The sequence below is a fragment of the Glycine max genome, chromosome 6 (genome assembly GCF_000004515.6).
Source record: "Glycine max cultivar Williams 82 chromosome 6, Glycine_max_v4.0, whole genome shotgun sequence".
NCBI lineage: Eukaryota > Viridiplantae > Streptophyta > Magnoliopsida > Fabales > Fabaceae > Glycine > Glycine max.
In genome coordinates this window covers 3,010,700-3,141,141 of record NC_038242.2, presented here as the reverse complement: position 1 = coordinate 3,141,141, position 130,442 = coordinate 3,010,700, and the positions used below count along the sequence as shown (strand labels likewise).

The 130,442-nt window shown below is 31.8% G+C and overlaps 12 protein-coding genes and 2 pseudogenes across 19 annotated transcripts; 10 read left to right on the top strand and 4 right to left on the bottom strand.

Moving 5' to 3' along the window:
* Positions 1–2,415: 2,415 nt before the first annotated feature.
* On the top strand, positions 2,416–7,294 carry LOC100778879 (polyadenylate-binding protein 8). The gene is made up of 9 exons (XM_003525844.5): positions 2,416–2,957; positions 3,491–3,609; positions 3,714–4,370; positions 4,486–4,563; positions 4,651–4,740; positions 5,864–5,998; positions 6,286–6,456; positions 6,567–6,734; positions 6,841–7,294. Exons 1-9 carry the CDS (start codon positions 2,726–2,728, stop codon positions 7,081–7,083), a joined length of 1,893 nt encoding a protein of 630 aa, XP_003525892.1. The 5' UTR covers positions 2,416–2,725; the 3' UTR covers positions 7,084–7,294.
* Positions 7,295–10,587: 3,293 nt separating this feature from the next.
* On the bottom strand, positions 10,588–15,262 carry LOC100789748 (membrane protein-like protein). Its single transcript, XM_003527673.4, has 12 exons — positions 14,830–15,262; positions 14,553–14,712; positions 13,813–14,013; positions 13,370–13,434; positions 13,230–13,269; positions 12,302–12,363; positions 12,123–12,209; positions 11,922–11,972; positions 11,526–11,750; positions 11,329–11,422; positions 11,109–11,249; positions 10,588–10,988 (listed from the first exon to the last, which is right to left on the bottom strand). The coding sequence occupies exons 1-12, from the start codon at positions 15,052–15,054 to the stop codon at positions 10,864–10,866; spliced, it is 1,476 nt and encodes a 491-aa protein (XP_003527721.1). The 5' UTR covers positions 15,055–15,262; the 3' UTR covers positions 10,588–10,863.
* Positions 15,263–18,767: 3,505 nt separating this feature from the next.
* LOC100775661 (uncharacterized acetyltransferase At3g50280) lies at positions 18,768–22,434 on the top strand. The gene is made up of 2 exons (XM_003525841.5): positions 18,768–19,030; positions 20,888–22,434. The coding sequence occupies exon 2, from the start codon at positions 21,009–21,011 to the stop codon at positions 22,377–22,379; it is 1,371 nt and encodes a 456-aa protein (XP_003525889.1). The 5' UTR covers positions 18,768–19,030; positions 20,888–21,008; the 3' UTR covers positions 22,380–22,434.
* Positions 22,435–30,266: 7,832 nt separating this feature from the next.
* LOC100787276 (uncharacterized acetyltransferase At3g50280) lies at positions 30,267–32,048 on the top strand. Its single transcript, XM_003528250.5, has one exon. The coding sequence runs from the start codon at positions 30,439–30,441 to the stop codon at positions 31,810–31,812; it is 1,374 nt and encodes a 457-aa protein (XP_003528298.1). The 5' UTR covers positions 30,267–30,438; the 3' UTR covers positions 31,813–32,048.
* An 87-nt stretch (positions 32,049–32,135) lies between these two features.
* Positions 32,136–34,105, top strand: LOC100789219 (uncharacterized acetyltransferase At3g50280-like; annotated as a pseudogene).
* Positions 34,106–35,242: 1,137 nt separating this feature from the next.
* LOC102664428 (uncharacterized) lies at positions 35,243–37,443 on the top strand. The gene is made up of 2 exons (XM_006581183.3): positions 35,243–36,144; positions 36,706–37,443. Exons 1-2 carry the CDS (start codon positions 35,660–35,662, stop codon positions 36,710–36,712), a joined length of 492 nt encoding a protein of 163 aa, XP_006581246.1. The 5' UTR covers positions 35,243–35,659; the 3' UTR covers positions 36,713–37,443.
* A 5,787-nt stretch (positions 37,444–43,230) lies between these two features.
* On the top strand, positions 43,231–50,763 carry LOC100783014 (probable E3 ubiquitin-protein ligase RHG1A). 5 transcript variants are annotated; one of them, XM_006581181.3, is made up of 7 exons: positions 43,231–43,478; positions 43,882–43,982; positions 44,446–46,241; positions 47,159–47,209; positions 49,967–50,068; positions 50,202–50,342; positions 50,425–50,763. In XM_006581181.3, exons 3-7 carry the CDS (start codon positions 44,541–44,543, stop codon positions 50,554–50,556), a joined length of 2,127 nt encoding a protein of 708 aa, XP_006581244.1. In that variant the 5' UTR covers positions 43,231–43,478; positions 43,882–43,982; positions 44,446–44,540; the 3' UTR covers positions 50,557–50,763. The 5 variants fall into 5 exon arrangements, with proteins under 5 accessions (XP_006581244.1, XP_003528295.1, XP_014632733.1 ...); XM_003528247.4 differs by having other exon boundaries at positions 43,233–43,478; positions 43,835–43,982; XM_014777247.2 differs by having other exon boundaries at positions 43,233–43,478; positions 43,835–44,088.
* An 18,149-nt stretch (positions 50,764–68,912) lies between these two features.
* On the top strand, positions 68,913–70,538 carry LOC100781389 (heat stress transcription factor B-4). The gene is made up of 2 exons (XM_003528246.5): positions 68,913–69,263; positions 69,346–70,538. Exons 1-2 carry the CDS (start codon positions 69,015–69,017, stop codon positions 70,186–70,188), a joined length of 1,092 nt encoding a protein of 363 aa, XP_003528294.1. The 5' UTR covers positions 68,913–69,014; the 3' UTR covers positions 70,189–70,538.
* Positions 70,539–74,229: 3,691 nt separating this feature from the next.
* On the top strand, positions 74,230–74,742 carry LOC102667731 (uncharacterized mitochondrial protein AtMg00810-like). The gene has a single exon (XM_006582409.1). It carries the CDS (start codon positions 74,230–74,232, stop codon positions 74,740–74,742), a length of 513 nt encoding a protein of 170 aa, XP_006582472.1.
* Positions 74,743–87,816: 13,074 nt separating this feature from the next.
* Positions 87,817–89,068, top strand: LOC100788158 (bhelix-loop-helix transcription factor). Its single transcript, XM_003527671.5, has one exon. The coding sequence runs from the start codon at positions 88,149–88,151 to the stop codon at positions 88,923–88,925; it is 777 nt and encodes a 258-aa protein (XP_003527719.1). The 5' UTR covers positions 87,817–88,148; the 3' UTR covers positions 88,926–89,068.
* Positions 89,069–95,534: 6,466 nt separating this feature from the next.
* On the bottom strand, positions 95,535–100,117 carry LOC100787626 (uncharacterized; annotated as a pseudogene). Its single transcript, XR_415005.4, has 7 exons — positions 99,919–100,117; positions 99,322–99,495; positions 98,591–99,216; positions 97,689–98,049; positions 97,066–97,147; positions 96,205–96,439; positions 95,535–95,850 (listed from the first exon to the last, which is right to left on the bottom strand). The product of XR_415005.4 is annotated as an uncharacterized protein (transcript).
* On the top strand, positions 99,506–107,177 carry LOC100775509 (THO complex subunit 5A). 2 transcript variants are annotated; one of them, XM_003528241.5, is made up of 9 exons: positions 99,506–100,456; positions 102,088–102,373; positions 102,450–102,740; positions 103,928–104,264; positions 104,531–104,868; positions 104,953–105,203; positions 105,514–106,078; positions 106,162–106,293; positions 106,466–107,177. In XM_003528241.5, the coding sequence occupies exons 2-9, from the start codon at positions 102,143–102,145 to the stop codon at positions 106,727–106,729; spliced, it is 2,409 nt and encodes an 802-aa protein (XP_003528289.1). In that variant the 5' UTR covers positions 99,506–100,456; positions 102,088–102,142; the 3' UTR covers positions 106,730–107,177. The 2 variants fall into 2 exon arrangements, with proteins under 2 accessions (XP_003528289.1, XP_025984610.1); XM_026128825.2 differs by lacking the exon at positions 99,506–100,456 and having other exon boundaries at positions 101,856–102,373.
* A 1,090-nt stretch (positions 107,178–108,267) lies between these two features.
* Positions 108,268–113,440, bottom strand: BZIP71 (transcription factor bZIP71). 2 transcript variants are annotated; one of them, NM_001354194.1, is made up of 5 exons: positions 113,248–113,440; positions 111,493–112,793; positions 110,355–110,426; positions 110,205–110,234; positions 108,268–108,646 (listed from the first exon to the last, which is right to left on the bottom strand). In NM_001354194.1, the coding sequence occupies exons 2-5, from the start codon at positions 112,612–112,614 to the stop codon at positions 108,572–108,574; spliced, it is 1,299 nt and encodes a 432-aa protein (NP_001341123.1). In that variant the 5' UTR covers positions 112,615–112,793; positions 113,248–113,440; the 3' UTR covers positions 108,268–108,571. The 2 variants fall into 2 exon arrangements, with proteins under 2 accessions (NP_001341123.1, XP_040871889.1); XM_041015955.1 differs by having other exon boundaries at positions 108,312–108,646; positions 111,493–112,649; positions 113,248–113,436.
* Positions 113,441–125,219: 11,779 nt separating this feature from the next.
* Positions 125,220–129,547, bottom strand: LOC100527410 (uncharacterized). The gene is made up of 3 exons (NM_001248747.2): positions 129,104–129,547; positions 127,413–127,527; positions 125,220–125,723 (listed from the first exon to the last, which is right to left on the bottom strand). The coding sequence occupies exons 1-3, from the start codon at positions 129,430–129,432 to the stop codon at positions 125,547–125,549; spliced, it is 621 nt and encodes a 206-aa protein (NP_001235676.1). The 5' UTR covers positions 129,433–129,547; the 3' UTR covers positions 125,220–125,546.
* Between the last annotated feature and the right edge of the window lie 895 nt (positions 129,548–130,442).

The following is a 130,442-nucleotide window of genomic DNA, read 5'->3' as shown; positions in this document are numbered from 1 at the left end:
TATTTTGTTAAAATTATAATATTTTTTAAATTGGTTGCTATAAATTATACTTATAATAAATAATAATTGACAGTACTATTTTTATGGATTGAAAGTATTAATTTTATAAATATGTAGTTAAAATTAAAATAATCCATAAAATTGTATTTTAATTGGTAGCTAAAGATATATATGAAGAAATAAACTATTATGTATATAAAAAGTATAATGTTTTATTTAAATATTAAAATAAATTTTATGAACAATATGAATTAATTTATAGGTATTTAGTTAATTTTAAAATTAAATACTAGATTAATTTTCATATATATATATATATAATTTACTTTAAAATTATTTTTTATACTAAATTTTCAATATGAAAATAGTAACTATTACTCATTTTTATAATAATAAATCAATAAGAATAAAAATAAATAGAGTTCTTTTATATTCATATATGAATGACAATTTTATAATTATATTTTTTATGAATTCAGATCTTAATTCTAATAATAATAATAATAATAAAAATAATAATAATAATAATAATATTTTATTCTTATAAATTCAGACCATAATGTCTTAAACTTTAATTATTCATAATAAATATAATATAGCTATAAAAATGGAATAATAATATAGATATTATTATTAATAACATTGACATTTTTAATTTAATAGAAAATAGAAATTGTAAAATATATAAAATAACGCGTAATAATATTAAATAAGAATAACACATATATAAATAATATTTATAATTTTTTATTTTGCTAATTCAGACAATAATAATATTGATATTTTTTATTTTTACAAATTCAGACCATAATGTACTAAATATTTATTATGTATAATAAATATAAAATATCTATAAAGTATGCAATAATAATATATCATTAATGTTAATAATATTGTTTTCTTTAATTTAGTTAAAAAATAATTAAAATAGTAACATATGACAATTAACATGAAATAATATTTAAAAAGAGCAGCACACATCAATAATGTTTTATAGATAAATAATGTTTATATCAATTAAATTATAATATATAATTTTTTTATCACATAATAATCTTTTATAAATAAATTTTATTTATAAAAAAATAAAGATTAGCAAATTTAAAATATAAAAAATAATGAATTAAAAACCAAATATTAATAATATTTAAGAATAATAAATTTATAATAATAATAATCATAAACAAATCTCATTGATACATAATATTCAATTTAAGCCATAACAAGATTAATTAATTGAAAATTTCAATAATATCACATAATTAAAACTTATATTTTCAAAATGATTAAAATATTATTTAAAAATAAAATTTTAATTTTTGTAGTGGAAATATTTTAAAAAATATTAATTATTGTCGCACGAAATTCAAATACATATAAAGATAATATTCATAATAACAAAAATAAATAATTTAATTGAAATATTTTTGAATTTAAATTTATTATTAATTTTTAATTTATATATTTCATATAAGTATTGCATCGCTATTATTAATTAAAAAAGAAATAAAAAAATGAATTTTATTAGGCTTAATATTTTTAAGACAATAACTCCTCAATTAAAAATATAATTATCTTACTCAATATTAATATATTTATTTTTAAAAAGTTTTTAAATATTTTAAAAATAATTTTGATTAATGTTCACATATTTTTATATAAAGATTAAATTTAAATATAAAAATATGTAATTTAATTAAATTGATGTGATCTTGTGTACCAAACATATTTAAAATCTAATCATTAAAATTCACTATCTCTTCATGATAATAATGAAGAAAGCATATTTTAATTATGAAATATGCATTAAATTCATTCTTCGGGAAATGTTCTAATAAGTAATATAATTTATTACATATGTGAGAGATAAAATAGCTGAAAAAAATAAAAAAAGTTCACAATCTATATATAAAATTAAAAATTATTAAACTTGAGAGTCCGCTGTAATCTCGTGTGAGAGTTTCATAAATTTAACTTGAGAATTCAAATATAGACTTTTAAGAATTTGTTTTATATAAAAATAATAAAATATTTATAAATAAGATAATAAAATAAAATAGTAAATAATAATTTCATAATACTTTAATAATTAAGTATAGTAATACATCACTATTAAATAATAATTTAAATGTTATAATAATGATAAAACATTTTCATCAAGAATTTGATGTTGTTAAAGAATAAAAGTTTAAATTTTATTAGGGATGAAAAAATTTTAATTTAGAAACAACTTACCAAATAAAGATATGTTGAATCCTAAATAACCCAAATGTTTTATTTATTTTTTAAATATTAATAATAAATTCAAGACTCTATCATATTTAAAAGTTTATCGAATACTAGTCGGTCTAAGTGCATTGTTAAAAGTTAGCGAGTTATTGATAACCCCAAAACTAGATTTCGTATCTTTATTATTTTCTAAAATAAAAAAATCTGCGGAATTAAATTGAGGATTCACATACCCTTCAGTAGAACCCAGTGCGGTGCCACCATTCTTCTTTTCTCCGTTACTGCACCGACCGCTACTCTCTCCGGCGGACTTTATTCAAAAAGAAAAGAAAAAAACGATATAAATTAAAAAAGTTTCAAGTTTTTATAATATCCAAACAGAAATTCCTTATTAGTTAGGGTCTAACGTTTGGGATACTTAATCCTACGTTAGTTGTGCTTCAACCTATTACCGCATTCAATTTTCCAGAAAAATAAAAAAAAAAGAAAGATAGAAATGGCGCATATTCCTCAGACCCCCACCAATGACGCGGCGGCTTCTGGTGCAAATCCGTCGATGACGACCATCTCGTTGTACGTCGGGGATCTTGACCACGACGTCAACGATCCGCAGCTCTATGATCTCTTCAACCAGGTTGCCCAAGTCGTTTCCGTTCGAATTTGCAGGGACGTGGCCACCCAACAATCCCTTGGTTACGGCTACGTCAATTTCAGCAACGCTCGAGATGGTTTCTTTCTTTTTCTGAATCGCATTTGTTCTTGCATTGATAGGATTAATCGCGTTTTGTTTTTGCATTGATAGGATTAATCGCGTTTGCGCTTTCATTGATACGCTAATCACTTTTGTTCTTGCATTGATAGGGTTAATCGCTTTTGTTCTTGCATTGACTGGGTTAATCGCTTTTGTTCTTGCATTGATAGGATTAATCGCTTTTGTTCTTGCATTGATAGGATTAATTGCTTTTGTTCTTGCATTGATAGGATTAATCGCGTCTGTTCTTGCATAACATTGATATGATTGTTAATCTGTTCTTGCATTGATAGGATTGGTAGCTTTTGTTCTTGAATTGATAGGTTTAATCGCGTTTGTTCTTGAATTGATTGGTTTAATCGCGTTTGTTCTTTCATTGATATGATTAATCGCTTTTTTTCTTGCATTGATAGGATTAATCGCTTTTGTTCTTCAATTGATAGGATTAATCACTTTTGTTCTTGCTTATGACTATTTTAACCTTGATTACAAACTATAACAATCATGCAGCCGCAAAAGCAATTGATGTGCTGAATTTCACTCCGCTAAATGGCAAAACCATTAGAATAATGTACTCTATTCGGGACCCTAGTGCTCGGAAGAGTGGTGCAGCTAATGTTTTCATAAAGGTGCCTTTTGCTGATTCTCAAACCCTTTTTTTTTTATGATGGGTATTAATTTTTTATTTTCTGGTTGTTTATTAAATCTCGTTATTTCTTGATTGATGGTGCAGAATTTGGACAAGGCAATCGATCACAAGGCTTTGTTTGATACATTTTCGGCTTTTGGGAATATTCTATCTTGCAAGATTGCGACGGATGCTTCTGGCCAGTCTAAAGGCCATGGTTTTGTGCAGTTTGAGAGTGAAGAATCTGCACAAAATGCAATTGACAAGTTAAATGGCATGCTGATCAATGATAAGCAGGTCTATGTGGGTCCTTTCCAGCGGAAGCAGGATAGAGAGAGTGCTCTCAGTGGCACAAAGTTTAATAACGTTTATGTGAAAAACCTGTTTGAGGCAACGACGGAGGCTGACTTGAAGAGCATTTTTGGAGAATATGGAGCTATTACTAGTGCTGTAGTGATGAGAGATGTAGATGGTAAATCAAAAGGTTTTGGTTTTGTCAATTTTGCGAATGTAGAAGATGCTGCTAAAGCTGTGGAGGCTCTAAATGGAAAGAATTTTGATGGTAAGGAGTGGTATGTTGGAAAAGCCCAGAAAAAGTCTGAAAGGGAGCTTGAACTGAAAGAGCGAAATGAGCAGAGTACGAAGGAGACTGTTGATAAATATCATGGTACAAACTTGTATATCAAGAACTTGGATGATAGTGTTGGTGATGAAGAACTCAGGGAACTGTTCTCTGAGTTTGGTACGATAACCTCATGCAAGGTGTGTGAGTATGGTTCTTCGTTTTGTTCATATATGCAATTGTCAAATCTACATCTTCGTAAAATGTGTTTCTTTTTATCTTCGCAAAATGTGTTTCTTTTTTCCTAATATGCAGGTTATGCGAGATCCAAGTGGAATTAGTAGGGGATCTGGATTTGTTGCATTTTCAATTGCTGAGGGAGCAAGTTGGGCTGTAAGTATAAAAAAATGTTAGGGGCTATCCTTAAATAACTGACAAGGAACTTTATTGCTCATATACAAAATCTGTTGATACTTGTAGCTTGGTGAGATGAATGGTAAAATGGTTGCTGGCAAACCTCTCTATGTTGCCCTTGCACAGAGAAAAGAAGATAGAAGAGCAAGGTTACAGGTAATATACAGTGCAACAACAGATCACCAGTTAACTATATGCTTTATAATTACATTATGGTCATCTTTAGGAATAAAAATTCCTGCATTAAGTACATTGCTGATTGTAGTTATTTTTTGTATTTTCATGCCTGTCTCTGCTTTTAGTTAAAATTTTACATAAACTTCTTTTTGGTAGCAGATATCATCCTTTGTTTGTAGACTAGCAAAAGATGCTTATGTCACTTAAAATTTCATTTCTATGGATCACAAATATGATCACTATGTCAATAGTACAGACATGATATGTAGAATGCATATGACCATTTCTAAATGATAGAGGATATGGCTAGGATTTGCTTGCAGAAATGTGGAACAATTACTATTTATACATAGATGCATCAATATTTTCAACTACAAGAAGTATTTGGGCAAGGAGGTTGAGTTCACAAATCCCAACAATAGATAAATTGTTTTAAGTTATAAGACTTGTGGTGCATACTTCATACCTTGAATTGGAAGCTATTGATATTGTTTCATTGAGAAAAATCACACCAAATAGAAAGATTAGAGGTGAAGTGAAATGCAGAGGAGCTCAAGCTGTCTTGTCCCTATTAGATGATCTGTTGGAAGGAAAACAAGTTAAATACAAGCTTCTCTTAGAATCAGGAGAAAGACATAGGTTTTTTTTTTTTTTGCTTTTTTTTTTAATTTGAAGCAAAGAGAAGGATAGAGTTTTCTGGTCTAATTATTTCGGATTTTGTAGGTTGAGTCATTGAAATTATTGGGATTTATGTAGGGGAGGAAAAGAAATAGAAAAAAGACCGAGCGATATTCTCTTATATTGGTGTTGAAGTGAAGACAAAGAACTACCATTTGTACTAATAGACTGTTAATCCTAATTAAATAAGGAAACAAATGAATTATTTAAGGTATGGAAACCATTCCTGAGACATTACCTCAGATACATTGTAAACATTCTAAGATACAATCTTGATATTATGAGATATTTTCTATATGTACTGATATGAATGGTTAACATAATTGAGAAGGGTCTTAACTTATTCTTGTATTTATACATGCAGCTATTAATTTTCTGACCAAGCATAATTGCTTTATTCTTTGGGGCATATTATTTAATGCAGGCACAATTTTCACAAGCGAGGCCTGTTGCAATAACCCCTAATGTTTCACCTCGAATGCCACTATACCCTCTAGGGGCTCCTGGGATAGGACAACAATTGCTGTATGGGCAAGCAGCTCCAAGCATGATACCTCAAGTAATCGAAAAGAACTTGTTATCATTGTTTTTTCATTTTCAGTTTGATGATATCATGTTATTAGAAGACCTCTGTCTTGGAATAAAATGTGAATTTCACCTTCTATATTAGCTTGTGATTCTTCATGATTCAGTTGGTTTTAAGTTTTTACTCGTGCATAATGTGGCCTACAGCCTACCTACTTTTTAAGTTTTAATGTTTCAGTTGATTATGTTGTATTCTGTATTTCTGTTCCTCCTGCATTACTTGTGTTGCAATATTAGATGAAAATTTGATCTTCATCACAGGCTGCATTTGGTTACCAGCAGCATTTTGTTCCTGGAATGAGGCCAGGTGGTGCTCCAAACTTCTATGTTCCACTGGTTCAGCAGGGTCAACAGGGGCAGCGCTCAGGAGGACAACGAGGAGCAGGTCCTATGCAACAGCTCCAGCAGCCACTGCCATTGATGCACCAACAGGTCTTGTTCTGCACACCTTCGGTGATTTCTGGTCTGTTTTCCTTTTTTAACCCCTTGTATTTGTCATTCTCTATGCCTGATGTTGGGATACTTGTTGCTGTGATTTTCAGATGCTTCCAAGGGGACATGTCTACCGATATCCTCCTGGCTCCAATATGCAAAATATTCAACTGGCAGGAGTACCTGGAGGAATGGTCAGTTACGGCATTGGTCAACCAATGCCCACACAGGCCCTGGCCTCGGCCCTTGCCAATGCTACTCCTGAACAGCAGAGGACTGTAAGAACTGTTTCTGGCTTTAATTTCAACACATTTGGATTGAATACTCATTGTTTCATGCGCACTAGAAAATTGACATATGACTCTATTGTGAATGGTTTTGTAGATGCTTGGTGAAGCTTTATACCCGTTAGTAGATAAGCTGGAGCATGAAACAGCAGCAAAGGTTACTGGTATGCTTTTAGAGATGGATCAACCCGAGGTATTACATCTGATTGAGTCACCAGATGCTCTTAAGGCAAAAGTTGTTGAGGCCATGGATGTGTTGAGAAAAGTTACACAGCAGCAATCAAACAGCCCAGCCGATCAACTGGCTTCACTCTCTCTGAATGATAATGTCGAGTCTTAGATTCTGTACGTCAGTTTACAGGAATACACATGTTCTTTAAACAGTCACAGTTGTGTGTTTCTGGCTTTTTTGTAGGATTAGCAAACACTCCTTGGAGTAGCTTATTGATTTGCATTTTGCTTTGGTTTCTCTTCAGTACTACTTAGTTTGACTTGGCCGTCCTATTTTGGCCCAACTTTTCTTTTAAAAAAGAATAGCTTTCAGCTTTTAACTGTTTTTAATGCTATCTTTAATTTCCCATGCTTCGTTTGTTTGTGTGGTATGGTTAACAATTAACAAAAAAAGATGGAGGAACAAGGCAAGATTAAAGCCAAAATTTGTTCTGGTAAATGTGGATCCCTCTTTTTAATTTGAAATTCTTTCTTTAATTTAAGCAATTCACTCCTTTTGGGAGCTTTTCAGGAGTCCTAATGATATTCAAGTTGGCAACATAAAACAATAACAATTTCGATCAATTGCAAATCTTTTTATGAAAATATGTGAACAAATGAAGTTATTTTATGCTAGTGAATTCAATATATATTTACTAAGTTATACCACATGTATACGAATTGCTTCCTTGTAGAAATTCGATATATTTACGCTAATGTAATTCAATATATATTTACTAAGTTTATCCGACACAAATCACATTTGTTGTAGTGGATGTGTCCCACAATCTACATTCTACAACAAATAAAAGAGACTGTGGCACTCATCAAAGCTTTCCTGTTAGATGCTGAGGAAAAGACGTGTTGAGCGAATGACGATTGAGTAGACCACTTTAGAATATAAATTACTTGTTTCAAAATTGTTAAATTCTTCTAAGGTTCACATAAGTATAATTATTAAGTCATCATATAAATAGGTTGTAAAATTAAGTCCTTCACGTATTGTCAAACTAATTAGGTATAACAAAAAAATAGATGCATCTATCAGACTGTAACATGTAAATATATTCATTGAGAATCAATATTTAATTATTGAGAAAATAAGTTATACACCCGTAAAATAATTTTATATTACCATTTAATCATGATTTATTATGTATGATAAATTTTGTTAACATTTATTTATGATAATTATCTTAAAAATCATATTAATGGTAATTTCTAGAAACCCTTAAGCAACAAAATATGATATATATAAGTTTTACCAATCTTATTATAATTTTGCATAAAATTTGCCTTTACACTTGTCTATTTTTTTATTTATCTATTTCATGACAATTTTACAGTAATGCTGTTACAATTATTAGAAAAGTAAAACAAAAAACAAAATATTTATTCAAACTAAATAAATCTTAATTAATTAACTCTAATTAAGATTGGATATCAGAAAATTTCATGCATGATTGGTAAACTTTTGGTTGATTTATTATAATATTTGTTAGCTACATGTAATAATATATAATATAATGCCTAAATCCAGTTTTGACTCTTAGGTACTTAAATGGATGGAAGCTTGACTGATTTTTACTATAGAATGTTTAACATGTTAATAAGTCTTGTAAATTCTTATCAGCAGTTTTTAAAATATAATTTAATTTAAAAGATGAAAAAAAAGTAAAAAATATTTAATGAAATATTTATTGTAGTAAAAACTGTAAAAATTGATTAAAATGAAACTAAAAAAAATTGATTTAAATTTGATATTAAATTTAAACCTAACCAAATTGAATCACATATAATTTTTATATTTGACTTTTGGATGATTTTTTAATAAAAAAATTAAACCAAATTATACGGCGAACACTCTTACTAGCTGACATCTTTTCTTTCTGTTTTTTTTTTTTATCTCATCATGATTTTTTTCTCCATCGTTTTCCTATATCTTTTTTCTGCATTCAAATAGGGGTGGTTTGGTAAATTAATGTTGCTTTCATAGCTATTAATTAATAGTTAATACATAAATAAACAAGGTAATTTCATTTAAATGGCCCATTGTCGTGCAGCGGTTAGGGTATCTGGCTTTCACCAGAGATCCGGGTTCGATTTCCGGTAATGGAATACATTTGATTTTATATTTTTGTTAACGGCTATTTTTTTTATTTGTTATTGTCATTTAATGGCTTTATAATTTATTCGCGCAGCTATAATCCATAACGCCCGATAATAAATGGTAGTACACATCAAACTTTTAAATTAACATAGGTCCACCTATGGCTTTAAATGCCCATTACTATCATGTATGCTAATCGTCCATGAAAAATTCTGAACAATTCTATTTGCACTTCCTTCTTTTTTTCTTTAAGGAATGTAAAAAATAATTTCTTGAATAAATGAAGTATGGAGAGGAAATAAATAAATAAATAAATAAAAGATTTGTATGATCATATATATGAGGCCAGAGGATCGTGCTTGATTTCTATAGACAGAATTATAGCCAATTATTGAAATTAAATTTTTTAAATTAAGTTTTAATGTTCATTAAAAATGTTTATATTACTAACATTTCGGGGCATCTAGCATTTTGGAAGATCTTTAAATAACCAAAACATGTCATGGGCATTTATGGCAGCTGATTTCTACCGTATTTCCTCACGATTTCTAATGTTGGCTTCTACGGGGTCTTTCCCTTACATTAAAAAAAAATAAAAATCAAATCTAACAAATGATGGATGTCCATGAAATAATAGCATTCATAACACTCATTTAAATGTCAATGACTTATAGAATGTGTCTTGTACTAATAAAAATATGTTTCTTCGACAATTCTTGGAAAGTCACTATGAAACATACTTTGAGAGAAGGTAACGCTATTGCAGATCTTATGGCTAAAACAGGAGCTAAATCTCATATCCCTTTTACGCTGCTGCGCAATTGTCCCTCCAACTTGGAGCTCGTGTTGCCAGCAGATACAATTGACATCCATTATGTTAGATTGTAGTTTTCTGTTTTTGTAGTTTCTTTCATATGCATAAAAAAATTACTAACAAAAATCTTATGGGACAAAAACTCACTGAAATGAAAAGAATATATCATTTTTTAATTCATTATACTACGAGATCATAGATTATACATGAACAATGTAATGTAATTTTATATTATTATCCTGTTACAAACCAAATTCATTATGTGTGATGATTCAATTTGTTAATTTTTATACTAGTTATTTTAAAAGTCATATTAATTATAATTTTTGATTGATTGATGATATAAAATTATTTTATAGTGCATAACAACTATACTCTTATAAAATATTGTCTCCATAACATTGCCAACATCATGAATTACCAAAAATCTTGTTGATTTTTTAGAAAAAAAATTATACTGATCATATGACAAACACACATCATGAACCTGATCAAATAAAATTACCAACATCATAACATGCATGTTGCTTAGATTTCAGGGTACATCGTTCAGATTTGTCTCAAATATTTAAGTAATTGTTAACATTTAATCAACTGAATTGTATCGAACCCAAAGTGAAAGCTGAACACATAGTATCAATATTGAGATGCAGAGAATAGGGTGCGGCTATAAAGTGAAGTACTGATACTTCTACAACGAATACGACAGAGGGGAAAAAATATCATTTATTTACTTGAACAAAAAGGGGCAAGAGTGCTACACACTTTTTTTTAACACAATCTCTATTACTAGTTGAAGTTTGTTGGAAAACTGCAAAATCATGAGTGAACTTGTTAAATAAGAAGTGAAATCCACCTAATTTTGTGATTTTTTTAAAAATTTTAACTAATAATAAAAATCGTGTTCAACAAAGTATCAGTGTGCCACTGGAATTTCTCAAAAAGGAACAAATAGGTGACCACATCACTGGTCTGCAAAATGTTATCTATAGAAAACTTCCACTTCTGTATGTAGGAAAAACACCCCCAAGATTGACATGGCAGATATTTGCAAACCCCATATACTCATTATTTTCCATCTTCTCAACCATGTTCTCAATTCCCACTCCACCTGTGATACCCAAAAGGAGAAATTAAGTATGCTTGAATAACCAATCAACAAAATAAAAAATAAAAAAAATACAGCGATGGAACATAATGTCAAAAGTTTCAACTAAAATTCATGGAGTACCTAAACTGATTGCGCTCAAAAAAATGGTGAATGCTAGTACAAAGATTATGATGGATGCTCGACCGAAGATAGCAATTATCTTTCTCACCACATGCTGGCCAGTTAATGCAGCTATGGTTGCAACCAAAATAAAGTAAGAAGCTGCATATCCAGAGTACATTAGCTTTAATTAGTATGAGTTTCTGTTATCTTTCAAGAAACCTGCTACACACTCTCTTACCATAAGGTACTGGGAAGCGTTCTAGAAGGTAATATTGTACCACTGACATGGAGGAGGAGAAAACCATAGCAAATGTTGATGTAGCACTAGCAACCTGCCACAGAGAACACATGCATCAAGGCTATTTTATTTTTCACGTCTGATTGTTTTAGAAAACCTAAAGTCTAGTAAATGCTCAAGAATGGATGAGTCTGTACCTGAGGAGGAATTCCCAACTCCAGAAAGAGTGGTCCCAAAATGAAGCCACCACCTAGACCAAGCAGTCCACTAACTATACCAGCTATTATTCCGCAGGAACAGTAAAGGCAGATCTTGTGAAGCTTCATCCAATCTGTATTTTCCTTTCCCTTAGATGAAATCACTCTAGTTCCATTGCACAAGCATATGGCTTCATAAAGCGTAACCGAAATTGCAATAGGCACCTTAAAGTGACAATTATGCAAGCCAAATTTCATTTAGATCATTTGAGGAAATGATATTATGCAAGTTTCAGCAAAAGATGTGCACTTCAGTTCAAAACCAATAGATTGACTAGATAACACTTGTGTGTGTGTGTGTGTGTGTGTGTGTTGATATGTACTTAGAATCTTTACCTGCAAGGAATTAAGAACCCAGTACAGTATGGAGCAAGTTTTAGTGTATGTCTGCATTGAAACAATCAAGAGGTGGATATTTGTTAGATCTAGGGGCAGCGTATTTCCTTTGCTTCAGATTGTGTACACAAATTTCAAAAGCCAGAACTGCATGCCTGTGACTGAATCAGAAAAACAAACCAAATATAATAATTTAACTACCTTAATAATCTGAACAATGAGAAAAGCCACCCAGACATACACAAGGACTAATAATTCTTTCCAATAGATGTTCTTTAGTAAAGGGACCTGCACTTCAGAATTTACCACAACATGTAAGGCTAACAAAACCAAAAAAAAAGTTGCTATAAGGAATGCCTTGGATGGCCATTGGAAATCACCTCCTCATCTCGTGGATCAGCTGAACCAGCTGGTAGTGACTTATAGTCTTCTTCAGAAACATCTGCGTTAAGGGGTAAGTGCAATAGTGTTTTAACAGTAATATTAGAGATTTTCTACTAGAACTTTCAAATGTTAATTGAGAACTAAAGGTTTGATTTATCTAAAAGTAACTAGTTCTTATTTGTGCTAATGAATATCAAGTTGACATAAGTGTTCAACCATTTGTTCTACCAGATGATTGTTTGAATAAGTTTTTTTTTTTCCATTTAACTTTTAATTACTAGTGCACTTGAACAGCCTTTCAAAAAAAAAAAAAAAACTAGTGCACTTGAACATATACATCAACATGAAACTAAAATTCCTCAATTTGTTGGCATAGTATATATGAAGTTCTAAATATGATTTTTCTCTTCTCTTTTATAATTCTTTATAGCAGTCATAGCATTTCTTTTTCTATTATCCAGGGTCTACACAACTAAATGCTGGGTGAAGAAAATGCTTTTCATTTCCCGCCCTTATATTTCCTGAAGTTGTAAAGAATCACAAAACTAAGTTGTGAAGAAACTCAAATGTAGTTCTACACATGATGGCAAAAAAGTAGTGACAATGAATGGGGGAACTCAATGCTCTCTGTAATTATGCATTAACTCTATCCATTTAAATCCTGCCAACGTAAAACAAAACAAAACAAAAAGAAACCAAATTTCACCCCTATTACAAATTTGTAACACTGATTCGTGCCTAAAATAAGACCTATAAGGAGAAATGAATATGTTCATTAATTCTTATCTGATAAATCTTATAATTCCACTATATTTTCAGCAGTATACTTATTTTGTTTCTTATAGTTTTCAGATTTTACATTAATCTTTTATGTAGTTGCTGAAAGTTTCTCTATATTTTATAGGAAGGTTTGCAAGGACTTACAGCCAGGAGAGGAATCCGATTCCAACATCTTAGCTGCTTCCTGAAATTTCAGTAGCATAATCCTCTTGATAATTGATATCAAGTAGAAAACAATACAGATTCAACTTTAGAATTTTAAAAGTGCACATAGGTAAGTTTACCTTTTTCATAATTGTTTCCTTTTTCCATGTATCTATTCCTTTGAATAAAGCTTTTGTGGATGTAGCTACAACCGAGATTAGTTGCATTAAAAATCAAACAAAGTATAAGGTATTCGGAATAGAACGGCAAATAAATCATGTCATATGTACTATGTAGCATAAGTTGGTTGATAAATAAAAAAAAAAAAAACAAAGTGTAATATGTTGGCTACAAAAGATAGATAAATAACATTTTCTTCTCTAGAAAATTTCATTTAAGTAAGAGCAATGAAAATATCAAATCTTAAATGATGAAAACGTATCCTCTTTCAAAAACACAGACACAAAAGAGAGCACTTTCAGAAGAAAGAACGCACCCACATAGATTATGAGACTGCCCCAGGAAAATTTAATTAATTTAAAAGGTTGAGCACTTGAGCTTATGCTAAGTAAATAATGATTACCAATAAATAAGATGATAAGCAAAACCGTCACCATCCAATCAGCAAACATGACATTAAATGCAACACCAATGCTTATTCCTAGCATTAGCATAGGCTGGAAGAGCAAAGCCAGATCATAATCTATAACTGGCAAGTCTAGTGTTGGGTGTCTAAATCTCAGGTTGTAGTATACAGTTGATACTGCTGCTCCCATTATCATACCTACAATTATGAAATAACAGTTAAATGTGAAAAGAAAATATAAAAATCACTTGTCACTTTGTCTTTTTTTTCACCTTATTTTTTTTTCTTTCTTGTCACATCACTTATTGCATTGTCATTTTTATGTCTTTTCCTTTTATTTTATTAATCTCTCTCCCATTTTGGTGTTAATGTTTTTAACTACTCAAATGGAAAATTCAAAAATTCAAATGAATTTGCATTAAATTAACCTAATTTATCTCCGTACATATTAAAGAAAACTGAGTTCAGATGTAATAAGAAATTCTTTTTTTTTATATGGTCAGGTGTACTAGGCTAACAACATTTAAATTTTAACATGTGACACTATGAATGTTAATTCTGCATGCAAGCCAGTAATTAAACATTTTGGAACTCAAAAAAGATGAAGTGCAAATATACGTGCACCCTTGGTTTTGTAGATCAACAATAAATGGTTTAAGAATTAAGACCCCTTAGGCATGGCTATGTTTTTTCTTGTGTATCATGAAAGAATAAACAGAACAGAGCAAAATACTAACACTTAGAAAGGGCTGTGGAAGACTTAGCATCAAAACCAATGACCAAAGTGAGCATAGGGATAAAAATTCCTCCACCTCCAACCCCGCCTACACTACCCAATGCAGCTCCAAAAAATCCAACAATCGACCCTACTACAATTCTCCAACCAAACTTCATTTCCTGCATTTCAGAGCAGCTTGCCAATATCATGAAATAGATATTAAGTAGCTTAACTAAAAACATAGCCAAAGTACCAAAAAGTGACTCATGACATGCAAACGTGTTTGATAAACTCACAGGCCAAACACGGTCATTAGTAGGCTCTCCATCGTTCCGGAAGAAATCGATTATACTATTCATAACTCCTTGCCTTTCTTTGGCAACAAAACTCTCAGATTTTTGGTCTTTCAAAACTCTTTCTGCTAAACTGACATTGTAGGCCATAATAAGGCTCCACGAGACCAGCCATATTGCTGTTGTTGCTGCTGTTATTGAAGTCTTCTTTCTCACTTCTATAGCCATATGTGATGTAGAAGAAGTACAGGACCAATGCTATATATCCTAACTCTCTCCCTCTATCTCTCTTTTTTCTCTGCTTATTGTTTTTTTACGCTGGTTGGTTCTACAAGTATGGTTGAGGGAGGAAATTATGAAAGTTAAGGACTAAGGAGGCAATTTTCAGTACCATCATCCTCTCTTATATAACAAAGCCACACTTTCTCTCTCTCCCTCTTTCAGCCCACTGAATGGCAGTATTAATTTCGTATATGAAATCCTTGAAAATATATAATAAGTTTATTAATTTTTATAATAATTATTTTAAATTGAAAAGGCATATATAATATAAATTTTTATTGTCTAAGATATTTTTTATACTAATATTACATAAAAGTTAAATTCAAAGTTTTTATATTATTATTCATTGTTAAATTTTTTAATAATAGTTTTATGATTATATTTAAAAGTATTTCTGTTTAATTTTTGTGTAAAAATCTTTACACATGTATTAAAAATTAAACCCTTTATATGTTCAAAGTTCTACACTTTTGGTTCATTTGAACTTTGAAGACCCCAGTTCTTCGAATATGAAGAGGGAGAAGTGACATTGAAATTTGAACATATAACCTTATTTTATTTGTTTAAATTCTTACCATTACCCCAAATTGATGGTTTACACATATATTAGTCACACACTAATTATATATGTATTTTTGTTACAATTAGCTTTTCTTTATAGAATTGCGGTTTCTACGTGCCTATACCAAATTTTTCACGTAAAAAATTTGAAAAATATTGAAGTTAAGCTTCTGGATTGGGGGTAGATCGATCATGCTCTGTTATCACTGTTCTGCTCCAGCTCCATTACCAATATTACACTGTTTTCTTTTCATTCATGAAAAAAAGTAGATGAAAATGCTATTATAAGGCGTTTTAAAAAATGGTGAATATCCTCAATGGCAATGATTAGCAAAATCAGAGTCCCCTATCCAGAGTAAGGACAACTTACAAACACCCAATAGTAGTACAAGAGCGATCAAGGAACAAGCAAAGGCGGTCTAGGAAGCTTCATGAAAGAAGGTATTAAACAATTTTAAGCAAACTTAATGTTCAAGCATTCACTCAATCGTAGAGATAACTGTGCGTCCTTGCTAATCCAATATCACAGCAAAACTATGAAGCTTCATGGTAATTTCATTTGTTTAACTTGCGTTGCAAAGCACCAACATAAACAAATGTACAGTATGACCCATCGTTTTCTCTTTCTTCTGATTGGGTGGGTGGGTGAGAGGAGTATCATTAAATGTCCTTTTCTTTCTACAAGTTGCAAGAAGAAATAACCAAAGCCAAGCTCCCTCCATCAGCACTTTCTTTCAAAATTATTTTATTTATTAACTTGCAATTGGTTACAAGGGAAGTAAATACCTACCATTGAGCTTGTAAGAAACAAAAACAAAATACCTGGTACTGAGTGAAGTTAGTCTGAGGTGTTAATAATACCAATCGAAATTCTAAATATAAAATAATCAAATGCATGCACGCATACATAAAATTAAATGAGGTTTGACAAGTGTATTTACATTATTGGGAGCAAAGTGATTGTTGTTTTATTATTGATATATAAACAGGATTATATCAGTATATATAAGATAAAATTATTGATATATAAATAGGATTATTGGGAGCAAAGTGATTGTTGTTTGTAATATCATCCCATGTACCATATCACCCATATAATGAGTCTTGCACAATAATGATAAAACCTATTTAAATAAAAAAAAAAACAGGTTCATGCCTCTTCATCAAGGGGAAATTGCCATGCAAGTTGCGAATCACAATCGTCAAACTATAGGACTTAAAAATGATTAAAAAATGTACGTATAAAAACTAAAATGAATTAAAAGATACATATGTAACAAAGCTTAAATATGTTTTTTATTTCTATAATTTAGTATTTTTTATTAATTTTTATAAAATATATTTATTTTGTTTTTCATTCTTAAAACACTTTAGATAATGTTTTAAATAATAAAAAAGCTACTTTAAACAATAAAAAAATATTATCTAAAGCCACATAAGAATAAAAAATAAAATAAATATTTTTTACATAAACTAAAATATATTTTTTTATAGACACAAAAATGTATTTAAGCCTATAAAAATTTAAATAAATATTATGTGTGTGTAGAGATTAAATTGTAAAAATTGCGTAGGTATATAAAATGAGTAATTAACTAAAAGCAATACACAAACAAAATTCAAGTTCTCCACTTTCCCCTGTTCGTCCAATTTATATAATTTATTTTTCCCGTATCTTATCTATATATTCTGGCTTCTCAACTTTTTTGTACGATGCTTGTCAAATAAGGGTGGCTTTAATATGGACAAACTTTGTTTGTAAATATGCATGGTCTATATGTTTAACTTAATTGTTATCGTGGGTTATCTGATTATATTAATTTTGAATTTTGTTATACGTAAATATATTATTTTAACTTATTTGAATTCCTATTTTTGTAAATATCTTATTTTTATTCCGAATACTTGTTATGATTATTTTACATCTCAGTCCCTCACCTTTACTTTTTGCCTTTGAGTCCTTCATCATCAATATCATCCATGTACTCCGTCTCTCTTTAGTGCAGACCAAAAGTAAGTTGCTAATTACATGAAATCGATCCATCTCTTGTTAATTTCTTCCATTTACTTGCTGAGAATTTGGTTAACTTTCTTCCAAGTGATATTTTGATTATTATTACAAGGATTTAGCAGCGGTGACAATAGGCAGCAGGAACACAAACTGCATGGATGGGGGATCGAGTTGATAGATTGAAAGAAATGATACCTAATTATCCTTCAAAGGCATGATGAACGCTGCATCTAAAGATTAAGATGTAGTCAATTTATCTCATAAGCAAATGGAGTCAATTTATGTACTTCTTGTCATCCTTCACATAAAACATTTGTAACATTATTGTACATATAAATAAAATAGCTGGCTTTATTGTTTTCTTTTTAAAAAAATACCACTGATGTATTAATTTTATTCTTGTTAATAATCATTAGCTTATTGTGGATGATATATAATTCAAGTTTAAAAGCATTATGCATTATTAACAATAAAAATACAATTACTTTGAGTATTTAATAAAAACAAATAATAAAAATTAAATACTTTATAGAAATTATAAAATGTCTTATAAAAACAACAATTTATTCATTCTAAATGATGTCTTTTGTTAAGGATAAGATGGAAAGTTGCTTAATTTTAAAATGATTAAATTAATTTATTTTTGAAAATTTATATTTATATTTTTTAGTTTTGAAAGGTGACTTGCCTATATTTTTCTATTTTCTCATAATTTTAGATTGCTACAAAAATATTTTTAACAGTAAAAAACTATCAGTAGTTTCTTTCACATAATTAAAATCAACTTAACAAAACCTACCTAATGTCATAACAATAAGATTTTAAAAAATGTACTAATTTGACAATTCTAAAAGTAAATTACTCTCTTAAGATAGAAAGGCTTTTTGGTGACATGAACTGACCGCTGAAAATAGTGTGTGGATGATTTTTAAAAGAGAAAAAAAAACAGTTTACATTATTTTGTTTTATTTTTAACTTTTACATCATTTATTATTGTTTTTTTCTTTTTGTTTTATACCCCTCACACCCTTCCTCTCAAAATAGCCAATAATATATTCCACCTTAAGCGGTTATGTTTGTCATTATTCGGAGGAATATGAATACTTAGATACTTTTATTATTTTATTATATGGGGTTTATCAGCCGCAGCGGGGACAACGGGCAGCGGTTTCCACAAGATTTTGTTTTTGCTATATAATTATAATTTATCTATAATTCTATCTCTATGCTTATAAATTTTTGTTTGTTTACCCATCAATCAAATTAAAATACAGTTGGATTAGGAGAAGAAACTGCAGAGGTTGCAAACACCAATTGCATGGCTACCTCATAGAAAGAAACGATAGCCTGGTACGCTCCCTCTTTCTTCATATATATCCACTGCTCTTGTTTATTAATATTTTACTTGGACAATAATAGGATTGGTTTAAGATCAATTTTAATTGATTTTATTTTGTTGGTTGTGGAAAGAATCAATTAATTAAATCAACTCTAACCAATTTTAATTAATTTGATTTGAACTGTGGGTTCATGGGGCGAATTCCATCCGATGAACTAGTTTGTAGATTTTCAATTATGAATGTTTGTATCTGCTTTCTTTCTAAGTTGAAGTAATAGAAAATCAACATTTTGTACCATTGCTATACTTCAAACAAAAGGCATGGTACACCTAGCCACCCACTCAGTCCCACAAGATATAAGATCATCGATAGAAGTATAGAATAGAATGGCCACTACCCACTGGCCACTCCTGAAACAAAATCCTGCATGCCCAATTTAAACCCATAACTAAAGAGGAGATGAACCACAGCCGAAATGCTATACAACCAAGAAAGACACAATGAAAATACCACCCATTAACATATCTTAGCAACTATTCACACATACCTTAGCCATGCGCCGTTTAAGAAGTTGCTTTGCAGCCTTCTAAATAAGAACGAACTTGCCAATTCATGAGTATACCATGAAGTTACAAAGTGAAGAGGAACCATGATAACAAAGTGAAAAAAAAAGTGAAGTTTTTTAATGTTGTTGAATTGTTCAGAGATATTTCTGTTGGAGGAAGAGTTTATTCACTTTCAAATTGACTGAAGGGTATTTCTCTCTTTTGACTTGAGGAGGAAAATTGTAGAATTCCAAACTAAAAGATAAGGTATATACATATTGGGAATTGGATTTTTATCACTAAAGTTTAGATGGTTTAAATGTAAAGTGAAATATTGTATTTTACTAAATGAACCTTAGTTGAATGGATGCATTAAAAGTTATTTTTGTTTCAACTTTCAAGAGAGTTTATTTATTATAGTTGGTGACAATCTTCACTATAAATAAAAACACATGAAGAGAGAGAGTGTGAAAAGAGAGATTGTGAAACAAAGTTATTTTGTTGAGAGAAAAATGTCTTTGTGCGAGAATGTTATTATTTTTTGTAACCATTGAGTATGATACTCGGATTTGTAGAGTAATACACTATTTGAGGTGAGTTACAATTTTGTAATCATTTTTGTGACGTGAAATTCTTTTTGAGTCGGTTTCGTGGATCTAGGCAAAAGGTGTCGAATCACGTTAAATTCTTGGGTTTGTTATTATTTTTTTTCTTACGGTATAATTTTTATGTGCATTCTCACGATCCTTTGTGGAGGTGAATAATTTTGTTTATGGAAGCCTTAATTATCCAACACAAAGCTTTCCTTCCATTAATTTTTGTGGTTAATTTAAATTGTTGATCATGAAATGTAAATTTAGATTAGTTTCGTTGTTGTTAAACATGCTATTGGGTTTGTCAAGCTTTCCCGAGATTTGATTAGTTTGATTTGACTACTAGTTCTCCGGTGCCGACGTTTTTTTTTTTCCTTTTACGTGATAGTGTGATTTAATGTTTCAGGCTTATGACTTGCACTGTATAATTTGACTAACACTGTATAATTTTCATAAAGTAACACTGTTGAAACCAAATAACACTGTATAATTTGACTAACACTGTATAATTTTCATCGGGTCATTTTGTTTTCATTATTAGAAGTTTAGAACAGTTCAATTTCTTTAGCAATTGTTATCTCGTTGTTCAGTCGTTCTAATCAAAATCTTTAGATAATGTAACAGGATAACTTTTTGGGAGGAAATATGTAACAATATATTGTTCGCATATTGTATAGAAAATAAAATTCAATTAATATCTCATTCCTTTTTACTATTACTTTCTTGCAGCTGCACACGAACAAGTTGAAACCAGATCACCCCTGAACTTCATACACATAACAAGGAAATACGTACATCTCTAACTAAGCTCTCTGCAACAGAGATCTGAATTCTGTGCGTGACTAATCGAATGATGAGTACCCATGTCGTTCGTCATGTTTCAGAATGCTTCGTCAAGCCACATTGTCCCGGCCAAGAGTCAAACCAAATATGCAACTTAACACCTTGGGATATTGCTATGCTGTCCGTCCACTACATCCAGAAGGGTCTGCTTTTCAAGAAGCCTCCAACAACACTTGTTGATCAACATGATTTCATTGAGAACCTGTTGGAGAAGCTCAAGCACTCTCTTTCTCTCACCCTCTTCCATTTCTATCCTTTGGCTGGTCGCCTTGTAACTCAGAAAACCCAAGACCCTCCCTCATATGCTGTGCTTGTTGATTGCAACAACAATAGTGATGGAGCTAGATTCATCTATGCAACATTGGACATGACCATATCTGACATAATCTCTCCCATTGACGTCCCACCCATTGTTCACTCATTGTTTGACCACCACAAAGCAGTCAACCATGATGGCCACACCATGCCATTGTTGTCCATCCAAGTCACTCAACTAGTGGATGCTGTTTTTATAGGTTGTTCCATGAACCACGTTATTGGCGATGGCACTTCTTATTGGAATTTCTTTAACACGTGGTCTGAGATTTTTCAAGCTCAAGCTGAAGGGCATGAATATGATGTTCCCATTTCACACAATCCTATTCATAATCGCTGGTTTCCAGAGCTTTACGGTCCATTAATCAATCTTCCCTTCAAAAACCACGACGAGTTTATTAGCAGATTTGAATCGCCCAAGCTGAGAGAGAGAATCTTCCACTTTTCAGCAGAGTCTATTGCGAAGCTGAAAGCAAAGGCGAACAAGGAGTGCAATACCACCAAAATCTCTTCGTTCCAGTCATTATCAGCACTTGTTTGGAGATCCATAACTCGTGCGCGCTCAGTACCACAGGAGCAGAGAACAAGTTGCAAGCTGGCCACAGACAATCGATCAAGAATGGAACCACCTCTGCCTAAGGAATACTTTGGAAACTCGCTTCATGCGGTGAGTGGTGAGGCCACGACAAGGGAGTTGCTTGAGAATGGTTTGGGATGGGCAGCATGGAAGTTGCACCTTGCTGTTGCAAACCATAATGCCAGTGCTGTTTTGGATTTTCTCAAAGAGTGGTTAGAATCTCCTTTCATATATCAAATTGGTGGTTTTTTTGACCCCTACTGTGTGATGATGGGTAGCTCGCCAAGGTTCAACATGTATGGGAATGAGTTTGGAATGGGGAAAGCAGTGGCAGTTAGAAGTGGTTATGCCAACAAATTTGATGGCAAAGTGACATCATACCCTGGCCATGAAGGAGGGGGAAGCATTGATTTGGAAGTCTGTCTTTCACCGGATACAATGAGCGCGTTGGAATCAGACGACGAGTTCATGAGTGCAGTTTGCTAATTTGCCCTGTACATGACACCATGGCACTGTTATAAATGTTGAAACTTCAACTGAATTATGATAGCTTCCAACTTAAATTTTAAGTATTTTGTTATTATATATTATTGATTGTCTCGTAAATAAATTAAAAGGGTTTAAGAGAAGAATCGATACTGACTCAAAACCGAAGATGGCTATAACGTGAAATGCTTCCATCGTGATCACTTTCTTCCACTTTTAATCTTCTGATGAATGTTCAAGAGATAATTACAATTTGCAAACAACTCTGTCTAGTAATACACGATCACTAATTTGTATGAATTGGACGGCATTAGCAAGAGTTTCAACCTATATGAAATTTTTTGTCATTCAAAGATCAATTAATTTGTACTTATTACGTATGATAAATGTACCGGGTAAAATATAGTGAATAATAACCATCACTCCACTTAGGTACAATTACTAATACATGGCTACAGGCAATTCATCTTTATACTACACATTAATTACGATCATTCATTTACTGACTTAAGCATAAGAGTTTCTTGAAGAGATCATGATTTGATAAGAATAATTAATAACTTCAAGGGTTTAAATCCTTGTTTTGTTTTCATAAAATAATGTCATGATAGACTTTCTCTCCATTTTAGGCGCTTCCTTGTTTGGTTTTGATAAATCTAAAAAAACACAGGTTAAATAGAGTTTCAACTCTTTAATGCATACTATTATTTTGTTAAGATTTTCTATATTTATTCATTTATTTATTATTGGTACTTTACCCTGTACATTATAAATTTGATGCCACTAAAATTTCAATTGGTGAGAAACTCTCTTTAAGATCTCTTACACCCAATGATAAATTGAGTAATCGCAACCGGATAAAACTATTTACTGTTTAGAACTGTACATTAATCATATGAGTGAATTATTTTTGCCAATTCTAGTATATCATCGCTTACCCTTAATTTACTAATATTTAGAGTGACCTCCATTCTATCACACTTTTCTTTGAAAAAGAAAAGAAAAAGCAACTCAAAATTTTAAACTGTTGCAAATTAATGTTTTTTTTTTATCAAATGTAGAAAAGTTAATTAAGTGCAGTCACATAAAAAATAACTTGATGAGCCTTTCCATCAAAAGTCTCTATAGTTATAGGTCTATTGAGCCGGCCACAAGACTGGTTTTTCCATATAGGTGCGTGATGGACCATGTGGATTATTATAAGCATTTTCTTGTAATATCATAAGCAATGTTTTGTTAAAATTAATAGCAATCAAATGGTTAAATTAAATACAAAAATGATTTATAAAGTTGATTTAACAGTAAAAGAAATAGAGAAAGATGAAAGATCACGGATTCAATTTTTCATAAAAAAAAATTAATAATTAATATTTATTGATAAAAATTAAATAGAAGGAGTAAATTTACTCCACCGATCTTTCCGGGTATGATGCTGAAATGCCATTATAATAATTATAGTGTTGGATGCATTTTATCACCTTGTATGTTGGACAGAAAAGCCATTGATGCTAGCTGTCAGCCATTTTTTTACCTGCCTAATAAGATATTCTGAACTTTTGAACCAAGTATAGACACAAAGTCAACATAAAAGATACATTGTATCTTCAACTTTATTTTTTATAAAACCAAGTAAACCTCATTATTTAGTAAGGATTTAACAGCTTTGTGTTGTTGGAGTAAAAGAATTTAAAATGATAAATTTCAACAAACTAATTATATATGATAATTTTTATTAATTAGAAAATATAGTTTGTTATTAGATGATAACTTACACGCTTATCATATAACTTATTTTGTCATCTATTAATATCAATTCACCTTATATAGATTTTGATATATAAATTATTTTAATTTAATTAATTATCTCGAATTTGAGTCTTAATATTTTGAGAAAAATTTTTATAGTCGGCAATTAGTCTTGTCTTGAGTGTGATTGCTTTTAATGAAAAATACTTATAATTTAAAAAAAAATAAGTTAAAAAAAACTTCTTGGATGCATTTTCAAGATAGTTTAGACAAAGTTACTTCCTCCCGTCTTATATATTGATCATTCTCAATCGAATCATCAAGACCAAAAAGAGAAGTTAAGTCATTAAACATGTATGAAAATAAAACAAGTTTTTAATTATGTCCCAATATAATTACACATCCAATTAATTTTACTAATAACTAATTAAATACTTATCATAAATTATCATTTCTCACATTCTCTCTCTTCCACGTCATTATTAATATTCACTCATTACTCTACTATCCACATAAATGGATATGAACCAATAACAATCTTCAATCTCAATATTTTTCTTCCCTAATAAAGTGTTGAGAATAGTATAAATGATAGAATTAAAAAATCTTTATTAATAGATTAGCTGGTGACTTATAAATAGGACCAAATATTCCTTCTAGGATGTTACCAATATATAGGACGGGAGGGAGTATTATTTTGGGACCTAAAGGAGAAATGGGAACGAACGGAGTGGTATTGACCCATGCAGTTCATGGGAACGATATCGCCAAGTTTGTAAGCGACGACGATCAAAAGAAATGACGATAACAAAAGCATAAACGATACTGGCAGAAGTGGTTTCGCGGTAGCTACTGCAACCATGGCTACCAATAATCAATTGTAACTCCAACTCAGCTTCAATGTTTCAGGATTCGGACTCTGACTCACGGTATCATTATGGAGCTTAAAGCACTTTGCCAAAGGAAACCCAACTTAAAACAATGGTGTGGATCAATAAGGTGTACACAAACTTGAAATCAAAAAGCAGAGAAAGGGGGGGGGGGTGGTAACTGTGTGTTGCGTTGAGAGGGAGGGAGAAAGAGCGTTCGATCAATAAGGTGCGAACCTGAAATCAAAGAGTAAAGAGAGAGGGAGGTGGTTGCTGTGTGTTGAGAGGGAGGGAGAGAGAGAGCTGGTGTGTTGTAAGTGGCCGAAGAAATTTAATTTTTTTATTTTTGGTGATAATTTGAAATTTTGTAAAATTACTGTATAAAAATGCTTTATAAAAATGATAGTATTTTAATTATTTTTAAAATTTTCCCATCCAAACAGATTATATTATGAGGAGACATTTTAATATATTTGTTAAAATACTTTACCTAGTTTAATTTTCCCATCCAAACACATTTTAATTTAATTATGATAGCTTCCAACTTAAATTTTAAGTATTTTGTTATTATATATTATTGATTGTCTCGTAAATAAATTAAAAGGGTTTAAGAGAAGAATCGATACTGACTCTAAACCGAAGATGGTTATAACGTGAAATGCTTCCATCGTGATCACTTTCTTCAACTTTTAATCTTCTGATGAATGTTCAAGAGATAATTACAATTTGCAAACAACTCTGTCTAGTAATACACGATCACTAATTTGTATGAATAGGACGGCATTAGCAAGAGTTTCAACCTATATGAATTTTTTTGTCATTCAAAGATCAATTAATTTGTACATAATTACGTATGATAAATGTACCGGGTAAAATATAGTGAATAATAACCATCACTCCACTTAGGTACAATTACTAATACATGGCTACAGGCAATTCATCTTTATATTACACATTAATTATGATCATTCATTTACTGACTTAAGCATAAGAGTTTCTTGAAGAGATCATGATTTGATAAGAATAATTAATAACTTCAAGGGTTTAAATCCTTGTTTTGTTTTCATAAAATAATGTCATGATAGACTTTCTCTCCATTTTAGGCACTTCCTTGTTTGGTTTTGATAAATCTAAAAAAACACAGGTTAAATAGAGTTTCAACTCTTTAATGCATACTATTATTTTGAAGATTTTCTATATTTATTCATTTATTTATTATTGGTACTTTACCCTGTACATTATAAATTTGATGCCACTAAAATTTCAATTGGTGAGAAACTCTCTTTAAGATCTCTTACACCCAATGATAAATTGAGTAATCGCAACCGGATAAAACTATTTACTGTTTAGAACTGTACATTAATCATATGAGTGAATTATTTTTGACAATTCTAGTATATCATCGCTTACCCTTAATTTACTAATATTTAGAGTGACCTCCATTCTATCACACTTTTCTTTGAAAAAAAAAAAGAAAAAGCAACTCAAAATTTTAAACTGTTGCAAATTAATGTTTTTTATCAAATGTAGAAAAGTTAATTAAGTGCGGTCACATAAAAAATAACTTGATGAGCCTTTCCATCAAAAGTCTCTATAGTTATAGGTCTATTGAGCCGGCCACAAGACTGGTTTTCCCATATAGGTGCGTGATGGACCATGTGGATTATTATAAGCATTTTCTTATAATATCATAAGCAATGTTTTGTTAAAATTAATAGCAATCAAAATGGTTAAATTAAATACAAAAATGAGTTATAAAGTTGATTTAACAGTAAGAGAAATAGAGAAAGATGAAAGATCACGGATTCAATTTTTCATTAAAAAAATTAATAATTAATATTTATTGATAAAAAATTAAATAGAATAAGTAAATATACTCCACCGATCTTTCCGGGTATGATGCTGAAATGCCATTATAATAATTATAGTGTTGGATGCATTTTATCACCTTGTATGTTGGACAGAAAAGCCATTGATGCTAGCTGTCAGCCATTTTTTTTACCTGCCTAATAAGATATTCTGAACTTTTGAGCCAAGTATAGACACAAAGTCAACATAAAAGATACATTGTATCTTCAACTTTATTTTTTATAAAACCAAGTAAACCTCATTATTTAGTAAGGATTTAACAGCTTTGTGTTGTTGGAGTAAAAGAATTTAAAATGGTAAATTTCAACAAACTAATTATATATAATAATTTTTTATTAATTAGAAAATATAGTTTGTTATTAGATGATAACTTACATCTCAAATTTGAGTCTTAATATATTGAGAAAAAATTTTATAGTCCGTAGTTAATCTTGTCTAACTTGAGTGTGATTGCTTTAATGAAAAATACTTATAATCTAAAAAATAAGTTAAAAAAAAATTCTTGGATGCATTTTCAAGATAGTTTAGACAAAGTTACTTCCTCTCGTCTTATATATTAATCACTCTCAATCGAATCATCAAGACCAAGAAGGGAAGTTAAGTCATTAAACATGTATGAAAATAAAATGAAGTTTCCAATTATGTCCTAATATAATTACACATCCAATTAATTTCACTAATAACTAATTAAATACTTATCATAAATTACTCTACTATCCGCATAAATGAATATGGACCAATAACAACCTTCAATCTCAATATTTTTCTTCCCTAATCAAGTGTTGAGAATAATATAAATGGCAGAATTTAAAAAAAATTATTAATAGGTTAGTTGGTGATTTATAAATAGAACCAAATATTCCTTCTAGGATGTTATCAATATATAGGATTGAAGGGAGTATTATTTTGGGACCTAAAGATTATAAGGCTTTCAAAATAGTTAAAATAAAATAATATTTTTAAAATATTTCAATTAATTTTTTTTTGCTTAAGTTCTTTGTTTCATACTTTATGAGAAATGTTATTCAATCACAATTTATAATATATAATAAATTTATTAATTTTTAAAATAATTATTTAAAATAATTCAAATAATAATTTTATGAGTAAATAACAGTATAAAACTATTTCATAATATCATTTCATATATATTAAACTTATAATTTATATGGAAATTTTTTTAATGAATACCTCAAATCCCTATGCAACACCTAAAAAGAAAATAAAAATATAGATATGATAAATTTTTTATGTGATAAAAAAAGATAAAAATAAAAATATTAATAAAATGTTTAAAATAAAGAATTGTTTGTATATATTATTCCATTATATGTGACCTAATTTTTCGCACAACCAAAAGTATCTGGGGGCGCTATACTCAGGTGACAAATCCGACAATGTCAACATACTTTTATTATTGAAATTGCTTTTAATGTATCATTTAATATTCGTTACTTTTATTGACATCTTACCAAGAAGAGTATACCAATCAGTTATGAGTTTGAATGGATAAAAAATAAATATTCCTTGCCAGTTTATCATTTTTTATATACGGCAAAGAAATTTCATAAAAACTTTCAAGAAGTTAATAATATTGAATGTATTCAAAATTATTGAACAAATAATTAATCTACCGTTATATAACAAATTTAACCATTTTTTTTAAAAAGAAGATAAATTTGAAAACTATTTTTTCTCACTTAAGCATATGCATTTTCATTTTACATATGATATCGTTTTTTTTTTAAGTTCTTTTTTCTGCTGATTTCTTTTAAGTGCTTACAACAAAAGATATCATTACTCAATTTTTAATAAATAACTAAAATAAATAGAGAATATTATATTCTCTTTAATTTATCTTCATTAAAATGAAGACCCGTTTTAATTATTTAATTAGCGACACCCAAACTAAAGAAGGAAGATGCTTCCTCTAAAAAAAAAGAAGGGAAGTTGCTAAAAAACGAGTGTGCGTTTTGAACAGTCGACGAATTTGCTATTTCAATTAAGTTTTTTTTTTCTCATTTTATTTTTTTAATAATTTAATTAAAATTAATTTATTATATAATTATTCAATCATAGATTAATATAGATGACAGAATTATTAATTTATAACACATAATATTGTGTGTGTATATTATAGTTTTGTTAACTAAATCTAAAAAAATTATAATACATATAATATTATATATGTTTCATTCGTGTATTTTAATAAAACATTTCAAGATTAAAAAGATACTACCTTTATGCTGTTCCACCTTAATGTTAATGTCACATTTTCCAAGAGTTTACTAGTAAATCTCAAACTCAAACTAAACTCAATAAGAAACATGAGTAGTATTTTATAATCGATCTGGATAACTTTATGATTCCTATAATTGTAACTTTTAATAATATTTAACATAAAAGCACCCTCATTAAAAAAAAAAAACTCCTTAAAAAGCACGAGTTCAAATGTGAAAGCAAAATATTCTGAATTACGAGTACTATGCTCTAATGGGCATTTGTGTTAAAAAGCACGACTTTAAATGTGAAAGCAAAATATGCTGTTTGCATAACGGATTCTAAGGTGAAGTTTCAACTTTAGTGTCTCATGGGTGAGATTCATTTTTTCCCGGCTTTAACCAGTTTTTAATTTATTAAATTTATGAAAATGCCCCAATTTTTTAAGACTTCTTTACTATCCTTTATTGGATATTATAAAAGAAAACCCATCGGCACAAAATTGTTTAATTCCCCAAGTAAGCTTATCTTTATATTACTATATTTTTTTTTAATGGTCGATGCTTGTTTATAACCCCATTCTCCCGAAATAGTGATGGTTGACGGTAGTTTCTTTGAAATTCATGAGCTAAGGTGTGTGTGCGTGTGGATATTGAAATGTTTGGTCTTCTTGACTTAGCAGGGTGCGTCACTATGACCTATTCGAAACCAAGGTGAAGGTGTGAAGCTCATTCACATTCCTCATAAGATTTTACTAATTCAAGGTTAGCTCATTGCATCACCGTATCCTACATCTTTGGAATTTTTCATCTCCTTCTTCTTTAAAACGAAAAATAAACTAAAATTAATTAAACATGCAACGAATAAATACGTAAGTAAAATATGGAGATTCAAAAAACAATTCAACTTGCTATTTTTTGGTTTGACATCGACAACAAAAGATCGAATCTCCCATATTAGCCAGCCATTCTTCGTTTTCCCCTTTCTAAATTCACTTTACATTTTTGCATATTTGCCCAAAATCTTCTTTAATATTGTGGTCAAAGGGTAAATTTTAAATCACAGTTTCAAACGGTACCCGGTGAAAAATCTCAGCCGCTGAATATTAAATTAATATATCCAACGGTCACCGGTGACGCAAGAAAGTTAAAAGTTCACCTTAGAATCCGTTCTGTTTGCATATCCAGAGTTTTGTAGCAAAACTCAAAAACGCATTTGCTTTTTCCTCCCCCGGTCATTCTCTAATACCTTTGCATGTACATCCATACTATTTATACATATAGAGTAACGATTTCTTGGATCAGAGTTCTCAAAGGAAATTAATAATACTAAATCTCTAAGCCTATCTCTGCATCATGATTACCCCTGTCGTTCGACGCATTTCAGAATGCTTCGTCAAACCACATGGTTTAACCGAAATGTCAAACCAAACATGTCATTTAACCCATTGGGATATTGCTATGTTGTCTATGCACTATATCCAGAAGGGTCTACTCTTTAAGAAACCCACCCCACTTGTTGATCGACATGATTTCATTGGGAATCTGTTGGGAAAGCTCAAACACTCTCTTTCTCTCACCCTCTCCCATTTCTATCCATTAGCCGGTCGCCTTGTCACCCACCAAACCCAAAACCCTCCCTCTTACACTGTTTCCGTTGATTGCAAAAATAGTGATGGAGCCAGATTCATCTATGCAACTCTGGATATGACCATATCTGATATCCTCTCCCCAGTTGACATCCCACTCGTTGTTCAGTCATTGTTTGACCACCACAAAGCACTCAACCATGATGGCCACACCATGCCCCTGTTGTCCATCCAAGTCACTGAGCTAGTTGATGGTGTTTTCATAGGTTGTTCCATGAACCACTCTGTCGGTGATGGCACTTCTTATTGGAACTTTTTCAATACATGGTCTCACATCTTTCAAGCTCAAGCTCAAGGCCATGAAACTGATCTTCCCATTTCACACCGACCCATTCACAGTCGCTGGTTTCCTAATGATTGTGCTCCACCAATCAATCTTCCTTTCAAACACCATGACGAGTTTATCAGCAGATTTGAAGCACCCTTGATGAGGGAGAGAGTTTTCCAGTTTTCAGCAGAGTCTATTGCAAAACTGAAAGCAAAGGCCAACATGGAGTCCAATACCACCAAAATCTCTTCGTTTCAATCCCTATCAGCCCATGTTTGGAGATCCATAACTCGTGCATGCTCCCTACCATATGAGCAAAGAACAAGTTGCAGGTTAACCGCAAACAGTCGAACAAGAATGGAACCACCTCTGCCTCAGGAATACTTTGGAAACTCAGTTAATAGAGTGAGTGCAGAAACAACAGTAGGGGAATTACTTGAGAATGATTTAGGATGGGCTGCATGGAAGTTGCACATGGCTGTTGCAAACCATAACAACAAAGTGGTGTTGCAATCACTCAAAGAGTGGTTACAGTCTCCTTTGATCTATCAAATTGGTCAAGCCATGGACCCGTACGTTGTGTTGATAAGTAGCTCACCCAGGTTCAACATGTATGGGAATGAGTTTGGAATGGGAAAAGCAGTGGCGGCAAGAAGTGGATATGCGAACAAATTTGATGGAAAAGTGACATCATACCCAGGTCGTGAAGGAGGGGGAAGCATCGATTTGGAAGTGGGCCTTTTACCACATATAATGAGCGCTCTTGAATCAGACAGGGAGTTTATGAATGCTGTTTCGGTTTCCAATCTCTGATGCTCGTTTGCTAAAATGTTCGCAGTATTTGGCAGTTCAACAGCTCAAATATGATTATTTCTGTCATTTTAAACGCTGTTAAATCTTTATTAGTGAAGTGATGCATTTATCTTCTAAGCAATAGATTTTTCGCTCCTCCCACGGAGAAATATCTAGGCTCCCTTGCGCAATGATTGTTGAGTTTTTGTCACATGAAAGAAATATATGTTTTAGAGAATAGTTTTTTAAGGATTGAAGGAAATTGCGTTATTTGATTGGAAACAACACAAATACAAATTCAACAACTATATACAAGGAAATGAGGGAACTCCCATAATCATAAGATATCATATGAATAACATAAAACACGAAAATTCCAAAAATCCTATGACAGGAAAAACATAATAACATGGAACTAAGAAACTCTCGTTGACTGATAAGATCAGAATCAAAGATGTTCAGAGTGAACCAAGAGTGTTGATTGATGCTATTGTCGCGTCTAGAGTGGATGCATATAAGATTCTGGCGGAAATCGCCTCTAGTGGTGTTGGTGATGGAAACATTTTCATTTTCAAAATTTTGGCGGTTAAAAATATTGTCATTTTTAATATTGTTGCAGTGTTAGAGAATTTAGAATTAATGGAGTTTGATGGTTTAACAATTTTCTTTTATATGGCACAAATATCCTAGCATTTGATACAAGAAGATTAAAACAATTAAAATGATTGAATAAGTGTTTGATGTATCATATATCTTCAAACATCTGATTTTTCAGCATCGTATATCTCTAAGTTTTTATGCATCAAGATTATAATGACGCAATAAGTCCCACCACTACAAAGAATACCCACATAAAATGTAAAGTGCAACGCGTACTATCATATCAATGTCATTATAGTCAATGCAAACGACGCTAACCTTTTTTTTAATGAAGCCGCAGCACCCCAACGAAGTTCCAAACCAGATCTGGAATTTAACAGATTGGGATATTGCTATGTTGTCTACCAACTATATTCAGAAGGGCCTTCTCTTCAAGAAGCCAGCAACTCTTGTTGATCAACAAGATTTCATGGAAAATCTGTTGGAGAAGCTCAAACGCTCTCTTTCTCTCACCCTCTCCCATTTCTATCCTTTGGCTCTGGTCGCCGAGTCACCCACCAAACCCAAGACCCTCCCTCTTATTCTGTTTTCGCTGATTGCGACGTCAACAGTGATGGAGCCAGATTCATCCATGCAGCTCTGGATATGACCATATCTGATATCCTCTCCCCAGTTGACGTCCCACTCGTTTGTTCAGCCATTGTTTGACCAACACAAAGCACTCAACCATGATGACTACACCATGCCCCTGTTGTCCATCCAAGTCACTGAACTAGTTGATGCTGTTTTCATAGGTTGTTCCATGAACCACGTTATTGGCCATGCAACTGATGTGCCCATCGACAATCGTTGGTTTCCAAAAGATTGCGCTCCACCAATAAATCTCCCTTTCAAGCATCATGACGAGATTATTAGCAGATATGAAACACCCTTGCTGAGATAGAGAAGCTTTCACTTTTCAGCAGAATCTATTGCAAAACTGAAAGCAAAGGCCAACTCGGAGTCCAATACCCCCAAAATCTCTTCGTTCCAATCATTATCAGCGCTTGTTTGGAGATCCAACTTGCAGGTTGGCCGCAAATAATCGATCAAGAATACTTTGGAAATTCAATTCATGTAGTGAGTGCAGAAACCACGACAAGGGATTGCTTGAGAAAGGTCTAGGATGGGCAGCATGGAAGTTGCACCAGGCTGTTGCTAGAGTGGTGCTGCAATCTCTCAAAGTGTGGTTAGAGTCTCCTTTCGTAATTCAAATAGGTCGTTTCTTTGACCCCCTACTGTGTGATGATGGGTGGCTCGCCCAGGTTAAGTGTGTATGGAAATGAATTTGGAATGGGAAAAGCGGTGGCGGCAAGAAGTGGTAATGCCAACAAATTTGATGGGAAAGTGACATCATAGCCAGGCCGTGAAGGAGGTGGAAGCATTGCTGGAATCAGATGAGGAGTTCATGAATGCAGTTTCGGTGTCTAATCCCTTGTACTAGTTCACTAATCTGCCTTGTGCTTCACAGTACTCATCCTTAAAATAAGATCATTTGTATTTTACTAAGGTGTTTTTATTTATCTTTTAAGGAGAAATATCACTTAGTAATTTGTATTCATTAATAAAGTATTTTTAATTTTTTCCTCTTTCATTTGCCTTAAGTTTTTTTTTTTTTTTATCACATTCTGAATTGTATTTCTTTATTTCTTTCTCTTATTGTTTAATGTTTTCCCTTATAACTTTATCAATAAAGAAAAATAATAGATGTTTAATTATTATTTTTTGGTAATATTAAGGTGTTAATATATCGTTATTTAATCAAGAAGTGGTCATTTTCAAATAATTTACCAATATGTGATGATTTAACTAGTGGTTAACAAAATTATCACTTAACATGAATAAAAATATATTTTATTTTTATATGATCAAATAAATATAAAAATTTATGAGAATAAAATTATTATCTTTAAATTTTATGGGAATTCTAAATCCTAAACTAATAAATTAATACTTGTTGATAAAAAATTAGTGTTGGAATAAAATCACATTTGATAAATTTATATGCATGATTTTAATGAAAAAAGAGGAGAAAAAATAAATAGAAGAAGAAGAAAAACTCAAAAACTTATAAGGATAGTTTAATCCCAGTTAGATGTAAATAAATATACTTTTCATGAATTCTTTTATTATTTTATTTTGATCGTTATTTTAGTATGATTTTAAAATAACTTATAGTGGTATGTATTATATAATCTAATCATGATATTGATTATTTAAATTATTAATTTTTTTTTGCAAATTAAACCTGAGAACTTTATAGCAAATTTTTAATTTTAGTTTTAATTTAATATTTCATTAAAAGACCATTTTATTCATAATTTTTTAATTCAATCCCTAATTTTCTAAAATATGAATGCTAGACTGTGACTCCGTCTTCTTCCTCCTAATGAAATCCCCATTTAAAGTTTCGACCCATAGGAGACGATTGTTTTGGGTTATCACCATTTAATCCCCATTTAATTTGGATAGAAAATTGCAAATAATGCAAACGAATCAGACAAAGAAAAGTAAGAAATTAGACTTGAACGTGCAGTTATTTTCTTAACTCTGATCTGCATTCGAGATGGATTTTGAATCCTCAACTGCCAACGGGTGTTTTACAACATTATTACACACACAAACGAAATTAAATCAGAGAAAGAAAAACGAAAAGAGGAGGAAGAAGACGGAATCACTAAGGCTAGGAATTAGGAAAGTAGGGATTGAATTAGAAAAATTAGAGATAAAGTCATATTTTAATAAAACATTAAATTAAAAATTAAAATATAAAATTTGTTATAAGATCTTCAGATTTAAATTACAAAAAGAAAAATTTAAATTTAATTTGTTAATGTGATTAAATAATTTACATGATGACGTTTTATGATTGAAATTAATGTAATATCCATGGGAACCTAAGTAACAGCCTTTTATTTTATAGAAAAATAAAGCCAAACACTTGCAAAACGGATGCAACGTCTCCTAGATGCTGGAGTGGAGTCCCACCCACGCCACTAAGAAAATAAGCAAGTTTTTCCATGATGGCTCCACAATCGAGTCAAATTATATGTTTCTCACACATCAGTTTATTGTGATCTTCTAGCTATGAGGAATTATACCGTGTCAGATTCATTAGATTTTAAATGAACGATTGAAAATTTGTATCTTTTTGTTTTTCCCAATTTAATCCTATCCCTATCCCCTTCTCTCTCACTTGGAGATTACGAACCTTCGAAAGCACTCAACAATGGCCGTCAAATTTCAACACACAAAAAAAAAACACCAAACACCAGTCAACAACATCACCATCACCACCACTTTCTCTTCCACAACCCTCCTCCAATCGTCGGCACCACTGTCAAAGTCGTCGCTCCTTTGCATCGCTGCTTCAGAGTTCAGACCTCCATATGTTTTCAGCACTAAGAGCCAACGCGGCGACGACACCACTGTGGCCACAACAACGTCATCGAAGAAGGAACCACCGCAGCATACCAGGAAACCCACCACTAACCATCACAAGCCATTATCGCGCCGCAACGACAAGTCTCGCTCTTTTTCTCGGATCTGGAAGCTAGAAATTACCCCTCTTTCTCGAATTAAAAAAAAAAAAAACAGATACACCCAAATAATCAGCGACCGACTTCTCCCTCGACCTCGACCCCGACCAAGATCTTCTTCAGCCTCTGTCTCTCTGACGTCAACCACCACGTCACCAATGTCGTTATCATTGAGGTTAAAATGAACTTCTAATTCTAGGAGCAACTAAAATTATTTAGCTTATCCAAAAAATTAATTTTAACATATGCATAAATTAATTTTAGCATATGAAAAAACTTTTTTTTCTGTAAGTGTTTGTATATTTCTTTCTTATTTACTATTTTTCCATTTTAACCTACTTATGTATTATAAGTTAGGAATATATAATTTGGAGAGTGAAGAGACTCCTAATCTTATTCTCTCAATTAAATATTCTCAACATTCTTTTTATTTTCTCTTATGAATATGTATTTCACACATTTCTTTCACAGTTAGCTAGAAAATTATCTCTTTCAATTGTCTGAGTATATACAAACTTATATTATAAAGATTAAAAATGAACAAAAAGAATTTACAAAAATCAAAATTTGAAAAATATCATCTTATAGAAACTAAAGTTAAAAAAAATGAATTTATAGGGATAAAAAATTAAAAAACGCTAATTTACAGGGGCCAATAATATATTAAGCCTTATTTGTATACTTGAAATTTTTAATTGCCCATTTCTTTCAACTTATCCTATTTTGTTTGACACAGGACTTGACAGACGAAGCGTGTGTTTAGTTTTAAAAGAGATCAACAAGGACATGGATTATGCAGCTGCAGCCAGCCTCTCTACAATTTCTCTCCGTGTCAGCGTGTCTATTTTCTCTGACCTTTCTTCGTTTCACTATCATATATCTTACTTTATTTTTTTTTCATTTTTTTGTCCTTTTTTTTATTGTAGAAGCATGTACACAAAATATGCTATTACCTAGCTCATTGGAATTCTTTTTACGTAATATGCATGACGTAATGATAATTTCCTTGAACAAAAATGCTACTCAATAAACGCAAGACGTACACCAAATATTAATGAATTGAATTGATGTATAACAATTTATCGAATTTTGTCACAGTAATTATATCCAAATTGAACAAGATATATTCGTGCGTACCTTAAAAATTATCAATCTTATCACAAATGGAACAATTAATTATATCGGTGGGCAACGTCCAACACCACTAGAAGTTGTCTGCTGATAGTTATATGGTGCTTTCCGTGTTCAAGCAACGTTGCAGCCGTTACAAATAGGATTACCAGCCATGCATATATGGCTAGAAACTCATTTGGGTTTCCTACGGCTATTTGAGAATGAGAAAAACATTGAGCAGATAAGAGATGAAGGAGTGGGGGAGAATACGGGTGGTGAAGAAAGGGAGGAGGGTAGTGTGTGATACGTAAGTAGGAATGAGGTTGTCAGTAGTGTGTTGAGGACACGGCAGTGGTGAGTGCCATATATTGAATGATAAGAACGGAAAACATCATTTTTTAACAAAATTAGAAGAAAAATAAAGTTTAAATACATATTAATATTTGCAACAATTAACATAAAAATTATATATTACAGTAAACAAAAAATATATTTAAACTAAATTTACAATACATGTAGTAATGGTTAAGATATTCTATGTAATACATCATCATTTAACAAAGTATCATTGAATTAAAAAAAAATTTACTCACATTTTAAGAAAAAGTTAGACTATAATTAAATAAAAATATTTTCATGTATTAATAAAAACCTAATATATTTATTAGAATTATTAAAAGCAGTATAAAAAAATTTAAAAATGTGAAAAAAAAATTTTATATATAAGAATTCAATTTGTAAAATATTTCTATACAGACATTCAATAAAAAAAATGAACTTATTTTCACATCATATTATTAAATCGGATAATGAAATGAAATAGTCAAATCTTATTGGATATATGTATAACAAATGTATATAGATTTTTTATCAAAAAATATTAATAGTTAATTTTTTTCTCGAATTAAATACTAATTTCACTCAAGGTAATTGTTGTTAATCAAAAAAAAAATTGACATACAAAAAGAATTGAATATAAATTCTCTAGGTAAGTTTTGTTAAAGTAATATAGTCTTACACCATTATATTAAGGTGTGTAACCGTTGTCAATCCTTTAATTTTAATGAATTATTAATTATTAATTTATTAATTTATACGGATTAAATTCTATCTTCAATACATTATCATATTTGTAAAGATTAAATTTTTAATTATAATACTCTGGATTGTCAATATTAGTTACAGTACAGTCGTTGGGGAAAAAAATTAAAGTTATATTTGAGGATATTATCAATTATACTACTTAATTTCACACCATTATCCGACTTAAGTTTACTAATTTAGTGTGTTCAGTGATCAATTAATTGCTAAAAATTATTACTTGATAAGTGGTAATATCTACGGAAAATGGCTAAGGATAATAGATGTCCACATAATCACGTTTGTAGAAATCAGAATATTAAATGCCTGTCTATCTTAAATTTGGGAAGCATGTAAGCACGACTACTCCTTGCATAATTTCAGTGTAATTTCTCTTTCCGGGCCTTTTAGCTCCGTTGAATGTAAAAAAAAAATTAAAATTAACATCAGTTAAGAAAAAATACTTAATATTAGTTTTAAATTGTTGTTTAATCAAGTGATGTTAAAAGTGAAACACTTTAACATCAATTTTAAAACTGAAATTAAGAATGAAATTCGATATCAAGATGTGTAGAAGAAATTAATGTTGAAAGTACATTAATAGTTATACTTTTATTATTATATTTTAAGAAATAAACACCCATAATTATCATTTTATCTCTATTAAGGCTTAAACTTTTTTTATTATAATAATTCCTTTTGTTATCTTGTTGTTGATAATTAAAAAAAAAATGCATAATCTATGACCATGAGATTGGAAATACTCATAGTTAACAATGTAGTTATATTTGACAAAATTAACTTAAAAAGATAGTTAGAAGTTGAAAGGTTACTTATTAAATTAAATTATAAGTGTTCGATAAAATTAATTGTTGAAGTAATTAAAAAATAATAAAATTATAATTTATTTTAAAAAAATAAATAAAAAATTTGATAAATATATTAAAGATAAAAATAAAAGAAAATATGAAAAACTAGAAACTGATATTTTAAAAATTTTTACTAGTAATATTTTAAAAAATACTAGAAACTATTGAGAAACTAATAAAAAAGTTTATTTATCAAATAATTAAATAAATTTTTCAACTAATAAAAAAAACTATTGCTCAACATAATGTTAATATCCTTGATATTTACAGGTGTGGACTGAACATATACGTGCAAATTAAGAATACATGCTCGCGGGCTTGTATAATGACCATAATTAACTCGGGTTATTGTTATTTTCGTTTCTATTTTTTCTAACTATACTTCCCTTTTTTAAAAAGAGAAAATAAAATTATTTAAATAATCTTTTTTTAGACTTTCTTTTCTCTCTAGCATACTCTATTTCATAACAACATATTTTTCTCTCTTTCACTCCCTTCATCTCCCTTCAATATCTCTTGTCTCCATCTTCCTTTATTTCCCTCTTACTCAGTCTCTTGCCCTATATATTGTTAGATTTTCTCATCCTCCAAACTCTAATGTAGTATATTTATGTTCTCAACTAATTAAATTTCTCCATTGCTTTATTTTTGTCCACTCACACAATACCATTAATGCTTCTCATTTCATATATGCATATATGTAGTAGCATAGAATTAGATCTTAAATTTATTCAAGTAGTTTTTTAGAGTCATTCAGATTAAAGGATCAATATCAATTACATGTTTTATCAACTTCAATTGTTTTACTTTTGTACAATTTTTTCTTTATAGAATTTTTAATGGTTCTAGTATTTTGTTTGAATTTTTCTTAATGTTTTGTTAAACATCATGAAAAGTATTTTCATAGTATTATTTTTTAACATTCTGAAAAAGTATTTTCCGGAACACAAAAAGAATAGTTTAAAAAATACTTTTTGAAATGTTAAAAATAAAATTATGTTTCGGAGAAAAAGAATAGTTTAGAAAATACCTTTTGAAATGTTAAAAATAAAAGTATTTTCGAGAACACAAAAAGAATAGTTTAGAAAATACTTTTTGAAATGTTAAAAATAAAAGTATTTTCTAGAACACAAAAAGAATAGTTTAAAAAATACTTTTTAAAATGTTAAAAATAAAATTATGTTTCGGAGAGTATATTTCAGAATGTCAAAAACAAAACATTGTTCTGAAGAATACATTCCATAATAATGGTTATGTATCAAGGGATATGTATGATAGTAAGAAAATCAAATGAGAGTATACTTAGCAGAAAAGAGCAGAGTGGATATAGCAATGGGATTGGTTAAATGCTGCATATATATGCGGAAAATTTTGGCAGATTTCCATGTGCTTATCTGAAGAGCAAGCTGGAATTTGTTTAAAGGCATCCCTACAATCCTTTAATTTACAAGCTCCATCAATGAATGTGTGATTCTGTGTATGAATCAAGGTATTGTATAGCAGTATTGGGATTCCATACTTACAGCACACACAGCTCAACATAAAGAATTGCTGAAGGCAGAAATATAATTTTGGCTTAAAGTTAACAAGCTAATTTTTTTTTTCTTTGTCAATTCAAGCGATAATGATAATATAATTTTTCCAAGTAAATAGAAAAATGCAATTCAGGAGACGATACAGTTGGACTTTGTAATATCAGAAAATTCAGCGGAGTATAAACTCATTAAACTGACTAGAATTAGTATCGTCTAATTGCAAAAATAAATTTTAGATTATTAATATAAATTATGAAAATAATTAAGTTTATGCTATTTTAATTTAGATATTAGCCACGTTGCTATATCCCTATGATATTAATTTATGCTTACTTGGTGTCCATATGAGAGATCCCTATGTTATGTGGTAAATTAAACCTTATCCACACAGAAAGGAACTGTTTTTCACTCCGCTGTTCATGATTCCATTTGATGTAACAAGCATGGCCGGATTCCATATGCTCTTACATGCTTTTGTCATTAAAATGCACCAGAAACCTCTTCTTCCAGTTCACAATATTGTAAAGTGTAAATATAATCAGCAATATATATATATATATATATATATATATATATATATATAGAAATTTATTATTTTTCATTTCTTAAAAAATATAAATAATATAATATTATTTGATTATATAAAATATAATTATAATTATATTATTACAATACAAAATATATAAATGTAATAATTTTTGCGATAGTATAAAATATATCAATATTTGAATATATTATTTTTTTATACAAAATTTTAAATGAGGGAAAGACGTGTCCCTTTGTAAGGTCAGAAAAGACTATCAATCTTAACAAACATTTACAATAAATTTTACATATCGTTGAATACTTGAACCTAAATCACAGCTAGTGTTTATAGTGCAATTATAGTTTATCAATTAGTTTATATAATAATAATAATAATAATAATAATATACAATGCGATAACTTTGGGAAAAAAATATTGTTTGGTCAACACACTCAGTATAAATAAAACAGATGTTAAGTTATTATTTTTTAAAAAGTAAGTAATTACTTTTTGGGTAAAATATGTTTAAGATCCCTCTAAAATTTTGAAAAATATTAATTTTATTTTAATAATTTTTTTTATTAATTTAATATATGTAAAAACAAAAAATATTTTTATTTGATGCTTTATATAAATTTCATTAAATAGTCCCCTGTTAATTATTTCTTTAAGTGCATTCAAAATACACCAAGGAAAGATGAGAAAAACTTATGAAGACTAAAATTAATACTTTCTCTTTCTTAGCTTATTTTTTACTCATCTTTCTCTTTCTTGTTTATTTTTTACACCAAATGTTTTATCACCGAAAATCAACAAAATTGTTTTATTTTTTACATAAACTAAATTAATAAAAAAACTTATGAGAATAAAATTAATAATTTTTAAATTTTAGATTACATCATTCATATTTTACCCTTAATTTTCTTAATCAGGTACAATCTAAAAAAAATCATTAATATTATAAAAACATATATAAATCAATAAAGTTAATGTCCCAAATCTTCCTCTCTCTCTTTCTTACTTGGTCAACGTCATTTTTATTTGTTTATTTCTATTTATAAATGTATATCAAATAAGTACTAAATGCAATCTTAATTTCTTTCCTTTAAAATAAACTCATTTAGTCTTCAAAATTGCAAAAGTCAATTAGTTAACTTATTGAATTTATAAAATATTCTTTATTTCAATAGTTTGTTTTTTATTGTAAAATAGCAGTAAAATAAAAATAACCCACCGTACTAACACAGCACAATAAACAAGAAAGAGAAAGATGAGTCCTTGGCATGGTGTAGATGTGAACACAAAAGGGAGATGGGGGCTGCATTCAGCAGAACCTCCAACACCGATAATTTATTAACATCATTATTATTTGCTTTGTTTGGGGACAGAGCCAGACCCATATGGATTGAGTAAGGTCAGAGCTAAAGATACAGACCTCACCTCCCCTCATTTGGTAAGCGCCCAAACAGGGCAGAGGGCACCCACTTTCTCATTACAGAAATTACCACCTATTAATTACTGTTACTAATAATATTATCTGTTCTTACATGCCTAATTACCAATCTAATAGTAATTTCATTTATTCTCCTTTCCATTAATTTAATTTAGGAGGTGTATTGAATGTGAATTTTAAAAAGTATGTAAAAATATTATGACTTATTAATTTTTTTTATAAAATTTTAATAGATTTATATCCTAAGAATTTAAAAGATTTGAAAAAGATTTTATAAATTTATAAGATTGGAAAGAATTATGTGATTTTTCAGAAATGTATTTAAAATTATAAGAAAATAATTTAACAAAGTATCAAGAGTTAGAATAAAATTGTTTGATAAATATTTTATTTTTAAAAATTTGATGAAATTTATTAAAATTTGTATATTTTAAAAAACTAAAAGACTTTTTATAAAATATAAACAATTCTAATAGAATACTACCAAATTTTATTATTTTTTATATAAAATCTTAATTAAATATAACAAGAATTATTTATAATATTTTCAAAATTCTAATTAAATATCACGACATTTTATATAAAAAAGTCTTTTAAAAACTTTTAAAATTCTAATATAATACAGCTTAATATCTCTTGGATTGTTTTGTAAATTAAAGATTATTACATTGCATTTTATTTTATTGTTGTTTTTTTCTTTTCAGTTTTCTATCTGATTTTGATATCCTCCGCCATCCAACGTCTTCTCTTCTCTCTCCCTTTTGTCACTGTGTTCTTGCCTTTCTTTGTTTTCTTCTCACCAGTAGGAAAGGGAACAATAAATCGAATAAAAGAAGCACCCCATATCCAACATGGGTGCTTTCTTTCTCTATTTATTCTGAGTCACGCATACCTTGATTCTCCAATTAGATCGGCCCTTTTCCATTTCATCCGGTGAGTTTCTTCCATTTAACCTGCGTTTCTTTTATGGTCTGATCAGTGGATGATTTGCTGCGGTTCAGAAATTTATCAAGTTTGAATTTTTCATGGTTTGTTTTGTTTTTATTTATTTATTTTGGACGGGATTTCTTAGGATGGTTGATTTTGGATTATGCTGGTTTTATTGGTCCATTTCTTTTTCAATCTCTTTAATTCAGTTTGGTCTTGTGCCAATTGAACCCAGTTGGGTGTTTTCAATATTGGAGCTGATCTTGTCAAAATTTTCATTTCTTTGTTTTTTCCCGATTTTATTCATTAACTTGTGTGAAAACGTGCTGACTCTGTTGTTGAGGTTTTGTCTATTTATCTAGGGGGTGAACAAATTTCTGGGACTAATCAATTGACAATGCTGCATTAGTGGGATTGGTACTGCCAGGTTCTTTAGCTGATGAAAGAGGATTGAGCTGTGCTGCTTGTGACTTGAGTGGTGCATACCTGTTCTATACGCTAATTCAGAAGGTTAGAGCATAACATTAAGAAGCACACATAACCTGATCTTTAGTTACAGATTGACTTCTTAGTTACACATTGACTTTATCAATTGTGATGACCTTCCTGTGTTGAGGTATGCTTATTTTGTAATTTTGTTTCTTAATTGTTGAGTTTGCCATATGCTCTGATACTTTTGTTGATATGAGGTTTTACTGAAGCACATGAGGATTACATGAGTGTTGTTAAATGGCGGCACCATGGCTGTTATGGCAGAATGGTATGGCAGATTTTTTGCCAACCGCCATAGGCAATTTGTGAAGGGAGGCCCGCTATGGCAGCGCCATAGGCCGCAATGGCGTGTCTATATGGCAGAATTTTGGCCTTCTGCCATTGATAACATATTTGCATCTTATGTGAACATTTTCTTGCATATTTTTGTTGCATAATTGTCAAGTTTGCCTAATGAACATTTTCTTGTTTTGTTGAACAGCTCTGCCAAATTTAGTGTCTGACTTACTGCTTTATTGAGGGATTCATTTCATATATTTAATTATATTGAGTTGGGAAAACCAATAGATTCCTTCAATGCAAGGGCAGAGAGGTACAGTTGGTTCAATGCCTGAAACCTTAGAATTTGATTGTGGATCTGCATCAGGCAATTCTACCGTGGATCAGCAAATTTGCTGGAATAATGTGAATCCTGCAGAGAATCAAATACCTGATTATATACTTTCTCCTGGTGATATGAACTCATCTTATGGGAATTCCATTATTAATCGTGAATGGCAAAATTTGAGTGGATGGAGCTTAGGGGAGCCAAGTTCCAGTAATACACCAAATGAGGTTAACAATAATGAGCAAAAAAGAGAACTTGGATGGTCATCAACCATTACTGCTGGTGCATTGGCTGGTCCAAGACTAGAAGAAAGGCGCCTTGAACCAGCCAATGCTCTTTCACTAGACAATGTCAATACAGGTCCTATGTACACGCGTAGCCCCAATTCTCGTTTGATGTCCCAGAATCTCAACTTAAATGCAGGTTTAGCGGACAATGGCAGTGATAATAGTCAACATCTGGAGCTCCCTAACTTAAACAAGTCTAGTGGGTCAGCAAACGAGTGTATACCACCTAATGTTGGATCTGGTTCTTTTCTGCTTCCTTCTGGAAATAATGGCTTCCTGGTAGAAGATACTGATGGTAGGCCAGGTTGTTCTCATGATACTCGACGTGTCTCTTGTAAAAGAAAGGCTGTTGAAGGAAATAATGGACAATCTTCAGATGCTGGGAGTTCTAGCTACAGTCAGCATACAGATGGTAGTGCTTGGCACACCATTCCTACTCAGGTTAATGCTGGAAGCAGTTCAAGAAGATCTATTTCCTCAGAACAGGTAAATGCAAGACTTGGCCTGGGAATGGGGGATGGAGCATCTGAAAACGTTCCTGATTCAAACATTGCAGGAAGCTCAGAAAGCTTTCACAGGAATTTCCGTTTGAGGTTAAATCCTTCAAACCCACCAAATTCTGTTCCTCCCACTGCATTCTCAACTGGGAGCATGATTAGGCATTCTGGTGTCCCTCCATCCTCCCAAGTATCCCAAAGGCTTCATTTTGTTGATAATTCTCTGAACTTGAGGTCAGCACCACCGATAGATAATGTGGTTCCTCAAAGCCAGCCACTTGTAATTCATGTTCCTGCTTTGCCTAGGAATAGACAATCATTTAGATGGAGTGGTGGTTCTAGCTCCAGAAACATCCATTCATCAAACTCAGTTATATGCGCAGACAGGGATCAGCAGGATGCAAGCTCAAGAAGAATGTCTAGAAATATGTTAGAACATCCAGTCTTTGTACCTGCAACTGATTTAAGAAATTTAGTTCAAAATCCAACAGTTAGAGCTTCAAGTTCAAGTAGTGAAAATTTAAGTATTCCCGGAAATGTTGCTTCTTCATCACGGACTGGATCAAATCCAGCTACCAATCCCTCATCTGCCACAACTTTTTCTCGTTCTAATCCTCCACAGCATCCACGGAGGTTATCTGAATATGTTCGTCGTTCGTTGTTTTCTCCCAGTTCTGATGCTATTGGAAGTCCAAGCCATAATTATTCTTCCTTGCGCTCTGGTCTTTCTACATCTGAACCAAGGGCGTTATCATCTGGGAGTGGGGCAAACCCGAGATCAGCTTCATGGTTGGAGAGGCAAGGTGATAGTGAATTTGGAATTCCTTATTCACTACGTACTTTGGCTGTTGCAAGTGAAGGAGGAAGTAGTAGACTTGTATCTGAGGTTTGTATTCAGTTGTCTTTTCTCTTGCATTTTAATAATCATAGTTTTTACTGCTGGGAATGATTGTTGCTTTAATGATTGTATTAATTGTTTGGAGGTGTCTATAAGTGATTGGCACCATTTTCTTTGAAATTTAAATTTTTGTTCTAGAAATTTTTTAAGTGGAAATTTGTTTATTTAAAAATTGTAGCTTCAATTCCAACATATTTGGTTTGCATCATATGTGATTCCAGTGAGTTAAGACTACTTTAGTTCGTCCTAGTTGTTATTTCTTATGAACCTTACCCAACTTTATTTTCTTTTTTGTCCCAACTCCCTATTCTGTGAACAATATTTGGCTTCAAATTTATTTAAATCAAACTCCTGGCTGAAGGAGGTATGATCTTGAATATAACTGTCAATAATGATTTCTGGCAAACAAAATAAGTCTGGGAGCAAATTTGATAAATATTTTACTCCTGTGTTTGGTTGCTCTTGCACAATCATCACACTAGGTTTGATTGCATCATTTTGGCTCTACAATAGTACGATCTAGAAATGTTCAAGGTTTTTGAACCTCAATAACTTGACTATAAGGTCCATATAGATCCAAAATAGTATAAATCCAGTCAAAAACCTTTCGCCAGAGATCACAGAATACCAAAAAAAGTACTCCTAATAGCATTGTTAAAGAGGAATAAATATTTCAGTAGCTAATAAAACCACTATATACAACCTATTTTATCATAATTGAACTTGTCCCTTGAAAAGAAATGATAAATTTAGTTTTGTTTTTAATCTTTATGCAAATGTTCTATTATGCCTTCTGCTGATGATATTTGGGCTCTGTGTTATTTAAATACTCTTGCAAGCCGCAGTATTTATTTTCTTTCTTGAATAAATTTTCTTTTGTAATAACATTTTTTTCCATGGTGCAGCTCCGCAATGTTTTGGGCCTTATGCGTAGAGGTGGGAATGTGCGATTTGAGGTTAGTTATTCTAAATTAATGGTGTATATTGACAGATAGATGTTATGCCTTGGTGACTTGTTGGTCATGGGTTCGAATCCGGAAACAGTCTCTTTGCATATGCAAGGGTAAGACTGCGTACAACATCCCTCCCCCATACCTTCGCATAGCGAAGAGCCTCTGGGCAATGGGGTACGAAGTTTTTTATTGACAGATAGATGTTAAGTTTCCTTTGCCTTTATCTGATTTTCTAATAGTGCCATAATGGCTTCGAAGCTGGTTCAATCCCTATACAGATCTAATTCAAAAAATATAATTACTTGTCCTGCTCCAATGCAGGTACAATACCAAGAACTTAAAACTATACAAAAATAGTGAATTCCTGGATGTTCAACAGATCCAGGGATCTCCCCCTCCGTTTCCTGAATTACAACTTCTGTCACTTCCCTCTCTTAAATTCCTTCCTTATTTCACAGAGTAGCTGTCGACTCCTTTCATTGTGAAGTCTGTCAATTTGCTAAACACCATCGTTCAACTTTTTCTCCTAATAATAGTAAAAGTGCTAAACCTTTTGATCTTGTTCATACTGATGTGTGGGGTCTTGTGTCTATTTTCAATATCTCTGGTGCAAAATAGTTGTTTCTTTTATTGATGACCACACTAAGTAACATGGATTTTTCTCATGAAAGATAAGTCTGATGTTTTTCAATTGCTTTTAAATTTTGTCTGCATTATTTAATCACAATTTGGCAGCCAAATTAAATGATTATGTTTCAATAATGGGTGTGTTATGCTAGTTATGTTAGTAATTAGTTAGGTTAGTTAGTCAAAGAAATACAAGTTTTTTTTTTTCGGTTACATACAAGGAGTTATGTTAGAAAGAAGAGAAATGGGCTTGCAACTGATTAGACCCATTAAGGGTGTGTTTTTGTTAGCAGACCAAAGCTTCCTATTAATAGGAAAATGAATTGAGAAGAAGAGTTAGCCATTGGGGGGAATAGAATTGGGAGTGAAGGCTTTGTATAGCCTCAAGCAGTCCTTCCTGTGCCTGGTTTGGTGGAAGGTTCGCTCAGGTTATGGTATCCTTGGGATACATGCACAGTCAAGGTTTTCATACCCTTTTTATGTAACATTCTCAAGAAAGCTAACTTATAGCACCTTTGGTCTATGTACATGATATAATATAATTATTGTAGGTGATAATGACCTTGAAAAACAAATTCTAAGGGAGAAGTTAGCTACGTAGTTTGAGAAAAAGGATCTTTGGAAGCTGAAGTTGCCTACTCTAACTAAGGCATCTTTAATTCTCAAAGGAAATATGTGCTTGATCTCCTTAAATACACTGGTAAGTTGGGTTGTAAGATGTGCTTGACCATGTGTGTAAAATGCCCTTAACCAGCTAAAATACTCCTAAAGAAAGACACACCAGATAAATCTCCTTGGATTCTACCATATCTTGGAGGAGGAAACTCCAATACGTGAAATCTAATGTTAAAACCATGAGAAAGATTTTCAAGCCAATCAACTATCTGGTTCCATTTCCTATAACCATGGTCACATGCACACTTCAACATTTAACCAAGAAACATCAAATTTTCTTCACCAACACATTACGAGGATGTGAAAAACTACATCCCTTAACTGTTCTTTTTCAAGTACTTACTTTTTGAGTAATACCTTTTACCATCAATAACATTCAAGGCATTCCTTTCATCCACCTCACTTGAATCCTATAGTTTACATCTTGATAGATCAGTTTTGATGAGCCTGTGGAGGAGGTTGAAGGCTCAAGGTCTTGGAAGGTGTTTGGAAGAAAAAGAAATAGGCCAAGACTGGCAAGTCCTGAATGTCTTGTTTAGGAGTGTCTAGGACAGTTATGAAGGTTTATTTTACCGTTATGGTGTGTTTTGTTAGGAATGGCATGAGGAAGTTATTTACATTGTCTAGTTTGTTGTTTGTGGTGTGTTTGAAAGAGGTAATTTTTTGTTTGGGGGAAACCTTGTTTTGATGTGCTTGTACTCTAAACCCGGTCTTAACCAGATTGTTTATCAGTAATATAATCTTATTTTTATGTTAAAATTCGTGTCTAACACATCTCCGCTTGAAAAATCTTATTCATCTCCTCGCACACACTCCCTTTTCAAAAAAAACCAATACACCTAACACTACACTAAGATTTATTGGATTTGTTGCTAAAATATTGGTATTAAACCCGAAACTTTCGGCGGATGGCCAGTAGCCCAAACAAAGGAAAGAATCAATCATTCTTGGAGCTGTTGGTACATCATATGTAGGTCCTGTCATATCTATGTTCACTATAGTTGCTTGTGGTAGAATCTTGCATGTAATCCAAGAGTTTTTTGTTTTAGAGTATTAGCTCATGGCTGATGTTAAGGCCTCTTCTAAACCATTAGTCTGGATGCCACAGTGAGGATTCGGTCTCTAGAAAAATAATAAAGGACTCACTGCAACTAATTTATTTTTTGTTAATGTGTTCTGTGTTCAGACAAAGACACAAGTATGAGTGGGCATAACTCCATTTTCTTCAGCACCTATATGAAAGTCTATTAAACTTTCTGTGCTAACCAACCTTTGACCTCCTTCCTCAAGTGTTGTTTTTAATATATAAGTAGCTCATAATTTTATGTTAGCCAAATATATGAATTTATCTGTTCATAAACTCAGTATGGTCGGTTGCTGTTTACTATTGAGCTTAATGGGTATTTATATTAAGCTTGTAAATGCTGGTGTAAGAACCGTGTTTTCATTTTGTGACAGGATGTTGTGATCCTTGATCATCAATCATTTCTTTCTGGAATAGCTGATGTTCGTGATCGGCACAGGGATATGCGACTTGATGTTGATAACATGTCTTATGAGGTAAAATCTCATTTCTACATCTGGATGGAAATATTAATATATCTATACAACCATAGTGTCAGTTTATCCCTTATATTTCAAGTCAGTGCTTCGTTTTAGAGAGTTTCTCATGTGACATTTGTGACTATAACAGGAGTTGTTGGCTCTGGAAGAGCGCATTGGAAATGTGAGTACTGGATTGAGTGAGGAAACTGTATTGAAACACTTGAAACAGAGAAAGCACTCGGCTGAAAAAGGGCCTCAGATTGATGCAGAACCCTGTTGTGTTTGTCAGGTAAACCTGACTAAGCCGACTTATTTAAATCCCCTGCATGCTTGTGCACATTGTCTCATCACTTGATTTATGTTGTCCGCAGGAGGATTATGGTGATGAGGATGATATTGGAACGCTTGATTGTGGCCATGATTTCCATAGCAGCTGTATCAAACAGTGGTTAATGCATAAGAATCTTTGTCCCATTTGTAAGACAACGGGTTTGGCAACATGATGTATGTGACGAATCTGTCCTCAGGCAAATACCATGACCATGAAGGAAAAAAAATTGGCGCAATTTACCCAGGAAATTCTGGTGTTTGTTGCCTTGTTATACCTTGTTTTCTATCTGTAGCCTAGTAAATTGTCGTACCTGACTGACAAAGGTTTCCCCTACCCTTCTCTCCCGAATTATTAACTCAAGTTTACAAGGTTTGGTTTACGTTTATGAAATTTTTTTATATTGCTCGGATTGGATTTATGCTGAACGGAAAACTAGGTACAAAAAATATTATTCAAATATAATCGTAGGTTCTGGATTTGCGCGTTTGGGATGGTTTTATTTGTTTATTATTAAACTAAGCTCTCGTAATTGCTATTCCTTGCTTTAGTTAACGTGTGTATGATGAATATTAGAGGGTGGGGCTATCTTAGCATTGCTTAGGTTTCTCTTCACAATTAGAAAGAAATGACGGGAGATTATTGAAGTCCTCGATGAAAATTTGCTACAGCTTCAACAAAGTGAGGAGCCCACCCTAAAACCAAAACAAGAATGGGCCAAAACACTAAACAATAGGAAACACCCACCACCCAGCCTTTCCAGTAGTTTTCTCAGCACATGCTTGTCTATCGCTTTAACGTCCTCCCCTTGTTGATTCTCAATAATATCCTCTCATTCTTTCTCCATTAACTCGTTAACAGCTTGACAGCTGTCCTTGATTAATAGAATTCTCTCTCCCCCTCTCTCTCTATATATATTGGTGTCTGGATACTCTGAAATAGTAAAAATGTGACTATTTAAGAGGATTTAAAAACAATATACCGATTTTAAAATTTACAGAATAGTACTCAGGCTTGATGAAGGTTGGGATTTGACAAGTTGGCAAAAACACACATACATTACACACACCTAATGACAGAGTTAACTAGTTGGAAAAAAAAAAGGGGCGGTAATTGATGACAAGTGCCCACTCATCAACATTGTGGAAAAAAAGATGAGACGAGTTAATATGCTCAAACAATCACCTAATTTAGCCACTTTTTTTTTATTGAAGATCATTGTTTAAATGTTGTAATAGAAAGAAGCAATAAAATAAGTAACAGAAAATAAAATAACTAATCCTAAAAAACTTGGTCAAACAATTAATCGAAGATAACAAACTAATAGGCAACTGCTCATATTGCTTTAGTTGTTATTTGTGCAGCCTCCTTGAAATTTTTTGCAATAGTAACAACTTTTTTTTTCACTTCTAGTTCTGGGACTCTTTTATCTATGAAAATAATCCTCTGCTTGAAGGATGTTATACCTTGTTGGAGGCTTGATTGCATTTCTTTAAATCCAGAGACAACTTTATTTATCTTCTTTACATCCAGAGACAACTTTATTTATCTTATTTTTTACAGCTTCTAATTAGAGTCATTGTCTGTTATCTTTGTTTCTTTTTGTTTAACTAAAGCAAGAAGTTGTTTCAATTCACCCATTAACACATCCTTTCTTTTACAAAGGATCTCTTTTTCTTTTTTGTCATTCTAGATTGAATGCCCAATGGTATTATTCAATTCTAAACGAGCTTCATTCATAAATTGTGATTCAATCTCCAACTCCATCTTTTTAACCTTCAAGACGTTAAAGGATGAAAGTCATTGATCCATTTCTTTTGAATACATTGATGATGCTCTCTTCATGACAAAATCTGCATTATTTAAAGCATTTGTTGTATAATGGTCAAGTGAGATTGCACATTGTTCCTCAACAGCTGCATGATGAAAATAGCCTAATCTTTTGTGCCAGACTTCTGTATTGTTTATAGTAACTGGATGAGCTATTTGCTCTTCCTTCAATGGATCAAATGAGAAACTTTTACCTCTCATTTTGATATTGAAAATTTCCTTGTCATTGACATCTTTAATCAAATAATGCTTATTTTCAAAAATGACTTTAAACTCCTTCTTAATCAATTGTCCCACACTTAACAACTTTTGATGAATCTCAGGTACATACCAAACATCATAAATTAATTTTGTATCTGCACAACTTTCAATGGCTACAGTTCCTTTTTCTTCTTGTATTTCACCCACTTGTTTTTCTCTCCTTGGTTTGTTTGCAATTTAGCTTGCAATGCTCCTTCCATAGAACCCTCAGTCCTCATTTTTCTTCTTTGCTTCTAGGCTTGCAAACCATTTACAAGTTCTATCAAGGTATATCTTTAGCATTCTCCAAGGATGTATCAAATCTTTCAGGGATAGTCATCAGTATTTTCTCAACTATTCTTGAGTCGGAAAAATTAGAACCAAGCAGTCATACTTTGTTAGCAATGCTAAGAAGCTTGTTAGCATACTCTTTAATTGTTTTGAACTCCTTCATTTTCTGCATCTTAAATTCTCTAACCTGATTTAGGGCTTGCGTTCCTTTAATCCTTTCATCTCCTTCATATTTATTATGGAGGAAACTCCATATTTCATATGTTGATTTGATGGTCATGATTCTAGTGAAAATTTCTTTTGAGACAACAACAAACAAAGTAGCTTTTGTCTTTGACTTTCTTGCTTTCATTTCTTTTTTATTTTTTATCTGAGCCATTGTTGGATTAGTTGGTAAGGGAAGAACTTCGTAGTCTTCCTCAACAGCTTCCCAGAGATCATTTGCCTTAAGATGTGCCTCCATTCTCGCTGCCCAGATTTGATAATTATCGTCATCAAACACACGTGGTGCTAGTGTTGTGTGTGGTGTTTCGGAATCCATTTATCAGATGAACTGAAGCAAGGTGTTTAGGCTTTTTTTGTGATGGGTTTCACTCAGTTCAATCACAGGTCCTTCCTAAGAAGGTTCTGATACCAATCTATTGTAAAATAAGTGTAACTCACAAAATTAAAGGAGATGAATGCACATTTTTTTTATTGAATGATCATCTGTTTAAATATAGATTTATTGTAACAGACATAAACAATAATAACTTACTTCCTAAATAATAACAAACCACTAATATAACAACTACTAAGTAATAAAAAATAAAACAACTAATCCTAAAAAACTTGGTCAATAATAAATAATAATAAACTAACAGACAAGTACTAATACACGTTCAATAAATTTCACTCTGTAGAGACATTAAATTCCCCTTCCAGTTTTCTCCTTAAGGCATAGATTCCTAATGCAAAGCTTTCGGAACCTATGCACATTTTATCAAAGCTACATTATAAGTAAATGTAAATCAAAGGTGTTGATTTTTTCTTTGGTCATGAAAGGTATTATATTGTGCCCAAAGAAGCTTTGAGAAGGCTAATATGAAATGCGAGCTTCAACAGTTCCTACGATGAAGTGCATACACTGATGATAGGCCCCAATTCTGAGATGGGCTCGGGCTTCATTTTGGGTCTAACTACGTGCTACCAACCCTCGGCTATTGTTATACGACCCAATTGCAACTCTTTATTTTTTTATGGGCAATTACTTCCTGCATCTTCTTCATTGTGAAGGCTAATATTTTTCGTTTTGCAAATAATATACTACTAAGTACGCACTTTTTAGTGATTATATATGTGCATAACTTTAAATAAAAATCATAACTTTTTTAATCATTGAAGCATAAAAACAACCTTCTAATTTACGTAGACTACGTACTATAATCCTAAGACTAGTTATTTTTCCCTCATGAATTACTAGCAATAACAATGGCCAATTAACTCCTGAGAGAGATCCATGATTAAAAAACAATTATTTTCAAGAACTCATTTGCCAACGTGTTCGCGGATTTCCATCTTTTAATTATTATAGCATGAAAGCAAGAGACAATTCACCTTTTTATGGTGGTTGGTTAATACTTTAATAGTGAGGATTATCTCAAACTTTTGTGGCTATTCAAATACTTGGAAAGCAAGTTTTTTTTATTTATATTGATTTCCCTCTAAGCACTTGAGAAGAGTTGGTTAACATAAAGGGGAGGGAGGAAGAGGAAGAAAGGACGAAGGAGGAGGCTGCTTTTTTCTTTGAAGGAGGTGGAGAAGATTGGTGAACTTTTTTCTAATCATGCCTTAGAAAGTGATGACAAAGAGGAAAGTGAATATGCTTCGCCCATGATTATAACTATCTATCTTGCAATCTATTATTGTTATTATAATTATTCCCACCACCTCCTCATCCACTTCCACCACCTTCCACCGCAAATTCCAGCTGATCTTAGTCCTGTCGTACTCATGCCCTTTGCCTTTCTCTCTCTCTCTCTCTCTCTCTCTCTCTTCTTTGCCTTTTTCTTTCTTTCTTATATCTCTTAAAAGTAAAGTAGCCAATATATCCTCTTCTAAATCCTAGAGTACTAGAACTACTAAAATTAAGTGTATATATGTATATTATGTACATATATACCAAAAGATTGTCGTAAATTTCATAGGAGAAGAGTGAGAGTGTTCACTTCAGTTCAATCATGCAACCTCATCCTTATTCCCCATAAAGCTGTTTTTATACTTTCTTTTTTCTTTTTTCTTCTTTCTCTTTGTGGGGTCTTTGGCCAGCCTTCTCTAGGCCTGCTTCCTTCCACTTTGTATCACAATATGCTTTTTTTTTTCACTGAAATGATATACCATAATGAATTTATTTTAGGACTCCACCAATATCTCTGTTCTTTTGTGCAGTCAAAGTTATTCCTTCTTTAAGCTGAACCATGTAGCTAGTTATGCCCACAGCTTCTGCTTTTGATGTATATTGCGCTCTGATGCAAAGCTTCCCCCACGTAAATGGAACATTTGTTCTTTTGCCAAGATATGTAAAACCCATTATTCTTTATCCTTGTGTAGGACTTTGGGAGATGAATAACTTTATGGTACGTTGTGGAATTATGCATAAATAAGTGGTACCTGAAGTATATATACTATACATACATGCCTGTCTTTGTCCTTCGTTTTTTTTTTCTCTCCATCGTATCCTTAATTTGAGATTGATCAAGCACTAATCTAAATGTCACCTCTTCTAGTAACAATTTGTATTGGAAAGTTACGTGAGCATAATTAGGATATATAACAAGAAGGCAAACGTACGTAAGACATCAATTTCCTTGTAAGATGCAAATTTTCTCCTTAAACATCAACCGGTAATTAAAGCAGTCATCATTTTATATTTGGACTCTTTTTGAATAAACTACTCAATAAATACTCATAAAAAAGTAAAATATATATTAAACTTTTACTATGAATAAAAATTAGGTTATGTATAAGTTAAAATCATCTTTTAAAAAATTAAATGAACCTTTTTTTTATAAATTATCATATATATATGTGTGTGTGTGTTAATTTTAACTTATGATTAAAAAAATTCTTTTTTGTTTATTGAAAATTTTATTCAGAAAAAATTATTTTTTAAGTCTTGTGAACCTGTTTTCTTATATATGCACGTACAGCTTTGGTAATTCACGTTTTCTTTATTTTTGGTGGGGGAGTGGAGAATTATTCTCTTATTTGAATATTCAAACTTAAACACTAAAATCAATTATCACCATGCATTTCAAGCTAGTCTCCACCATCGAGAACTAGGATGTACGCTTTGTCTTACATGCTTGTACGCTTCTGTTCTTTCACTTATATCTACAAAAGTTTTGGTGCGTACACTTTGCTTTTTTGGGTGGGACGTGAAAACAGCTTCACTCTTGTTCTGTAAATAAAGCCAACACCAAAGAAGCCCCGGACCATAATAGGATGTTGGTTCCACTTTTGGCAACAGTGATGCGGTCCATGATAGATTATAGAAGCCACTAGCTAACATTAACCCGAAAACTTACCCTAAAACCATGTTTTTCTATGCCCACCTTTTAATTGGTTCTTTGTTCTGCATTATCTTATTGGACATTTAGTCATTTATTAAGTTGTACCTTATTAATAATTACAACCCTGCCGACTTATTAATAAAATGGGTGTAATCAAATGGATTTATATATTAATACAAATATGATTTTTAGTAACATTTTTTTTATCTAATACTTAATAAAAATATTACTAAAAACTTTGAATGACATTAAAAAATATTGTAAAATTATGAATGCATGTTACTAATATATTTTTGTAACATTTATTAAATGTTATGTATAATCTATATTGTTAAATTTTTTTAAAGATATTTTTAAGTTTTAGTAATATGGATTATATATAATTTTAATAAAATATAATAAAAATATATTAGAAATATTTATTTATAATTTGATAATATTTTTTAAATGTAACAAAAGACTTTTAACAATAATTTTATAAAGTGTTAGGTAGAAAAATATTGTTAAAAGTCAAATATATAGTAGTGTTAGTCGTCCACGTACTAAGTCATCTTCACTAGTGTGATCTCAAACAAGGGATAGATAGGATTCAACGGTTTTCGTTTCAAGGGCTAGACACTAGACATGGGGAGACCGATTATTTTTTTTGAAGTTGACGGACTCCAATATATGCTAAATGGTTAGCAGCATTGATAGCCTCTCTATCAATCAAGACGAAGGAGAGGAACCAATCCTCATTAGTGTATTTCAAAATCTGAAGCAACAAGGAGGTAATATTGATGCAAGCTAGGGAGGGCACGAGCCTGAGGAAACCACGCACAGTAACTACTTGGGAGTTATCCATTTCCCCAGCATACCTCCTCGAACCCATTATCCCATGCAATGGAGAATGGCTAATATTTCTGCCTTCAAAGCATCTACCTGTCCATCTTTAGAAGAGAAAGCGAGAATCCAGGCAGCATTACATGTGTTGGTAACGATAAACCAAAAATAAGGTAAAAATAATTAAATAGTCAATCCAATTCAAATCACAAAAGATTATATGTATTTAAATTAATTCAAATTGAACTACTGTTTATTTTTTATGATTAGATTAGATGATTTTTGCCTAAAGATAGATCTAAATTGACCACAAAGGAATGCATTATTTGTATACCTCAGCTGAATAGCTCCCGTAGGAAGATGCTAGCTACATTGGTCCACAAGGAGAAATTGAACATCTGCTTAACAAAAGTTTGCAAAAACTAGCTAGTACAATCAACTTAAAAAGCTATGCTTTCTTCTATATCATCAAAATTAAGATAGTATTAGTACCAACATGGGAATCAAATAATTACTTTTTCTTTAATTATTTATGTTCCCTTCTATGTTCCTTCAATAAAGGAAAAACAAACAATAAGAGAAACAATGTTGTTATGTTTAAAGATATGAAATTTTTAGTCAAATCATTATTTTAATTAAAGAAAGATTCCGGTAGAGGATAATAATACACTTTGGATAACTAGAGGTATATTGTTGTAGAGCAAGATTAGGTTATTTAGTTTTTTAATAAAGGATAATATATTATTTCTACATAACCAAGTTATTAAACTTGTTGCAATGCTATATCTCACAAAAAGAATTTGCATGAATATAGGAATTCAAAATCAACCAATAATAAAAATACACATGGCAATTTAAAGGAGAAAATAAAAATTATTCTCCAACAAAACAATATTAAAACGTAATATTTGTTAGCTTTCGTCGTACAGCGAGATTTTGAACCATTATTCAACTTCCTTTGCTAATTAACTATTAAACTTTGAAATGGAAGCTTTACTTAAAATTAAAAAAAGTGTCGATGAATTGTCAAAAAAAAGTCGCAGTGTCGCTAAATTAATTAACAGAACCAATTAAAAGTGATGCTGATATAATATAATTTATAAATATATAACAACGAAGTGTGATTAATTGACAGATAGTTAGGTCGATTAACTGTGTTGGGTTTTCATTCTTGTTGTTATATATATAAAAAAAAAGGACTTCATCACCAGAGATTAAGTTCGCTCCAGTAATTTTTACACCTCAAAAAGATTAATCTTTAACTATTGATTAGAGGGTATGCCTACACACACAAAAACAAATTCAAATTTAACAGTAATGTACGAATTAGAAACCACCTTTTGTTTCACCGTTTGTTTTGAGCTACTTAACGCACTACATATATACTTAACCTGATTATAAACGGCTAAATGGAATTTGAAAAGAGAAATAGCAGTAGAGGCAAAACGTCAATTTCGTTCCCTGGTTAATCGAGCGAGACCCGTATCACTATCAGATCACTTAGCGAAAAGAGCTTTATATCAGACATGATTGACTCAGCCAAAAGGGTTTTGGTTAGTGGAAAATTAGGTGGCAACTACATTTTTAGCATTATAGATGTATATACTTACATATGGGTATATAGGTACATATTATATTTTTATAAAGGAAAAACAAAAAAAAAAAAGATTCAAGATAGAAACTGGACAGTCCGAATCTATCAAACAAATCAAATGATTTTGATCCGGTCACAACATTAATAATTATAAAACCAGATGGGTTTGTTTGTGATTCAGTTAATTTAGGTTCTTTATTACTGAAAGTCGATGTGAACGATAATGAGAGATTGAGAGTGGTGAGAGTGAGGAAGTGTTGCACTTGCACAGAGTGGGGGGATTACCATTTTGATAAACATGCAGTCATGCATTATTGGCTGGCATCAGAAAAAAATGCCACTTTAAGCAAATGCTTTGCAAAGTTATGGACGTGAGAGAGGTGGGTCTTTCAACTATATGCATGAAATGATGACGTGGGGGACCCATAAACCAGAAGGAATTGAAGGAGCTTCATCATGTCATGGAATCCCTTGGATTGAGGAGGACGTAGCAGAAGCAGCCTTCAAACTGTGGAATATGGAATGTGGATGTGGAATTAACCATTCCCCTCCCTTTTTTTTGTTGCTTAGTAATCACCTTTATTTTTTGTTTTTTTTCTCTTTAAACATTAATCAGCCACAGTATGAAAAGAAGAGAAGGAGAAGAAGAAGGAGAAAAGAATGTGATATGCATGTGATCCAACAGACTTTATGTTCCCCGTTACCTCTAGCTAGATATCTATCTATCTAATATCTTCCTTCTTCTATACTTCACTCTATAATCCTAAACCAAATGAAACCACCAATGACCAACCGTTGCTTCCATATCTGTCTTTTTTGACATTCGGTGACTCGGGCTTTTTGCTTAATCATGTTTAGGTCAAGCAAAGACACTCAAATGCTAATTGTACTGAAAATACGATTTGGGTCCCACTACTAGACATGCGAGGTCGGCCATGCATGTATACATGCGAATATGTGCTTCATCATCCATCAAATTAAAAGTTTGTTTCAAAGAGTGACATTCTTAGGCCCAACATCCCGTCAAGTGGATCATTAGTTATCTATATAATACTTCTCTTTGCTTTTCTTTTAATTAAAATTACGAAAAGATAGAAGATGTTTGGTGTGTGTGATCAGTTAGGTTGTAGAATATGAATATACTACCCGTTCTATTCTTATTCTGTAGTACGAGGCAAAGTATCTCATCATCTCACATAAATAGAAGGATCTTTTTTTTTTCTTCACGTAGAAGTCGTATGGATGGCTTTAAGAAAAGAAAAAAATAAAGGGAAAGAAAAAGGAGGGAAAAAAAAAAGGTTGAAAGGAAGAGGAAGAAAGACCTCTCTTGTTGTTCTCTCCTTTTAATGTAACTCTAAAGTATGCTAAAATGAACTTTCTTTTGTTGATAAGAAGTATCAATATGCCATGCATGTATAATATTTTGATCATAGAGATATTAATATTCTTCCAGGAAGCTGCTTTACGACGTCTTTTCCAGGACAATTTAACTTTTGCATGCAAACCCATATCCCTCATGTACATACTCTTTTTTCTATATATATACCTCCTTTATATAACTTTTTCGTTTGATCAAATTATGCATATTAGTTTTCATATATGTATGTTATTATATATTATTTTCACATCTAAACATGTCGGTAATATTATATTTACCTGGATGTAAGATTGAATTTCTCTCGACTTGTTGAGTACGTCTTGTACTGATCAGCACGTGTTTTCTGAATAAAATTATTCGTTTGTATATATATATATATAGAGAGAGAGAGAGAGAAACCACGCATGATTAATTTAATTATATATAATACTGTTTTCTAGCTCGTTGTCTGATTCAGCATCAATTTATAATGAACTAGCTAGACGCAAAAAGACTAAAATAATAATAATAATTTACAAAAATATCTGCACCCATATGGATTATCTGATATAACTGGGTAGCTAATCCATATCATCGAGGTTTGCTCTTTCATTCGGTTCATGTAACTATGACTGTGTTCTGAACATTTTTAGGAGCACTACTGGTACCTGTAACTATTAATACAATTTATATGTTTTTGGCCGTGTTAATAAAAGAAAGAAAAACGAAAATTTTGGTTGTGCTAAGATCAGCATTTCTTGTCAAAGGAATTGCATTTGCTAAAGGGATGTTTGGTTTAGAAAAGAAATTGAAAGAAAAAAAAACATATATATGTTTAAATGACATAAATACCTAAATAAAAAAAGAAATGTGAAATCGGTAACGATATTTTTTATCCTTGTACAAAAAAACTGTATTTTTAGGAGCACCACCGCTACCCCTGACTATTAATACACTTTATGTTTTTGGCCAGTTAAAAAAAAGAAGGGAAAAGACAAATATTGGTTGTGCTAAGATCAACATTTCTTGCTATAGGAATTGTATTTCCTAATGGTATGTTTAGTTTAGAAAAGAAAGAAAAAAATGAGAAGATAAAATGATTTTTAGATTATTAGATAATAAGAACAAAAATATAAATATATAAAATAACAAATATTTTAAATAAAAATATCAAATAAATAGAAATATTTTTTATCATTCTAAAAAAAAAGACCCTTCTTCTCTTTTCTGTCCAAATTGGAAGGATGCCTACAATACATAGGTTACTCAAAAACTCATCCTTTCCTTTCCTCAGACTTCCAAACAAAGGAAGGAAAACAATGCTCAATCTTTTTCTTCCCTGTAATTAGTATGTGGTCTTTTGTCTCAACCAAACAAACGGTCAATGCCTGATGTATTTAGAAGTAATATATTTAAAAAATAACCTAATGTATTTTTTTATCCTAATCCCCCCAATTTGAGAGAACTTAACTGTAGAACAATTATTCTGTAAAAAAAAAAAACTGTAGAATAATTATATATATTAGACGAGTTTTGAAGGGACGAAAAATCCTCGTTTCGTTCACCTCTTTTTTAGTAGACTCCTACAAAAGGAAAAAAAAAAATCATAAATTAACTGTTTTTCTTAATCATGACCTCAAAACTTTATTAAAAGAAAATTAAGCTTTTTTTCCGCACAAACTAATAAACGATGTCGGTCTGAACACATATGAAAGAATGAGATAATATTCATTGTTTTTTATTATTATTTAACTAAACTAAAAAATAATTTAAACTATTATACAATAAATTTATTTTTAAATATCACGAATATATCCTTTTTATTTATTTTCGCTAAGAAATACGATGTATTTAGCTTTGTTGGCATTAAACTGATATTGATGAAGAAAATAAAATTGAAAGACCGGCCAATATGCAAAACAGAAAGCGCAAGCTCTCATTATTATCCAGGAAAGAACTAGAAGGGAGGGGAGATGTCAATGATCCATACACAAACAGGGCAAAAAGAACCTGGGGCTCAGCTTAGGTACACGAATGTTTCTATATAAATTTAAATGACACTATAAAAACAAACGGGCATCTTGTCCGGTACATTATTATCAGTATCATTTCCTCGTGGGATTCATATGTCATAGGCTCATAGCCCCTCGTGACCCTCCAATTAAGTAATACTATATGAAAAAAAAGTTTGAATTCAACTTATTTGACCCAACTTCCCTTTCATGTCTGTGTATAATTGTAGTATTCAAAACATGTACATCATTACCAAAATATATATGTGCTCAGCTATTAGTCCCTCTTTCCTTTTTATTTCAAGCAATAATTGAAGTTTTAACTTAATTAAAATCTCGTATAAAGTACAAACTACCCACATTTCCTTTGTTATTAAATTAATCTTAATAGCATATCTGTCCCTCTTATGCTTCATTTTTTTTTCCTTCTAAAATTGACAAGCATGTACGTATCTGCAGTATATTTTAATTTAAATAATATAAAATGTGTGTTCTATGGAAATTGAAGAGGGCGACAGTGAAACAGACAAAAGAGAGTGCGAAAACGGACAGAAGAAGATCAAAGAACCTCAGTGGCCTTGTCGTATAAAGAATACAGATTTTTTATTCTTTCACTTTTTTTAGAAAAATGTGCACATATATTCGTCATTAACGTAGGATGTTGGGTAGCTTAAGCCTACATTTGATATATAAATATGATTTGGTTTTGTTGGGATTAAAAATAAAACGGTTTATCCGTATTGGTTGTGCATGTGTTTTTAAGTTGTCTCTCCTTGAAATTCCCATGGGGAGTTTTAATTTGTTCAATAATAAGAAAGAAGATTTATATTGAGAGGTAGCGGCGGTGGTCATGTGATAGGAGGTGGGGTTGGTTCACTTTCACTGCGTTTTAGAAATTAGAATAGAATCTTCTTGGCTCTTCAACGTGAGTGTCAAGTGCGAGAAGCAAGAGCCAACGAGGGATGTATCATGTATGTGAGTTTTATTTGTTTTTGTTTGTTGGGTGAATTTTGGTAGTGATATTTTGGTGCTGTGGTGGGCTCGCTAGTATCTGTCTCAGTTCCTGACAACTTGTGAGGGGAAATCAGCCTTTGTTTTCTAGATTTCCTTCCTCTGTGGGCCCCAGCTATCTCTCTCTCCAATTTCTTTCTTTCAATCAAATAAACACCTATCTATTCTAATAATTAATACATATATCTCCCTTCCTTATCTTTTTTTTTTTTTACAATCTTAATCATAACCATCATAGTCACAATACAAAAACGAAATGCAAGGACTCTTCCATTTTTAATCAACAAGAGTCCAAGAACTCATTATCATATAAAATAAAATGAGACGTTGGATCATATCACACTTCAGTTCTCTTACCAAAATACAATTGGAAAAAATGGTATGGGACCCACCCAGTTTTATCTTCTTCCCTCCATTTATAAACACATTATTAATTAGGTCAAATTAAATTCTGTTCTGGTCAAGCCAATCAACCGGGCATAGTTCTGCAACAAGAAGTTTGAATTGAATCTGGATAGATAATAATATTGACTGCCAAAACATATGAGGACATAGAAAACTTTCCATTTTGATGAAATTCTTTAATATTCACCCGCTCCTGTTTTGAAAAATAAAAAAGAAGAAAAAGATTCAGCATAATTGGAAACACAATCGAAATTGGGAAAAGGACAGAGAGAGGAGTATGTGATCACGTTAAATATATTTGATATATAATATAATTGTACAGCTAGCTAGCTGGAAGAAGATGGTTGATGATAAAAATAATAAATAAAAAAAAGTGGAGAATTCCCATAAATAAGCACGTAACATGAACAAGGGAATAAGGTGGTGGTAATAAATATAATTGTGAAGGGAAAAAAACAAAAGAAGAATCACGAGACTAGCAATACTCACAGATGCATCAAAAAATAAAAAGGACTACTGTCTCCATGTCAGCCGCTGCTGCAATGGGGTGGCAGTAGAGTACAGAGAAAGAGTCAGGGATGGTGTGAAGAAGTGTGAACTACTGGGAATTGGGAATTAAGAAAAGGTTAGGAAGAAGCAGAAGGGTGCAGAAGAAGAAGCAAAAAGAAATAGAAACAACAAGGGCATGATTGTTTAGAAACTTGCCAGATACTTATCACTTTCTTTGGTCCTTTCCTCCTCTTCTTAATTTACATCTTTCTCTCTCTATGAATGAATATGCTAGCTACTAGCTAGACTACAATACATACAATGAATAGAGAGTAGGGGAAGAACTAGAACCGCATCATCCATTCCCCCATTCTCGTTTCATTATTGGGACTTGAAGCTGCCGGCGATATATCATATATGTTAGCTGCTGCTGCATTTTCTGTTCTCATGTTTCTACTCATCTCACTTTTATTTACCTAAACCACCTCAATTAATAAAATAACTTTATAATATTTTTTATATATTAAATAAGTATTTTTGTTTCCCATTTAATATTTTAATTCTTAACCAATACGACACCTTAACATCTTACGAAATTCAAAAGTAGGTAAATGGTATATATTTTTTGTTTAAGAAATATATAAAACCATCACTATAATGAGAAATTAAAAATTTGACCAAATACAAAAGATGCAATTTTTTTTTATTTCAATCTCGTTCAGATCATATTATTTTTTAGTGTATATAAATTTAATCATATGAATTTATTTGCTATGTAATTTTTTTAGTTTAGTAATTGTACTAAGTTATAATTTAAAGTTTGAGAAAGTTTTGATTATTTAGCCTCAAACCCAATAATATTTTAATGAAAAATCTTAAAAGTATAGCTTTAAAATGGTTAAATTAGTTTTTTATTCCACTAATTTATTATTTAAGTTCAATTTAATTTTTTAATTTTTTAGATTTAATTTGGTCCTTCAGTATAAATGATAAAAAATTACACTTTGTAATGGTTCAAACCCACTACTAGATGATTATAAACCATCAAAAATACAAAGGTATTAAAAGAAATTTATATTATTTTATCCAATATTAAGTCATATTAAATAGTAATATTGTGTAACGGAAAAGGTTTATATATATATTACTTCAACAACTAAATAATGAATATAGAAAATTTTTTATACTGAGTCAGCTATTTGTACTTTATTATTTTACTAGTATTATTGTCGTTGAATGTGATTTAAATGTAACCTACTCACGAGGTGCTATATAAGTCATAAATAGTTTGAACTCTTTAAACATATGTGAGGAGTTTGATAGATTATATTTGCTTGAGAACTTAGTTTCATAACTTTTGATTTTGGAAATATCTTGTTATCACAAGAAAAAAAAATATAACCTTATTGTATAAACAAGATAATCTATAAAACTTATAATTTTTCCTATGAAAAATCTTCAATTAGTTAGTATTGATATTTTAACATAAAATTTGAATAAGAAATGTTACATATTCTCCCATTTCAAAGACAACTAGTTAGCAAGTTGCAAAGAGGAGACATGTCAAAGAATAGAATTGTCGATGCGATGTCAATAGAGAATGTAAGTGATGTAATGTCGCAATGAAATGTGAGTCTTTATGAACCTAAAAATAAAACATGTGATTCTGTTGATTGTTTCCTGATACTTACTTTGTTTACTTTTTTAAATTATTTATTATTTGATTTAATTAAAAAATTATTATATGTTACGATAAACTATATTTGATTGCTTGTGTGAAAAGATGAGAATAGTAGATAGCATTGGGATTTTAAATGTGTCCAAATAACCCATTCTTAAGTTCTTATTATTTTGTTTTCATTGAGATTTTGTTTTAATTAACTAATGATATTTTAAATCTTTACTTATCACACTATAAAAAAATATCATATGTACTCATAAGAGATTTGATATAAGATTGTCCTAGTTATTATATATCTTTATACAAGAAAAAAGATAAACTATTACTGCATACTTTAAAGATACCACTAATAACTGTATAATGTATTACACACTAACCTTTGATATGTATTTATGATATATATTTATATTCTATTCTAATAGAATTATTTATTTGTATAATTATTATGCCTCATAAATTATGTATAAACGCGTACTATGCACACTAATAGTTTAGTTTTTATTAGCTAAAATTATGTTAATAGTGAATAGTATAATCACTGCTGAAGATATGATTTTTAACAATATTTTTTTATCTAACATTTAGTAAAAACATTAATAAAAAAATTAATAATTAAAAAATATTATCAAATATGAATAAATATTATTAATATATTGTGATAATATTTTATTAAATTTTATGTATAGTGAATCATTAAAACCTTTAACGACATAGGATATATATACACATTTGATAAAAATTCACGAGACCTTAATAACATTTATTCACAATTGATTATATTTTTTAAATGTTATTAAAAACTTTTAACAGCATTTTTTAATATGTATTAAAAAAAAGTTCTTCAAGTTCACGTGTTTAGTAGAGAATGATAACATATTGTTAGTAAATGATAATTTTTTTCTGTAGTGTGGGAGGCCAGTTTTATATTCTCAACCATATCGGCAACAGATTTAGAGGATAGCGATTCTCTGGTGAAAAATGACCCAGCTTAATTTCTAATTAATAAATTTAAAACCCTTTTATGTATAATATTTCCATCCTTTGAATTCTTAATACTTCTTCTGTTTGGGGGGTAAACCGATAATAAAGTTTGAGCTTCTCTCGTAAGCTTCAATTGGGTGTTGAGCAACTTTTGACATAATGAGATATTATTATTTAATTATACTCACATTGTTATATGAGGAAAGCAAAGAAAATTGTAAAGTGAGAAATAATTACTACTATATGGGTGGGGAACCGGGACAGTTTAGCTTTGTTTTTCCAATAATGAGAATCATAGACACTATCAAAATAATCAGCTGTGGTATCTATCCGAAATAATTAGTCATCATTTTCCCATTGTTTTGCTTTGGCCCTCTATCTGCTTCTGCGTCCCTACTACTATACTTTCACTTATTATCACAAAATGAATGCGCTTCTCATTTTAATTATTTGCATCCTCACTGGCCACTTATTACTCTATGGTTTTCAAGCAACTTTTTTTACCTCCTCTTTTCTTTCAAATTATGAAACCTGTATCTTAGTATGCCAACACAACCCTACCCATCCACAAAAGTAAAAACCAAAAATAGTAATTAACAAGACAATCAGCGAAATATTTAGAAACTCATTGCATGATTGCTGATGTGAAATTATGAATCGATTGAATGATTTGTTGATTAGCTCATTCATATGTTTTACTCATTATATCTAGTTGCCTTCATTTGGGAAGTTTAATGCACGGACGACTTAATCACATATATACAGTACATGGTATATATGTGTGTGTGTATATATATATATATATATTACACAGTTATGGTATACATTTATGTGATAAGAAGAAAGGAAAGCGAGAGAATGAGCAATGAAATATCATGTGTTTTGGTTTATTATTATATTTATAATTATAAAGAAATAGTCCTAGAACGGAGGTGGAAAAGCTGGAAAAATTTCCCTAGTTGTTTCATGGGAACTTTTGGGGTCAATAATTCAATCACCTGGACTGGACGCATCAGCAAAAGAAGCCGAGCCAAAGTTTGGAGGCTCAATGTAATGTAAAAGTAAAGGGAAAGCTAAACACGGGTAGCTAGAGCTAGCTATATATTGTAAGCTAGGGAGTAAAAGGTACTAGTGGCCAGAGAGAGCATACGTCTCTAGCACACGATATTGAAGTTTGAAATCTGTTTTTTTCAATAAGGAAAAGGAAGAAAAGAAGGAGAAAGAGAGAAAATCATATATAGAAGCAACGGAAGGAAGAAATGTCGTCACCCGCAACAGTCTTTTAATTCCCATCACGTAGTTCGATGTATCCTTTGCCTTATATCTGCTCAAGATGTGCAATACCAACAAAATTTGATAGGGATTCGAATTTAGAGACTGTGTTTGGCTGGTGACATTAAACAACAAAAGGAAACCTACAAATTGTGAAAAGAGGACACTCGTTTGACGTGAAGTGAAACCCACCTTCTTCACATTTCTGATACACATCTTTTATTGATTCCAATATTTTATTTGGATACGATAAATGTTATGTCAATACCCAAAAACAAAAACCATATTGTTTGTCAAAAATCAGATCGTACTTCTTCACAAGATTCCTTTACCTTTTGAATTGGAAATTAATTAATACCCCTCATGACATAATCATTCCAGTTTAATTAGCATATATATGAGTATATTATATCTTCTTAGACATTGGAATTATTAGAACAATATAATTTACAACCGTTATATAACTCTAAACATAAAGACTTTTTAACCTGCATGCTCGCAGGAAAAAAATGATTAGGGAAAAGGCTGTAACATAGGAAGTGTTTGACTGATTACTACTAATGGAATGGAATGAAAGTAAAAAGTAAGAAAAGATTGAGTTGAGGAAGGGTTCAACGGTCAATTTATAAAAGATGAGAATAGTAGATAGCATTGGTCTGCACCTTCTTCCTCTTGTGCGTGATATTAAGTGGGTGTGCGCGGGATCAATGTCAGAACTCAGAAGCCTCTCTGTATCACAAACACATACGCACACACACGTAGAAGGAGAGAGAGAGAGAAAGTGAGTCACGGGTTTGCCTTGAAAGGCCCTTATTTCACAGTCCTAGACAGACAGACACATATTCTCTCTCACTACACAACCGATGCGGGAAACAAAAATATAATAATATAATGCCCCCTACATCTAAAATACATGCTCTACATTCAAATTAAAATAATTACAAAAAAAGAGAGAATACAAAACGCATAACATTACATTTACACAGTAACAAGGCAAGCACTACTAATACTCCTCTTTCTCTCTCTTCTCCCCTAAACATTAATTTTTATCTTCTCGCACCATTCTCTCATTGACACTCTCTCTTAATTTTTCTCCAATGGCTCTTCTTCTAGACAACTGTGAAGGCATTTTACTCTCTTTGGACTCACACAAATCAGTGCCAGCTCCTTTCCTCACCAAAACATACCAACTGGTGGATGATCCCGCCACAGATCACATTGTGTCTTGGGGCGAAGACGACACCACCTTCGTCGTTTGGCGTCCTCCTGAGTTCGCAAGAGACCTTCTTCCTAACTACTTCAAACACAACAACTTCTCAAGCTTCGTTCGCCAGCTCAACACCTATGTATTATATTCACTTACACACTATATCTAGTTCTTCAGTTATTCTTATAATTAACATGGTTAATTTTAAATGCATGAATTAGGGTTTTAGAAAGATTGTGCCAGACCGATGGGAGTTCGCCAACGAATTCTTCAAGAAGGGAGAGAAACACTTGCTGTGCGAGATCCATAGAAGAAAAACCGCTCAGCCTCAACAAGGAAGCATGAACCACCATCACCACCATTCTCATTCTCCCTTAGGAGTCAACGTTAGCGTCCCAACTTTCTTTCCCTTCTCCAGCAGAGTCAGCATCTCTCCCTCCAACGACTCCGACGACCAAGCCAATTGGTGCGACTCGCCGCCACGTGGATCCACCTCATTGGTGAACGGTGCAGCAGCAGCAGCCAACTACAACACTTCCGTCACGGCGCTTTCGGAGGACAACGAGAGACTCAGAAGAAGCAACAACATGCTCATGTCAGAACTCGCACACATGAAGAAGCTCTACAATGACATCATCTACTTCGTTCAGAACCATGTCAAGCCAGTGGCTCCAAGCAACTCTTACTCTTCTTCTTTGCTACTATGCAATACACCTTCTGCCACTCCAATAACTAGTGGCGGCAATGTTTCAATGACGCAAAGGCCAACGAACCAGCTTCTGGGCTATTATTCTACTAACCCTAAGCAAGGAGCTACACAAATAACTCAACCTCAGACCTATGTTGTGAACTCTCCCACCAACACATCAAGGAGTTCTATAACCATTGTTGAAGGGCCTAACAGCAACATTAACAGCTGCAAGACCAAACTTTTTGGGGTGTCGCTGCAGTCCAAGAAAAGGGTGCACCCGGATTATGGATCTAATCCAGAGACCAACAAGGCTCGTTTGGTTTTGGAAAAGGATGACTTGGGCTTGAATCTCATGCCTCCATCCACTTGTTAGTTCCACTACTGATGATTAATTCTAAGTATGATATGATATCCCAAGCTAGCTATATAGCTGCTTAAATTAATTTTCTTTTACTACTTGCTTTGATTTGTTTTCTATTTTAACTTTTAAATCACCACACTCAAGTTTTGAGTCTTGGAGGATGCAGATGATATTCATGGAAACGTGTGAGTGTGTGCGCGCGTGGGTTCGTTTGTGTGACTGTTTTTGTGATTCTGTGTACATATAACTTAGTGCCGATATTATTATCTTTGTTCCCGACCCATCATCGATCTGTTGATATAGGTGGGTTTTGGTTAGACTAAAAGATCAGAAATTAAAGCAAAACTTTAAATGTTCTTCAACTCCTCTTTCTGGTCATGTTTTTTCCCATTTTCATTGGTACACTTTATTGTCCGTGATTGTGTGGGATCATTCTTTTTTTCGTCTTGTTCATCGTCTCTTTCGCTTATTTTGGTATCTGCATGCCTCCAGTTACATTAATGCTAATGCCAGCGTAAGAGAGAGAGTGTTAATGATAAAGAGTTGCTTACAGTTTTTATTGGGTAAAAAGCTGAGAACTGAGAATGTAACAGGCTGGCTTAAAGACAAATTTATTCAAGGCTTTCTTAAGGAAGCTAGCCCCATTAATGGTGTCCATGTACGAAGCGAAGAACACAAAATACATTGCATCTCAATTCAAAAACCGATGAAAAGACGAGTGATATTACAAAAGATCCATACTATAAAGGAGCTGACAGTAAATCACTGATTCGTTCAAAAAATATTCCCATTATTAGATGTACGATTTTGGTTAGTCAATTTAATTAAATAATACTATTTAGTAATCAAGATTGATTAATCATTTTTGTTTGGGTCGAGATTGAGTATAGTGCCATGATTTATGGAAAAAGAAGGCTATCATAGTGTTTCTTATAGTCCTACTTCTCGTATTTGTGAATAAGTAAACTATTTCTACGTAGTATTTCTCATAATAGATTTTACAAAAATGAGAAAGATAAGAAAAGAAAATGTAGGAAAAAAGAAAAAGATAGAGAACATATAGGTAATAAATTGTCAGTGGCAGAAAAGGGAAGTCCCTATCCTTTTCTTTCCCTCCATAAGAACGTAAGGAGAAGTAGAGAGAGACATAATCACGGGAATAAAATATTCAAAATGGTGCTGGAAGGTTTACAAGAAAAGAACAAGGAAGTGAATTATTCGATGAAAGCGAAACGTAAGGGAAGCTTGACTGAAAATGTTGTTTGAAATGTTTCTATCAAGGCTTCTTCTATGCTTCTGAGGACCAGTAAACCTTTGTCTTTCCCTACTTTGAGTAGTCATCCAATTAAAGTTTTCTCAGTACCCTTGGGATTCCATTCTCTTCTCTTCACTCTCATTTTATTTTCCCACGCTTTTGCTTCACACATTTTGTTTCTTACAGAGACAAAACACGAGCAGTAGTGTGAAAGAGAGTAAGTGCCTTGACCAGTTTAAGAACGTTGGAACAATATTGTATCATGTTTGCACCTTTGCCAGGAAGTTCATGATTCTTGCTCTTTTGAGTTGAGTCTTCTTTTCTTGTCACATTTCCCTACTCCTACATCCCTATACGAGTAAAGTGTCCCATAAAGTTCGTCTTTGCATTTTCGTCATAGCTTTCCTTGCTAGTGTTTGATAATTTATTATATCATATCATATATGCAGTATTCAAATTTCATATACCCTATATGTTCCTGCGCAGTATTAAAATCTCAAACAGAGAAACTCTGAAAGGCATCAGAGAAAGCAAGATAAGAAATGTCTATATTTGGGTCTTTAGACAAGCAAAGGTGGTTAAAGTTAGGAGGTGTACAAAGCTGGGATAATTTCACCTCCTGAGGGTTAAAAAGAAAATAATAATAAAAGACCAAAAAATACGAAAACCCTAACAAGTTTAGACAAGTACTCATAGTAAATATTTCTCTTTGTATTAAGTAATAATGATTAATATTTATTTATTTTTTGGTTTGTTTAAGGAGAGTGTGGCACGTGTAGAAGGAAGCAGGCAAGAGTGGAATGTCAGATAAGGTTGCAGGGTCCGAATGTCCGGGCGACTAGAGAAGTGCAGAGTAGTGAGATGAAGTTGGAGTTCGAAGAAGATAAAGTGAGTGATGGGTTTCAAAAGTGGATACCGATCATGCTGGTAAAAGAAGCTTTCGGTTTTAGACTTTTAAACGCATTTGTGGTGATTGGAGCTGTTGCTAAATGTTACACACCCGCATCGAACTACTCGCTAAAGCACCATTCTTTCAATTACACCCCCAAAAGAAACCAAAACTCAAAACCAACATTTGTGGTTATGAGAGGAAAAATACACTACCAAAATAGTTGGTTAAACAAAATATTTAATCATTATAAATCTTTTAGAGTCATTTTTTATTCTTATAAATAAATAAAAATATTACTTATTATAAAATTTGTCTAATTAAAATTAATTTTTTTTTCAATTAAGTCTCTTATTTGTTTGATTGAACAAATGTATTTCTGGTATTGATATATTATTTATTAAGTAATATTTTATAATAGATTTCTTTTTATCTACATACACAAAGAAAGAAGAGAGGAAAAAAAGTGAAAGGGATAGATTTAATAGTTAATATATGATATGTGATAAAAGGAAAAAGATAAGAAAAAAAGAGCGTTGATGTATACTGTATTTTAAACTCACATGAATTTCAAGTATATGTGATGAAGAGGGAATAATTCATGAATTCATGAAGTGACATCTCCCTATACACCTTAGCATAATGGTGTTGCTGGGAGAAGAAACAGAACCATTCTCAACATGGCCAAGAGCATGATGAAAGGGAAAGGAATGTCTCATTATTTCTGGGGAGAGACAACTTCTATTGCTGTATATATTCTGAACAGATGTCCCACTAAGAGATTACAGGGATACACACCTGAAGAAGCATGGTCAGAAAACAAGCCTAGTGTGAGTCATTTCAGAATATTTGGTTCATTGTATTTTAAGAATGTGCCTGAGCAGATCAGAAAGAAACTTGATGACAAGGTTGAACCAATGATACTCATTGGATATCATCCAACTAGTGCCTACTAGTTGTATGATCCTAGAATGAGGAAGGTTGTGATTAGTAGAGATGTCTTGATAGATGAAAGAAAGAGCTGGAATTGGGAAATAAATGTTGCTGACAGTGGTGAAAGAAAGGTGATTGTGGACCTTAAAGACAAACAAAGTGAAGATGATGTACCATCATGTGGAAAGCAACTCAGAAGGTCACAAAGAAAGAGACAAGTACCATAAACACTTGGAGAGTATGAATTGTATCCTGATACAACAATCACTACAGAAGGGGATTTTGTGCACTTTGCTCTACTTGCTGAATCAGAACCAATGAGTCATGATGAAGCCTCACAAAGTTCACATCGGAGAGCAGCTATGGAAGAAGAATTGAGATCAATTGAGAAGAACCAAACTTAGGAGTTAGTCCACTTACCTCAAGGAAAAAGACCAATTGATGTGAAGTGGGTCTATAAGACTAAATAAAGCCTAATGGAGATGTATCCAAGTATAAGGCAAGATTAGTAGCAAGGGAATTTCTAAAGAAACATGATTTGGACTACAATGAGGTTTTCGCTCTAGTTGCAAGACTTGAAACTATTAGGCTCATTGTGGCAGCTGCTAGCAACTGAAACTGATCTTTATATCAATTTGATGTGAAGTCAGCATTTTTGAATGGGCCACTTGAAGAAGAAGTCTACATAACTCAACCACCTGGTTATGTAGTGACAGGTCAAGAGGATAAAGTTTACAAGTTGAATAAGGCACTATATGGCCTTAAGCAGGCTCCTAATGCTTGAAATATGAGAATTAATAACTTCCTAGTCCAACAGAATTTCACCAAGTGCACTACTGAGCATGGAGTTTATGTCAGAAACACAGATTCTGGTGAGTTTTTGATAATATGTCTTTATGTAGATGATTTGCTAGTGACTGGCAGTAGTAAAGAAGATATGAGAGTGTTCAAAGGAAGAATAATGGAATAATTTGAGATGTCTGATCTTGGTGAACTATCATACTTCTTGGGTATTGAATTTGTTTCTACTAGTAAATGGATTTTCATGCATCAAAAGAAGTATGCAGAACACATTTTGAAGAGGTTCAACATGATGGAGTGCAATTCTGTGATCACACCAACTGAAACTGGAATCAAGCTGCAAATAGATGGGGATGAGAAAGAAGTCGATCCTACCATGTACAAGCAAATTGTAGGCTCATTGAGGTACCTATGTAACACCAGACCTAACATTGCCTATTGTGTTGGGTTGATAAGCAGGTTTATGGAGAAACCAAAGACACCTCACTTCTTGGCAGCAAAAAGGATTTTGAGGTATGTGAAAGGAACATTGGATGTTGGCATTTTATATCCTTACAGTAAGAAGAACTATTTGGTTATAGTGATTCAGATTGGTGTAGTGATAAGGATGATAGGAAAATCACTACTGGGTATGTTTTCAAATTTGGAACAACACCAATCTTTTGGTGCTCAAAGAAGCAGAATGTAGTTGCTTTGTCAACTTGTGAAACAGAATATATTGTTGCTGCTATGGCAACTTGTCAAGCTCTATGGCTAGAAGCTTTAATTGAAGAACTAAACTTGAGAGACTGTAGTCCTATGAGGTTGTTGATTGATAACAAATCAACAATTAATTTAGCTAAGCATCTTGTGGCCCATGGCAGGAGTAAACCTATTGAAACCAAGTTTCATTTCCTTTCCTGCGTGATCAAGTGAGTAAGCAAAAACTTGAAATAGAGTTTTGTAGGTCTGAAGATCAAGTTGCAGACATACTAACTAAGCCATTGAAGTCTATCAAATTCAAGGAATTGAGAGACAAGTTAGGAATGACATCCTTGACAAATATGAATTAAGGAGGGATGTTGATGTATGTTATAATTCAGTTAGTTAGTTAGGAGTTAGTTAATGATTCATTTAGAAGTTAATTTGACAACTATGAAGTTTATTATAACTATATGTGCAGTATGTATAAAAATATAATAGTGATAATCAATAAGAAGTATGAGAGTGCACAAGTTTTAATTCAGAATTCTAAGTTTTCTCTATTTTCTCTCAATCAATTTCTTCATCATCTTCTTTAACATAAAGTGAGTGAGTGTATAATGTGAGAACTTTAATGTTCCAACAGAGAAGTGTAAAATGAATTTTTAAAATCTTTGAGATAATCAATAGGGTCTTGTTTAATTAATTAAATAGAATAGATGAATTATTATAAATTTTATCTTGATTCCTAAGATAAAAGAAAATCTTTGGAATATCTATACATCATTCTTCTTGTTTAATGAACGAAAATAACGGTACAAAGCACGATCATTAAAGGTAACAAAAAAAAAATATTGCTAAGCTAGTCATGTGTGTATTTATTTGAGTAAAATTTCAAGTGTTCAAATTTATAAATGTCAGTTAGTTTAATTTTTGCTTTATAATATCATTATTTTAGTTGAGTGTGTAATTATTTGAATAATTTTTTTCTCATGTCTTCAAAAGTGTAACGTAAGTTTCTTATGTGCATTTATTCCAGCGAACTTTCATTCAAGTCTTCAAATTGTTAAATGTCGGTTAGTTTTGTGAATTTAACTTTAATATCATTTTTTTAGCTGTGCGTGTATTTATTTGAAGGATTTGATTCCAATAAAATGACAAACCCACTTTAAAGCATAAAGTAAGCAATTAAAACCATTGATAGAAAAATAATAGTTAATATTCTAACACATCCATAATTTCTTATGCATATATCAAATATTGATTTTCTCATTAATAACTAAGATTGCTTGCTTTATCCTCTAAAGTGAAGTACTCACTCACTTTAAGGAACCCAAAACCTTATTTGAGTAATTTTTTATTCGTCTTCAAAATTGTAAAGGGAGTAAAAAAGCTTTTTATTTTAGAAATCCTTCCTTCAAATCTTTAAAATTGTAAACGTTTATATTATTTTAATGTTAACATGAAATATTTACTTTGATTTTAATTTTGTAAAACTTATTTATTTAAATTTTTTCAATTAACATTATACTATTATTTTATATTAAAAAATAAAAAAGGGACTATTATTTTAAAAGTTAACGGCTAATAAAAAAAATTAAGAGCCAAGATTAAAGTAACTGAAACTTGTAATTTTAAAGACTAAAATATAAATTTAAGCCTTTTTATTTGAAGTTTCATGTCGGTGGGTGTATGTTTAGGCAACTAACATTATGTCAGATTGAAAAATTATATTACGTCAGTAATATTCATTAACAATTAAATGTTAGTTAGACTACATAATAATTGGTTTGTTTAATTAGAATTAAAGAAACTAAGAAACCCAATTAAAATAAAGTGTGTAATTAACTTTATGAAATATACACGCGTTGAGTTTCGCATTGCTTTACTGGCTGCTCGTGCCCGTGGGACCTCATGCTTTGTGACTTTATCACTGGGAAGGAAAAGTACCAAAATCTTGGTTTGATAATACTATTTACATGGGCCATGAAGAATCATCATCATCATGCATGCAGGCTGCAGCCCAGTTGCATAGTGTATACCTTTGATTTATTGCTGAAATTTTTCTTGAATATTGGGCCTGCTTTAACCAGCTCGATCGCTCTGAGTTCCACTCAACAGTTTCTTTGGCAATATTGGATCAAAATTCTGATACGCACATAGCCTGCTTAAAACTAGCTCTCTCTGACCGTGTATAATTAAAAATGATGAATTCCAGTTGTGAAGAAATTAAAAATAACTACTGATTGAATAAAGGTTCCATGAGTGCTCTGATTTTTATTTTTATTTTTTTACTTTGTATCATAATGCTCACCCTTCGTTCGCTATTTACTTTATGGACATATCGTTAATATAACCAAATGAAATTATGAATTGTTAAGAAACATCATTCCAAAATGTTTCAAAACTCAAAAGTTACTAACTAGTTAAATTAACTCGAACTCACTTTGTTTCAACTATAAATATCATATAGTTTTCTTTAACAAGCACAATTTGTGTAGTCCGCTAGAAATATTTATTCACCTTAATAATGCAGCAATCCTCGAGTTCCAGATGATGTCACTATTTGGAGAATTTGCACGAAGTATTGGAAGAAGGAATTGCATGAAAAAAAAAATGCTAAATTAAGAATTCATATGTCCACATATGTAGAAGAATATAAGGATGGATGAGATCAACCAAGCTATAAGGGTATGAGCGTTTCTATTTGGGACAAAAAATTGTCCCATGGCATAGCTGGGTAACAAAATTTGAGGCTTTTATTCTATTTTGTGATTCTTTTTTTTGTTCTGTATCACATCCATTTTAGGAATCAAATAGAGCATAATTGTTTTTGTCCTATCCTGTTCCCAAAAATTTTGCGAGTCAAACAGATCATATATGTTAAAGTGTGACATTAAAGAAAATGAGAAGCAGACAATAGGCAACAACCTTGGAGGATTAACACATACATTGTTCAGTCAGTCGAACTTTAGCAATATTGGACCTTAGACAAAGTCATTTGTCTATCCATTAAGATTGAGAAACAATTTACTAAGTCCTTATACTGACCTATTTCCTTCACTAAAAAACATGTTTAACACCAATAAAACACAAACCTAACAACCATTTCTTTGAGTAAACCAGACCAAAAGACTAATCCTAAAGTAACCAAGCATTTCAAGTGTCAAGGATTTATCTGCTTAGCTTTTGATTGCTCAAATTGAAAAATTATGACTATCATTATATTGAAGGAAAAGCTCATAAAGCATTTGAAGGAAATAAAGAGTTTGTGTATAATGAAGAGCCTATATATGTATGGTGAAGACTTCACCGCTATTGATCGTGGAAAATTATTGTTGATTATTATAAGAAGCCTACGTACACATATTGTCAGCAAAAGAAGAGTCCTAGCTAAGGTACAATATTTTATATACTTTTTGCACTACCAAAGGAAGTATGCAACGATATATTAGACAACAAATGTTGTGAGAATTTACGTAGTATCAAACTACGTGGTGGAGAAATTGAATATGCCAACACAAAAACATCCACATCCATACAAGTCGCAATGGGTCAATAAAGAAAATAAGGTAAAAGTTTTTAAACTTTATCATTGGTTTTAATTTCTTAATTGGCAGGAAATATCAAGACAATGTTTGGTGAAGTTATAAGGGAGAAGGTTATAAAAAGCAACTCTAGTCTTGCCACTACAAAATTAGATTTTGAGGCAAAATTTTAATATAAAAAATTACCTAAACATGTCAGGAAATTGATTTTACTCTTCAAAAGTATTTTTTATGTTGTTAACCAGACATCTCCTTTACATGTCCTTAATCGATCACAAACTTGTGCCTAGATAGACCAAAACAAGTCATATTCAATAAATTTAAATATGTTTTTTTCTTTTTAAATTTGAACATGACTTAATATTCCAACGCGATTAGCTTACATCTTTTAACCTGACCGAACCCAAACAATTAATTCACACATTTTCCTGAACTCATTATCTTCCCTAATTTTAAATTCATGAGATAAATAAGATGAAGAAATTAAACCAATTAGGTCGAACTCACACATTTACCTGAACTCATGATTCCCCAAATTTTAAATTCGTGAGTCGTGACATAAAAAAAAAGACAAAGAAATTAATTAAAGGGGAAGCAGGATGATCAGTATCAGCAATCCGATGGACCACTACCTGCCTCTTTCGTTTCTTAGAAAAATGATAATTAAATTCACATAATCGTAGAGCGAATGGGAACACTAAACTTACCATTGGCTGCAGGGATAAAAAAAAGTTGTCAATTTAAATTTCTGGCTGTAATCGGCAAAGAAATTTATTGAGCTAGTTGCAGCTTAAAGAAGAAAGATGCTAAATTAAGGAATGGGGTATTCCTGGCAGCAACCAACTCGTGAGATCAGCATGACATTATGACGCAAACCACTATACACATGCAGCAAATAAAGCAACATTGCCATCAATACACTTTGCTATAAACCAAACTCAATTCCCTGGAATTGAAATGCACCCTTTAATTTTCTTTTAAAAGAATATATATATATATATGTATGTATGTATGTACATATATTTCACTCACTCTAGCCAGCTTCCCGTTCTGGACTTGGCGTACCATGTGAATGTTGCATCCAAACAAGTGGTTGGATTCTTGGACTTCATGATTTGCGTAATTGGGCAACCAGAAAATGATCCAACTTGCGAGCGATGAAAATTATGCACCCACAAACGCGCATGCTGTTGCAGCAGGCACACTGTTTCACACAGACACGGACCTGGGACCATATTAAAGATTTCCGATTCCTTAAAAAGATAATATTTTTAAATTCAATGATATCTTTGATATATTAATTTTAATTTATTAAAAGAAAATATATGTTTAAAAACGGAGATTAAACAATGATTTTAGAAGGAAATATTTCATACTAATATCATCATAAAAAGTGTCACAAAAAAAAGTAATTTTGATGATTTATCTTATCTACAAGGCACCTGAATGCATTTTCGGATGGAGATACCAAAGAGAGAGAAAAAAATATGGAGTATTTGATTTGGAGTAATAATGTTTTGTTTATTTGAAATTTTGAATATCATTGTAATAACAATAATTATAAAATGGATGGGTGGGAAAGAGGATAAGGTGATGACGGGTGATAATGCCGTAGCGGAAAAAAGAAAAAACACACACACCAAAATCAAAATCGTCTCCTTTGGATTCATTTATCTTGTCGAACGTATTCTTGCAGAGAATTGTCTCCCCTCACTTATTATTATATACATGTCTTTTTGTATTTTGACAAAAAAAAATTCCATATTTCTTCTATGCCAAGAATTATGTGATTATTAAGCTTTGTGATTTGTACTTTCAAATGATTAATTTGTTTTGAAAGTTTAAAATGATTATTCTTAAAAACGTGAGAAATGTATATTTTTATTTAAAAAATCGATGGTACATTTTTTGTGTGAGGCTAACTGCCTTTAAGCTGATGGCAATTACAACATAAGTGAGCTGTTGCTGATCAACAATTGCATCTTACGTACCGTGGGATGCAGTCAGGCAGGGAGCCCTTGGAAATCTATAGCCTTACTCAGGATCGCCTATTAGGGTTTATTCTAATGCCCATTAGGGTATACGCATGGCGTGACCGATCACAAAGTTATGTATGAACTTAAATTTACCGAATTTTTTTTCGAAAGACACTTAAATTTATTGTATGTATATATGCACACAAATATAACTTATAAATTTAAATATATTTTTAATCCCTCAAATTGAGATAAATTTATTTTAATCCTTCAATTAAAAATTTATTTTTTTAGTCCCATCAATTTCACAAAATGTTATTTTTAGTCTTTCAATGTGAATTTAAGGGACTAAAAAGAATATTATACAAATATATGGGCGACTAAAAATAATTTTTTTTAAATTGAGAGACCAAAATAAAAAATATTTTAAATTTAAGAGACTAAAATATATTTAACCTTAATTTATAGTCAAATTATTGGAGCTTATCAAGTTAAAAGTTCTCTTGCTTAAATCTAGGTCATGCAGATGATTAAGAATAAAAATTAGTTAGCAGAAGTATGATTTAGATTTGAGGTTTAGAGTTTGTTATAATTTATGGTTTAGGAATTAGGATTTATAGGTTCTTAACCAGACAAATATGGTCTAATTAATAAATTATATTTATTATTTTTATTTCTCACAATAACAAAAAATTTCACTTAATATATTGCCTTTAAATCATAAATATTTGTTTATGATTCAGAGTCTACAATTTTGCTTGCTCAATAGTCTACAATTTTTAGAGTCTACAATTTTGCTAAGAACCCTTCCCTCCTCTTGGCTCAGAGTCTACAATTTTGCTTGCTCAATAGTCATAATTTACTTTATTTTGTTGAGGACAATTTTTAGGTTATGATTCTAGACACATTTTCCGCATAACTTAATTTGTGTTTTTTTTTTAAGTTTTAAAAACGGTTTATTTAGATCATAAAAGTGAGAAAATAAGATGTAAAAGTGTTCTGTAAAAAATTGTAAAAGTGTTGGAAAAACATGAGTAATGGAAAACTGAAAATAAAAGAGTTAGATTATTTAGAGATGATCTAAAAATTAAAAATGTATATTAGTTTTAAAAAAATCAAACCTACTATTATTAAGAAAATATTTTTTAAAACAGAAAAGATTTTTTTTTAAAATAAGAAAGGAGCAGGCAAGAAACCCTTAATTTTTTTTTATATACAAAAATTGGTCTAGTGACTGCACTATAATTTTTCTAATTGTTTGAAATGCAAATCATAAACAGGTATAGTCATCACAAAGCTTTAGAATAGTTAAACAGAACTGCTTGTTATAATTATAAAATTAATATAACGAGCAACAAAAGTACTAATCTTATATTAGGGGTTGCCAGACCATTGGAAACAAAATGTCTCGTGACATATTGAATTTTTTTTATTTATAAATATTAATAATTGATTATTAATAAAAAAAATCAAATTTATAATATTTTTTCTCCTTTCACCACCAAATTAATCTCATCTCCTATCATATTGAATCGTGTCCCTTCTAAATTGATTAACTAACTTACTTGTCCCTTTATCAACGTCTACATCACACTATTATCAGATTGTGTGCAGCACGGGGTCCACGCGCTCGGGTCGGAACCCAAATAATGGCCAATAAATATCCAAATTTTAAACACGCAAGCACACGTTCAATTCATGCATCATTCTTTCCCCTGGCTCTTTTACTTTTTTAATTTTCATGGCATTTTCCCTACACTTGTTGAATCTCGTGACTTGATCTTAATTGGTTTTTATACGCTGCAAGTTAAGGCTAATGTATTGATTATTTATATCATTGAAAATATAGTTAAGATAAAAATAATGACATGTAAATTAAATTAAGTCTTACACATATCATTGTAGATGTTAAAATATTACGATAATGATATAAAAGATGATTAAACTTGCAGTTTACAGGTAAATTGGTATGATTTCAAACTACCATCCGAATCAGATGATACGCTTCCTAAGATAAGATCAGAATAACCACACATCTCAATCACAATTACGACACCATGCCATAACCAATTGGGTAACCCATAATTAATAAGAAATGTATTTAGACATACAAATCAGTTTATTTCAATTATCACCAGTTAACGGCGCGCAGAGTTACTCTGTAAAACATATATGCATTGTGTACTTTGTTTTGAGTGAATATTTTATTGACATTATATATTTATATTATATTGAATATTGCATGATTTTTACTGCTTTATTATAGAACCTTCATTCTATGCGGAAAGTAAACTTTAAGAACTGAAATGTGCCCCAATTATACACTGTGGAAACATCACAATGTCCAAAATGAGTTTATTCAAAAGAAACGCATTAATAGCAATATGCCTATATGCAAGTGAAACCAGAGTAAACTAAATTAATCTCTAGGTAAAACTTACGAAGTGACGCAGTCAAATCAAAGTTGGTGAATGGTGAAAAGTGAAAAGCGAAGGTGGTGGATTGATTTGAAAAAAAAATCGTTTTCTATTTTCGATTTTTAATAATAAAATGTTACTACGATGGTTTTATTTTAATTTCTGCTTTTAAAGATTTTCATAAAAAATGAAATTAAGTAATTTTTATATAAAATTTAAAACAAGAAATAAAACAATAGTTTTATAATTAAAAATAAAAGAAAAATTGTTTTTCAAATGAAACGGAAATAATTAAGTGCGTTTTGCGCATATATAGGGCAGGTCTCAACAAAAGTCAAAGTAGTGCGTTCATTGTAGATGCATGGTAAGTTCGTTAACAAATCCGGCACATGACGCAGGTTCCGTTCCATCTTGAAAAGCGTACCGTTTTCAATGAGACGGGTAAGGATCTCATAAACTGTAGCTGCGGCACATGGAGGTTAATAAACTGTACTAAATAATTAAAAATGCGTTCCCTTACAGAGAAAGATAATGAAAAAAAAAAACAGTAAAAAATACGAAATTCATATTTTTACACTTTATTTTAATTTAAAATTTTTAACTCAATTTATTTTATTTTATTTTTCTGTTTTTTTGGTTCTATTTAACGGACCCTAAACATCAAATGAACAGTGCATTAGCATTTTCCTTTCCTTTTGATGGAAGCCATGTGTTCAACTCATTTTGCATCTAACGGCAGGAGATCCCCCACCTCCAAGTAGCAAGCTATCCCACCTAGCCATTTAAAAGGGTCTGGTAAGATTTCTGACACCTGGCACGTGCGTGGGGCTTCAGGGTTCTATAAAAGAAAGTAATTTTAGGGCAAAGGTAGCACTTTCATACTTCCACTCAATGTATTCTAAACTAAGAAAAATTGCACTGAAAATGATTCATGCATCAGAGAAAGGCATTTAAAGCATCTTTATTCCTATAATTGAAGAGTAAATATGTGACTTATATAGTGGGTTATGTATAGATGTGTATGCGTTCTAGTTTTTTTTCCACATGTAATAGCCGCTTGAAAATGAGAAATTAAGAATTTTTAATGACATTTCAACCTCATTAGAATGTTCTTTTCCGCTTTAGTTTCCTAGTGTCCCTTTTTTGCCAATTTTTTTTAATGATAATTTTGGAATACAATTAAAATAAAATTGCATTAAAATTAAATTCTCCCTTAAAATCATTTTCATCTACCAAATCATTGTCTAGGATAATGATAATCATGACAATAATAGTAAAATAATGGTGTTAATAATAACAACACACTGATGATAGTAATGGTTAAAACAATAATTTCATAAGAATTAGGTGTTTATAATGAAGTTTTAATCTTATTAATCATAATTTATTTTATTAATTGTGACTGAAGGGCTATTATTGAAAGTTTACAATTTCTCATTACAAGATATTTTCATTTGAAATGCCTCCACTCACTACTATTTTACGTTAATAATTTTAGTCCTATAACTCACATTATAATATTTTCTAATTTTAAGCAATATTCTCCTTACAAATTCTTTAATGCAATTTGTTCAGGCGCCTTGGCCCCCCAAACATTTTACTGCTTATATACTGAAATTTGCTATTCTACAAGAAAAATATATATATTATACTCTTATATACCTGAAACATATTATGGACTTGTGGCCAAACAGTTGTGGACTATGAGATACAAAGGTTTATAGTTTGTTTCAATAAAAATCTCTATAGTATTCTTATTTTTTTAAAAGTTGATTATTTTTCAATTTTAATAATTTTAAGTCATCGAATAAACATAGAGTAACACTTTAATTAAAATAAATATATAGTATTTTATTATTATTATTATTATTAGAATAGTTGTTATTTTTGTTGTTATAGAGAATTGTACGTTATTACACCCCAATTTCAAGTTTTTACTTTTGATAACATTAGTACTTATGATTAATATTAAGCATTAATAGTATTTTTCATACATTAATTATTTTATTAACTAATATTATTTTTAAAATATAATTTTTTCATCTTTCAAACTCATTAAACTAGTTTTTTTTTCTTGCGTATGGATTTTTCCTGTGGGTTTTTTTAATGAATTTTGTCATTTTCTTGAAAAAGTTTATACAAAATTTGTTATGATTTAAGAAAAAAATGATCATTTCCTTAAAATTATTGAAAAATCCATAGGATATTTCATTTTAATAATATTGTCATACAAATTATTTTATTCAATAGAAGATAATGGTATAAAAGTCATAAAAAATTCCCAAAAAATGTCACTAATACTAATAAGTAGAAAAAGATATTTTAATATTATAAAAGATAATTAATAAATGAAAATGAGTATCATTAAATATTTAAATGAAAATATTTTCAAAAGCATTGCATCTATTTTATATTTATAATTTTAATTATTTTGACCTCTCCAATAATTTTTCTAAAGTTCCGACACTGTTCAGGGGTTTACCCCGGGATAATAACCTTGAACTAAAAATTCATATATGTTCTAAAACTAAAAGAGTGTTAAGAAATTATATTAGATTCTTCCGTTAAAAATGTAATTTTTTTAAGTGTCCAATAAAATATTCTCAAAAATACTTTCATTTCAAATACTATTAGTAGGTGCATATATCTCTTAATTACTAGAGCCTCTTATCTATCTTGTTGCAAATTCTTACACTTAAATCTTTCAGAAGGCACGGACAAATATACTTTTCCATTTTATAATAATTTTCGTGTAAAAAAAGTTATAAAATATTTATTATTTTAATTTTTAATGTAATATTATTTTTTTACTTAATTATATCTCTTATAATATCAATGATGAACAATAAAATTAAAAAAATTAATAATGATAAGATTAATTTTATAAAAAAAATTATTCTTTTTAATTTATTTATTATTTTTTCTTAATGCATCTAAAATAATATAAAATGATAATTATAACCGGACATATAAAATATATTCTTTATAATCAATTGTAGTATTTCTTGGAAACAATTATTTCTTTTAGAATTTCATAGTGCTAATAGTACTATTATTAAGAATTATTTTTTCATAAACATGCAAGGTGCAATGAACATGCTTCCTTAAATTAGTCCGTCGAAGACTAGCTAAGTCCAATAACATTTAATGTGCACGCCAATAAAAGATGACAATAATTATTTTGGACAAACAGATTTTATTATATACTAGTACTTTTTTCTATCAAAGATACATGGCCTTCAAATTCAATGGCACGTAGCATCTGCACGATGCTCTTTCACATATCATTCAGTTCAACAATCCTCAGTTCATAATTTGGTCAATGACTTCAGTGCGGTTTAATATCTGTAGAAGGCATAAATTTTGGCGTTAAGAAACATTATACAAAGAAAATCTCACCTTTATCTAGAATAGTGTCAATTACATGAATACTTAAAATTTCATTAATTTTTTTATATTCCTGAATTATTTGTTTTCAAATATATTAATGTCTTTAATTATTTAAAAAACTTTACACTGGCACTCTTTATACATTCATTAAATCTCTTTATGTGTAATTTGCATCATATACATATACTAAATATGCTTTTTTTTTACCTTGGCGACAACAAATTTCAAATCTAATTAAAACCTTGTACAATATTCAAAATCAAACATCCCACTGCTAGGAAATTAACAAGGTATTGCTAAATAAGTAATTTAATCATCTTATAACTTTTTTAATAGTTGATCTCTTAACATTTATAAAATAATTCGTAAGTAAAAACCAAATATATTAAGTACTTAATTTTTTAACTAATCAATAAAAATATTAATGAAAAATGTTATTTAAAATTAAATTAGTCATCATAACTGAATAAATGAAAACCCCTGATTAGTTATGATCAAATAAATTAAAACCCGGCAGTAAAAAAAAATTAAAACCCCTAATAAATATTCGATAACTAGGCTATGATTATCCCTAGTAGCACACTCTCATCCTTAACAAACTTTGAATTACCAATGGATGATCTTATTTTTAAAAAATTTATTTCTTCAAATCATGGTATTTTTTTTTATAGAAAGTAATCATGTTTGAGTTAAATCGAATAAGATTATTATAGATAATATTTTTTTTTTTTTAATATTTAATATAACTACATACTTAAAATTCAAATTATAAATTATAATTTATTAAGTGTAAATTACTAAGATTAATTTACATCATGACAACGAAGAAAAGAAAAAAAAGGAATTATATATCATTCCACAATTTTTTACTAATTTTCTTATATATTAAATAAAAAATTTAAATATTTGTATATTTTAAAGATATCAAATACATTTATTTTAATAATAACAGGTTTTGCTTAGGGTTTTTTTTTATTTACAATAATCAAAGTTTGAATCTAGGACTTCATAAATATTATATACGCCTCAAATCTCTCACCATTAAGTATTTTGCTTAGTTAATTATAAGAGGATTGAGTAGTTTATATGAAATCATATATTAAAATTTCGTTGTGATTGTACACACACACACACAAAGTATTACCTTAACGTGCGATATAACATTAAGGAAAGAATAAGGGAATTTGGCACCCATAACATTTTAATTTTAGAATTTAATTGAGAAATATATTGATAAAATAAAAATAATTATACTAACGTGTAGTCACAAATTATTATTATTATTATTATATAAATTTGTTAATTTCATTATAATTATTTAAAAAATAATTTTTAATATAATTTTTATTAGTTTAAAACGTAAAAAAATTTATATTGAGACCAAATAAAAATCATTTTTTATTTATTAAAAACTTCAAAATTAGGAGTAAAAATTGATTAAATAATAAACAAGACTTGCAAATTTTTATGATGAAATATAAAATTACATAATAATAAAGGGTACTGCCTTCATATTGTGTTGCTAACGTTAATTTCCCTCCATCTAACTCAGTCAAAAGTAAATTAGCATCCTTGTTGTATTAAAAAAATCACAAAACATTCTTCTAATTACTTGACCCTAAATAATTAACATAGCTTGGTCTGAGTAATACTAGTAGATTATAACTACATGAATATAAGATGGTATTTGTGAACCATTATATATATGAGGATTGAGGAGCATAAACATGTAGAGAGTCACCGCCTCCGGCCAGATGTTGATCCTTTGCTGTCGTCTGTTCCCAATATCACTATTTTATTGGTTTTTCACTATTGTCCCTCCTTTCTCACCACTCTAACAAGCCCTTCTCAGTACTGCACATTCTGATACAAACCCAACTCCTACATATATATTCTTCTTCTTTTCCTTCCCCATCCCTCTGCACCACATCTGTTATTTTTCTCACTTTTTTCAGTTACTCTTTAAATACTTGTCCATCCCTTTTCCCTTTCCCCCCTCACTCACTCTTATCATTTTCACTTTATTATTACTCCTCCCACCTCCCCCCTTTTTTTCCTTGAGCAAGGTGAAACCCATAAATAATGGAGCAGCAGCACATGGACATGATGACCATGATGATGTTGCAGCACCTCCCTGAATTCTCTGAACCATACACTCACACCATGGAAGGATTTCATCCCCCATCAGAAGAGTTCTGCGGTAACAACAACAACAATATACGCAACACTATGCAACTAGCAGATTTAATTGATAACAATAACCCTCTTAGTCCCATACCTTGGTCCTCCTCATACTCATTCACACACTTGCCAGCATCCACTACCGAAATCTCTTTCTCCAATAATAGCCATCCTACTACCCCAATAATGCTTCAAGAACACGAACAACAATATGAGGGTGCAAATGCAAACCCTTACGGAGGTGAGAAGCGGAACTCGATGGCGGCGATGAGGGAGATGATATTCAGAATGGCGGCGATGCAGCCGATACACATAGACCCGGAGTCGGTGAAGGCGCCGAAGCGGAGGAACGTGAAGATATCGAAGGATCCACAGAGCGTGGCGGCGCGGCACCGCAGAGAAAGGATAAGCGAGAGGATAAGGATACTGCAGAGACTGGTCCCCGGGGGAACTAAGATGGACACTGCTTCCATGTTGGATGAGGCCATTCACTACGTCAAGTTTCTCAAAACGCAGGTTCAGTCACTCGAACGCGCTTCCTCCGCTAACAACAATATCAGGCCACTTAACGCTGCAGGCCAGATAGGCTTCCCTGTTGCTTCCACCCCTTATTTTCCTCTGCCTAGTAAACCTTACCAAGCTCCAAACATGGACAATATGCACGATACATATCATTAAGCCCGTTTAGTGTCTACAACTAGCTAGCTACTTAATCATTACTATGCTGCCCTCATCTCAATTCAGCCTAGCTTCTACTTTTAAATGAAATCCACTTGTAATGTTAACTTGTTATCAATAATCAAATTATTTATTGCAACAAATTTTCAATTGTTCCCCATTCACTTATATGCTCTCCTTCTTCTTTGTAAGGCGTCAAGTTTTTGTTTTACAATTTCAAGGGCAATCAAACTTGGCCAAGAAAAAAATTGAAGCGTATAATGAGTTTCTTTTTCAGGGAAAGAAAAAAATAAAATAAAAAGATAAGAACATATTGATATTATTTAAATTTGAGGTAATTTGCAGAGTCTCCCTAATAGGAATATGGGAGCAAATGCGAGACATGGAAAGAGAAATAAAAAAATTTAAAAAAAAAAAACGAAAGACAGGGAAAAGGGGATATATAATATTACTGTCCAACATGATGGCACATTAATTAATTTGACTTAGTGATACGGCATAATTAAAATTCCACGTGTTATATTTTAATTAGGGAGCAATGGGAAGAAATTATGTTGGTGGTGTTTGGAACACCTGTACGGCCATAATGGGATGGTCGCTGGTATGGGTTTCCGAGGCTTAAAAAAGTTGAAGACGACAAATGCTGGACACGGTGTAAAAGAGTATGATGCGAGCTGTAAGGTGTAGTCTTGTTAATTAGTGCAAAATAAGTTAGGGGATATTATCAACAAACATTTATAGGAGTATACATGCACAAACATATCTTATTTATATTCTTCACATCAACGAGTTGTTATAAAATTTTGCATAAAGTTTAAAATATATAATTTGATTTCTTCCAAAAACAACAGGATAGGCCAAACAGAATTGGCAGCGAAAGTGTGAATGTGAGGTGTCTGCGCTGTTGAGTGCATAGAGTTGTGAGGGAGGGTAGCATAATAGCATTAGCAATTAGCAGCAAGTAGAGAGAAAAGAAAAAATGATCGAGTAGAGCACAGCACGGGGATAGAGGAGGAAGGAAAGGATGCATGAGAAATCCACGTGATTATCTGACAGGATTGCGGTGGTTGAGTTTACGATCGGGCAAGGTGATGACGTCCTTCCACATCACCACCTGACACGTGATCTCCATCTGCTTGCACAACCCTTTTCATCCACCTTGGATATATAATACTTCAATACTCTAGTTATTTCTCCAAACAATTTTTCATAATGGATAACCCAACTTTGAGTTTGTTTCTACCTTGCCAACCTAGCCAAGTGTGAGGCTACATCAAAAAACAAAACCCGGTCTAAGCCTAATTCGGTCTAAAACAACAACCAATAGCTTCAATAGATTTTGTTAGCAATAGTAACAGAATTATTAAAATCAAAGTAAAAACGCATACACACCATTACTATATTCAACAAGTATGTTTACATCGTCGGCAACAGAACCATTATTTCTATTATTATTTAACAAATTATTTCTATGATTATTTGGTAAATAGGGTTGCAACAATTTATAAAAATATAACACGATATAAATAATAAGTGTTTCAAACCAAAGTATTTGTCCGGCCATAAAATATCAGTCATGCCCAACAAATCATTACCTTCATCAACTTTGTCATCATGTTAAACAAAATGTTAATTACTAGCAAGCATCATCATCTATATAGGAATCAAAGATGAGCTAGATTTCCTGGTACGAAGCCTAGAGCCGCTTGTGAACAAAGATATTCTGCCTTAATGTAACGACAGGATAATTTTTCTTTGAAGTCAAAGTATAATCTTCTATCTTCAAGTGTATCTCATGGATCTTGCAGTTGATTGTTGCTTCCTTCCAGTCAATAATTATACGCGATTATGGGGTTAAAATGCTTTAGGCCGAGATAGCCCAGCATGCAGATTAGGCCTAAAGTAATTTTGAATTTCTTTTAAGGCCGTAAGTTTAAATTTTGCTTATAGAAAAACTCTCGCCCACAAGTTTCTCATTAGTTTTAAGCAATACTGCGTGAATTTCAGGCAATAAAATTAAAGTATGTACATATATTGCTACGTTGCTAGCTAGAAATACGGTGGTATATATGGACTATATATATATATATATATCAGCAGAGGTCGAAGAAATATTAATTAAGAAAGAAAGCTATTATCAGAATCGCCATGTGCTTATCTTGTCGCGACGCCAACATCTCTCATCTTGTATAGTTTAATTGGTTCACTTGAGGGGAGGCCAAGTTGTCTGTAATTCCAGGGTAGAGTATAAACCTTTGCCCCTCACACTCAGATATCTTCTCAATTAAATATCCAATAATATCTCACGTGAAATAAACTAAAATATCTCTCTAGTATGTTGGATTCATTGATATTTTGGAGACACTCATTTGACCCGCATAGAAGTCGCGTTAATTGCTTCTATAATATATTTTCCCTCCGTGAAACAAGTTATATAAACTTCTAAAATTATCAATTATGTAAAACTTTATGTATTCGTTTTCTTTCTGGTATATGGATGAACAATTTTCGTGCTATCATTTATTTACATCTCCGCTAATAAATTTATTTGCTTATAAAAATCCAAAATAATCATACATGTCGATTAAACGTGTACTTGGATTATTTGATAATCCAAAACTACATTTGCTTTCCAAACATATACATTTATTTCGCCGATGATCGTTATATAGTACTAATTGTCCTTATATTGTACGATTCGTTTTTTCACTTTAGTCAGTTAAATCGTTGTAAGTTTTTATTAGTTTTCCCCTCTACTGATAGTATATATAAACGAGTAGAGAGGATATGACCAAACCGAAACTAAATGATCGATATACGAACAAATTTTTTGTATAAAATAAAGTTATTGGTGGGTAAGGATTGGATTCTGTAGCGTATCTAGCTTGGGGAGAAGAACTTGACACATTGATTGACCCAATCTAATCTTTTGGTTCAATGTTCATTCTTGCTTCGTCCCGTCGGTTATATGTGATGTGTTCTAGACCCACAACATTTATCCAATTTCTTTCTCTTGATTGACGCGAAGATGAAGAATTCAATGTTAACCAACAGCTTTAAGCTCTGAAAGAAAATTCGATGTGTAGTGAAAAGAAACAGCACATAACATGTTCACGTCTTTAACTTAGATAAGGTGTTGACATGAGTCAAACAAAACGAGAACACTATGTAACAAAATAATAATAATAAATCTGAGCAGTACTTTTGTAGTCTTGTTCTATTTCTCTAGCTTTCCAAAAAAAATAGAATTTTTTTTTTTCTTTTTTCAAATGAGTAAAAGAGTCGGTGAAAATAAATAAGTTATATATAAAAAAAAGTAGAATATTTTTCTATATTAGTTTTTCTTAACATAAAATTATTATTTTTTATTTTTTATGATATAAAAAATTACTTAACTTAAGAAAAACATTAAATCCAATAATATTTTTCTCCTATTTATGGCAACTTATAGAGAAATGCTTTTATTTGGGAAGCATCGTAAAAATTATTTGTATTTCTTCTCTCAAAATAAACAATAGAAAATTGATATTTGCACCTTATCTCTCTCTTCTCTATTTCTTTATTCTCTATTTCTACCAAACAAATGTAGGATAAATGTATCCAATTTGAGGTTTATTTTTATCTTTATTTATTTTTCTATATAATTTAAGAAATAGAATTAATTTTTATTTATAATAAAATCATTTTAATATTATATTATTCAATTACTGAATTGTCATCTTCTCTTCGTTGACTTTTGTCCTAATCACCATCAGATAATAAGATAAGTGGTCCTCCAGTAATTACATCCATTCGAATAACTACAAAATGACATTGATGATTGAATATAACAAAGTTTGTGGATAAATAACTTAGATAAGTAGGAGTATTTCTTTAATAAGTAGAATAGTATTTAAATAGTAGGATTCTTTTAGTATTAAATTTATTGAAACAAATTACACAAATTTTATTTAAAAATTTATAAATCATTTTCATAAGCTTAACTAAAATTAAATATATTAAAAAATTTGGCATATACTAACAATTAAATGTTGAAATTACCTCCATTAGTATAGTTTTCGTTCAACAGAAATTAAACTAGTAATATAGTCATTATAGATCTACAATGAGTTCTTTGGATTTTTGTTTTAGAATATTAGGATTTAAAACCAACTAATTAAATAAAAATCATAGGTTTCATTTACAATTTATATATGTAAACAAATTAATTATTAGATCAAAATTAATTGTCATAAAATTTATTATATAAATTTAGATGTACTTTGAATATACATAAGAAATTTTAGTCTTATATATAGCGACATTAATTATTTTATAACATAATTAGCATATTAGTTCGGTTGATTAGAGCGAATGCAAAAGTCACAGGTTCGATTCCTGCATTACCCATTAATTTTAAATTCACTTATGAGTAAACCAATTACAGAAGGACAATAGGTAAAGGGTGTACCAGCAAAAAGAATGGTGCGTGTAGCAATTACCTTAAAAGGTAAATTTACAATAAAAGCCCATCAGGGGGCCATCTCCAAACGCTTCTGAATTCCAAATGGTGGAGTAAAAAAATAAACAAACAAACTTCATAGCCCACATTGTTTCTTATTCTTTTTCTCTGAAAATAAGTACGTAAACTTTACCGTATGTTCTTTTACAAGCACTGAATGATTATTGCAAATTATTGAGTTCGTGTAGTGTTGCGCAATGCCCACAATAACGGTGAGAGAAATTGTGTTTGGTTGACGCATACAACTGCCACAAATGATTTCGGAAAAATTATTTCAAATTAAAACTTAAAAATAATTAGAAAATTGTTTATTGGTGAAAAAGGGCAAGAGGACGGCCAGATTAACACTTCAACAATGACCAAGGGCAGATACATGAAATGTGAATGAGTCCTGTGCTGTACTCAAATTCAACATTACTAATTTATCCAGGTTGTGTAGGAGCCAATAAAAAATACTTAACCACTTCTTGCGAGTCATACAAAACATATTTAGGAGAATGTTAAGCATAGTTATAAATCTAAAAGTATTTTCTTTAAAAAAATATTTAATTTTACTAAGAGTAAAGTTTCAAATTAGTCTCTCATTTTTTAAGGCGTTGTTAATTTGGTCCCTGAGATTTAAAAAATGTCAAAATGATCCTTGACTCTTGGACACACACGTTAAACTTTCACATCAGTTTCTTCTACTTCCACGTAAAGAGAGACTAAATTGACATTAAAGGGACTAAAATGACATAATTTATGTGAACATCTTTTTCCCCAAAATGTTAAAACCCTAACGACTACTTTAACATTCACGTTTTCATTCCATTTTTCCTCATACTCATACTCTCATCCAATTCTTATTCTTCTCCTATTTATCTTTCTCCATCTTTGTAGTTCTTTTTCTATTATTTTGTGGTCTAACATGTCTGCTAATTCAAGCACAAGGGGGAATGTCACGTCAAACCGTCTTTACTATTGTCGTAGAAGAGCTACCATTTGAATAGTAAGGATGGCAAGGAATAATGGGAGACTGTTTTATGCTTGTCCATTATCACAAGTAATGTTAATGGTATTTTTTGTATTATAATTTTTGTGCAAGATTGAACATGAGTATTTTGTGTTGTGCAGCAAGATGCAGATTGATGTAATTTCTTTTCATGGGTTGATGAAGACATTGATGTTGGTGCAACTGAAATAAGTATAATAGAACCAATACCAGACTTTGGTCTAAGGTTGAGATCGGAGATTCTACAAAGAGAAGTTAGGATTTTAACATTTTGGGGAAAAATATTATCACCTAAATTATGTCATTTTAGTTTCTTTAATGTCAATTCAGTCCCTCCTTACGTGACAAGTAGAAGAAACTCACGTGAAAATTCCACGTGTGCATCCAGGTGGCACTTAACGTACCACATCACACATTTACTAACTGTGTTCAGAGACTACTAACAACAGATACTAACGTGCCAAAGAGAATGTAAAGTCGATGATCATTTTGAAATTTTTTAAATCTCAGAGACCAAATTGACAAAATTGATCGTGCCTCCAAAAGTAAGGAATTGATAATTTACTCATTTTACTAATACGCTTTTAGCGTGATTTTTAATAAAGAAAAATATTTAATTCATTGATTACTGCCTTTAAGACACTGTTAATATCATATCTTAATCGGTTTAGTAAATTCTGGAAGTCTTAGGACTACACAGAGGATTGGCTCATATGACCGTTGCCAGCAACAATTGCCACATTACGACATATGATCAATTCATCCTCCAACCATGACACTTGGTTTTATATTAAATCTTGTGTAAGAGGAATTTCAACTTCATAATTTCATTTAACAATTCAAAATTAATTTTATCGAAATTCTCATTGACCCAAACACATCTAGTTTAACACCAAATGCTTTTTTTTTTTTTTTTTTTAATTTGCCTTCCAAAACTCAAACCAATGGCGCGCAGCGAATTATCTGTTCATGCACCCTTCCCGTATAGCTCGAGAAAAAAATAGCAGAATTTGGATAGCAGAGATGAAAACTAGTACCGGAGAAGCAAAATTAGCTAGAAATAGGAAAGAAAAAAATGTATGAAATAAAAGGGAAAAAAATGAAGCGTGAGAGCAAATTTTAAGAACGAAATGATATTGTGGTTGCTTTTCTCGTTCAACTATAAGGTAGATTACATTTGAAGTTTTTGAACAGCACACAATCATGTTGGGAGGAGAGAAAAAAATACAAAAGATCTTATTTCTAAAATTTGGCCTACTTACAAATATTGCTACCCATTGAATCCAAACTCCCGAACATGGGGCTTAGATTTTATGATATCTGAGACTTTCAAAGAAGGTGCCATGGATAGCAAAACGCAACAACACCAATTTTGTCAACTGTTGTGCCCCTTTCAATCATTAACATGTGGCCCATTTGAATCCTTCGGAAACCTGGTTAAGGATGTAAAAGTCTTGTATCAAAATGCATAAGAATGAACAAGTCATTCGTGCAAAATTTTCTAGACAAGTGGCAAAGGAAATAATAAATTGAGCCTATCAAAACTAGGGGAAAAAATAGAGGTTGAATGTTAGAGAATGAAGCAAGAGCGTCCAACTACTAACCAAACCTTTTCATTTATCAGAAATCTCAAGTACATTGATGAAAATCAGAAGTTTTCAAATTTCAAAATAGTAGACTATTAGTATTATGGGAGAGCATGTTGCTTTATGAACTGTCAAACCCAAATTCAAGACTTACAAAAGAGGTGATTTCTAAACTAGAACAAGGTTTGCAGAGAAACTTACCCACCATCACTCAAACATGAAAGAATGCTTAAAAGACATGGCAAGTGAAACAACCACTCAAAGAACGCATCTGGCTGGTTCTAAGAAATGATGAAGCCTTGTGTGAAGTTCTTACAACCCGATCGGTTTGGTTGTGTGGAACTGAACTTCTCATTTCCTGAGCTTTTTTCTGGGCCAATCTAAGCTTGTTCATAATCTTATCCATAGAGGATGCTCGCCTTTTTTCCAATTTCATCTGAAATAGAAAAAAGCAATAATGAATAATGACAATCATGATCCGTTTGTTTCTGCTCCCTCTCCATTCTAATTCTTCTTTATTTTTATTTAAATGGATGATAATATGGTCCAAATAATGTATGATTGGTGCATCATAATAAAAAAGAATAAAACTTAAAATGAGCATCATAGATATTCTCAGTATCATACTCCAATCAAAATCGACATTTCATTTCAGTCACCATTGTTCTTGTCTCTGTGACTTAAATCAACCGCAATTTTCAAGATGAAATGTTTTGATTAGAGAACAGCATTAGAATACTGTATCTAAGTTTTGTCAAATAAAAAAAGGCTTTTTTTACACACAAAAAATAAGAGGCATTTCTTAAGCACTCTAAGGGACATACAGCTAACTGAGGATAACCAAATGAAACTGAGCGACAGGGGAAAAATTTCAGCAACTCAAGAAAAAAGGGTGAATTCCAAAAGCTGAACTCCTAAATCTAAATATTTATTACAAAGGAAGAATAATCCCCATAATCATTATAATGATTATTTTTCTTCAGAGTAAACATTTTTAGAAAATTACTTATTCGGAATTCTCAAAATAAAGTAATCACTATTCACTAGGAACTAGGAAGTAACCTCTAGTTTCCGTATTGCTGCTTCTGCTTTTGCCTTTTGCAAGTTCTCCCATGCAGAGATTTTGGCTTCCTCACTTCTTGTCCTGGACAAACAAAAATATCTAGCAGATTAGAAACAATACGAAGTTTGTACAAAGATTTCTATGCCAGCAAATTATAAGAGTTTCCTCTGAGATATAAACAAACATATTTAAATGATTTAAACTTTTGAACTTCCTTGTTTTAATTGTCTAGGATGGGCAACTTTAATCATAGTTGAACAGTAATACTGAGAATGTTTGACAATTCCAGTACACTTGGCATTTTAATTGAATCATTTCAAGGCTAACAATATGTAGCTAATTTAGTAAATTCATCGCCATAAATTCCACAAACCCCAATAATTTTTGCCCTGGCATGAGCCACGAAGTATCCTTCATTTTGTGAAGCTCATAGTAATTGGATAAGAATGGAGTGAAAGTGAAATATTTGACTTTGCAGAGAAAACTTCAAAAATACTTGATGGCAAATCCTTTATATCACCCCATTAGCTTCAGATTTTCATGTGCAAGTTGTCCTCAATCAGTATATCCTTAGTTTATCAGATAAATTGAACAGAATTGAAGAAAGTCAAGGTAGACATACTTTGAGGCAGGCTTTGACGTTTCAGAAACGTCCCAAGTTGACGATTGAGTGCTTAGTTCTTTTTTCCAGCTTTCGACTTTTTCTGAGCCTCTGCCAGTGAATAGGGCCCTATGTTTCTTGGACCATCTTGTCACGGTAACGTGTTCATCTACCTGCACATCCCTAATATCCACTTTAGAGGAACCAACAGTCCGCAATTCTGTGACAGGCAAGGTTGATGGGGTGGAGGCAGAGAAAGAAGGCCTCAGATTAGGAGAGGAGCGTGAGCTACCCTGTGGGCTCATCTGGGTCGCCATGTCCCTCCTTGAAGTGGCACGGGACACATTGGTGCCCACATCTTTGAACCCACCAAACTTATCCTCTGAGTTAGAACCAACAAGAATCCAAAATCAGATTCAGATGCACAGAAGCATACTTATGGTGACACCATTATGAATAAAAATTGTTTATTACCTCACGTCATTTCAACTATCAAACAATCATTAATGTCTAAAGAATTTGTTCCATCCATGTGACCTTATAACAAGGCCAAATACATAACACCACAGTATGGCTACATTTCCCAGAATACAATGAATTCATTGAAAGTCAGGCAATTTGAATTCATTTCAATTTTATCCAAGTCAATCCCTTCAGGTCACCACTTCAACTTAATCTTTCACTATCAATCAAATTTTGCACAAATGAGGAGGGGTTGTTTGAAAGAGCTTACCAAAAACTTTTTAGAATTTATGAAAATAGCTCATGACTCTCAAACTCTTTTTAAGCTTATTTCAACTAACTTTTTAATTTATTCCAATAAGTTTTATTGTGAAATTTATAGCGTAAGTACTAAAAATTTATAAAACAAATGCTTAATTGAACAGTTTACCAAACACTTCTGAAGTTCATAGAAGAATAACCTTGGAGGGGCATTGATGATGACTGACTCTGTATCTTAGAGCATCCGTGGACACTTGCTGAGCGTGCCATGCAAGGTTCTGTTCTCACGGAAAGAGCTCCACCATGGCCACCGGTGCAGATTATTAACCCATCACCTGTAAACGGAGAACCTTCCATAAAACTCCCCCCATTCCCCACTTCAAACACCGGCGCGGCCGGCGAGTACATAGAATGATACGCAACACCAGGGGGTCCAAGAGGACCGCTCTTGGACTTTGGCCTCCTTTGGGGTGCATTAAGCGAGGCCCTCCCAGTGCCATCTGCCGAAACAGGGCTGAGAATCCACCTCTCAGCATCTTCCCACTTTGACGGCAATGTTTTCCCATTGTTGAACGGCAAAACGTGCTTCCGGGTAGCACCTGCATGCAAGGGAACTCGCTCGGAGCTCCATCCCTTGTGCATTGCAACGCGATAATTGAGTGTACCAGGACTAGGGAAAGTGGCAGTACCAGACCTTCGAGAAGAAATGGAAGTCTTTTTCAATGTTTGAAGGCGCGGCAAAGATCCAGAGCCAGAGGCATTGTTCAGATCCAAAGAAGCAGCCTCTTCAACAAGGCTTCAGATCTTGATCTCCTGTCTTGACATTCTTAGTGGACAACGAGAAAAAGCGATAATTACGATGGGATTATTAAAAAATAAAAAACAAGCCGTTAAAGAAATGGGAGCAAGACCTTTCACTTTTCAGGGGTACCTTTGAGGGCTAAAGAGAAAGAGTTTCTGGCAGAATCCAACTCCACGGGTTCTTGAATATCAGCGTCAATTTTTCCGAAATTAAAAGCCCTCGTGGCGTGTTTGTAATCTTTTCCTTCCCAACGAAAAAAAAAAAAACTAGATGAGGTGTAGTAGTGTATGTAGGTGTACCTTTAGCCTTTTTTTCTCTCTTTCTCCCTAAACGACTGTGCTTCTTCTTGTTGCGTACTGCAGCCTCGTTCGGGTTTGGAGCTGGACCACTCTAGATATCGGTGTGAGCAAAATCGCCCTCACGCTCACGCCCTGCCAAATGCTGCTGCGAAAAATTCCACAACAATGGACCAACCTCAAATCTTTTTTCAACCTTAGATTCGACCTTTCAGTCTCACATCATTACACTCAAAAACCTAACCTCATTATTCCTAAACAGTACACCAACAACATGTACTCCTACTCAATTCTCTCACCATTATTATTATTATTATGCCACCACCACCGCACTACACACACACAAAAAAAAAAAAAAACTCAATAATTTCCACTAATCATTCAGTGTTTGTAAAAGAAGAGTATGCCTATACGGTAGAGAGTAGAGTACTATCCAGTGAGATTTCGGAGACGAAAGAGTCGTGGTCGTGTGAATCAGATGAAAAGGAGCATCGATCAACGCTCGCGGACGCATAGGAGAAGAGGCTCAAGTTCGATTCGAGAGTGAAAACCACAGAGTCGGGGCTGCTATAGCGCGCTCTCAGCCCCACTCTCCACGAGCTTCGTTCCTGAAACCCTACCTCCGCCATTGTCGAACTACTAACTTAGCGAGTCCCACTCTGACCTTTTTATATTGTTTAGGGAAAATTGAATGCAACATTGTCATATTTGTGATCTTTTTACAGGAAAATGCATTTGGCTAGATCTGGCAGGAAAAAGCTGGTCCCGGTAAGTAATGCATTAAATCATGTTTTTAGAAATATTTACCGGAAAAAGCTCCTTCCACGGACAAAACTAAGAGATGTAATCCAACTGTCGGTGCATGGCTCACGGGTACGGTACTAGTTTAGATGAGAAAGAAAAGAACGAAGTGATTGATGTTAGATAAGCTCCGCGTAAGCGCGTCAGAGGTGAAGCTTCTCTTTCAAGTACGGTTTTATTTTAGTATCTAACTCAAATACTATGTACCCAAAACAAAAAGATACCAGAACTAATATAATTTCATTAAACATGTAAATATAGTTTCTCTATTCTTAAATAATATAAATATAATCAAATATAAAGTATAAGTTATCTGGAAATTATTGCAATTTGTAATAATAGCTATAATAAAAAAATAACCGATTTACACTCAATATCTCATATCACAAGTCATAAGTAAGGATAAATGAATTTAATTAATTATATGGGTGTATTTAATGAGGATTTTAAGGGATTTTAAAATATATTTTTTATGAAAAGTCTTGAAGTCAAGATTTTTAATTAATTATTCCAAAATTCATATAAAATGTGAATTGTAATTGAATAATAATATAAAATTATTTTACAATATTGATAGAGACGGATCAAAAGTGTATTAAAGGGGAAAATAATTTTTTCCCACAAATTTTTAAATATTTAAATTTAATAAAAAAAATTAAACAAAATATTATTAATTTTCTGTGTAAAATTATATATGATCTAGAAAAAAATCAACATATATCAACTTAAAAAATTAATTTTATTACATATTTTTCTTTATTTATTTTTTTCTTATATACGCATGAAGGATCTAAAAGGAGGAGGTCAAGGCCCCCTTGCTTCCCCGGCCTCATTTCCCTTTAGATATACATGACTGTTAAAGTCATATTTTATTATATATAAAATATTTTTTTTACTCATAAATACATATAAATATAAAATATTACATACAAATTTATTTTTTTAGAAATTGAAATTTTGTTAGATTTAATGCTTGAAAAAAAATTAAGAATTAAAGGATTTTTACAAAAACTTATTAGATAAAATTGTTGCTAAAAGAAATTGAAAATAACATTTTAATTTATATAATAATACAAGATAAAATGTATGTATTTTTATTATAATCATGATATATGAAGCTGTCTCGATCAAAAAGTATAATGACAAATTTTCGTCAAAGATTATGAGTATATACAAAATAGAATTCTTACTCTTAACATAATTATAATAGAAGATTAATCATGATTTATTATAAGTGATTATGAATTATGTTAATCATTATTGATAAATTAAAAGTATGTATAAGAAAAAAATTGTTTTAATTATCCATTATTCACTTTGTCAACTATTTATTTATTCAAGATGTTAGTTATTTGTATGAATTAAACAGGGTGACCTCTTTTGGTAAAAAAAAGGTCACCTCTTAAATAATTTGTATGTAAGATTTTTATAAAAATAAGAAAATAATAAGTAACATGTTTAATAACAATTATTTCAAGGGGAAGCAATTATTTATTTAAATTCTTAATCATTAATAATAATAAAAAATGATTATTTCTCTAAATTAATTGGATTCAAACTCTTATTACATGCAACAAACCACTCAGGTTGGCCGGATTTAAGTAGTAATTTGAACAATATCATGCTTTATTGGCATCATTTGTAATTTTTGTACACAGGAAGACTGTTATCGCATGTGAAAATGTTTTTTTCTTTAATTTTTGAAAAATATAACAAAAGTAAACCCTTCAAAACAAACCCCTGCCACATTGATGAAGCCTCTCAATTTAGATTCAATGCATTGTGTTTAAATTAAAAGGTGGGAAGCGGAACAAAAGGGGTTTAGGTCAAGGTTGTGACAGGGAAGAGAATCAATGGAAGACGGTGAGATTGAAGAGGGATCAATTGGCGGTGTAGAGGAAGAGGAGCAATCTCCAGAACCGCACAAGTCGGAGGAATCTCCCTACGAAATGTTGCGCAACAGCAAGGCTTCCGTGGAGAGCATCGTCGCCGATATGCTCTCCATTAAAAAAGAGGGTAAACCCAAGCAACTCCTTCGAGATCTCGTTACTCAAATGTTCCTACATTTCATCACCCTCCGTCAGGTACTCTACTCTACTCAATTTTTCCACTCTCATTCTCTAATTTAGGGTTTCTAACTCTCTTTATTCTTGTTGTCAGGCTAATCGCAGTATTTTGCTGGAGGAAGACCGCGTGAAAACCGAAACGGAGCGTGCCAAGGCGCCGGTGGATTTCACCACGCTGCAGCTTCACAACCTCATGTACGAGAAAAGCCACTACGTTAAGGCGATCAAGGCCTGCAATGACTTCAAGTCCAAATATCCTGACATTGACCTTGTTCCTGAGGAGGACTTTTTCCGCGACGCTCCTCAAGATATCCAGGACTCCGTCTTGTCGAACGATGCCGCGCACAATCTCATGCTCAGAAGGCTCAATTTCGAGCTATTCCAGGTGACTATGCGATATTCTCTGGCAAAATTTTTAGCCTAGGGAGTGTGCTTCACAATTTGCAATTGGGTTGACTGAAAAATTTAATTGATGACAGAGAAATAAGTGTGCATTATGGCTTCTAGCAAAAGTTTATGTAGTGTCACTAGTGTGCCTCTGCCCTCAATATAAGTTTCACATTGAAAAGCTAGAAGCAAGGTTTTAAATTGTGATCGTGGTTTCATACCGATCCTTGATAGGGAAATTGCGGACAAATGATGCCAGAGACCCCTAAAACCTTGATGTTGTGTCTGAAATTGTGGTTGCAGACTGGTTTTTAAAACCTTGGCTAGAAGTTAATGCTCTTATAGTGAAAAAGGATTGTAGGATAAACACAAACAAGGCGTTTGCTGCTGCATCTCTATGTTTTTTGAGACATGTATGGATTTGATTCTCATTCTATTTGGAACCATGTATGTTGTGCTTAGTGTCGTCATACCAATTTTGTGAATCTTTTAAATAAGTATCTTATGTCACAAGATAAGCTAAATAACCTGTAAACAAGTTCTTCCAAACACATCCTAAAAATGAAATAGAGATGAAACAAGTAAAGCAGAAAGAAATAGGGATCACAGAAGGATAAAAGAAATAGAGTGAAAGAGGTACACTGATTGGATGAATAGAAATAAGAAGGAAAGAGTTAGAGAAATTTATCTCTGCTTGTTTGGATGAGTGGAAGAGTAGGTAGAAATAAATAAATAAATCAAATACAATTTTTTTTAATAATTAATTTTTTTCAAACTTTTTACTATATTATTTTTTTTCTTAGCATAGAATCATTTATATTTTTGTTAGAAAAATATTTAATTTATAGAAAACTAGACAAAAAAGCAAATAAAAATCAGGCTTCCTCCCAATTTCACCACAACTTAGGGGCTAAGTGTTTTTATGTATAGCTCACATTTAAGCTTATGTCCTTCCCTTTTTCCTCTCAAGCAAACAATGAAAATTTGGTATTTGTATCCTATCTCATTCCTCTACATTTTCTTCTCTATTTTCACTCACAACTCATCTGAACATAGGGTTAGATTTGAAAATTCTTTCACAGGTTCATTTATCTGTTATGATTGCTTTAATAATCTGCCTTTTTTGAGTTTTCTTGCAAATAGCACAAAATATGCTTACAACTATTATTTGCAATTTTGTATCAGCGCAAAGAACTCTGTAAACTTCATGAGAAATTGGAACAGCAAAAGAAAATCCTTTTGGAGACTATTGCAAACAGAAAGAAATTCCTGACCAGTCTCCCTTCACATCTGAAGTCTCTTAAGAAAGCCTCTTTGCCTGTACAAAACCAGCTAGGACTTCATCATACAAAGAAATTAAAGCAGCATCATTCAGCAGAGTTGCTTCCTCCAGGTCTTTATGTGATTTACTCACAGCTGTTGGCTCAAAAGGAGGCCTTTGGGGAACCCATTGATCTGGAGATTATAGGAAGCCTGAAGGATGCTCAAGCTTTTGCTCGTCAACAAGCTCACAAGGACACTGGTAATTCAAACCAATGGTAGATTGATAGATTTCGAAATTTATCATTTTGTTTAATACTAACGAGTAACAACAGGATAAAAGTGAAGTTTAGGAAGTTTATTACCAGTGTTGAAGTACTGCCATATGTCATGTTTGAAGTTCATGTTTCTTTGGCATGTGACTGACATGGATTTGAAATATTTATACTAAGTTCAAATTAATTTCAGTTATTTTCTCCATACCAAAATGGTAAACTTAAGGATTCACTATGATGTTTTATTATTCAGACATTTCCACTACCATGGAGAGTTCCAAATTGGAAGATGATGCTCCTGATGAAGAAGAAGATGGTCAGAGGCGGAGAAAAAGGCCAAGGAGGGTTCAAACCAAGGAGAGCCTTGACCAGGGGGGATTATATCAAGTTCACCCACTAAAAATCGTTATCCATGTGTATGAAGATGAGGCTTCTGGCCCTAAATCTGCAAAACTCATTACTCTAAGGTTTGAGTACTTGGTGAAGTTGAATGTTGTATGTGTTGGAATAGAAGGATCTAATGATGGTCCAGAGAATGACATCTTATGCAATTTATTCCCTAATGATACGGGACTTGAGCTTCCTCACCAGGTTTTGGTGTTTTCTTTACAAAGTTATTGGCATGTTTTTTTATTTATTTATATGCCATTTATTTCTATTTGAATGGTGTTGCAGTCAGCCAAACTCTTTGTTCAAGATGCTATAACATTCAATACTCAAAGAACTTCACGTCCTTACAAATGGGCTCAGCACCTGGCAGGGATTGATTTCTTGCCTGAGGTGTCTCGTTTGCTTCTTACCGACAACAGTGGAGCAGTCAAGAATGAAAATGTTATATCTGGTCTTTCACTATATCGCCAGCAGAACCGAGTACCAACAGTTCTGCAGAGAATTCGTGCAAGAAGAAAAGCTCAATTGGCCCTTCTGTGAGTCACTGTTTTAGTATTTTTGCAGTTTTAAAATGTGAAGGGCCTTTCTTGATATTCAAATATTCAATGAAGAAAAACACCATAATTTGATCAACTGAATATTTGCTATTGGGCCTTGCTTTGGTTTGTTGTTATTGCATCCTAGTATTGTTTCTTTGTTTGCCTTCCCGTTGTGAATTCTGGTTGTACATATCCTGAATTTAGTAAAATTCCATTCTATTTTCGAGAATCTCTGGGTATCTTGCTTACCGAATGTGGTTGGGCACACTTCAGTTTAGATTTGTTGAATTCTTTCACTGGCTTACAGGGAACAGCTAGAATCTCTCACTAAGCTTGAGTGGCCTCGTCTGCCCTGCAAAAGTGTTCCATGGGCTTTACACACTCCTTTGTGCAATTTGGGCAGTTGGTCACCTGTAAGACTTCCACCTGTACTTAGAGAGTCCTCATCTCCTGCTGTCATAGATAAAGAGGAGCATATTCAGGAGCCAATGGATGCTGATGTAATCGAACGATCTGGTGCCACAAAAGCAGAACCACAGAGTATAACAGAAGATGGGGAGCTTCCAACTTTGCTTCCTAAAGTGTCTAAGCTTGACCTTTCCGCACAACTGAACTTAATTTCAAAAAGTATCATTCCCCCGCTCAATAAAATCAGGTCACAAAGTTTCAAAAAGATTGATGATAGTTCTGATTTCTTGCTGGATATTGAAAGTGATATTGATGAGCCAGCTCAGATTGAACAAGAACATGAAAAATCCAATTACCATGCCAGAAAGTCTGGTTCATGGATGAATTACGGGCTCAAGGAATTTCGCTTAGTTCTTTGCAGAAAAATCAGTGCAGATGAGAGCAAATTGAATTTAGAAGCCAAGGTAAATAAAAACCTCTGCTTTATCTACTAAGTTGAATTCAGCAATCTATTCCCATTTTCATCTAGATTTTTACTTTTTGACAGATCAAGATCAGTATGGAATATCCTCTAAGGCCTCCTCTTTTTGCATTGAGCATTAGTTGTATATCTTCTGGGGAAAACCATGATGAGACAGGTTTGGAGTGGTACAATGAACTTCGTGCAATGGAAGCAGCTGTGAGTAAACTCAAGATGTTATTGCAGTAAAATTTAGCTTCTTAGAACCACAGGTCACTATATGTTCGTGATAGAAAATTGTGACCCAACTCTACATCATGCACATGTTACCTATTTACTTGATTTTCTCCTACTCATGGTGCCTATTTGTGCTTCCCTTTCTAAATTGCAGGTCAATCTACACATACTAAAGATGTTACTTGTCAATCAACAAAATTATGTATTGGCTCATCAAGTGAATTGTCTTGCTATGTTGTTCGACTATTATTTGGACGAGGCATCCCCATCATCTGAAAGGACAAATTGTACTTCCGTGGTTGATATTGGCTTATGCAAGCCTGTTACTGGTAGATTCCTGGGTAGATCTTTTAGAGGAAGGGATCGCAGGAAGATGATCTCCTGGAAAGACATGAAACTTAATTCCAGCTGTCCCTAATAGTGGTAGGTTCCTGTCTGAATCTTTCAGAGGGGGAAGGATCACAATTGATCTCATGTGAAGACAAAATTGTCTTAAGTAGTAATGTTCAGCTCTGGAGGGTTGGCAAATGGATGCTATGGTATATGGTATGGCAAGGATAATGACATTGTACCTCTGTAGTATGCGTTGAGCCAACCATGTGACATCATTGTTCTTGACTCTACAACCAAAAAACTGGCTGGGATACTATGATAGATTTTGAAGGGATCATTTCAGCTGTTGAGTGTTTGTTATTGTGATTTAATTTCTTATTTCTGCCAAATGCAGCTAGTTCGGTTCCAGTATAGGAGTAGGCATCGTGGGTGGAATTTTTTAAGAGTTGTACTTTACCGAGGTCTCTGCATAGTGATTGTTTGTAGATCTGTATTTTCTTTTATTGGTTATAGATAATTCTTTCTATTCTGAATCCGAGATTTCCTGTCAGTGGAATTTTTAAGAATAGGCAAAATTGTATTTTTGGTCCCCTAATTGTCTCCAATTTTGATTTTAGTCCTCCTTTAAATTTATTCACGAATTTAATCTTTCAATTATGTCAAATTCTGTAAATGTGATTTCTAAATCCAAATTTGAACGTTGACGGTCACAAAGAAATGTGACTATCACATGTTACATGCTGGACATAAAAATGTGCGTTCAAAAGTCAATTCTAACATTTTTTTATTCATCGTCTAATTAGAACGTGACATGTGACAACTACGTTTCTTTGTGACAGTCAACGTTTAAATCTGGACTTGGGTATTATATTTATAGAATTTGATATAATTAGAAGACTAAATTCGTGAATAAATTTAAATGGGGACTAAAATCAAAATTAGAGATAATTAGGGAGACAAAAAATACAATTTTGCTTTAAGAATAAAAGGGCATTATTACAACTAATAGAATATAGAATGTTGCTGCAATACAACTTTGTGCACTACAATTTTACTTTTGATTTATTGTCTTAGGAGCACATAACTTGAGCTTGATTACACTACTAAGGGGGTAAAGTTAGGGAGTAAGGAAAACGTAATAAAGTTGGGGATTAAATTAATTGGTGCATATTAAAGTAAAGGACCAAGCTGACTAATAGTTATTATAGTTAGGAATCCAAATGATGAGTCTTTGATATTAGAGGTTAAAATTGATCGTTGACTTTAGAGATTAAAATGGCCTAACAGATAACCATTTCAATTATTTTTTATGAATTCATGATAATAACTTCAAAGGTTATTTATTTACTTGTTAGGCTACTGCCACACATGTTCGTAAATCTATTTCGAGGACACTAACCGTGTGTTAGATAACACGGTGATCCAAGAAGCAGCTAATAATTATTTTTTACGTGATTTTGCTCAGGATCCCTAGCTGAAGCAAACACGCACTAGTTTGGTTTACTTAATTATTTCATCCACCTAGAGAACATGTAAGATACGCTCTTCTAGAGAATCGAAAAGGTATCTGACTCTTAATTCACGTTTAGATGGAAATGGGAGGTCTCGTAACTCGTAAGTCACTGATCTAAACTACCGTTAATATAGTGCTTATTTTGGACACAATCTCACCGAATCAAATTCAGCGAAAGTGCTATACTGCAAAAGAAGATTGTCTAACCAATGGGTGGCAAGAAATTGGACGTGTGCTGAAACATATTCTCATGGTACTGTGATACCCTCCCTAACATGTGTCCAAAAGAGAAGTAAGACGTGAAAGTTTTCAAGTGCTAATCTAAAAACTACCACAGCCTCAATCTACAACTGGATACGTTTTTATAATTATGTACATATATTTTAACGCTTCAATCGTAGTCGAGTGTTCACTCTACCATGGACCAGTTTGTGTTCGTCTTAGGCGTCTTCTCTTCACTTCTCGTTGCAAATTCATCATTTCCTTAACCTGCAATATTATCAAATGCCAGGAACTTCAGTACTTTGAATCAGCAAGTCCTAGCATATTACAGTAACAACTGTTTTTAAGTATCACAATTTTTTACGGGAAGAACAGAGATAAAATCTAATGCATTACATATTTACATGTTTGTATGTAAAGTAACACAAGTATAGAACAAAATTAACAGAAAATTTCAAGCAAAATCCTCCGTGGGTTTGAATTTGAGTTTGAAAATCCCATGTTTTAGTTCATATGATTTGGAACGAGGGCAGATAGTCCTAACCTAACATACATTAACACAACGAGGCAGATAAGAAAACATTCATCAAAAAAGAACTTGCCAATATGACATGCTAGTTCATAATCACTCTTACCGTACTCATCAAAAGAATTCCAAATTTGAGACCTAAATAGACTAATATGATGAAAAGTTAGAATCATGTGATAGTTGGATATAAATATCCAACAAGGAATATAAAAACACAAGTACATGCACCACTCAAAATTTCCATTTCTTTATAAGGGAAATCCTAGACTTCTATGTTCCGGAAATTCCACAAGCAGTTACAGTTACAAAGAAACGTAACAAAAATTTGCCCACCCACCCCAAAAATATCCGAACTGGTAACACAGGTTAATCCATTTTTTTTTACATAATACATAGAAACTGATCTGTGAACTTGTTTATACGGTTGAAAATGAGCTCAAAAAAACATGTGCATATACGTTGGATTGCTATTGGGCCTGTTTGGGTGTAAGTTTCTTTAAAAGTACTTCTAGAAGAAAAAAATAAGAAGAAAAAAATGAAGTGTTCATTTTCATGTGATACTAATGTAAGTCAGATGATTATTTGTTGAACAGGGTTTTCAGTTCAGTTACATAATATTACATTAAAACATATTTCTTACTAGGTTTAGATAAAATGATCATCAAATCAATTCAACAACTATCAAGGAAGTACAAAACAGAAGAAAAAAACATGTCTGGAGAGCCAAAGGCTCGTGACTAGAGAAAAGCGCCACAAATGTCGTCCTTACAGAAAATACATTGACAGATATTTAATCAGATACAAATGAACTGAAAGACTTATTTTAATAATTGATGATATGACAAAATTAACGAAAGAACCTAAATTAGGCGGTAGTTCAAAGCAGGTATATCATCGTTATGCACTAAACCAACCACCTCATTTCATCACATATTGAACATGACAAGCACACCAACTTGTGCTGATTAACATAGCTTATGACCAAATATTGTCTTCAGAATGACCTTTGTCAAATCCTCCATTGGTTGGAGTATAAATTTTGTGAGAAAAAATGGCCTTAGTTGAGGACTGACAAAATAGTATGTAATTATGTGTGGAAAACTAAACCTTGATTCATGATATATTAACCAATTTTGTCATGATATTGTGCATAAGGTTACAGTTCTTGATCCTAGGAAAAGTAGGCACTTGTATGTAATTAAGATCAACGCAAATACTTAGCAATGACTGATGAAAAATAAAAAGGAGCAAAAGGAATGCTGTATAAGAAAGAAACAAAACAAAGGCCCAACTTACTTGATTTTTCTGAATTTCCATAATTTCTGCCTGCAGTACCCAAATAAATATCGATTAGGGAAGATTTAATGTGAGTGAACTTAAGCTATAAATTTATGTACACGTGTGTGCCTGCATCTGTATGTGACATGTGGCAATAGCCAAAATTACCTGTTTTTTCTGAAGTTCTTCGTTCTCCTCTTTTAACTTTGCAACTTCTGCTTCTAATTCCATGGTATAAGCCTGGAATAAATGAAAATAAAAATGTTAGACAGAACTTACAGCAGATAACTAAATACATTTTACAAAATTTCCACCTGCACTTCCTTCCCACGTTATATCCCCTAAAATCCACTTACAAGGCAAGGAAATAAATATTTACTTATGATATGCTTCTGTGTATTTTATGATGATTCAACAACTGTTAGTGATGTTCCCCAATCAGTTGTTCAATTAACTTGTAACAACCTGGATCTTTACAACTTCTCATGACTGTAACTTCTCAAAATCTTTCACCTTTCATCAGGTCAGATCGCTATCATATTACCATTCTGCTGCATAATCTTTCATGGTATACAGCATGTTCACAGAGGATAAAAGCAGAACGTCAATGGCCGAGCAGTATTACTATTAGTAACGCAATAACACCATGCAAATCGTCGTCATATTTTTTTATTTTTGAAATGATTGTATATCATTAAACCCTATTAACATAAAATTATGTGGTATATTTTCATGAGAAAATGTTACAGCAACTCCTTTCTCTTTTCTTTTACTGTGCTACTGGAAGTAAAACCTACGGTCTGCGGCAGCAGGCATTCGGTTATCCGAGGCCAGTAGATGGAGGTTGCAAGACCAAAGATGAGTTACAAATTCACTTTGGTAAAAGGAGACTAACTGACTAAGGAAGTATTTGGAAGAGCTTCTATCAAGCTTATTTAGGCTCATCTTATCATTAAGTATTTAAACCAAAAAATTAAAGATGTTTGATTAAGCATGTGAAAGTAGCTTATGACTGTCCCAAAGCTCTTATGTTGGCTGAAAGTCATAAAAATAAGCTAATTGAATTAAGCCCTTAGTTATGACATAACCTCTTATATGACAAGCTTTTAATTAAATTGTTTACTCAAACATACCTATATACAAGATAAAAGCAATTGCATCAATCAGACAGTAACTTGATGTTCATATGTTCTAACTATAGAAATTAAATCTGTCTTCTTCCATCCAAGCAAGTATTCATTTGATAAAAAGGCAATCGCAATAGAAAAATGAGTGCTAAATTTAGGATAGTAGAACAAAAACTCACCTGTTTGCGAGCCCGCGACCTGGCAGCTGACTCTCTATTCTTTATCATCCTTCTCTGCCTCCTCTCAATCACCTTCTCGACAGCTCCCCCGCTCTTCCTCCCTCGCAGACCACCATTAAAGACATAAGGAACCGGGGACACGGACGAGGTATCACCATTGCTCTTCCCAATCCTATCACCGGAGGACAGCTGGTTAGCAGCAGGAGAGCCAGTAGCTACATGAACAGAACCAGGTGCCAAACCAACCATACCACCAATCCCTCCACCTTGCACACTCAAACTCTGGTCACCACCACCAAGCCCCACAACCCCACCCCTCACCATTCCCTGAGGCATCTGAGCAGCTGCATAAGTCATAGTACTCTGCTTAGGAAATATCTGCGGCTGCTGCTGTTGTTGATGTAGTTGCTGATGCTGATGCTGCTGTTGATGCTGATGCTGTGGACTCTGCATCTGTGGCTGCTGATTCGATGCTCCCACCCCATTAACATTCAAAGGCAAGTTAGCAGAAGACTGAAGACCCACAAGCGGATCATTGTTCAACCGGTTACCCATCAAACCGGTAGCAGCAGCAGCAGCAACCTTGTTCATCTGCTGAAACCCCAATCCCAAATCACTATTATTATTCCCAACGCGAGACAGATCTACGAAAACGCCGTCGTTCGGTTTGACATCTTCTCTAACAACACCAGCTCTGACCAAAAACTCCTCCAACGTCATCTCTCTCAGCGTTGGCTGCCTCTGCGTCTGGGCCGCCAAGTTGGGCCCACCGAGGCCACCGTATTCCTTCGAAATGTCCTTCCAAACCTCATCCACGGTCTTCTGGCTTAGGGTCCGCGGCAGCGTCAGCGACCCCTGCCGCTGCAAATGACTAGCGCCGGCACCGCCATCGTCGGCGGCGACTCCCGCCGACGCCATTGTCTGAACCTCCTCCGCGGTCCAAATGTTCTTCAGCAACTCGTCCATGTTCATGGACCCAAAATCCTTCCCCGAACCTCCCATGCTGTTCATGAACTCGTCGAACGTCAGTGAGTACACCGACGGCTGCCGCGTCAGGGAGAAGTTCCCCGACGGCCTCCCTCCGCCGCCGCCGGTCTCGTTTCCAAAGCTCTTGAAATTCATGCCGGAAAATCAGAGCAAGCAAACGCAATCTCAACCTGATCCAAATCCAAATCTCAGTTCCTCCACTCCTCCTCAGGTCCAAAACTAACACTAATCTGAATTTTTAATCTTCTACCAGCAAATTCAGAAAACCGCAGATTATGCTACAAAGTACAAACTATTTACATCCAATTCAAAACCTAAAGAAAAAAAGAAAAGAAGAAACAGTAGAGCTAAGTTATGCTGAGCTTAAAAGAATAATCAAAGTTTAACAAAAAAAAAAAAAAAAAGTGTTCAATCTGACGTGAGTAAGATACAGTTGGATTGTGTCTTAAACTTAATATTTGTTTTGGTAACCTATTCTGTGGTTGAACATGTGAAAATTAATTGAAACTTTGACAGTATTAATATGAAACAGTCCTAATAATAATGATAACATGAGTTGAGTTGAGATCCTCCTAAATTGAAATAGTTTGAATTTGAACCCTAATATAGTACTAGCCAAGATGATATTCGTGAGCTAAGGCTCCTAGTTAAGACAATTTTCCTAAGGGAGAAATATAAATATAAAAAAATAATAATAATGAAAGATGGAAATAGGTAACATGAAAGGATGAGAATTGAAGAAGAAAGAAAAGGGAGAGAGAGATTTACCTTAGGAAGGTTTGGTATTTATTTGATGTTACTTAGGTATTCCTGATTTGGTATGATGGGAGTTGAGAGTTGGTTGGCTGCGTTCCTCCGTCCTCGGTTTCTAAGGGCGTGGTGGATGCGCCAAGTGTCTTAATTTCTGCTCACACTAACAATCCCTTTTCGTTTTCGCTTTTCATTTTTCAACACAGCTACTACATTTTACTAGTATTTTATTTCTTTTATAAGATACTTCTTGTCACTGTAGCTTATAAAATATTCTGTTTTTTTAAAAACAATACTTAAACCAATATCTTTTGATTGAATTGAATATCTTATTTGGCAAAATCCAACCCAATTCGATTAATGACAAATTGGATTAGGTCAAGTCAATCAAGTAAAAACTTCTTCTTTTTTTTTATGAAAATCGAATAAAAAACCTTGAACATTATTTTAAGCTTTCCAAAAAAAGTGTTTAATTTTTTTAAAAAAATCCAAAAATAATAATTTAAAAACTACCAAGTCGACAAGTTGGATCATCGAGTTTTCATATTTAAATTTAAAAAGTCACCAAATTTGAACAAATTAAGTCGAGTCTAATTTAAATAATATCAAAATCTAAATTAATATATTTGTGCATTATGTCAAATCAAATCATCTTGAGTTCAGTAGTAACTAAAATAAGTTAACACACTTCAATATTTAAGTACTGTTTCTCCCTCCAAAATATTTAGTGGGCACTTAAAAAAAATTAATCTCTTGATATAAAAGATTGGATTTTCTCTTTTATAAAAAAATATTTTTAACGCAATGTCAAATAATTGCGTTTAATTAATGTATTTTAAAAAAGACTATTATTTATTTATTGTTAGGGATTTTATTACTTCATAGTTTTCTAATAAAATTCTAAATATTATGTTTATCAGATATCATAATAATCTTTTTTATTTCCATTTTAAAATTATAGACATTACATTTGCTTGATACAGCTCTTATTATAATTATAAATTTACCATCATAATTTAACTTATTTTTTAAATTTTGGTTATGTTTCAAGAAATGCTTCTTGATTTTTTTTTCTTTTTCTAAAAGTAATCTCACTTGATGTCTTTTTTTCAAATTTTACCGAAAGTAAAGGATTTTGTCTCTATGAAAGTAGAGATTAACTTTTAAGGCGTTGTAAAGATCATTTATTAAAATTTTAATAAGTTTATAATTTATGACCTATTTATTTGTTCGTTATAATTTTAGTTAATTTCAATCTTTAGAATATATTTCTTACTTTAAAAAAATAAAATATGGAAACACACATACGACGTGCTATTGTGATTCAATTTTTTTATTTTATTATATCATGCGCAGTGATTAAAATAGTATGACTGTATGAGATCTTATTAACGAATATTTTAATGATATTAATTAATAAATATTTTTTCTTAAGAATTATAAAATGCATTAGTATCATTAAATGTTATGCTTTATATATAGAAAAACTAAAAATAATGATAATCAACAATATTAAAGTGTTTCAGACACACTTTTATCATCATTTCTTATACTATTTTAATTATAATTTTTAATGAAATTATTATTTTTTTATACTTTAAAAATAAAAAATATTCATTAAAATGGATCTAGAATTTTTTTAAAAAAATCAATATTTCTAAAGCACTCGTCATGGTTGTCTAAATTAGGGTTTAATAATAAAGTAGTATAATATTATGAGAAACATAATAATGGAGGTTGCAGACTGCCGACTTGGAGACGTGTACCAATGAAATAGGATTGTGTGTGATGTGACGCGGACCAATAGGACTGCGCTTTCTGGGAGAATCTCAGCCGTACACGTTTCTTTACACTAAACACTGTCCTTCCACCCAAATTCAAAAAATGAAATAAAGTGCGTGACCATAAGACTTTGTTTGGTATCTCGGAGAAAAAAGTAGTGAAAGAAACCAGAGAGGGTAAAGTATGGCGCATGCTTCAAGTGAGAAAGTAAAGTTATTTGTGTTTGCTAGCCATTAAGATTAATGATCTTTATGTTGAACGATTAGATTTGGTCAGTGTAACCTTTTGCATTAGTTAATTAGCTTTTAATAGGTATGAATTATTTTACTTTTATATTCATTTTTTATTATTAATTATTTTATTACAAAATGTTCCCAAGAATATTATTGTCTTATTTTTTCTTTGGTTAAGAATTTAATTTTATTTAATTATGATTTGTTGAGTATTGGTTGGTCGTGGACATTGGTGTCATTGTAGGGAGGAAAATAATTTTAAAGAGTATTTGGTGAGGCTCATGAGGATGGTCAGTGAGGAGGTTGTAAAGGATAATGTTGTAAGATCAGGTCAACCGTTGAGCCTTCATAGTTGACACAACGAAGGATCTTTAGCACGGTGAACACGGGGGGCCACAGGCAATATGAAGGAGTTTGTCGTGGAGGTGCTTAGGATAGACAAGAAGGCGAAGACCTTGAGGTCGTCGGTGGCATCTAGGAGTAGGTTTTGCAGCTCGAGGTAGCAATGGGAAACACTGTAGTTGTGGCAGAAGCGGAGCAATGGCAAAAGCTGGCGACGTCATGGTGGTGGCATCTAGGAGTAGGTTCTCCGGCACACAAAATAATGACCACGGTAGTATAATAAAAAATAGCAATAATCAAACAAGAACAAACACAGAACTAAACAGGCTGACCTCCTAAGTTAACATCTAGAATCACCACCTTCGATTTCCAACAACTTGAAAGACGCTTCTATTTCAACTCAATCAACATGATGGAGTCCTAAAAACGCCGACAATCAACCTCTTCAATGAAATTAATCTTCAAAATAAAATCCCACAAAGATAACATAGAGCTTATCTTTCTACCTGAAAGGGCAAATTAGGATTTGAAGTTTGTAAGAGACATTCTTATCTTTTCATTGAAGTAATGAAAAATTTGTCTTTCTATGTTAACTTAAATAAAATATCAAAAAGGATAAATAGTCATTTTTGTCCCTCAATATGTAATTCGTTGACAAATATATCCCTAAAAGATGAAAATACAAAATTTAGTCCCTGAAAGTATAAAAAGTGCGATAAATATATCATGTTGTTAACTTCCGTCCGTCACCGTTAATAAAATAGCCTATGGGACACAGAGGGACAAATTTGTTATTGAAATGATTGTAAACGTAAATTGTCAACATAAGGGCATATTTGTCATAATATTTTTTTACTTTACTTCGCTGACAAATACGTCTCTAAAAGATGAGAATATAAAATTTAGTCCCCGAAAGTATAAGAAGTGCGACAAATATATCCGGATGTTAATAATAAATTGTATAGGAGAAAATCTATGAAAAAAGGGATTAAAAAATAATAAAATACAACTTAAGATTTGAACTCTTATGCTTTGATTATCTATCTATTTATTCATCTATCAAATTGTTAATTAGTTTTTTAATTAATCAATATAACTACTTATTTTCCAAAATAAAATAAAATTCTTTAGTTTTATGATATAAAAAAATTGAGTTACCATTTAAAAAAATGAAAGCCTTTTGTTTCTCGAAATTTTTTTGTTTCTTTAATTAATTATTAATCTTTATTACGTACTCTGTCATAGTATGTCAAATGGAATGCAAGATCGCTGCAGTCTCTATATCAGCGAAAGATACAACTCTGTGTCCCATAGGCAAAGAATAAACTTTTTTATTAGTTTTTTTTTTTGTTAACCTTTGTATTAGTTTGAACATTATTGTATTTTTATTTAAATTTATTTGGATTCTTTATTTGTTAGTAACTATTTTCATTTCATTCATATTATTGATAATAAGTGTTGTCCCGAATGGAAACACATAAAGTTTATCCAAGGAATTCTTTCATCTTTCATATTTGAGGTATATATATATATATATATATACTTATAATTCCACTTTATCTTTATTTAGTTTAAATTTTGTGAGATTTTTTATAAAAAAATAGTTGATTAAATTCTTTTTAAAAAATAAATAAATAAATAAATTTGGTCCTGTAGTCGATTGTATTTTTTATACTAAAAAATATCGACATATTATTTTTAATCTAAATACGAGGACATTTAAGTTGGAATTGTGATATGGAATAATTTTAAACATTAAAAATAAGAAATTTAGTAAAAATTTGATAAAATTATAAGATATAAGATAAAGTTTTTTTAAGAACAAAGATTAAGGTTTGACAAGGAAATTAAAATAATAAAAATATATATATTAAAAGAAAATTTAAAAAATATATTGCATAAGTACTTAATGAATAAGAGCAATAAATTATAAACACATAATAATAATAATAATAATAATAACAACAACAATTAGTCACAATCTATTATTAACGTCCGAATATATTTGTTACACTTTTTATACTTTCAAAGACTAAATTTTACATTTTCATCTTTCAGGGACGCATATAGAGTGGGAAGACGAAAAGTCAAAAAAATATTATGGCAAATATGCTCCTAGGCTGACAATCCACGTTGGCAATCATTTCAGTGACAAATTTGTCCCTCCGTATCATGTAGGTTATTTTATTAACGGTGACGGATAGAAGTTAACGGTAAGATATATTTGTTGCACTTTTTACACTTTCATGAACTAAATTTTATATTTTCATCTTTCAGGAACGCATTTGTCAGCGAATTACACATTGAGGAAACAAAAATGACTATTTATCCTGTTAAAAACTTTAAATATCAACCCACTTGTGATACCCAAATTGTATCTTCCTGACCATAAAACACAAAGAATTTAAATGATCACCGTAGCCTGAGCCGTAAAGGATAGCCAAATTAATTATCGTACGATCAAAATTCAAAATAAAGAATGTTTTGCATTTACTTAATTTTATTTTTTAAAAAAACTATACAAAAAAATATTTGATTACATTTGTGGAATCAATTTTTTTTCTTACTTTTACATCTCATGATTAGAAAACGTAAAAAAAAAAAAATGTAGATAATAAGTATAAGAGAGTGTATACCCAAACCTCATCCTTCAAGAAATTAAATCTTACCTTTTTTTTTTCTTCTATTTCACATGACAATGCACTAGCTCATAGGAATTGAATAAGAAAATGATTAATAATAGCAAACAAAATTTTATGTGATTCGTGTTCTTGAGTTTTTCATTAAAAATTGTATGATTTTATTTAATTGTTTGAGTTTGTCAGTGTAAAAACATGAACAATAAAATATGAAAATATTTGAGAATAAAATGAGTGATTTTTTAGCTACAAAGACTCAAAATGAGACAAACCTCATGGATCTAATAGTTATTTCTTGTGTCTTTATTACTTGTATTATCTGTATACTTGTTGTGGTCATAATATGCTTTTGGTTTAATTGTTTGTACAATTGGCACATATGTTGCGAACAATTTTTGGTATCGTTTTTTTGGAATTAAACTGATTCACTTGTATGATAAGAGATAATATTCATCATTGTCCTGTGACAATGGGTGAAATAAAATCTTACCCATGTCTTTTCTTCTTCTATTTTATATTGTATTCCTAACTGGTATGCTAATTAGTTTTTCTTTCCATCCAGATTTAGTATGGAAAAAAAGAAGGGGCAATAACAAGGTTGCTGGCAAAAATTGTATTGTACTAAATTATAATTTTCTCTCTTAAAAAATTATATGTGTGAGAACAAATCATTTAAAAATAGTCATTTTAAATTCTCCCATAAAATTATTGATGACAAATTATTATGAATATAAACAATTAAAGATTTTCCTTTAAAGTTAGAGATTACTAAATCGCGTTTTACCTTTTTTTAATTATTAAGTCTTTTTAATATCTGAAGTTAAAAGTCAAACCCTAATCAATAAATTTAAAAATGCAACTACTTGTTGTCTATACCAAACTTTATTAGTGAATTTATTTTAAATTGTTTCCTTTTTCTTTTTACCCATCAAAGTTCAAAGCATATATAAAAAAAACAACATAAGAAAAGTCAATGAATGAATGTGAATCCCATATCGTTATGGAGAAAAAACAATTTATCTGTCAGTTTTTCATATTTTTTTAACCAAACAATAAAAAAAAGTTAAATGCTTTCTTTCTAATTCAGACAGACAGGATGAGACCCTGAAGGCTGCAAGCCACATGAGATCTTTACATATTCGTCCAAATGTCCCCATCTCCATTTGATGCACGTGAAAGCTTTTTGCAAACATTTTTATTTTCAAAGAAAAAAACATACACACATACACAAAGAAAGCAAAATAATTACTGTTGAGGACCATCCCGTGAAAGTCTGACATTTTACTATTTTAAACCAGGATGAAAGTTTGAAATTTTACTATTTTTATACTTCTACTACTACTATTATTATTATTATTATAAAGCGATTCATATTATTACACGCATTTCCACAAATATATTTTAATAAAGACATGTTATATCATTGAATAATTAATAACAATAAAAAATTATACATAACTGTACATTTGTTTATATTATTATGAGTTCGTCTATATTTATTAAACTAATCTTAGAATTTTGTTCTTACTATTTTTAAAAATTACCTTATTTATAGTAATAATAATATATTGTCGTCATACCGTTGTGTTTGGTGCAGTATATATATATATATAACTTTTTTTTTTTTTTTATATATAGATGAGAACGATCTATAAAATTTGAAATCTAATAATCATTTTTTTTTCCGTTCAAATGATTTTTCTTTTATTAGAATGCTTCAAATCTGAAAATGATCGATATATGAATTCTTTGGGTAATACGTGTCGAATAAGAGTTGTCCATTATCTTTATAGTTAGACTCAGATCCAATCCAAACTCGAGAATAAAATCCAAAATGATTACGAATGGCTAAGTGTCAAATTAAGTGCAACGGTTTTTGGCTCTCTGCAAAATATCTGGTCCACTAAACACTATGTTGCAAATTAATTGAAGGTATTTTCATTTCTGTACCCACTCCTAGTACATGCTCATCCCCAACAATCATGTGTCATTTCTCACGCATGTCCAATATCCATAGTGGTGAATTGTTTTTAACATTTCAAACATTAATTGAAAAGAAAGAATAAAGCATCTTTATATATATAGCATAACCACACATGGTCTGATTAATTTATTCCTAGGGTTTAACTTATTTAACGATGTTTCTATTTTTGTTTTCATTTATTAAACAACTAGACGATATTGTGCCTTCCTCAACTCAGCGATAGATTGTGGTAATTTCTAACTTTGTGCCGCTGTTCCTAATTTAAATATTACTGTAAAAAAATACTGTATTATTTATATAGGTAACGAGGCATTTGACTGTATAATTTTTTGGTCCCGATTTTAACTTTTGTGTGTGTGTTTGTTGCTTCAGAATGCGTTTGCTGCTTTTGTATGTGTGTGATCCACAAACACATAATATTATAATTGTCGTTAAAATTTATAGTAGCCTAGTGATAAAATATAATAACTCGTCACATCAAAATACTGCGAGATTAAGTGATTAACTTAATAATATTAATTAAAATAAAATACTAATATCGTGTTTATATGAATAAACGAGCAAAAACAATTAATTTTGAAACGAATTAAATTAATATAAAATTAAAATAATGCCAGTTATATATTCTCTATAATTAACGCAAGAGTCTATGAATATGATACATAATTATCAATACAAACTATACCTTCAGGCCTACTTCTTACCTAGAATTAACAACAAGGAGATAAGGATTTCCTGATTCATGTAGTCAAACAATTAAGCTAAACTAGTTGTCAATAACCTCATCCACGAAAATTTTATATCCATTTCTATAGTTAGTCCACTATCAAATTAAATAAGTAGGTTTTGAGATGTTTTTGCTCCTCACGTCTCAAAATTTCCATATGCTAACAGTTAGTAAATAGTTTCGTTTGAATATGCTAACTACAGTTTAATCCTTGATTGTGTACATGAAAAAAAAAACATTTTGTTAAGAAATACTATATTTCATTCCAAGTGATTAGTTTTCAGTAACATCTGCTAAAAAAGTATTACCGTAAATGTGGTTAGAAAATAATTAAATAATAAATGTGCATGCATGTAATTAAATAGAATTTAATTGGACTACAGTAACAAGTAAATGTTATACTGTTATCCAATTAAGTATTGTTATATATTTAAGTGTAAATGGTTGATTTTCGTAATAGCTATTTAAAAAAAATATTTTTTAAATAAATTTTAATTAGTTGATAGTGTGATCATATAATCTATATTAAAAGCAAACTCAATTAACTAACGATTAATTATTCCCTATTCTTTAAGTTGAGTTAATCTGTCAATCTTAGTTTTCTTGTGCTCTTTTGCATTTTGTAAATATCGGTTATCCTTATCATGTTTTTTAACTCTATCTAGAAAACTTGGTATTGACGGGTATAAACTGATAAATTTTACTGAAAAACAAAATACCGCCATCATATAATAATACAACTACAGGCATAAATGAAGCCATTAGACTTTTCATGCTAAATTAGCGGGCCCAAGTCAAAGAGATTTGTGGTCTAAAAAGACCCTAATTAGCTCGGTGTTAATAATTTTAATTTGTACTACTATTTGGTAACGGCATAAACACGCCAAAAATGTATACATACATATAGCACAGCACGAGATAGCTAACTAGCGTGGTTACCAAAGGAAGCTGACTAAAAAGTGGTTCTTAGTAGTCTTTATCTTCTTTAGAAAAAAATGTGTTGAAATCTGTAAATTTAGGAAGTGGATACCTATACTATACATACTGGAGTGGGATGAAGCCCCCTTTGCAAAAGGACAAGCACCATTTCTAATTCCGCGTGAAAAAGGGCACTAGGCATGCCATGCAGTGGGTTTTCTTTCTTATAATTGACTTGTGCTCTCAAATCATTTAATCTCAAGACAGAACAAGAAAAATACATGAATTCTCCTCATCCTACCTTACTCGCTTGATTGACAACTTTACCAAAGAATATTTTTTGACGTCTAGAAACTAGTTAAATAAAACAATATGTGGTTCAAGTTTATATAATAATTTTTCTTTTAAGTAAGTCTATGATAAGTTTTAACTTATTCTTGACACCTACCTAGTAATAGAGTGTCTTTTCATTCTAAGGAAAAATTGATTACAGAGAAATGAAAAGAAAAAAATTAATAGTAAATTGAGATCGTATTAAATTTACAGGGTTATATCCATTCTGTTTAAAATATATTTCTGAAAACACAAACTAAAACTATTTACATAAATAAGATTTAAAAATGATATATATGATGTAGCAATCAATTCCCATCACTCCATTTTCAAATCAATCTGGGAATTCCAACAACAACAAAAAAAAAAAAAATCAAACTGGGAATATACCGAGAAGTGTTATATTCCCTTTGTTTTGTTTTTGAAAAGGAACTTAATCGGAAACAGGCCATTTTTCGATAATGGGTATATATATATATATATATATATATTCTTAAGTTTTGGCCGTAAATTTCAAGTGAGTGTGAGACTGAGACATGTTCAGGTTGAAGCTGACTGTCGAAGTTTTTGTTTGTTTGTGCTAATAAAGCGAGACAAATAGTTTTGTAACATCTAAGTTTGTGTAAAAATAAATAAAAATCTAAGTTCAATGCACGATGTTAGATATTTTTAGTTAGTTTGGATAGTCAAGTTCTTCACCCCAAGCATATTTTTTTAATAATGATATGATTTTCTTTTTTTAATATTCATAAAGTTCAATATTTTTGTTTAATCTATTACTTGTACCAAAAGAGGGATCTGAGATGAAATCATATTATTTTGTTGCTTAAGGAAGCGAAGCGCATCAAGTTTCCTGGGCACCATGTCACCAACTCTGGAAAGGTCCAAATTTGTTAGGACACCTCATCACTCTTTGAACCAATGGAGAGAAAGGATAATGAACATGATTACATGAACGGAACAGGTGTTACAAAGAGAAGAAGGAGACAAACACTGTCAAATATAGTCCATTCCCCATTACCGTTTCAAAAAGGCACCAAAACCTTGTAATATTATATTTGGGCCAACAATATGGGAGCACTAACACGTGTCCAACCAACACGCCTCGCCACCTGAGCCCATAAGTGCACGCCACATCCACAACCAACAAACACCTCAATGCTCTCCATTTAAATATGCTTTTTCTCAGATTTTTTTTTAGTAGATTGTAATGATTTTTTTTCTTCTTATAAGATCTTTTCTACTTCGTTTTTTTATTTTTATTTACAAAATATCTTATAAAGATCATATATTAACTTTTTTTTTAATTCGGAATATCTTTTGATTAAGAATTAAAGACTATTTTTGTGACTCATCTCTTCAAACCAATATTATATAGAATTAAGAGATATACAAATATCAACAAATTTAATAGTTAAGAACAATAAGTTTGGTCTTGGCCATTTTTCTTCATTATGGACATTACATCAATTGAGTACCGTCATATTCAGTATGTTAATTGCATAAACGTTAAGTGGGCGTTGAAAGTTAAGGACCAATGAAAAGCTGACACTTTCATTTTACAAGTTACAAGTTTGTTGCATAGTTTATCTCGACAAAAGAAATAAAAATAAATAAATAAAAAAGTGAACAGAAAGTCGAGGATATCAAAATTTTGAAGCACGTCAATGTTGAGATTACGAGAATAATCTTACAAAACGCCAAAAAAATCCTTTCGTTTCGTAGGTGTATGTATGATTTGTTTGGTTGGAAGGAAGGAAAATAAGAGAGAGAAAAAAATTGAATTGAAGAGAAAAAAATAAACAAAAATTTTAGCTTTTGTTATTATGAGTTAATTTTTTTTTCTTCTTTTATCTTCTTTCCAATCAAAAAATATATATGTTGTTATCTGTATTTTCTTTTCTGGCATTGTTTCTTTTACCAAACATAGGGTTAAGTTCTTCTGTGAGAAAGAAAGCCTTTTCAACAAATTTTACCGGTAAGTTTAATTTGACCAGTACGAACTAAGAACTGACATACTTCACTTGTGAAGACATTTTATGGTATGTTTATGTTCTAGTTGGTAATTAAAATGGTAATGAGCACTCTACTCAAGTTTTGACTAAGTTAATCAATTCGCCTTCTCACACGTTGACCAAGTGCTTGGCTTATATTCAAGGATAATTATCGCCTAACCATTAATCATCATCAATCATGTATCCTTCATCATCAATCAAACAACTCTTGTAAACGTAAATATCATGTAAGGAAAGACTTCAACCGCATTTTACCGTAAATTCCCTTAAAGGATTTAACAGGCCCATGATGAAGGGAGCCACCAAACTCCTCGGTGTTTTTGCCTATAAATGTCTCCATGATAGTTTCAACTAGGTACACATATTTCCCATGTCTTAGTCGTTATTTTGTTGGATTCTAACTTATTAGAAAAGTACCTCCCACCTTTGGCACCAACACAATAGATGATTATCTAATAGCCCCAGGAAGCAACCATGGAGAAATCTCCTCATGTATCATATAGCTGAGAATTGTTCCACCAAGTTTAATTTAAATGGAGGAAAATAAAATAAAGAAAAAAAAAAACAAACCAACAATAATTGTTTAGTACAAGGAACTAATCTCCCATAACATGACAAACTAAGCTTTAAATCTTCGTTGAAAGAAATATTCATTTCAACATCACATAATGCATCAAACAAAATTGTTTTGAAAGAGGATACTAAAAAAATTATAAAACAGATAAATGATGGTACTATTATTTTGTTTGGTTGCAAAGAGAAAAAACTTTTCATTTAGTAGTTAAATTCATTAATTTTTTTTCCTTTCAATTAAAATTTCAATCTTATCTCTCCTTTACTTTTCCATTCATAGTTACAAACACAACGGTTAATTCACTTAGGAAGCAATTTTCATATAAACAACTTGTAAGTATTACCATAAGTCATCATTGAAGCTTATGAGGTGTTTCGGAATTAAAATAGGATAGCATCTCTCCCTAAACGGCTAAACGATAACGGTATAAAATAAAGTTCAATTCTTCAAATTGAAAATTTATTTGAACAGAAAGGTACATTATCATCAAGGTCTATATACATAATCTACATTCCCATATTTTTATATCACTACGAATATTGTCAATAATAAAATGGGTACAATTTCCGGCATTGATGGCAATCTTTTGTAGTGAGTGATTAAATGCTAACCACTCTTCTGACTCCAAAATTTTTTGTCTTCGTTTTTCTCATACCTTTAAAATAACACGCTACCAGCAATAAAATAACACGAAAAATTAAACGGGGTTAAAAAAGAAGAAGCGAATTTTAAAATGAAATGGTCCAACCAGCAAAAAAACAGTGCTAACTTCACAAATTACGACTCTTCTTCCTGAAATGTCTGAGAATGAAACTGTCTGCATATAATGGATAGTTCTTTCTGATCAAGCCCTTTATGCATTTCCAATATGAAAAATCAACCAGCTCTCCATCTTGTCGTACTATGAACAAACACCTAGAGCGTTCGAAATCAGGATGATATCCAATCTGCCATAGGAAAAGGGGACAATAAACTTTTCAGCAACATGTAAATATCATAAACCAATTGTTATAGTTACGCCCAAGAAAAACAAAATGGATAAAATTCAATTCAAGATACAATGAGTGCAGTGAATGCATACTTTGTTGAATAAAAAAATACTTGATGGAATTTTATTATTGTTTTTTCAAAAGCTAATGTTGGAAAGTGATGGAAGACAGTTAGAGAGCAGAAGAAATTAAATGCACAATGCATCTTTAGCTCAGCAAGGGAGAAGTGGAATCCTTTCATTTTACATCCTTAACAGTAGCTAAAGCAGGAATAACTTTATTACACATGATGGTAACACCAAGGCCAAAAGCCATATTTGGCTAGGTAGGGATGTGCAAGGTTTGATATCATGTAAAAGCAAACTACTTTTATATTTCAAAACTGGTTTGGTTTTGGTCAAACCACTTTTAAGCTAACTTTGAACTGGTTTTGGTCCCAATTCAGTTTTTAACCAAAACAAGTTTTAAAACTGAATTGTGAACCAAAACTAATTTCGAACTGGTTTCAAATTTTGACTTGGCCCAGTTTTGGTTAAAATATTAACCATAACCAGTTTTAAAAATCAACTTTTAGTCAAAATTGGGTTTTAAAACCAGTTAACTTAATCATTTATTAAAAAGTAAAACCGCTTTTGTTTAGAAACCAATTTACAATATTTGGATTTTTTAAAATGTGGTTTCAATTCAGGTTTGGTAGGTCTAAAGATTAAAAATGCATGTATTATGTGAATTCATAACAATCATGTAATGAGAAAAAGATTGAGCAAAGTAGTTGAACTTGAAACACCAAATTAATTGGCCAGCTAGAAAGGGCAAAATGAATACAACTTTAGTATGAAGATCATGAAAGAACTTATCTGTACCAGAGGTTGAGACAGAAGAGATTACTTAGTTCAGTTATTAACAAACCAGATGGTGTAAAAACTACCCAATTAGGTAATAGATTACCAATATCAAGGATGGAGTCCTCTAAGTGCAAGGAGCAGTTTGCCAAGTGAAATGTGGAGTGGATTACCATTGATGAACAAATAAATGGCATAATTTTTCATAAAGTGAAAGCAATCAGATAGCATTCAATGAATAACAAAAACTAATTAGTTCATTTCCTCATCAATAACTACCAACTTGCACTATTACATCCTACATTTAAGAAGAGACAAATCCTATTATTAGTGCCTCGCTTACTCTCTTAGATTTTGGGCTTGGGACCTAACTCAATTCCAAAAACCAGCTTGTAGATTGAGGAATATTCAAGCCTTATTACACTAATTAGGCCATTTCACTAGGTGATGTGAGATTAAACACCCCCCCTCAGCCCTACACCTAACACAATGATGATGCTGGAGGCTGAAATGAAGGCATCCAAAAAGGCCGCAATTAAGGAAGACTAGGGGTAATTGCAATTAAGCGGACTTTCCAACACCAACCATTCTGATTTTCTAATGGATGAAAGGTGAAATCTTTGCAGTAAGCCACAACCGATGCCATGGTCATATATCTAATCTATTAGACAGCTAAACCTAAAAAACTTATTATTATTAGACCCAACTGAGTATAAGTAATAATATGAAAGCCTTTGTGGTCAACAAAAAGTAGAGCACATATTGTGTGTGAGAGTGAGTGAGAAAGGGAGAGAGAGAGAGAGACCGTGATATAGTCAACTCCACTTCCGATCTTTTTCTCAAATTCTGGATGAAAGGGAAGCAGCTTCTCAATAATGGTTTTCTCATGCTCTGGACTTAGTTTATCTCCATTGTCATATCTGTGGCAAGAATTTGCAACAAGGTATTATCAGAATTTCCAAGATAAACAAAACAGAACATGTATCTTCATATTTGAGGCAAGAATTTGCAACAAAGCATGTACACCCATCACATTTCATCACTACAGTAAACTGCTAAACAATAGAAACTTTTTCAGCAGCTAGGGGCCACTCCACAATGCTACGCCACTATAGCGTGCTATTTCAAACCCTACCATCCATGAGAATTATTATCAATAGAATTTTCTTTTCAAAAATTCAATGGATTCTGTGTACAGATGCTGATTACTACTTTAGGAGTAAGTTACATTGATTGTAGTCCTCTCTTCCCTGTCTCCACAGTCCAATGAAATGCTGGAAGCCAGACCTCCATGGACAAAGGATTGCCTTAATTGTCCGTTCAATTGCCTGGTGCCCATGGCAATGGTGTTTGGAACTTTGGATAAATTCCCACTTACCTGGCCCTTTTCATATAGCCCAGGTATTGTATGTAAAACCCAGGCAATATTGAAAAAGGAAGAGCCCTTAAAAATCAATCTCAAAATTTAGGCCTGACACATAACACAATGTCAGTCAGCTATCAACAAAGAGGGCATTTCCAGTACCCATATAAAAGTATTCTCTCCTTACTTCTATCATTTGTAGCTATATTGTTATGCACAGAACCCCAGATGAATGTAGTGATGGGCTTCATCAGTTCAAACACCCAGTGCTATCAATTGCAGAAAGTAGTGGAAAGCCAATAAGCCGGTATATCATATAGTGGATAGCATTGTGGGCAAATAGCGGAAGTCACATAGCTGTTGATACATATATATATCAGCAACTAAAAATAATACGAACAAAATTGGCATAATATTAACTCAAAAGTTCAATTGGCCGGAGACTTGCCAAAGATGATAAGAGGACGCAGGATGCTTGCCGCAACCACGACACCCATAGCAGCTGCAATAGCGGACAGAGTCATGATTGTGGATCCGAGGAATTCCGCATAGAAATGGCAACACTGAACACCCATATTAGGTGACAAGGAATTAAGTTTCAGAATCAAATTGAAGACTCTGATGCTACATGATACTCCCGACTTGCTTAAATACTCTGTCAGTCTATATCTTGTACGTTTAGCTTAAAGTTAGAGTATTTATGTATTTTTGTTACTCTTTCTCAATGCACAGTTCTGAAAATCATATTTGAGGAAGTAATATAAAACTTCAGTGCAGGTCTTGAGGTAACTTATTGATGATTTAAGTGTTTGTTGTTACAATTAGTACTTGATCTGCACTAGATTAGAGTTAGGTTGTCATATATATCAGTTGTTTCATTAGCATAATACTCTCATATGGTATTAGATATAGGCAATATGATGTAGCTGTGCTTGAACAATTCCTGAACAATGCAAAATGGTGGCATGAGTCATAAGCGCAATTTAGGAGGACACGTGAACTAAAACTAAACCTTGATGGTTGAAAATGAAGAGAGTTGTAAAGTCATAATGAAGGGTAATTATTGAAAATTAGAGAGGGATCAAGTAGAATAGAGTATGTAAAGTAAGGGTGAGAGAGAGAGAGAGACATACTGTCCAGAATGAAGAATCATTCTGACGAAGCCAACGAGAGGAACGGTGTCCTCCAAAATCAGGTCCTCCCAGTCAACCCATTTGTTGTCGTCGTCGTCGTCTTCTTCTTCAAAGGCCTGAGGAACCAGGGGCTTGCCGCGCAAATTGTCGCCACCGTCGGAAAAAGTAGCTTTGAGGGAAGAGAGAGGAGAAGGAAGAGGGTGAGGCAAACATTGGAAACTGAAAGGTAAGATGAGGGGAGTGGAAGAGGAAGGGTTTGTGAGGGAAAGGGCATGCGGTGCCGTTTTGGGTAGTAAAGAAAGCAAAGCCATGCTTGAAGTTGAAATCATCACTCACTTCAGTTATCCAACCAACATGGTAATGCTATCTATCGTTTTCGCTCACTAACTCACCGAGCCACTCAGTCTGCAAACTCTAGTACTAAAGTTTAGCAAGATGGATAACGAAGCCCCCTCAAGCCATTTTGATTTATCTATCACAAACTCGCCTATTGTTTCTTCATTCTTTTTATTTTAAATTAAAAATAAAATGAGAGTAACAAATGACGTCGAGAAATTAGATAAAAAAAAAAAAACAAAAGGTTATCGAATAATCTGTTGTAAGAAAAACATCTTTTAATATCAAAGGCTATTGAATTTGTATTTAATAAATAAGTGTTTGAAATTTAGTAAAAATAAAAACAGGTATTTTAAGTATATTTTCATTAGTACTTTTAAAAATGCATATATAATCAAAATATTTTTCAACAATATTTGGGTAAACGTCTTTATAATCTTATAAAATATAATAAAAAAATCATTTTAAAATTTACTTAATTACCAATTTGGTTTTAAATCATATTAAAATATTTAATTTTAGTCTTAAAATTTTTAAAAGATTTAATCCTTTTTAGATTATTTTGAAACAGACACATTTGACCATTGTCCAATTAACTTGACATTGCTAAAATAGCAAATTTCAACTGCTTTTGTTTATGATTGGCTGGTGATCGTTTTTAATGATCATTCAATTTATTATTATTTTAAGAAAATCAATTGATTCCTATTTATTATCATTTTAAGAAAATAAAATGGTTTCCAACCTCCCTTCTTCGTCCCCTCCCTTTCCCGGCATCTCCCTCTGCCATGCGGCCCTCATCGACGCCTACCGCACCAACCTCAAGGCCACCCACTGGCAAGAGGTGGTCAATGCTGTCACGGTGCAGTGTCCCAACGCCTCCCCCATGGGGAAAATCGTCGTGCAGTGTCGCCATGTCGACGAGCACGTTGGAGTGGCAATGGAGCACGACGAATGCAGAGGGCTTGAGAAGCTCACGGTTGATGGTGTTGAGGATTCTTGC

Bases quoted from the DNA above. Each gene is read 5' to 3' on its own strand.
- LOC100778879 (XM_003525844.5), top strand. From the start codon at position 2,726: ATGGCGCATATTCCTCAGACCCCCACCAATGACGCGGCGGCTTCTGGT. The intron at 4,371-4,485 runs GTGTGTGAGTAT...CCTAATATGCAG, and splicing joins GTACGATAACCTCATGCAAG to GTTATGCGAGATCCAAGTGG. The intron at 4,564-4,650 runs GTAAGTATAAAA...TGATACTTGTAG, and splicing joins CTGAGGGAGCAAGTTGGGCT to CTTGGTGAGATGAATGGTAA.
- LOC100789748 (XM_003527673.4), bottom strand. From the start codon at position 15,054: ATGGCTATAGAAGTGAGAAAGAAGACTTCAATAACAGCAGCAACAACA. The intron at 12,210-12,301 runs GTGATTTCCAAT...TCTGAAGTGCAG, and splicing joins CTGATCCACGAGATGAGGAG to GTCCCTTTACTAAAGAACAT. The intron at 11,751-11,921 runs GTAAAGATTCTA...TGTCACTTTAAG, and splicing joins GGGTTCTTAATTCCTTGCAG to GTGCCTATTGCAATTTCGGT.
- LOC100775661 (XM_003525841.5), top strand. From the start codon at position 21,009: ATGATGAGTACCCATGTCGTTCGTCATGTTTCAGAATGCTTCGTCAAG.
- LOC100787276 (XM_003528250.5), top strand. From the start codon at position 30,439: ATGATTACCCCTGTCGTTCGACGCATTTCAGAATGCTTCGTCAAACCA.
- LOC102664428 (XM_006581183.3), top strand. From the start codon at position 35,660: ATGGCCGTCAAATTTCAACACACAAAAAAAAAACACCAAACACCAGTC.
- LOC100783014 (XM_006581181.3), top strand. From the start codon at position 44,541: ATGCAAGGGCAGAGAGGTACAGTTGGTTCAATGCCTGAAACCTTAGAA. The intron at 47,210-49,966 runs GTTAGTTATTCT...ATTTTGTGACAG, and splicing joins GTGGGAATGTGCGATTTGAG to GATGTTGTGATCCTTGATCA. The intron at 50,343-50,424 runs GTAAACCTGACT...TGTTGTCCGCAG, and splicing joins AACCCTGTTGTGTTTGTCAG to GAGGATTATGGTGATGAGGA.
- LOC100781389 (XM_003528246.5), top strand. From the start codon at position 69,015: ATGGCTCTTCTTCTAGACAACTGTGAAGGCATTTTACTCTCTTTGGAC. The intron at 69,264-69,345 runs GTATTATATTCA...TGCATGAATTAG, and splicing joins TTCGCCAGCTCAACACCTAT to GGTTTTAGAAAGATTGTGCC.
- LOC102667731 (XM_006582409.1), top strand. From the start codon at position 74,230: ATGTCTGATCTTGGTGAACTATCATACTTCTTGGGTATTGAATTTGTT.
- LOC100788158 (XM_003527671.5), top strand. From the start codon at position 88,149: ATGGAGCAGCAGCACATGGACATGATGACCATGATGATGTTGCAGCAC.
- LOC100775509 (XM_003528241.5), top strand. From the start codon at position 102,143: ATGGAAGACGGTGAGATTGAAGAGGGATCAATTGGCGGTGTAGAGGAA. The intron at 104,869-104,952 runs GTTTTGGTGTTT...ATGGTGTTGCAG, and splicing joins GACTTGAGCTTCCTCACCAG to TCAGCCAAACTCTTTGTTCA. The intron at 106,079-106,161 runs GTAAATAAAAAC...ACTTTTTGACAG, and splicing joins AATTGAATTTAGAAGCCAAG to ATCAAGATCAGTATGGAATA.
- BZIP71 (NM_001354194.1), bottom strand. From the start codon at position 112,614: ATGAATTTCAAGAGCTTTGGAAACGAGACCGGCGGCGGCGGAGGGAGG. The intron at 110,427-111,492 runs GTGAGTTTTTGT...CATTTATTCCAG, and splicing joins GGTCGCGGGCTCGCAAACAG to GCTTATACCATGGAATTAGA. The intron at 110,235-110,354 runs GTAATTTTGGCT...TGGGTACTGCAG, and splicing joins AAGAACTTCAGAAAAAACAG to GCAGAAATTATGGAAATTCA.
- LOC100527410 (NM_001248747.2), bottom strand. From the start codon at position 129,432: ATGATTTCAACTTCAAGCATGGCTTTGCTTTCTTTACTACCCAAAACG. The intron at 127,528-129,103 runs GTATGTCTCTCT...TTCTTGCCACAG, and splicing joins ATGATTCTTCATTCTGGACA to ATATGACAATGGAGATAAAC. The intron at 125,724-127,412 runs GTCTCTCTCTCT...TTCCTATGGCAG, and splicing joins GTGGAGTTGACTATATCACG to ATTGGATATCATCCTGATTT.